The sequence below is a fragment of the Pinus tabuliformis genome, chromosome 6 (genome assembly GCF_031772625.1).
Source record: "Pinus tabuliformis cultivar Carrire ecotype Pingquan chromosome 6, CPIR1, whole genome shotgun sequence".
In the NCBI taxonomy this organism is placed as follows: domain Eukaryota; kingdom Viridiplantae; phylum Streptophyta; class Pinopsida; order Pinales; family Pinaceae; genus Pinus; species Pinus tabuliformis.
This window is the reverse complement of record NC_142292.1, coordinates 1,996,766,272-1,996,910,450: the sequence shown is the minus strand read 5'-3', so window position 1 is coordinate 1,996,910,450 and position 144,179 is coordinate 1,996,766,272. Positions and strand designations below refer to the sequence as shown.

The 144,179-nt window shown below is 38.3% G+C and overlaps 1 protein-coding gene across 1 annotated transcript; it reads left to right on the top strand.

Annotated features, from left to right (window-relative positions):
• The first annotated feature begins 35,813 nt into the window (after nt 1-35,813).
• Nucleotides 35,814-102,436, top strand: LOC149267250 (formin-like protein 15). The gene is made up of 5 exons (XM_089432053.1): nt 35,814-36,910; nt 36,989-37,784; nt 37,945-38,144; nt 100,662-100,897; nt 101,036-102,436. Exons 1-5 carry the CDS (start codon nt 36,268-36,270, stop codon nt 101,873-101,875), a joined length of 2,715 nt encoding a protein of 904 aa, XP_089288179.1. The 5' UTR covers nt 35,814-36,267; the 3' UTR covers nt 101,876-102,436.
• Nucleotides 102,437-144,179: the final 41,743 nt, after the last annotated feature.

Genomic DNA, 144,179 nt, shown 5'->3' with positions numbered 1-144,179 from the left:
CTTTCACGGGATGACCTCAGAGGATCCGAATGCTTTCCTATTTGATTTCGATGTTCTGTGTAGAGGATATGACTACACCACCAACCCCTAGAAATTGAAGTTGTTCTGTTCCACCTTAAAGGGATCAGCCTTAAGATGGTTTACGGGTTTAGGTGGGCGTACCATCAATTCTTGGGATGAAATTAAAAACAGTTTTTTTACTAAGTACCAAGACTACTGTAGGACTAGGGATCTGAAGGATGAAATCTTTAAAATGAATGAAAAAGATAATGAAACCTTATAAGAATATGTAGAAAGGTTTCAGTATAATTTATAGAGGTCACCCTATGCTACGTTGCCAAAAGAAGTATTAAAATCTACTATGATAAAAGGGATGAAAGATGATTGCATGGAAACATTAAATTTAATGGGAAAAGGTGATATTTATCAAGAAGGATATGATGGCATTATTCAATTTTGTATCAAGTGTTCGCAGGGCAGCACACGAACCAGCAGGAGGACGAGATCCTATCACTAGAAGCAGCAGAGCTCCTGGTGGGAGCGTAACTCGAACAGAGATAAGAAACCTCCTAGAAGATTTCAAAAATGACATCTTGGGCATGTTGACTACACATTTAGACATTTTGCAGGCCAAGCAAAGGCAGGTTGAAGCAGAACAATCACTAGCCATATTCTGCCGACGTTGCCAAAAGAAACACAGTCAGAGGGAATGTCCCCTGGACATGATTCGGACATGTGCTATATGTACCAAGGATCATGCAACAGATCAATGTCCATCACTTCCAGGGCTAAAAGCGGTGTTTAAAGAACTCGAGGAGGAGATAGAGCCAACATACCTAATGGCTCAACATCGATAATGGCAAGCCTAACCCACAGGTACGTTGAAAGACCCTTCTTTATTCTTTTGTGGGCAATATAATCAACAAAAAAATCCTGGAACCACATGGAAAGGGCAACCATCCTTCTCTGCCTGGTAACCCCAATCATATCCCATGTCACCCTGGCCAAACCAACCCTTTGCAGGACTTGTGTTGGCCAAATTCACAATACTCTACCCCCTTTTGGCAAAATCCAGTGAATAATCCCTACCCTTCATAGTGGGCTAATTCCACTGCTCAAAATCCAAATTGGTCCCAAAATTGGAAGCGCCCTATGGGATTGACTAATCCACCCATGGGAACGGCTTCTAAATCTCAGCCCACCTTGCCATTTCTATTTCAATTATCTCATAATCCTCAACATCGAATACACCCCCAATTGTCGGCTCAACCAAATCCGAATCCTAATAATAGACTAGTTCAATATGTACAAATCATTAAGAATTCGGACTATGAAACAGAGCCTGTAGAATGCAATGAGCTCCGTTAAGGTTAGGGTGCATCATTACTCCACAAGAAAGTAGAGATCAAAAACAAGAAAATGACAAAGAAAAACAAACTGCAATAAATCCTTCAACTATGGTTACTACAGAAACAGAGCAGGGAGGAGACACAGTCGAACAACAAAATCCTGATAAAATTATAATTTCTTCTCCCCCATTCCCTAAAATACTTGCGATAGCTAAACCAACTGTCTATCCTAATTTTGACATTGTAGGGGAATTGAAAAACTTGTGTGTAAAGATCTCGTTAGGAACTCTATCTGACCTGATCTTGGTCAAACAATTACCGATTAAGTATGAAGACCCAGGAAATCCTGTAGTGACTGTTCATATACAAGGTTGAGCTTTTCCAAACACACTAGTAGATCTTGGAGCAACCATCAATATTCTGATTGTTGAAACTTGTAATGTTCTGAGTATTACATCTTTAGAACCAACCTCAACTTTATTGGAACTTGTCGACATATCATTAGTTAAGCCTGAAGGTACTTTACAATATTTAATTGTCTCCGTTGATTCTTGAGAGTATCATGTGGACTTCCTAGTCATTAACCCAAGGAGTATGCTAGATAGAAATCCTTTGATATTAGGCCAACCTTGGTTAGCAACAACATACACTTACATAGGATGTCGCGTAGGCAGCATGACAATCACTAAAGGAAATGTTGTGAAAAATCTTATTTTGTATCCTCCAGCCAAACCAAGTTTGCCTATTGTAAATCCTCAGTTACACCCACCTAGATATCTGGAAGAAAATATATGCTCTCCTCTCACATTGGAAGAAGCTCTTGGATTTAAGAATCAAACAAAAGATGATGTAATTAGCAGCTTCATTAATAAACCAGTTTCTATGAATAATCCAACATGCAAAATGCTAAAAGTCATCCTTGATAATGAGGCACAAGGAGACCCCTTGAAGGAATTTGATGATCAGTATATACCAACAATTGTTCTTCATAATAGCAGGACAGTTGAGATTGAACCAGGAGAAACTCTTAACATTAATGATAGTCTAGACAGTCATCATCAACAAAGACTAATCCAAATTCTTAGGGAATATAAAGAATCTTTTTCCTAGGAATACTCATATATGAAAGGTATTGACCCTCAGCTATCTACTCATCATATCTATACTGAGAAAGATGCTTGTACCATCTGACATCCTCAGAGGAGGTTAAATCTGCACCTCAGAGAAATTGTGAAACAGGAGCTACAAAAAATGTTGGATGTAAATTTTATTTATCCCATCTCAGATAGTTAGTGGGTCTCCCCGTTGGTAGTCGTTCCCAAGAAAAATGGGAAGTGATGAATTTGTGTCGACTACAGAGAGCTTAATAAAGCGACCCAAAAGGACCATTTCCCTCTTCCTTTTATTGATCAAGTCCTTGACACCTTAGCAAGGAAGCAGTTTTTCTCCTTCCTCGATGGCTTTAGCGACTACAACCAAATTCAGATTGCCCTAGAAGACCAGGATAAAACTACATTCACCTGCCCTTGGGGTACATTCGCATATAGATTTTTACCCTTCGGATTATGCAACATCCCAGCCACATTTCAGAGGGCGATATTAAGTATTTTCTCTGATTTGATTAACGAAGGACTTGAAGTATATATGGACGATTTTACCCCTTACGAAGATGATTTTGATTAGGCTTTACAGAATCTAGAGAAAGTCCTTGAACGATGTATTTCTACCAGGTTATGTTTAAGCCATGAAAAGTGCCACATTATGATGACCGAAGGTGTGGTTTTGGGATAATATATCTCTGCAGGTGGAATCCAGGTAGACCCAGTGAAAATAGAGGTAATCCTTACACTGCCTACACCCTGCACACAAACTGAGGTACGCAATTTCCTTGGGTATGCAGGGTATTACCGCAGATTTATAGAAAAATTTCTAGAATAGATACACCCTTATACACTCTGACAGGTAATTTTGAATTTGACTGGTCTGATAAATGTGATATTGCTTTCGCAGAACTGAAGAAATTGGTTTCGAAAGCAGCAATATTTCGAGAACCGTACTAGGAGTTAACTTTCCACATCTCCTCAAATGCATCAAATACATCTATAGGCGTTATTCTTGGATAAGAAGAGGACAGGAAGCCTTATGCCATATATTACATTAGCAAAAATCTTACCACATCTGAGCTAAACTATACAGTAACAAAAAAAGAATTTCTAGTTGTTATATATGCTATCAATAAATTTAGACATTATATAACAAGCTATCCAGTTTTTTTGTATACTGACCACTTTGCTATCAGGTATTTGGCCAATAAACCAATCACCAATGGACGAGTAACTCGATGGCTACTGTTACTACAGGAGTTCGATATCACTATTAAGGATCTGCTAGGGAAAGAAAACCTTGTTGCAGACTTCTTGTCTCAGGTGCCTAAGACAAATAATCCTCTATCAGTAGATGACCAATTCCCGGATGAACACTTGTTCACTGTAACGATCAAAGCACCCTAGTATGAAGATGTAGAAAATTATTTAGCAGTCATAAAATTACCATAACACCTATCAACAAAGGAAAGGAATCAGATTATCCAATGCAACGCCCGATTCTCCTGGATTGGCGGGTACCTTTTCCACACCGGTTTCGACCTACAAATTTGAAGGTGCATTTGAGAAGACGAGGTTTATGATGTCCTGAAAGCTTTCCAAGAAAAACCCTATGGCAGACACTTTGTAGATCGCAGAATTGGACGTAAAGTCCTACAGATGGGATATTATTATCCCACCATACTTAAAGATGCAAAGAAATATGTTCATGCCTGTGACAGCTTCCAGAGGATGGGTCATCCTGACTAAATTGATGAAATTCCATTGCAACCTCAATTGGTGGTGGAACCCTTTGAAAGATGGGAACTAGACTTTGTTGATCCATTTAATCCACCATCAAATCAAAAGGTCTATATACCGGTCACCACAGAGTATGTGACTAAATGGGTAGAAACAGTAGCTTTGCCACAAGCCACGAAAGAAACAGTGATCAAATTTCTCTTTGAACTATTTGTACGATATGGATTGCCAAGGGAGGTAATAACAGACAGAGGACCAAAGTTTATAGGACATAAAATCTCAACCACTCTGTGAAATCATCATATCAAACGCAAAGTTACCTCTCCATACCACCCACATGAAAATAGGCAAGTAGAGAGCACCAACAAGGTCTTGGAAGCAATCCTAACGAAAACAGTCTCAACAAATTGACAAAACTGGGCTTCTAAGCTTCCATAAGCCCTATGGGCCTATCGCACAACATGGCACAATACTACTAGTTACTCCCCTTACCAACTTGTTTTCGGTAAAGAACCTATTTTCCCCATAGAATTCGAGATAAAGACTCTTAAGACAACCCAGGAGGTTGGACTGGATCTTACAGAGGCCCAAACACAACGCCTACAACAATTAAATGAACTAGATGAAGCACACTTACTTGCTCTCCAGCGCACAACTATTATTCAACAGCAAAGGGTTAAGTGGCACGATAGGCTTATTAAAAGGAAATCATTTTAGAAAGGCAATTGGGCGCTCTTGTATGACTCCATATTCCATGACTTTCATGAGAAATTACAGACAAGGTGGCTCAGACCTTATGAAATTCAAGAAGTGCATGACAATGGCACCATGACTTTAATCACCATCGACGAGTCTAGTGCTCCTTTTTTGTTGAATGGACATCGGATATGCCTCTATCATCAGTCACTCACAAGGGATTCTTTTTATCAGTAGGTAACTAATGATCCTACTCTTCAAATCGTAGCTGCAGGGGATGGTAACCCAGTGGCTTCATTTCCATGAAAATTGTTTTTACCTATATTATGAATAATGTATATATTTTTCTTAAATTAGGTTAAAAAAATTCTTTTCTTTTTTTTTTCTTTCTTTGTTTCCTTTCATCATGTTAAAATTTTCGTACAGACATTGTTTCTTATTAATCAGATGTTTTTCTAAGGTACATTTGTTGTTTCTTCGAAGTCACGGCTACTCTCCCCTTCGTTACAGTTGATGTTCCTTCTCGAAGAAGTGCTTGATGTTCCCTTCCAAAGAAACAATTGTTGTTCCCTTTCAAAAGAACGCTTGTTGTTCCCTTCCAAAGAAACAGTTGTTGTTCCCTTCCGAAGAAACGCTTATTGCTCCCTTCCTAAGAAACAGTTGTTGTTCCCTTTCCAAAGAAGGCTTGTTGTTCCCTTCCAAAGAAACAATTGTTGTTCCCTTTCAAAAGAATGTTTTTTGTTCACTTCCAAAGAAGTGTTGTTGTTCCCTTCAGCCAATTGTTGTTCTGTACATGTCAGTCATTCTGTTGGTTATGAATTTCGATTTAAACCTTTAAAAAGCATTAATCTTTAGATTATCATGATTTTTTTACCCTTTGGTGAATATATTTACTTTTTAATCTGACATGTCTCATCCATGTATATATCTGCTCTATGCCTGGTTTTTCAGACATATTATAAATTGTTCATGATTTATCACCACCATACCGGTTTTCCTTTTCCTACACACTCAAATGGTGGTTCCCTTCAAAAACATAATAAAGGAACTAAGGTATATTTTCATTGGTATTTTTCTTACTTATTACACCATCCCTAACTCTTAAGGAGTTGATGAGCCTCCCTTAATAACAAAAAAAATTGTGGAAATATGGCAACCTATTTTTTCTCAAAGGGATAGGGGGTCTCATCACGAGCCAGCCTACCACGATCATAGGAGATTAACATAAGTGACATTCCCATTATGGCTACCACACCAGGGTAATGGCCTTTTTGACACTAAATGTCAAAGGACAGGAGGTCTCATTATGAGTCGGCTTGTTCACTTTGTTATGATCTGGTGAGTGGCATTGTTATTATCTGGTCATCATGTCAGAACAATGACCTTTTTGAGGAAAAACATGTTATAAATATAAGTCAATGATATTGGCTCATCTAAGGGTTAAAAGGAAACCCTATAGAGGCTATGGATGCCTGCTAGCAGCAGTGACTCTGTGTTATGAAACCAACTCACAAAAAGATAGAAAAGATAGATCAACGACTTAGAAATTAGCCTCTTCGAGCGGGGAAGCTCCTTTACATTACACAAATGAACAATTCTTGGATGATACAAATGACAAAACCTCCTTTCTATATATAGGAGTCTAAGGGGTCACAATATAATCAAAGCCGACATAACAATAATAATACAAGGACACAAAGATAACAATAGTGGGCTTCTATGGGGCACAATAATAACAATATGGGGACAATAGGGTAACAAACATAACAATAAGGGCTACAATGACAATAGTAATGGGGGAATCACTGGTATTATAGGGACCTAACATGCCCCTCTCCTTCAAAAAAGTGTTGACCTCAACACTTGCGTAGTTCTGGATTCTTTTGTATAAAATTTTAATCCTCCCATGTGGAATCTTCAGCGGGTAAGTTCTTCCACTTGATGAGATACTCTGAAATTGATCGATTTCGTAGTTGTCGAGTTCTTGTTTCTGTGAATTATTTAGGTTCCAATATGATTTTTCCTTCCTCATCAAGTTTTGGCAATATTTTTTGAACTCGGAGCTTGCCACCTATAACCTTCTTTAATCATGAAACATGGAAAACTGGGTGCACTCGGGAAGCTGCAGGAAACTCCAATTTTTATGCCATAGTACCTATCTTTTGCAACACCTTGTATGGACCATAATACTTTGGTGATAATTTATTATCCTTCTTAGCTTTCTTGAGGGACATTTTTTTATATGGTTGTAGCTGTAGGAATACCCAATCACCTACATCAAAACTTCTTTCGTTGCGATGTTGATATGCTTGTTGTTTCATTCTATTATGCACCAAAGTGAGGTTATCCTTTAAGAGTTGGAGAACTTGTTGTTGATACTCGATGTGATCTTCCACTGCTTGAACCTTAGAATTTTCTCTTAAATATGATGTGATGGACGGTGGATGATATCCATAAAGTGCCATAAATGGGGTCATTTTTTCCGCAGTATGGAAGGAAGTGTTATACCACCATTCAGCGAGAGGCAACCATTTGACCCATTGTGTCTATTCATTAGATACAAAGCAACGAAGATATCCTTCCAAACATTTGTTTACTATCTCAGTTTGCCCATCAGATTGAGGATGATAAGATGAGTTATGAGCTAAATGAGTACCAAGACAGGAAAATAATTATGTCAAAAAATTTCCAGTGAAAATGGGATCTTTGTCTCTTACAATAAATGGATGAGATAATGCACAAAAGTGTGCATACTTGGTAAGTTTGTCAACTACCACCATGATAACACTCTTTCCTTCGAACTTCGATAAACCTGTGATAAAATCCATTGAAACCTCCTCCCAACGTTCGCTTGGAATGGATAAAGGTTGTAATATACATGGGGTCTCAATTGTTTCAACTTTATTTTGTTGGCAAACCAAACATTCCGCCACAAACTTTTGAATATCTGATTTAAGGCCATCCCAAAAAAAAATCATTCTTAACCTTGTGGTAAGTTCTTAAAAATCTTGAGTGCCCTCCTAAAGGAGAGGTGTGTAATCCCATAAGAATCTTTTGTTTGAGTTGGGAATTCTTACATAGGTATAAACGATCTTTGTACCATAACGAATCATTTTTCTAGCTAAATGTATCAGATGTACTGGGATTTTGTTGTAACTTTTGAATGTGTGCCCACACTTCTTTGTCATTCTTCCATTCATCCCTTGCTTCGTTTATCCAATCTAGTTGGATAAGAGAAATGGCACAAAGAAATGCTTCCACATCCTCATCCTTTCTTGAGAGTGCATCTGCCACAACATTTTGCTTCCTTTTTTTTTAGATGATTTCAAAGTCATAACCCAACATCTTTGTGACCCATTTTTGTTGCTCTTTTGAAGATAATATTTGTTCTAAAAAGTATTTAAGACTATCATGATTCATTTTTACATTGAAGTGTCTTCCCATTAGGTAGGGTCACCATTTCTTAAGTGCATGTAGTATTTCCAACGTTTCCTTCTCATAAATATCTTTGTGTAAATACTTTCCTTTGATTGGACGACTTTATAAAGAAATGGGTCTTTCGTCTTGCATTAAAACAACACCAATTCCATTTCCCCGGGCATCACATTGCACAATAAAAGTTTTTTGTGAAGTCCGGCGTAGCTAATACCAGTGCTTGGCACATTGCCTCTTTAAGTTGTTCAAAGGCCTTAGTTGCTTCTGGATTCCATGAAAATGCATCTTTCTTCAATAATGTTGTTAGAGGTGCTAATATTCTCCAAAAATTCTTAACAAAATTGCGATAATACCCTGTCAACACGAGAAATCCTCGCAGATGCTTTATGGATGTGGGGATTTTCCATTCCTAAATGGTTTTAATTTTTCTAGGGTCTACCTTAACACCTTCATGAGATACAATATGACCCAAATATTCCACCTCTTGTACTCCAAATAAACATTTGGAGTTTTTTGAATATAATTGTTTCTCCTAAAATAGTTTGAGCACCTTGTCAAAATGTTGAACATGATCCTTCCAAGACTTGTTGTAGATTATTATATCATCAAAAAATACTAAAACAATTTTTCTAAGGACGGGTTTGAAAATGGAATTCATCAAACCTTGAAATGTAGAAGGTGCATTGGTAAGGCCAAAAGGCATGACCAAAAATTCATAATGACCCTCATGAGTTCTAAATGTTGTTTTCGGAATGTCTTCAGTCTTCATTCTAATTTGATGATATCTTGAATGAAGATCCAACTTGGTGAAGTAAATTGATCCATTCAATTCATCCAATAATTCATCAATGACAGGAATGGGAAATTTATCTTTAATAGTGAGATTTTTGAGCTCCCTATAATCCGGACACATGCACCATGATCAATCCTTCTTGTGAACCAATATTGCTGGAGCATAGAAAGAACTTTGACTAGGTTGAATTATACCAGCCTCTAACATTTATGCAACCATACGTTCAATTTCACTCTTTTGGGCATAGGGATATCTGTAAGGCCTGATGTTTGGAGGAACACTTCCTAGAATCAAATGAATAGCATGATCATGATCATGAATAAGTGGGAGGCCTTTGGGAGTCTCAAATAACTTGGCATGATTTTCCAAGACTTTTTGGAGATCTGGAGAAATAGATGATTTCAATGTGGGTACCTCTAGCGAACATAATTGTGCAATTACACCTTGTTGTTCTTTCTTTAGAATCTTTGTCATTCCGTTAGAGTTGATTATCTTTCCCAGTTTCCCTGCGACACCCCTTAATTCAACTTCCTTTCCTTCTGAAGAAAATTTCATGAAAAGTTCTTGAAAATTAAAAGCTATTGTACCCAAGGATTGTAGCCATTGGACTCCTAGTACAACATCAGCACCACCCATTGGAATGGAAAGAATTGGGATATTCAATACATATTCTCCCATGGATAGCTTGATATTATGGCACTTTCCAAAGCAATTTATGGTTCCTCCACTTGCAACCATCACTTGACACTCTAGTGCTGGATATAGGAAGCAATTCAATTCCTTGGCTATCTTACAATGAATAAAATTATGGGTACTACCCGAATCAATCAACGCTATTACCTTTCTCTTCTTGATATGTCCTTCTATCTTGATAGTTTGAGGGGTGATAATTCCAGCCAATGCATTACAAGATATGGTCAGATTCATTTATTATTTCTCTAGGGTTTGTTCCTGGTGTATATCCTCTTCTTTTGATGTTTATTGTTCCTTTTCTTCCTCATCTTCACAATCTATGTTAAATAATTTATTCTCAACACACTTATGACCTTTAGTGTATTTTCTATCACAACTGTAACAAAGCCATTTTCCTCTATTTTCTTCCATTTGTTGTGGTGTCAACCTTGTAGGTTATGGAAGGCTAGGGGCAACAACACTTCCATGTTTATAATTGTGAGTGGTAGGCTTCCTTGTTTGTTATGAAGAATTTGGTGTCTACGGATAAATACTAATTCCCTAGACAGTAGCGATATCTAGAACAACAATTTAAAGCACTTTAACCTTTCTCTATAAACAATAGATAAGACAAATAGAATGAGAGGACCTACTTGCACTTTCGCTTTCCTCTTGTCTCCTTTGTATCGATACTGTTGCTCCTTCCCGTACTTAACACGCTTGAGAATTACCTGTAAATATCAAAAGAAGACAAAGAACCAATCAAAGCAAAAGATCTATTGATTACAAGTAAATGGAATTAGATACATTCACACATATAAGCATCACATATCAAGATAAGCATATGGAAAAAGGTGCAAATACTTTATTGTATAGAAGGAAGAATTACAACCATGAAGCCTGATTCGAAGTCACTTACAATAGTCTCAATTCTCAAACTAACATTATATCCTTACAATAATCAAAGTCCAACCCTTGATCACTTCAATGAGTGCTCAATTTAGAGGAAGATGGAGGAGGTTTTGTCATTAATGAGGGTATTGAATGGCCTTCCATACTTAGAATTAGTTTCCATGGAGGAAAGGATGAGAGGATATGATGTATCTTAACTCATTCCTCGTCCATTTTCGAGCTCATAGGAGATGATAAGTGTGGGAATCATCTAGAAGGTTCCAGAAGATAAGAATATTCCACAAACCCTATGTGAATTTCGCTCAAACTCTCCCAACGTAGGTCAAAGAGGGCCTAAGTGCTCTGCAAAGCACCCTAGCATGGACTCAACTTCTCTATATTGCACCCTTGCATGGGCCTAACTGTGTTGGTCCCTCTAGAGGTCATTTCAGGATGTCTTCAGGCCATAAAATTATCTGGGAAGGAGGCATTCAAAAGGTTGACTTGTTTAGGGCATGTCATAACTGAAATTAGGGTTTGATGAGCCCTAAAACACTGATTTGGATGATGGGAATGATGTGCCCAAATGGATCTGTAACATTGTTGCCATAATTTTGCTTTCCATTTTTCTTGCCAACCTGAATGCCTTCTCCAAGGAATCATGTTCCCAAAGGTGAACCTCATGTTAGATGTTATCCCTTAAAGTCCCTATGAACACATCAATCCTATGCTCCTCTAGAATATCTTTTACCCTTATATTCAATTTTTGGAAGTCCTCAATGTGCTCCATCATTGGACCCTTTTGTTTGAGATTTATCAATTGGCTCAAAAAAGTGGTGCTTTTTGTATCCTCATAATGTGCTATCATTTCATTCATAAAATATCTCAAGTGACAATTTGTTTATGAGAGCAAAGCCATTGATACCATACAAATTGATTTGGTTCCAAATATAAAGTTGCAATGCTTACCTTTTGTGTGTTTTTCACATTATGGAGATCGAAATATTGCTCCATATGTAGTATCCATGTTACAAGATCCTTGCCATCAAACTTCCTCATATCGTTCTTTGGAAAATGGTGGGTCTTCGATCCAACGTTAAAGTCTATGAAATCATGATTAACATTTATTTTGTTCTCATCATGAGTTTCCTTTACTACCCTTTCGCCATTAGTAAGAATTTTTTGTAGAAACTTTATCAAATCTGTCTTCAAATCTTCCATGTTTCCTTTAAGTTTTTCTTCTAAACCATCCATCTTAGATTCCACGCCTTTATTTAAACCATCCATCTTATCTTCCATGCCATCCATCTTAGCTTCCACGTCATTCATCTTAGTTTCCACGTAATTCATCTTAGCTTCTACATCTTTCTTTAAACCATCCATCTTAGCTTCCACGCCTTTCTTTAAACCATCCATCTTAGCTTCCACGCCATCCATCTTAGCTTCCTATTATAAATACTGTGCAGAGCTTTAAGTACAGGGCCTTTCTGGTACTTTCTGGAATACCTGGAAAATGAAGATTTGGTATGCAGACAGGTTCTCTGGGGGCAACAGAGGCTTTCTGAGGCTTCAATAGTCTTTATGTTGCTTTAAATCGGAGTCTGCAGCATCTTCTGGTAATCATGTCTGAATTGTGGTTGAAAAATGGCTCAAAATGGTTCAGGAGGTCTTCTAACGCTTTGGAATTGGTCGACAGAGGTTCTTTGCAACAAAATATCAGTGAAAAGAATGGAAAGGGCAGATTTTTGGTTTTTAACCAACAGCGGTTAACCTTTGGACGCGGGGTTAATGTTTGAATAGTTGGCAGTTTCAACCTTATGCGAGGAGGCGATATTATGGTTCATCGCACTGCTTTTGAGTGGTGGGTAGTATTTTTTTCAGAGGATGCAATAAAACGTGGGGCTGCCACGTAGCAAAAGGGCGATCGGGAAAAATCGTGAATCTCACGTGCTTTTGGGATGTTAAGGATCGGATTTGGGAGCGCGTGATATGGGATGCGGACCATTGGATCTGGAGGTGGGTGATTGGAGGATTATCACGTGGCAGAGTTGCGAGGGATGAGTTGGGGTGTGGGGTTGGGTTTTTAATTAAAATGTAAAGGGAAGTAATATATGCGATGGGTATTAATAAAATGCGGGACCCGGGGAAAAATATACTAGGGATATAAGTTAAAAGGGTATCAAGGAGGGTTTTTCAATGGGGCTCGATACATTATTTAAACTTAGGATAAGGGGGTTTTAGTGGGTTTAAATAGAAAAGGGAAATTGATAAGGGGGGAATGATTTTTAAAGGGAAATGTCTAGGGAAATGTGTGAAATAAAGGGGAAAATGGTTAAAATGAAGGGAAAGGGTTTTTACAATGGAAATGTGTTACAATAAGGGGAAATGAAAAGGGAAGGGTCATTTGGAATCAAGAAGGTGAAAAATACTAGGGAATGAAAAGTAATGAAGGGGAAATGAAGGGAAATTAATAAACTAGACATGTAGGGGTTTAGTGAAATGAGGGGAAATTAGTGAATGAGCTTTAGTATTCAGGCCTAATATTATATAGAACTTTTTTAGGGTAAATACCCCAAAGTAATATATGACTTTTGTGAATGTCCTCTTTCTTTGATAATTTCTCCTGCACATGAAACATAGGATTAAGCATGATGAAGGTGCATTTGAACTAGCAACCTTGTGCATTCCAAAACCTCTTTTACCTACCCTTTATTTACCCTAGCATTTTCTCTTCATTTATTGGGTGCATTTAAGCTTGCCGGCCCTTTATTTCTTTTTCTTTGATAAGAAAACTATCTAATTCTAATCTTATAACTTCCAATGGCTCAGATTAAATTGATGAGCTCATTATTATTCTCTACCTAACTATTGATCTGCCAAGATTAAACAGTTTGGCTAGATCTTTCTTCTCTATCTATCAGCATGAATGAATCAAGATTAAACTTTTTGACCATCATGGATTGTGGCATTTTTGACAAGCTGCACACAATCTTATTTTTCAAGGAAAAGTAAAAAGTAGTGACATTTGAATTTGCATCACTTTCAGAATCTATTTTTTATCTCTTTTTCATGGGGTTCATATTTTATTTTCTTTTTTGATCCTTTTCTTTTAGTCCTTTGATTTTTCTTTTAGGACTTACCCTCTTTACATTTTTTATTTTTAATATGGGAAAACATTTTGCAAAAAGAAAAAGTATGTACAATATTACAAGACTAATCATTGTCAATTCAAAATTATGAATCCTATTATTATAGGACCCTAACACCAGGGAAAACATACAAACAACGAATCAAGAACAGGAGGAAAGTAACATGAATCGCCTTACCAAAATAGATAGTGAATTCTCTCCACTGACCTTCACAAACAAATTCCAGAAGCCACAACAAAAGCTCCACCCGCAGAAGGACATAGCCATCCCACCTCCACTTCTTCAACACCATATAAATCACAAACCTCAATGCATAAGAATCAGACTCCCATACAAGCGACCTTTTTCCATCCAAGGAAATTCGAACCACCACCACCACCAGGGGGGGTCGACTCCTTGACCTCTCCTCTGCTCTGAGCTTCCACCCAAAATACCCAAGACAAGGCTAGTTGCATGTATAAATAGCCATAAATGGTCATCTAGTGGGATGCATACAGATGCATGTTGGAGATGAGTTGTACCCCCTGTTCATAAATTCCCATCATGTCACAAGGTGGCAAACTTGAACCCCAAGGCCCCCTCTTGTACAATGTGTACTCCCCATCGAGGAGAATCAACATAGGGTATTATTGTTATTAATTGGTATAAATATCTATATTAATTGATTGATGTAACAAATGGATTAGAGTTTATGATGTGAACCAATATGTATACAGATAATGATGATTTTAGTGCATTACATGGTTTCAATTTACATATATTAGGTTTAGTAAATGCAATTAATATCATTTATGATAATATTATGATGAAAGGTGGTGAGATGAATCAACATGGGAGCATATTATTATTTATATTGTTTTATTCCAATTATATAGATGAATTTTAATGATTGTTTTCTTACATAAATTGAATTATTATGATCAATATTGTAATATCAATTGATTTCTTAGCACATTTAGAACATTATAATAAGGCTAACTTTGTAGGTATTGGTTGAGTATATGGTATAGTTTATTTGACATACTATGATCAATATGATATTATGTTGATTGATGGTAATCTAAACATATTATTATATCAATCAAAATATTATGCATGATATAATATAATAAGCATGTTATATTCTACACATTATGATCAATATGTCTTTATAATGATTGGTGTATTTTTCTATGGAAAAAATTGATGAATATATATTACCATAATAAAAGAAATTTATTTGTTGGTAATTTTCTTGGCATCTAGATAATCTAATTATTTGGAGGTGAACATTTAACAATATTATGGCTTGGTAACTATATTTTAGTAGCAGATGGAAAATGACCAGGCACATGAGGCCTAAAATTTATATTGTACCTAATATTGTGTCTCCTTTGACTTGGAAAGAGGCTTGGCATTTAAGCTATGCACATTTTAATGCCAATTTCACTTTGTTAAATCATGGTCAACTTTGTGGATGGTTGAACCCCCGACAAATCATAGGACTTCCCCATCAAAATTTAATTGTAGTTATCTACATGGTGGTGTGAATAATCTTACAAAAATGTCATTCATTTTTCATTAAAATAATATTAATATTGTGATTGTTTATAAACACATTATACAAAAAAATCACAATTAACATTTTCTATTCCTTTTTTTCTTCTTCGGGTAATATATCTCAGGGTAAACCTCCCAAATACTTCTCCTCATTTTGAGGATGGTACTTGGGTAAATCCTAGATTCTTCAAGGCACAACACCAAGTCAAAAACACAACTCCTAAAAACAACATCACAAAATGGGATTTAAATCAATATGGGGAGGGTAACATGTTTTCTCACTGTTGTAGCATTTTTTGGTTTTGATAAGTTAGAATAAATTAGGCAAAAAATGAAAATGTATATACAAAATGTTAATATAGGATATGGACAAAAAGAATATTGAATAAAAAATGTTAGGAAATTTTTTGAATAAATATGTCCATATCAAAGAAAATGTTAGGTTAGATGCCCTAAAAAATCAAGGCAAAAACAAAATGTTAGGTTAGAGAGAAAAGAAAAAGAAATAAACTCTGAAAGTGTGCAAGTTCAAATGCCACTACTATTTTACCTTTTTCTACAAAATAATGGTTGTGTGTAGCTTGTCATAAATGCCACAACCCATGACAGTCAAATAGTTTAATCTTGACTTCTTCATGCTTTAAATTTCATGTTTATAGTTAGAGAATAAAGATCTAGCCAAACTGTTTAATCTTGGCAGATCAGTAGTTAGGTAGAGAATAATAAGGAGCTCATTAGTTTAATCTGAGCCCTTGGATGTTATAAGGTTAGAATTAGATAGTTTGCTTTTCAAAAGAAAAAGGGAAAAGAAAAGGGTCTGCTAGCTTAAATGCACCCATTAAGTGAAGAAAAATGTTAGGATAAGCAAAGGGTAAGTAGAAGAAAGGTTGTTGAAGTTCACAATTGATTAGTTAACTTCCCCCTCATTTCATCTCATCTTCCACTACATACTTATTAATTTCCCCTTCCCAAATGTTCTCCAATACTAAAACCTTCAGTCATAAAGGCTCAGAGCATTTCTCTGACTTCTGGTGGGACCGGACCCTCGGCTTAATGACTTATAGGTATTAAATATTGGAATTCCCTTCACAAAAGTCATTTTTCTTCATTTCCCTAAAAAACCCCTTTTCCTAAGGCTAAACACCATTTGCCTAGGAAAAATGGAAATCCCATGTTAATTCCCCTTTCACTCACAAATACCCCAAAAACCCACAAAATGAGTTTTATCCTAAGTACTAATGTATGTGGATGACGAGCATATAATTCCAAATTTACATTATACTTAGCATATCTCCTTTCCGCTCATATTCGTATTAACTTTTAATTTAATATATTAAATCCCTAAAATACCCATTCCCGTATATTATTAAGTCCTTTTACGTAAATATCCTGAAACCTTGTTTTAACTATAAAACTATGTATTTCACCCAAAACCCATTAACTTATCGATTCACGATAAAGTTAATTAAACCTCCGTTAATCATCCCAATCGCCTAATCTGAGTTTAAACCTGTAATTAAGCGTGATACCGCGTAATTAACCCACCGGGCCCCTCCATTTCTCTTCCCTTTTTCCTCCGCGCTACTTTATTGCCCGACCACCATTAGATCAAAGGCGCTCTCATCCAATGCACCACATCCATATCGGGTTGGCTCGATGACCAAACCTTACCCGCCCGATAAGGTGGTTTTGCGCCGACCCCCTAGTGCTACGTGTCAGCCAACGGAGTAGATCGGGTGACCCCCTCTAAAAACCACCTTCGCCACAAAAGCGGTGCGATGGCTCCGCTTACCACTCCACTGTACTCCCGAACGCGGTATTCCTTATTCACTCTGCTTTGCGCCAAAATTTTGAAAAGTTGAACGTTTACTCGTTTAAACGTTAAACCCTCACCTTCGCTCTTTTCGCCCATTTACACATAAAAACCTGTATAAACCCTCCTGCACCACCCTAAGCCTCTGCAACCCATATAACCATTGTTTACCTTCCGATAACGCTCTAGACTCCTTCCATAGACCTTTCAACTCAAAATGAAGCCATTTCGGCCCTCCCTGCCAACCTGTGTTTTTCTTAACATTTGTTGTGTTTTGCAGGTGATCATATGAAACTTGTTGTTCCAGGTTTACAAGAAAATGAATTCAAAATCTTGCATACAGTTAAGGACAAACGAGACGATCAAAATCCAAATTACCTAATGCTGAGACATAAAAGTTAAATGATTTACTGTTGAAATATACAGTAAAAACTTGAAATGTACAGTAAAGGTAAAAGGACACAGTAAAGGATATTCACAGAGGTCAAAGTGTATCAGATGAAATATCATAAGTGAACATCACGTCCAACGTAAAGATCAAACAGACAAGTAGCTTAAAAGGAAAAATATCAAAAACCAAAGCCAGCAGAACCTAAATAACAGGGACAGCAAGAAGCAGTTCAATAGCTGTCTCTATCTTCTTGCATGAAGATTCTTCCTTTTCCTAGAATAAATCCTTAAACAGTTTAGGATATTTTCTTATTTTTGTATAAATAACTCTCTTCTCGAGTTATCAAAGGGTTCATTGTTCATTGGTCATTACTCATTATTCAGCTTTGAACCTGGTTGCACCCTTGATGAAGCATTTCTAGATATTTGATGTACTTGACTTTTCTGGAACCTCAATACGAAGCAAAGGATTCTGAATTCTGTTTTGCACAGTTTGTGTTTCATGTAAGTTTTTCCAGTATTACTCATTATGTTTTTCTTCATATTCTTATGACTTTACAGAGATAACTAGGTAGGAATAATTGTGTTTCAATCTATTCCTATAAGCTTTCTGAAGTGATAATCATTAAAGAGAATGGATTAATGGATTGTCTGTTTAATTAATTCCCTCTGAATCAATAAATCATCAGCATCTTGTTGTAAGCATAAGCATATTCTCTTGAACCTTCTGAACATCGGTCAGAGGTTTTCATACTTATGATTATGTAATTATCTATCTGAGAATTGTGATAATCATATTATTTTTTGTTTTCTGCTCACCACTATTCAAGCTTTATCACTGTGTGAAATTTTATAGCAGCCCTTTACTGAGATATTGATATTATTCAAAGGGTTAGGTATATCAGTTCTATATTTGTTTTATTCATTGGTCTCCCAAATCAAAACAAAAACCCCCAAAACATTTATCTTAGATGCTCTAGCATTGATAGCTAACCACTATTATCTCAGATGTACAACATCACAACCATTAGAACTACACCCAATTGACAACTTTTTATTAAAAGAACAGTGCACATTATATGCCATTATTTCTATATGAAAAACTAAAGTTTACAGAAAACAAATAAGTTATAACTTGGCATATTTGGGGCGCAAACTAATGTATATGTTTTATGATTTATAAACATAGTTTTATAAAATAATAATAATAATAATAATAATAATAATAAAATTTACAAAAACAATTACGAATTTGTGTGCCATCATGTATAACACATGTAATTAATCTTTTCCATTAAAATAATATGTTTTGATCAGGGATGTAATTGGAATGGTATAACATTGTTTTTCCCAATATTGCTTCTTTAAGTAGGAATATAATAAATATGTTTGCCATATAATTCTCATAAAATTAATGTAGATTTATTTTAAATTCAAATTTATTAAATATTCATTTTAAATTCAAATCTATTTAATAATGAGAGGGATAAAAAAAAATTGAGAAACAAATATTTTGTTACTTAAAATATCTCAAGTTAATATTGATTTATGTTAGTGTTTGTATGTGTGCATGTTAATTAGATTTTGATATTCTTTCTTAAATTTTCCTTTTTTATATTATTGAATTTATTTATTTATTTATAAGTATATGTTACACATCTCATCCATATTGGGTTGTTATATTTTTAATTCTTGATCTATAAATTGTCATGGATATTCCATTGGAAAAAATCATCACAACACATATGATAAAATTATTGAAATCTTTAATGTTAATTTTTTCTTAGATTTCATATTCTTTAGTTAGCTAATTTTTTGCTTAATTAATTAAACTAGCTAAAATGTGAGAAATAGGAAATATAAATACATACAAATACCATCCTCAATAAAACACAAAGATTTGCCTTAGGAAACCCTTATGAGAAAATATCCAACTAGAAAGTGAGGTTGCTATGTTGTATTTTGTTATAGATCTAACCCAGAAAATATATGAGAATAGAAATAAACCCAAGAATAATAAGATCGAAATAGATAGAAATGATTCACTTTATTGATATCAAACCCTTAAGGTAGGGCAACACTGGTGAGCTCCAGTATTGCAGCAATAATGTTGCAACTCCTGGGACTCCCTTCTTTACTCTTATCAACCCGGTAGTTCGTAACAAACTTGGAAGCGACGGTGCTGTATGCAGAAGTACTAGCTCTTGCCGCAGCTGTCACTTGGTCAGCTGGCACAAGTTCGCTAAGAGCTTAAGCCAACTTCTATGAGCTCCGAGAAGAAGCTTTTTAACTAATGGACGAAAGCTAACTCAAAGAAGGCTAATCTACTTGTAGAAAGAAACTGGAAAGCTGAAAGGAAACGTAAACCCTAGCAAACCCTAATTTTACCAGCTAACCCTACTGATGCAAGAAAGAGGATGCAAGCTACTGAAAGAGATGCCATTGACTTCTAGGAAGGTAAAATGCATGTGTCTAAGCTACTTCTACATTAACATCTGAAAAAAAAAACATCTTTTTGTATTTTTGAATAAGTTGTTAGAATTATCATGCATGTGCTTTTAACTGGTTTTGATTGTGCAGAGGTGGATTGGCGAGAGGAAATGCTTGCAAAAGGTTGGGAAGGTTCAAAGAGGGCCTAAGGGGTCCCTAACACCCTTCCAGAGAGTTTCACAAAGTTTGGCTATCAAGAAACCTCATTCGTGAGCTTCTACAGGAAGTCTGCAGGGGTTCTACAGGATGTTTGTGATTTTCTACAGGATGTCTGTAATTTTTCTACAGGATGTTCAGAAATGGGATTTTGGAGGATGGATGGAGGAAGAAAGATGAAGGAGTGGGTATGGAGGTAGGATAAGGGTTGGAGGTGGTCCAGGACTTGGTGGATGGAGTTGAGGAAAGATGTAGATGGCTGGATTTGTTCAAGGAGGACTGAAGCAATGATGCACAAAAACTAGGGTTATGTGAGCAAATGGAAAATGTAAGGCAAGAAGCTGAGTAGAGGATGAAATAGGTGGGATTGATGGAGAATGGGTAGATAAAGAAGGATAACAGGTGCTCTGCAAGTTGTTTTTTCAAACGAAACAAACAAGGATTTGGAAAATCAAAGACCTAGTTACGTTAGTCTATTCTGACCTGGATAACAACAAAGAAATGGAACAAAAGTTTATTTGCACTGAAATCAGATGAAATAGCTTATGCAACGAAGCAATCAAGAATTTGAACATGTAACCAACTTCTGCAAATAAGAATCGAACACTAATGATTGCATCAGCAAAGACTGTGTTTTTGTTGGCAGCAAGGTCACCTTGATCCCAGTTCCTAATCCCACTGAGGGAGAGGTGAAATCAGAGGTGCTTGATGGCCTTTTTCTGAAGATCCTCCCTGTTAATAATCTATCAACTCAATCTGAACATAAAAAGCTAATTTAATCATCAAAAGCAACCTAAATAACAAAATAAGATTTAAATCTAAATAGCAGATTTTATTCTAAGAATGCAGCAAAGACACATGAAAGTAAACAAAGAAGGTACTGGGCGCTTGAGATGGGTCCAACCCCAAGAGCTACAACCTCCTAAGAGAGATTTAGAGCTGGTGCAAAGCTGGATTCATCTTTATTAATCAAAAGAATAGTTACATTCCAAAAACTGTCTACAAGGAAAACTTGAAAATGTGCTGAAATGCAGAGCTAACTTACTGCCTAAAACATGACTAAAAGAATGACTAAAATCGAACTACAAACTAGCTAACTTCTGCCTACAAAGTGACTAACCGAAATGAGGCCCTAAGCCCTCTTATTTATACAAATTGAGGACCCCAACAGCCCTCCTAAACTTTAGGAACTTGGCTGCCAAAACTTGTAGTTAACAGCACTTTTACTAGCACTTGCTCGGCTGCCCTTGTGATAATTGATTTGGTGGCCCTTGAACTCCAAGCTGATGGTGGAGAATTCGAGGTAAGGGCCCATAAATGAAGGGGACACCTTCCTACAAATCCTCTCCCTTGTTCTCCCACGAATTTGGCTGCCAAGTGCTCATTAAAACCTTTGATTTTGTCTCCAAATTGACCAAAAACACTGCATAAAGCACACATTAGACTTGTTGGCATAATGACTAACCCAATTCACTCTATTAGCATAAATATAATAAAAAACATGCAATAAACTAATGAGAATGGTGGATTAAGTCGAATTAGGAGGTTGAATGAGCCCATATAATTATCCATTTTTGGGGCTCATCATCACCCCCCTACTGAAAGTGTTGCTCATTCTCTGAGAAACCAATCTATCTCCTCATCTTTGATGGCCTTGGTGGCCTCCCTGTCATGCCAAAATTCTGAAGTGATGTCCTCTCCTCGGTCATGAAACCATGCTTTTCTCTCTACTTCTTCCCACTGCCTTCTCCTTTTCCTAGAGAATTCTCAGCTTCCTGTAGAATTGTCTCAGCATCCTGCAGAGAGGCTGTTGTGTCCAACATTTTCATTCTTTCTCTCTAGGTGGATGTCTTCAGGCTTCCCCGTTCATAGCTAATGGATATCTTTGAAGGAGGCTCCTCCTTTTGTTTAGCTTTTGTGTCCTTAATGACAATTTTCTCCTTTGACTGTGGTTTGGGTCTGCCCACTTTTATCCGTGTGCTCCTTTTTCACTTTAAAGTACATGGAGGTTTGCCTCTTTCTCTTCCTTTTTGGTCTTGGAGGTGTGCTAATGGTGGCAAGCATGGCTGCTGCCTCCCTGGCCAAAATCTCAGGCGATTTTCCCTTTTTGTTCCTCTGTTTCTAGACTTCCTGTAGAAAGTCCTGTGCTGACTGTTTTTTGTCTTCCTGTAGAAACGGTCTTCTGGCTTCCTGTAGAAACGGTTTTCACTGTTTTGGCCTGCTTGGCTGGGGGTGCCTTCTCTTTTGATTTTGCTGTGGTTGCCTTGGGTGTGCCCTCACCTGCTTGGACTTTTTCAGTCCTCTCTGCCCTGATTTGCAACCGTTTCTCCCTTGGCGTTTGTGCCTTTATTCCACCCACAGTTTTGGGCTCAACAGCTTGGCCTTTCTCTTGTTTCTCTTCTTGCTTTTTCTGTGGTGGTCTGTCCTGGGTTTCCTTACCCTTGGCTTTCTCCTCTGTTGTTTCCTGACCTACTAGGGGACCTTCCCGTAGTTGCTGCTCTTCAGAAATCTATGTTATGTCTGCCCCTTGAGTTTCCTGTTGCTGTGACTAATTTTTTAGCAGTGCATTTTCCTCCTATAGCTGGGATTTATTTATTTTTATAATGCTTTCACTTGTCTCATCATGGCCAACTTTCCTCTTAATTCCTTTAGCTTGTCCTCCATGTGGTGTCGAGTGTTTTTTTTCCCAACAAAATGCTCAGGTGAGAAAGCAGGTAGAACTGAAAACAAAGGGATAGCTGAATTTTCGTCTTTTTCTGAAACCAAATAAGGAATTTCCCATGTGCCTCTCCTTACAACATCAAATTGAAATATTTCCCTTTGTTTTAAACTTCTTTTATCCCGAATTTGACTCTTTGCTTTTGAAAAGATTTTTTTTATTTTTTTTTTGACAGAACAATGGATAAATAACACAGGTTCTTTTCAGAGAGTAGGCAGATATGCAAATTCATTTCTTTTTTTTTTCACACAGGCTGGTTTCTATGGTTGCATGTATTTTCTTTACAGTAGAATTTGAGAAAGAATGAGACAGACTTTGAGTGCAGATAAGAAAACAGAGAACTGTGTAGAACTCAGGGAAAATATGCATGCAGACTTTTAAACTCAACTCTTTTTTCAATCCACTGTTGTGTGTTTAATCATTCAAATAAGTCATATGCAAATAGATTTCCCCGAGCCGACCTCATTTCAAGCTCGAATTTTGACAAAAATATCGGGTTTTCCTTCTGCAGAGCTGTTTTCTGCGTTTCCTGTAGAAGACTTCCTGTAGAACGGAACTGCGCTTCCTGTAGAACGCTAACCAGCTTCTGTAGGATGTCTTTGTGCCTCTGAACGAACTTGGTATGCGGGAGAATTTTGAACAGGACAAAAAACTTGGCGAAGGATGTCGGTTTAACAGAATCCAGAGGCAGAGGACGCGTACTTCGACCAAAGAGGTTTGCAAGTGTAAATGAACAACGATTAACGTGAGTCTTGAGCCGAGCATTTTGAATTACGGCGCAATTCGTGGCGAGGGGATGAGGTGGCAAAATGTGTGTTGTCTTTATTCGAATTGCAGTGATGTTATGAACTGTATGTTCTCTTCTATCTGTTAATCATTTGATGTCTTGTGCGCTGGAGTTCAACACGTCTAACACTACCTGCGTTTTTCAAATTCCACGTGAATGACTATACACGTATGCTGCGTGATTTCTGGATGAGTGCAATCAAAACTGGCTAGCTTTCTGGTTGAATCCCACCATCTCATTCGTTCATGCAGCTTTCGAATTACATTCATGCAATCAGAGGAACGAGTTTTAATCACCTACCTGGAAGTCGAATGTGGCTGCTGTGAGGTGATTTTTGTTGCTGCATGCATTTGTTTCGATGGTTGCATGATGGCTTGGTTGCTGATTCTTGGCTATTTTTTCCTTGTGCAGGTATCCTCTGGCAGGATCCATGTTGTAGGAGCTAGCTTCACGTTCAGATCTGCACCCTCAAGCTGCTGACGTCGAATTTTCATAGGACCGAAACTTGTTTTCGCCATTGCTCCCGAACGTTAGATCGGATCGATCTGAAACTTGCTGAGCATGTTCCTATCATCATTATGCACCTCCCATAGCAAAATTGCGATCAATGGATGCATAAATTTCGAGAAAAACGAAAAATGGCTGAAGATTTCAGAGATCAATTTCTCAGAAACCATGCATCGAAATCGATTGAAACTTCTTGGGTAGGTGACTATCACCCATATTCATCTCCCCATGAAAGAGGTTTTGAAACAGATGCACGGATAGGGAGAAAATGCAAAAATGGCTGGAGGTGATGGAGGCTGATTTCTTGGAAACCGTGCACCGGAATTGGCTGAAACTGCTCAGGCATGTTGCCATCATCCCTGTACAACTCCCTGTGAAATGGTTTTGCAAATGGATGCACGGTTTTCAAGCTAGGAAAAAACAAATTTCAGCACTAGGTATTTTTGCTTTAAGGCATTCTGCAGTTTTGTTGCATGGTAAGAAAAATGAGCTCGGGCTATAATGCAGACTTGGAATTCATTGATGCAGAGTCTAGATGGAGCTTGGACAGGTAGAGTGTGCGAGACTTCGTTGCTTGACTTGTCACTTAAGAATTCTTGCTGTCAATCTGAGGCAAACAGAGTTTCTTGTATGACTGTGTAGGAACACATAACCAGGTGGGTGCAATGGAGGTGGAAAGAGATCGAACAGGGCGCCACATGGTGTTGGATTGCATAAAGGTGTGGCTGTAGGCCTAACAAACTGATCCCAACCATCAGATTCCCTTTCAAAATTGAATTTGGCTCATCCAAAGGTTCTACAGGATGTTTCCTGTAGAAATTCAAAACTTCCTGTAGAAACGCCTGGAACTTCCTGTAGAAAGCCTAATCTTGACCTGAATGTGACCAAATCCTAGGAGAGGTGAGTGGCCATGGAGGGAGTGTCCAAAGGGATGTCCTGGAGCCTGGTACAGACTTCTTTCCTCGTTTTGTGCGCCCCTCTTTTCCTGCAAAGTATTCACTGCAACCTGCAATTTTTCACAGAGATTAGTCCTGCTTTCTTTTTTCTTTTTTTTGAAAACAACTAGGGCGCCTCATGGAGGTTTTCACCCTAATTGCCTGCCCTGGGCGCCTCCAAGGGAGGTTTTCACCCAGGGATCTTATTCTCTTTTTATTTTCTCTTCTTTCCAACCCATTGACCGCCTCATGGAGGTTTTCAATCAATGAGCCAATCTAAGGCGCCTCCGAGGAGGTTTTCACCTTAGATTTTTTATTTTCCTCTTATTTTCATTTTTTATTATCTTTTTTATCTTTTTTCTTTTTTTTCTACCCTACCCTACTTGAAAAACAAAATCATTTTCAAGTCTAAGAATACTTCCAATGGAGCCATGTGCACATCGAGATTAGAAACAAAATGATGTGGATGCTTGAAATGCATGCTTTGACAGCTATCCGGATTTCAGAGACCAAATGATTTGACTTTGAAGGGATCAAACATAGCTGAAGAAAAGAGTATCGCTGCAACTTAGTGACCGTCTGGAACCATGTCTCAATATAGCTTTGATATCCTTGGTCCTTTTGCTGATCTGGATCATTCTCCATATCTTCTTCTATCATGACCTTCACATCTTCCTCTTTGTGCTGATTTTTCTCTTGACTACATGGAGGGTTTGATGGTAACCATGAGGGAGCTTTCTTGATTTCTGCTTCTGATGTTTTCTCTTCATCAAGTGCAGCCCATGGTGCTTTGATCTCCTCTTTTGAATCTTCTTTTGCCTTTGGTCCTTCAATGTTGTCAATATAATCTCTGCTTTGCAACACTCTTCCTGAGCTATGGTGAAGATCATTGAGCTCAAGAGGAGTCATTTGGACATGTTGTGCCTCAGCTTTGCAATTGGGTTGAGCTATTCCAATGTGCGGGTTTGGAGATGGTGGTACGGGTAGTTGAGTGGGGGTGTATTTTTGAGATGGATGTGGATGGGGTTGTGGTTGGGCAGGTGGTGGAGGCAAATGAGCGGGAGGAGAGTTTTACTGGGGCCTCCACCCCTGATGAGGTGCATTCCACTGAGGCTGTGGCTGAGCATAAGAATGAAATGAATGATCAGCTGGTTGGGCATAATATGGAGATGGATCCGACCAAGGAGGGGGTGTGGACCAGGAAGGATGAGCAGGGGGACCCCAAGAAGGCATGGAAGTGGCTAGATAGGGGTCATAATAGTTCTGGGATGTCCCTTGCATTCCCTGCTGGTAAGGTATGGGTCCATGTGGCCTCCTTTGGTTCAGATAATAGAGTGGTTCATTGGCTCCTTTTGCCCTCTGATATGAAGCTTTGATTCTGGGTAAGGAAGGGCACTGATCTGTAGGATGGTCTTTTTCACAGACAAAACACACTTCCGTGGAGTGCAATGGACATTCATTCCTAGGATGCTTTCTAGTGCACCTGGGACAAAAGATGGCCAAAGCCCTCTTGGCTTCCTCTTGCTTCCTTTGGATCCGCAAGGTATCCAGTTGCATGGCGAGAAACTGCCTCATATCACTTTTGAAATCTTCCATCTGATTTGCAAATTCGTTTTTGGATAAGGTACTGCTCCCAACATTTCTATTTTCAGCCATTTGCTCCAGAGGAATGTTTTCTTCTTCTTCTCCCCTTGAGGTTCTTAAAATATGTATTGCTGTCCACCTAAGGGTTCTTTAATCACAGCCATCGAAGAAGAGAGAAGGTTGGCTGTGTGAAGCAGTGGGGGTGTTGTGCAATCATTTTTCTGAATTATCTCTACTCCTACAAAGCATGAAAGGAAATCTTTTTGGTTGATTTTTTTTTTTTTTTTTTCTGCTTAGACCTGCAAAACTAAAGTAGATTGAACTGCAACTAACTATCTTGTTGAAATGAAAATGCAGAATTGAAATGAAAGCAGGAAATGACTAATCTATTTTGCTCAAATGAAATTGCAGGAATGAAATGCTAGGTTACGCTTGCGGAATTGAAATGCTAATCTACGCTTGCAGAAATGAAATTGCGGAATTGAAATGCTAATCTATGAAAGCGGGAAATGCTAATCTACTTTTGCAGAAACGAAATTGCATAATGGAAATGAAATAAACTACTTAGCAGAAGGTTGTAGTGGAAAATAGAAGAAAAGCAGCAATCACCAATACTCTGACGCTTCTCCGGCAACGACGCCAAAAAGAGTGGTGAGCTCCAGTATTGCATCAATAATGTTGTAACTCCTGAGACTCCCTTATTTACTTTTATCAACTCGGTAGTTCGTAACAAACTTGGAAGCGACGATGTTGTATGCACAAGTACTAGCTCTTGCCGCAGCTATCACTTGGTCAGCTGGCACAAGTCTGCTAGGAGCTTAAGCCAACTTCTATGAGCTCTGAGAAGAAGCTTTTTAACTGATGGATGAAAGCTAACTCAAAGAAGGCTAATCTACTTGCAGAAAGAAACTGGAAAGCTGAAAGGAAACGTAAACCCTAGCAAACCCTAATTTTACCAGCTAGCCCTACTGATGCAAGAAAGAGGATGCAAGCTACTGAAAGAGATGCCATTGACTTCTAGGAAGGTAAAATGCATGTTTCTAAGCTACTTCTACATTAACATCTGAAAAAAAAAAAACAAAAAAACAAAAAAACTTTTTGTATTTTTGAATAAGTTGTTAGAATTATCATGCATGTGCTTTTAACTGGTTTTGACTGTGCAGAGGTGGATTGGCGAGAGGAAATGCTTGCAAAAGGTTGGGAAGGTTCAAAGAGGGCCTAAGGGGTCCCTAACACCCTTCCAGAGAGTTTCACAGAGTTTGGCTATCAAGAAACCTCATTCGTGAGCTTCTACAGGAAGTCTGCAAGGGTTCTACAGGATGTCTATGATTTTCTACAGGATGTCTGTAATTTTTCTACAGGATGTTCAGAAATGGGATTTTGGAGGATGGATGGAGGAAGAAAGACGAAGGAGTGGGTATGGAGGTAGGATAAGGGTTGGAGGTGGTCCAGGACTTGGTGGATGGAGTTGAGGAAAGATGTAGATGGCTGGATTTGTTCAAGGAGGACTGAAGCAATGATGCACAAAAACTAGGGTTATGTGAGCAAATGGCAAATGTAAGGCAAGAAGCTGAGTAGAGGATGAAGCAGGTGGGATTGATGGAGCATGGGTAGATAAAGAAGGATAACAGGTGCTCTGCAAGTTGTTTTTTCAAACGAAACAAACAAGGATTTGGAAAATCAAAGACCTAGTTACGTTAGTCTATTATGACCTAGATAACAACAAAGAAATGGAACAAAAATTAATTTGCATTGAAATCAGACGAAATAGCTTATGCAACTAAGCAATCAAGAATCTGAACATGTAACCAACTTCTGCAAATAAGAATCGAACACTAATGATTGCATGGCAAAGCAAAGACTGTGTTTTTGTTGGCAGCAAGGTCACCTTGATCCCAATTCCTGATCCCACTGAGGGAGAGGTGAAATCAGAGGTGCTTGATGGCCTTTTTCTGAAGATCCTCCCTGTTAATAACCTATCAACTCAATTTGAACATAAAAAGCTACTTTAATCATCAAAAGCAACCTAAATAACAAAACAAGATTTAAATCTAAATAGCAGATTTTATTCTAAGAATGCAACAAAGACACATGAAAGTAAACAAAGAAGGTATTGGGTGCTTGAGATGGGCCCAACCCCAAGAGCTACAGCCTCCTAAGAGAGATTTAGAGCTGGTGCAAAGCTGGATTCATCTTTATTAATCAAAAGAATAGTTACATTCCAAAAAATGTCCACAAGGAAAACTTGAAAATGTGTTGAAATGCAGAGCTAACTTACTGCCTAAAAAATGACTAAAAGAATGACTAAAATCGAACTACAAACTATCTAACTTCTGCCTACAAAGTGACTAACCGAAATGAGGCCCTAAGCCCTCTTATTTATACAAATTGAGGACCCCAACAGCCCTCCTAAACTTTAGGAACTCGAATGCCAAAACTTGTAGTTAACAACACTTTTACCAGCACTTGCTCGGCTGCCCTTGTGATAATTGATTTGGTGGCCCCTGAACTCCGAGTTTATGGTGGAGAATTCGAGGTAAGGGCCCATAAATGAAGGGGACACCTTCCTAAAAATCCTCTCCCTTGTTCTCCCACGAATTTGGCTGCCAAGTGCTCATTAAAACCTTTGATTTTGTCTCCAAATTGACCAAAAACACTGTATAAAGCACACATTAGACTTGTTGGCATAATGACTAACCCAATTCACTCTATTAGCATAAATATAATAAAAAGCATGCAATAAACTAATGAGAATGGTGGATTAAGTCGAATTAGGAGGTTGAATGAGCCCATATAATTATCCATTTTTGGGGCTCATCAAACATCATACATTCACTCCTTAAGGAAGGAGAACACTCCACAAGCCATATGTCTGTTCATACAATAATCCTTGACATCTCTCAATGGGGAGTCTCTAGCCTCTATATAGGCCTCATACATACAATATCATGGGTCATTACCATGGTTCCCTCAATACCATCTATCTAATACCATGGGCTTATTACATTATTGTTAACTACTTATGGTCCCTTACTAATACGGGTTAACCACTTTATTTATTACTATGGCCCATCCCATTTTTACATTATTCCCTAGGGTACCTCCCTTTGTACCCCATATTATCTCCCCTAGGTATACTACATTCCAGCCCCCTTAACATGTTTCATCCCTGAAACATGGGAAGAACACAAATAATAAGATCTACTCAAAAGAGTAGTCCACTGGTACCATGCACGTGCATCTAACCATCCAAGAGAAAGGTGAACCCTCGATCTCGCTGGTGCCTCGCTCACTTGAGATGGAAGCTGACCCTCGCGGCTCTTCTGTGTTGATGTGTAGTAGGTGGATCGTCGCTCCTCTCTATCTGTCATGTCGGGGTTGTTGTCTTTGTGGCTAATTTGTTGCCATCTTGTTGGTTGTTTTCTTGCGGGGTGATGTGGGTGGTGATATGCTGAAGTTTTAACCCACGGTGTCTTTTTCTTTAGTTCACCACTGAATGGAGCCTGATTGGTAGTTGGTACATGTTGTGGTTCCTGCTGGTGTTTCTTTTCTTCCAATATTACTTCAACCACTAAGTCCTCATCCGATGTAACATTTTCTACTTCAACCTCCTTGGCCTCTACCTGTTTTTCTTTTTGTGTTTGATTGTCGATCATTAAAGGCTCATCATCTGATGTGTAAGTTTCATTAGAGCTTTGTGCTACTGCCTCCTTAGTCTCTGTTTGTGGCTTAATGGAAATATCCTGCAATGTAATTTTCTTCTTTCTATACCAGAGCTTCAGGAATTTCTTTTGCACATTAATATTGATAGTACCCATGGATTCCATCCAAGGATATCCCAAAATAACATCCATGTTATACATATCTGAAGTATAAAAATCACCATGCAACACATACTTATCCATAGAAAGCTTCAAATCCTTATAAAATTGAACATCCTCATCATTAACCTGTGTGTTTTCAATGTGTTTGGTTGGAACTTGCAATTTTTTGTCAAATTAACATTGATAAAATTATGTTTGCAGCTAGGATTTATAGACACAATCATCTTCTCCTTCTGAATCAATCCATGAACCAGCAATAAGGAGACACCAGTAGAAAATAACCCCTTACGTGTCTCATTCTCCTTTTTTCTAACACGAGACCATTTGTCTAAAATGACTCTTTCAAATTCTGCATCTGAAAGTTTGAACCACTGCTTGTTGTCAAGTGAGAACCACCATTTGGCAGCCTCATCTTTGAAACCAGGCCACACTGAAACCTTTCAAAGTTCCCCATATGTGAACTTTCGATTCTGTATGAATTCTTCAATAGTTGGGCTATCATCTTTTCCTGTAAAAAACATCTTGCTAGACAACACTGAAAAAAAAAAATCACTTACTTGGCGAAAATTTAAAGTGGTCGCAGTTTAGTCAATATTGCTCACAATTTTTATTATGACCTGTTTTTGGAAATGGAATGACCATTCTGCATCTTCCCATGTGGTAGAAATACTGATCTAGGCACTGGAATTGCAGCTCCGCGCTGCAACTGTCCTGCCGTCACAAAAAATTGCTGAAAAATAGCTGATTTTAAATCAGCGATATCTCCCTCATCCGGACCCCGATTCGACTGATTTTTTTTTTTGAACTTGGGTATTTTTTCACAAACAATCCAGATCTGCAATTAGATTCTATAGATTTTGCACCAAAACATACAGATCTGCGCTGCAAACTCGCCGCCCCGAAAAAAGATGTCTGCAACCCAACTAATTTTTGAATCAACAATATTTCCCTCATCTGGACTCCGATTCGTTTGATATTTTTTTGAACTTGGGTATTTTTTCACAAAAAATCCAAATCTGCAATTAGATTTTGCAAATTTTGCACCAAAACATACAGATCTGATCTGCAAACTCGCCGCCCAAAAAAATCCTATAAAAACTTAAAAAAAAAAAATTCTCCGCTTTGCCCAAGAAAGTGCTTCGATACCACTTGTTATAAATCTAACCTAGAAAATATATGAGAATAGAAATAAACCGAAGAATAACAAGATCGAAATAGATAGAAATGATTCACTTTATTGATACCAAACCCTTAAGGTAGGGCAACACTATACATTCACTCCTTAAGGAAGGAGAACACTCTACAAGCCATATGCCTGTTCATACAATAATCCTTGACATCTCTCAATGGGGAGTCTCTAGCCTCTATATAAGCCTCATACATACAATACCATGGGTCATTATCATGGTTCCCTCAAAACCATCTATCTAATACCATGGGCTTATTACATTATTGTTAATTGTTTGTGGTCCCTTACATGATACGGGTTAACCACCTTATTTATTACTATGGCCCATCCCATTATTACATTATTCCCTTGGGTACCTCCCTTTGTACCCCATATTATCCCCCATAAGTATACTACATATTTTCTCTAGTATGGAAAATGTACAAGTACAAAGAAAGATGTATTCTCTATGGAGTTACCTAAGACTCGTGGTTTGTATGGCTGCTAAAAAATCTTAATACCCTTCGTTTTTCTCTCTAACTCCTTCCTCCTAGTGACCTGGTATTTCAAATAGCCTAAGAGCCAACTAAGGGTAAAGTTTTATTCCATCAACCTTCAACTAATGTTGCAAGTTTGAAACTTATAGAGTCTTCTTGAAGGCCCACACATTTCTAGCCCTATATGCATGAGTAACAACGGTTGATGTCACATCTACTTGTACATGGAGATCAACATGGTAGGGCAATTTGTGGGAGGTGTAACTCTTGCATACAAACTCTGATTAATGTGATTCTTGCACAGTTGTACATGTATCTAAGTGTAGAATGTTGTCTAACCATCTTGCATAAGAGCAGGAGAGGTTTGACCCCAAACATGTCATTTAATGCCTCAAAATGACTTAAGAAGTTTTCATACCCGAATTCTCTAAATTAGGACTTGCTGGTAAAAATGATCCTATAAGCTAATTCCTCCAACTTTTTCTAGTCTAAAGGCATTGAGATAGATGAAAAATAATATATGATCGAATCTAGATCAATTCTTTTAAAATATTATATTCGATCAACTTATGCCATATGCCACATTTGTTTTGGGCATAAATGTTACACATTTTGCTCATACTAGGTTATATAATGCACCTCTTTTCTCTCATTGTGATGAACAAATTCAAATGATGATGGCACATTTTTGGAAACCTATTTCCGTATAGAATGCTTTGTATAGAGACATCAAGCTGACATCTTGAAGAGATATATAGTATATCAAGCAATCAATGCCAAAAAATACCCTAAATCTTTATTTTATCAAAATTTACTTTACATATTAACAAGCACAACAATTCCATGTTAAGTTGCAAACATTATAAATGGATTTTTTTTTTTTAAAGAAATACAATTGTTGTGGTGGAAAATGAGACTCGAAAAGTTCTTCTTCTTCTTTTACCACAAGCACATTCAATTTTCCATTCATAAGTTATGGTTTAACAAAACTTGAAAATTTGAGATATTTGTGATGGTAGGATTGGATTGGGCCATGGTCACCAATGTAGTTGTGTAGGAATTGGTGATAATGGGTTACATGGAAAATTGTACAAGTGTATAATTGATTCTTAATTTATAGGTGCGAGGGGTTACCTAAGTGCATGTTGGGACTAAAGAAAGAGGAGAACTTAGTTTAGAGGCAACTTTGTTTTCCTGGAAATCTATGACATCAATAGAATAAGTAACCAAAGGAACCACCACCACATCCTCCTCAAAAACTAATCCCTTGGCTAGATAAAATATACCAAATTAAAATTGTATACCATGACACAAACCATTAAGGATGCATCCCCATGGTGAGCATCGTTTGGGTTTAAATGCAAAACTAGTGAATACACAAAAAAAAATGCTCCATGTGAATATTTTAGTCTTCCTCCCAATGGTGGAAGCATTTTATATATAGCTTAGGGGTTAAAGGAGGAGATACATGACTAGGATTACAATAGTTGTTGTTTTACCGCATTAAGGAGACATAGGACCCATTTAATGGATCATATGAAAACAAATTATTTGGCAACAAAATTTACATTAGATGCTTTATGCTCATGCATATTCACCTAAATTGATAATAACAAAATGGTGTGAAACATAACAAGAACATGCACATAAACTTAATCAAGCATTCAATCATGGACTTATACTAGAACCTCATAATGCTTAAAACAAATTCCTTAAGAATTATGCATGAACTATGCTACAAGTGAAAGTAATGATATATAAATTTAACTATAAAGATTTGAAAAATAATATGAATTTGAGGACTAAAAAGAAAATAAATATCATTAACAATTGTAATGCAAATACAAAGAAGTAAATACAAAACTCTCACCCAAATTATTAAACACAATGATATATTCATGGATAATAAACACAATCACATTAATTCGCACCGCAGTGATGACTATACTCATTAAACTAGACTTAAACATATGCCAATTTAATCACCAAATTATCGTTTGATTCAACAAGCTACCTCAACAACAACTCGTAATCATTCTCATAACATGAATCACAATGCTCCTTCATGTTACTTTGATTCTCATCTGCTAATTTAATCTCCAAATTATCATTTGATTCAACTTGCTACCTCAACAACAACTCATAATCATTCTCATAACATGAGTCACGATGCTCGTTTACATTATTTTGATCCCCATCTTTTGGTAGGAAATTGATTTAATTTGACAAATAAGGGTAAGATATTCTTCCGGGCTCAAGGTCATTCAACAACAAGACTCAAAGCCATACAACAATCTATTCAATATAAGCTCAACATGTCACTTGGAAATTGAACTTGAGTGAAGAGGATAATAATAATTCATCTCAACCACCCAACATAAACCCAATTGACCATACACCACTCTATACTTAACAAAATAAATATATTAAAATCTCATTGATACATTTAAGAACCCACTTAATTCCTAATCGCAAAAATCAATTCCCCTAACTATCATTATATTTCAATAACTATTATAATAAATATTCCATAAACTCTTTAATCTTATTAAAAAAAAAAATTAATAAAAAAAAATTGTTGTTATTTCCATCATCATAATTCAATTTTCCATATTTACCCGGGTGAATTAGCAGAGTCCATAAAAAGACCACTTGATTGATGAAAATTGTCATCACTCTCAAGTCAAGAGCCAAAAAAGAGTCCCACAAAATTAAATGTGACACAACACTAAATCTCTTCATAAATGTTGGTGGATACACTACAATCAAACTTCAAGCTATAAGGGAATTCTTTAATACTTGTCCTTTATTGCTCATCTAATTTGAACCATCTCTTAGTTAAATAAAATTTTAAAAGATTTATCTTTCTCATTTAGTTGTTTTTAAACAAAATTGTGCAGAACTGTGATAAGCTTTGGTTGAGTGGCTAACACGCCTTGCTTCCATATAGGTGGCAAGAGGATGAACCGTGAGGGAACCAGGTGAGCACGGAGAGATTCTTGTGTATTCAGTTTTTGTCCGTAGTGAAGGCAGCCAATAGAGCTCTGGTTAATGGATTACAGGTCTTTCATTTATAATGGGTATAGGGATTGCTCCATTTAGTAAAACAATAAAGTAAAAAAGGCTATCCAGATAGGCTTAGTGTCATCCTGCTCAATTTATAGAGAATTGTGCTGTTCCTATCAAATCATATTTCAATAAATCCAACATTATTGGTGCGGCGAATAGCTAATACGGTCCTTGCTTGAAATGGTTAAAAAATTTAGTTGCGGTAATCAAAGCTCTAGTTGTCAACAACAAGGCTCATATCGAGTGATTGGCTTATGTCGGTGATGGTGTACGGCACTGAGAGTTGCATCAGCAATTCTGAGCATATGGACAAAACTTTTATACACATTAAGGCGAGATTGAATACAAATAGTCCAAAATATTCCTCTGGCCGGACCCAATTGGCTGCCCAGAGAGAATCAATTAAAAAAATAATCTGGTCCTTTTGGTGAGCAGTATCCAACATTTCTTTGGACACAGGGGCCCTCTGAGGGATAATATATGGTACAATTACATCAAGGAAAAATTCGTGAGGCCATAAAAATTATTCAAAGGCTGATACTTCTTAGGATGGGACATTTTGCACAAAAGTGCTGACTGTCACGTCCATAAGAAGCATGGACACACGGGAGAAGTCAGTAATGGTGTCCGAGGAAAGGAATCGAAGTTGAGGGCATGGCTTGAAAAAAGGTTTTGCAGTGTGTCTGGGTTGTGGCAGTAAAATGGGCTCTGCTTTGCTATAAAGTTGAGTGGCATTCAAGTCTGCATGTTGGGTGTCCTCAGAGTGCAATGCCAGAGAAATAATCAATTGCATGCATTCCAATCTTTAAGGAATACCAACATGGGCCAGTCTCATGGTCTCCACAGTAATGATAGCAATGCAGGACTAGTAGGTGGAGAACGGCAACAAGAAGAAGGATAACAACTATCATGCAGAGGCTGGCTATGATAAGTGGTGAAAAGTGTTGAGAACTGTGTTGAGATGGATGCTGATATCAAACTGGTGTCTGTCATTATTTTCATGGCTTTATTCATTTGCCATTGCCGAGGAAATTTTGAGTTTTCTACGGATCTTGCCGAACAGGAATATGACAATAATTATGGACAGGATGAGATCCGGGGAATCCCAGGAGAAGATGAGAAGACAAATCAGTTTGAATGGCCTTTGGATCGGCTCAGAGCTCTGCTGGGTGTTTCAATGCACACTGATAGTAAAAGACTATTGGGTGTGGAACTGAATGCAGCTGCACCAGCACCAGCACCAGCTCAGAATTATGATAACAACAATGATAACAATAATCATAACAACAACAATTACAATATGCCCTTCTATCCACTCGGCCCATCTATTACAACTCCTAGCCCTCCGAATCAGTCCTCAACGCCTGCATTCAACTTCACTGCACCCTATCCGGAGAAGGAAAAGAAGGATAATCACAAGGCAATTGCTGTCTCGGTTGTACTTACTGCAGCAGTGATGATTGTTCTAGCTGGAATGCTGTTGTATTTGTATAGAAAGTTTATTGGGCATCATGCATTGGACGATGAGCCCAAGTCCGAGAGACCTTTGTTAGCTTCAACGATTAGCGACCTGTCAGAGAGTTTGAAGGCCCTACATGCTTCAGGTAATGTGAGCAAAGTAGGTTTGAGGTGCTTTTCTTAGATTTAATTTTCAGTAATATGACTAGAGATATTCTTTTCAGTACTAGGCTCACCCAATGGGAGAACAGAGTCGGGTTCCTTTGGTCGGGGTAAGTTTGAGAATTTCATTCTTCCCACAAACATGTCGAAGAATGGCACTGCACAAACTCGTCAAGTTCAGACTCTGCCCTTGTCCAAAAAACCCACTAGCCTTCATCCCCTGGAATATTCATCTGGTGATGAATCTTTTCATTCAACTTGTGAAACACCTTCATCAGTGCCTAAATTACCGCTTTCTCATCCTCAACAAGAATCTTGGCAATCACCATCGCCACCTTCTTCGCCTGCATCATCATCATCATCATCACCGCCATCACCACCACTTTTCCCTCTTAAACCCTCTACCTCTCCTCTTACTGACAGTGTTAACCGTATTCCCAGCAATTTTGTTACAAAACATTGCCCATCAAGATCTCCATGCCCGCCTCCTCCCTCACGCCCTTCCTCCAGATATCCACCCCCCCAGCCACCACTGACATCAAGATCTATACCTTCTCCCAGGCACAACAGTATGGGTGTAACTAATTCACGAGAAGCACCTATGCCTATTTCATCTGCAAGAGACTTTCAGTCATCGCTTCCACCTTTGCCACCCCGGCCTCCACCACCGTTATGTAGTACCTCAAGAGGAGCTCAGCATCCAAACCATTCGAGTTCTGGAAAACCTGTGGAGCAATTCAACATTGCTAGGAGAGATGGGGATCCTCTGCCCAAGTTGAAGCCTTTGTACTGGGATAAAGTCCGTGCACCTGCTGATAGTGCGATGGTGTGGAACAGGCTGAGATCGGGCTCATTTGAGTAAGGATTACTTTCTGTTGGTTTGCATTGACTTTGGTCTAAGGATTATCTTTTCTTGTTTTGAAATGCATTCTCATTTGTTAAGCTTTTCCTGATTTACAAACTGCATTATCACTATGCTTTAGCATGTATTACTTTATCCAGTTAGTGGGATGAACAGGTTGGATGAGGAAATGATTGAATCTCTATTTAGCTACCCTACTTCCAATACGGTGAAAAGTGAAGCAGCCAAATGCTCAGTTAATCCCCCACCTAAGCAGCATCAACACATTCTTGACCCTAGAAAATCACAGAACATAGCTATATTGCTGAGGGCATTGACTGTTACAAAAGAGGAGATCTGTGATGCACTACTGGAAGGTGAATTTTTCAACCAGTCTTGTTATATTCTTTAAAATATAAGAACGATATATTAGTCATGTAATGATTTTTTTTGTTTTGATTTGTTTATATTTATTTATTTACCATTCACTGCTTGTAAATTGGCAAACAATATGAATGCACTGTTGCATGTCCGTTGTAGACCTTGGCATAATGGGAGAAAAAATAAAACCCTGCTCATTTTAAAAAAGTGGGGCCGGATATCTATCTCATTGGATTCTTTGGTGTCAATGATAATGGAATTAGGAGGTATCAAGCTGCCTAAATGCTTGGGTGCTGGTTTTATAGGCTTGCCGATTACAGAATGTAGTGCTCAATTTCTTATACCTGGAATCTATAAGAAAAAGGCAGGCAACAACAAAATGCTATTTCAGATTGAGTCTCTGAAGAGACGATTTGAAGCGATCCGGTTTATGGAGAGATAAGCCTGTTACCTGGCTTACTTGACCTTCAACAGTAATATCCCACCTTATGGATATGCATAGATAGCCTCCTTCGATATTGTGTCATTGAGCTTAGTGAAACATACTGTTCCTCCCCTGTGCCCATTTCACAAATGAGGTAGTACACCATCAAATAGGCAAGTATAGAGGCAGTTGAAACCATGAAATACACACACACACATATATATCTGTTAAGGTAGTTCAGACATTTACTAATGCAAACCCTGCCCCAGAGAGTATGCCATTGTTATAGGGATGTATCTGTTAAAGTTATTGAAACCTTTTTTAACGCAAACGTTGTCCCCAAAGAGTATGCCAATGTTATGTGCACCTTTGGCCCCACCTAAAGGACCTTTAAATGATAAACTTAGGCATGGCATCACATGTAGGTCTTTTTATCTTATGCTCATCACTCTAGCCTCCTGACAGACTTTTGGCCTCATTATGTCGGTTCTTGACTCGCACCTATAAAATTTCTGGTATGCACTCACCTGGGCTTATGTACACTTTAATCAATAATGTTATTCAATGTATGTTACATCTATCCTGTAGAGTCGCACATATGCTTAATGGTATATCCTCCAAATGAGCCTAGGACATGCCCGTTTAGATGTCCCTTAGGATTCTTTAAAGTTGCTTGTCCTGGATTGAGTCTTTGCCCGTTGATTAACTTACAAGTTACATATTGAAATCCTTGAAGCTGATTAATCTGGATACCTTGATCCTTCAAGTTCATAGTACATACACATGCTTTCACTCATCAGGGTCTATGAATATTCCTTCCTCTAGATCTTAAAATCACAAACCTTGCTCAGTCATAGCTTTTTCCACCTAATTTGGTCAATCAGGCAGTCCAAACTCTACTTAAATTAGGAAAATTTATAAGTTTTCTTTTCCACGTGACATTTCAAAAAGAACATTCTCCTACTATAAACCGTGGAGCGTGAACTCTCTAGGGATTAGCTGAGTTGGCAACCAAATAATTTAAGTACATGTTACATGGTCTAGACCGCAGAATCATGCTAATGTTCTGTGCTTCGAATAATGTACCTGCACCCCAAAGCGCCAGTTTTGGCACATTACCCATTCTTTGTTATGCTCATGTCCATTCCAACAAAACCCTTATAAAATCAAAGCACAAAATATTTGGAAAATGGAACAGGACTACTACACCTTTTACTACTCACTATAGCTTGAACATTTCTGATGCAGGTCCATTCTTATGAAGGCTTGACAAGGAGTTTGGTATGCTCATGTTTGAGTCCTTTGATAGGAGGACATTCATTTTTTAACAACTTAAGTGAACCCTAGTCTCCTCATATCTGCAATCTCAACTTTCCAGCCCAGTTGTTGTTTCCCTCTTTCTTTGTGCATATGTAAATTGAGACAGTTGAGGCCTTGCTGATTGGAGAAGCACCATTTTACCAGATTGAATACTTGGTTGGAGAGTTAAATACCCACTTGGACATTTGCAGCTATTAAGTTAGTTCATCATTTCAAGTGAATTCTTCTATGTTTTCTTGCCATCTATTCGCTTTGCATTTTCATGGATTTCTTGTATTTGTTTTAGGAATATATTCTATTTTATGGTTACTGATCCATAATCACACAGCCTATGGCTGAGTTGATTCACCAACACAGACCTCTGTTAATATGTGGAAAACAATTGATGCTGTTGTGTTTATTTTACTGTCCCATAATAATGGATGTATATTTTATTTGCAATAAACAGTGTTGGCAATAACAATCATATATACAAGAACAACACAGAGATTTACCTTGGAGAACCAAGTTTGGGGAAACTCCAACAAGAAATGGCTTGTTTGGTTCTATATTCTTTCACAGGAAATTATTACAATCAAGAACAATACATTCTCTGGTAGAGATTTTGTATATCTTCACCCTTTTGCTGCAATTGCAGATTGAAGCCCTGTGTAGCACAATTTGGGCTCCAGGACAGTGTCCGTCTGCCCTTGGACAAGATTCTCTTCTGCCCCTTAATCCTGTTGATTTAGAACTGTAGTGTTTCTTAACCCTTAGAATTGAAACACAAACCAGTTATTTAGAGATTATACATGCAGAAAACCAGATAAAAGAGATGAATAAGATGAAATATGTGAAATATACCCGTGTATTAAGACAATCAATAGAAAGAGAGTGATGTTTACTTACCTCTTAAGGTGGGGCAACCTTTCACTAAATGAACCTCGCAAAACATTCCATTGCCTCCTAGCTTTTTAAATAGATTCACAATAAAAAAGGCCTAACTACTTGTGGTCCCATCAATAATGAATACCAACTACCTAGTGGGCCTTATTTAATAAAGAGGACCCTTTTACTTTTAATAGCCATCTACTACAATCTAATGGGCATTATTCAAAGAGGATGGCTACATCTATCAATTGATTAACTCCTAGTTAGCCTAAAGTAGGGAGATTAGGGGAGGACTCTAACTTCTAAGTGATCCGTAAACTGCAATGGATATTCCACTAGACAGTTCGTCACAACATATCTGATAAAATATATTGAAAATCTGAAATCTATACTATACTATGAGGGCTAATTTTCCTTTGATTCCTAGATTTGTTAAATTATTGCTTTTGTTTATGCATGCAATATATGAAATACGGAAAATAGAAAATAGTGAAAAAAATAAACACTTACAAAGCACAATGACACAAGATATGCTTTGGGAAAACCTTATGGGGGAAAACACACTTGGAAAGTGAGGCTGCTTTGCTCTCTCTTTCTATAAATGGAAATGGAGGCAAGTACAAAAGAGTGAGATTTGTGACCGATGGGCTGCTACAAAATACAAACCCTCTCTGTTTGCTCTCTCTCTATCCACCTGCAGTTACTTTGCATATCTATGGAACAAAATTCACTTGAATAGAATGGATCCACCTTTTCCCCCTGGTGGCTTGATTATAACACAACCCGTTAGACTACTAGTGGTTAAGTTTGACTCCTTCAACTCTTAACTAGAGTTACAATATTGACCCTTCTAGAGTTTTCTTCATGTTCACATGGCTAGCTCCTTTTCTATAAGTAATGGGGCTGATGTGGCATCCTCCCGAATCATGGTGGTAAAAACGGAAAGGTCAACGTTCGGGTGGCATAACTTTTGCATATAGACTCTGTTAGAGGTCTTTCTTACATCATTGGAAAGGTATTTGAGTGTAGAACAATGCCAAGGGTTCTAGCACAAGTGAGAGTTTTTGGACCTCAAAAAACTTCAGGAAATGCCTCAAACTACCTTTGGAAGGTTGAAAACCCCATTCACCAAATTGTGATGCACCAATAAAAATGGTCCTATGAGTTGATTCCTCCAATTTTCCTCTCTAAAACCATCAAGGTGGACGAAAAATAATATAATGATCCAATCTGGAGCATGCCTCCCCATTTTGGGAGGCTTTTGGTCCCCAAAAGCTTTTACTGAATGAGGTGAGGAATTTTTTCCTCTACCTTCTCCTTGGAGTACCATTTAACCTTGCTTGGAAGTTGTCCTTTCAACCCAATTTGCCAAAGGTCATGTTGCCTCTATCTTGTAGTTTTGGGCCTCTTCTATAAAATTGTATCCTTTATCAACTCCGCCTAGGCATTTGGTGCTAAATTCTCTACAGAAGTTAGGACATGTTCCTTTTCCTTATTTAGCATGGAAAGCTCATAGAGTTTCAGATCTTCTACATTCACCACTGAGTAAATGTGCATGTATGGGGGTAGATTGAGTCTATAGGCATTATCTCCCACCTTTTCCAGTATCTCAAAGGGACCATATTGCAAAACCTTGATTTTCTTACCAGGACCTTATAGCCTCTCCTTGTTCAACTGTGACCATATTTTGTCTCCCACTTCGAATTATTTCTTTGTTTTGCGCTAATCATGCCTAGCCTTGTATTTTTATGTGACTTCGATAGCACCTCCTCTACCTGTAGATGGATCTGTATGATCTCAAATTTTTTTTTTGCCCTTAAGCGTAAGATCCTCCCACACTCCTCTTTATTGTCCATATGCAATATCCAAAGGTGAAGGTGGCAAACATTCTGTTATCACAAAACCCAACCTTGATAGACTGCTGATCAGGAAGACTTTGAGTAACTATTTCAAACCAAACTTTTGGCTGAGGCTTAGCCTCCTCAACCTGAGAGGGCTCTCTCACTGGGTTAAAGATTTTACTTTGAAGATTAGATGGCTAACTCTATGGAAAATTTGAACAACAATGTATAAATGGTTGAAATACCAATTAACAAACTTCCATTGGGCTATGGAGTCAAAGTGTGTTTCAGTACAACAGCAAGATCAATTTCACATGGAAGTCAGGGCATAGAGGGTTTTAACATAAAAGGAAAACAAAGATATAATGTAAAGAACACAACCTACAAACACATGAAGGAAGTTAGAGCATCATCAATGAATTCTAAGTAACGTGTGTCTATACCACTGCAAGTAAGTATATGAAGGAAGCCATGAGGAAAATCAAACATTAAAACCCTTGTTGAATCCTGAGTAGTGAAAGCAACTCTTTGTATTAACCTGAAAACATATAGTCACATACAATAACACAATGTGCTTGTTTCTTTGAAAATTTCCAACCCTTGGTGCCTTACATCTTCTCCCATATATAGAGTTTATTACATGACTTAGATTCCTTCCTCTAGGATGAGGAGAATTCGAATTCTACTTGACTTGACACCTATTGACACTTAAAACCAACTATTTAATATAACTGACTGTTAACTAGCAGTTCTAGAGACCTAAAACAATTAGGAGTGGCACTCCTCATTATGATTACAACAACCTTATTTAGGAATTAAACATTCCTTTTGACACCTATAACTCCATGAATTCGAATTTGATGAAGCCTCCCACGTTGTCACCTTGCTGTTGATGATAAACCCTAAGAATTAGGGAACATGTTTCCAATGTTCCACCAAGGTTCCGGGACGAGGGAGCGAGGGGGCGCGGGAGCGCGGGAGCGGCCTATGCAAAAGCTCCCCACCATTTTTAAGGAAATGTGGGGGATCGTCAGGGTCTTAAAAACCTATAAATATAAAATATAATTTATTAATTGAGTCCACTATGACAATTTGGTTAAACATAATGATAAAAAAAGAAATGAAAAAAAATCCTTTGCTCCTAAAGTTAAAATTGTTTCTATAATCTATTCACTCAACTAATAGTCTAGACTCTAATACCTTCTGCGTTTAGGAAAGAAAAGGATATAATTTAAAATTTTAAAGCTATGCTCAATTGTTCTGTAGTCTGCACATAAATGATAAATCTCTCAGCTCTGTCAACGTGCCCTGAATTAGTTACAAACTTTGCTTCAGATCTCTGAAGATGCCACTATTTTGCTCTAAAAGGGAGATCGAGAATCATGACAAGGTCTATTGATAACAAGTGAATTCAGATGTATAGAAGACCTCGACCATTACAAACTTCCTCTTGCACGGTTTTGTATTGAAGATCAGATCCTAAAGATGTAAGTGATATGCCCAAAATAATAAAATATCCAGACCTTCAACCTCCTTTAAGGCTTTAAAATTAAAACTAGTAACATAATGACTGGTTGGTAAGTTACATCCCATTGAAATCTTGGTTTATAGAGATGCGTTTTTAATACGAATGCATTTCATCAGTGAAATTGAACAACTTCCGACAAAAGGCCGTCATATGAAAAGTTTTAATTTAAATATATGCCCTTGGTACTAGTTTAGATAGGTTCTAAATAACAATATTGCGTAAGGATCTACAGGAGTCTGGAGATTATACAAACAAGCCAGCAAGTATACACAGGTCCCCATCTTTTGTATTGTCAAAACTTTAAGTTACTATAGTGAAGTTCTAGAGCGAGAGAATTTATTTTTCATGGATTCCACAATAGTACTTGCAAAGGGCCATTACAATATATACACATTGAGAAGCTACATTCAACTCACACTCTTCAGCACAGTCAAGTTTCGTTGACACTACTCTAAGACAGGCGCTGTGATGATTGCCCAAACTTCATTCACATGCCCAATGATTCGGGAAGGGCTGTTGTACTGTGCAATGATAAAACCTGCAGAATATATTTAAAATCGAGACAAGGCCGTCATATGAAAACCTGCAGAATATATTTAAAATTTCAAATTTATAAGTGAAAGTTTGGAAACCTGGTTTCTTTCGAGAAAGTTGCATTCATAATGAAATTAAAATATTTTGACACAAGGTTAGTTGGCGTGACTTCTATGTTTCGGATCTCATCGCAAGAGTAAAATCAAAATGTCAAAGCAGAGGTGCTCCACGGAACCATGGTGACTCCACGGAAGAACTGATGGCTGGAAGAAAATATCAAAACACGGAACCTCCATCTGTAGTTTAGTTACGATAGCATTGTCGCTTAAAAAAAACAGCCGTCAAGACACACCAAAGGGAAACGCCCCCTCAGGAAAGGGAAACGTCCCCTTGGCACGTCCCCCTGAGTTTCCTCATTTTTAGGAGCATGGGGAAACGTCCCCTACTCATCCCCAAGTCCCCGGAGCGCGGGGGAGCGAGGAAACTACACCCCTGGGGGGGGGCGAGTCCCTTTGGAACATTGCATGTTTCCCTATTTTTAGGTTAGGAATCTTTGAAAGTTAGCACGTGGGACAGAGCCTTTATCTTTCTCATCCATGACATATTTTACGAAACTAAAGGAGGTTTTTTTAGTCCATGATGTCTAGAACAAAAACCTCTCTTGGTTTTTTAAAACACTGCTCCAGCTGTCCAGAATCTGTCATTGAAAAACACGTGTAAAACAGGAAAAGTCTGTTTGTGAAAAACTGCGCCTACAATAGTTTCGTAGCGCAAGTTTAACCATAAATTTCTCCCACCTTATAACGAATTTGAAGAAACTGAAAGAGGTTTTTGTAGTTCAGTATGTTAGGAAGAAAAGCCTCTTTCAGTTTTCAAAATTGAGTTCTCAGCTGTTTAGGAACCCTCTTGGAAGTTAACTGCTAAAAACAAGGAGACAAAGTTCTTCCTTTTCAGAGTTTCATCCTTATGCTTGTCTTCGAATCCTTCTGCTGACCATGTTGTCTCTTTTAATCACTTGACATGCATTAAATTAACCATAGACCCTGCTCAAATACTCGTGCTAAGACAAAACCCCTTAGGTGTTGGTTGAAACATGACAACTATCCAAGCTACGAAATGACTGCTGTTTTAGTAGCGCAGAGTTTGGAGTTACTATATGCTTCTCATTCTTTGAATTTTCCTTTGCTTAATATTCAAAACTTCTGAGGTGGCCCTTTTGTGTCTTCAGCAACAACATACTTTCATAATGGTTCCCTTTTTCATTTCAGAATTGATTCAAAAAAACAAAACTGGCAGTTTCAGTAGTTTTGTAGCGCGCTACGAAACTGCTGTGCATTATATGTCACCTTCAGCAGTTTCGTAGCACGCTACGAAACTGCTGTGTGAGTTAAAAACACAGTTTTTATCCTTCTTGGAATTTTTTAATGAATTCTCCATATGCTAAGGGGCCAAACAAAACTGACATTGTTCATCCAAAAATAACCTTCAATCTTCAAAAAGTAATTTTCACATCAAAATTGTGTCAAAATTTCATCACTTACTGTCAGGTTCATTTATGTTGAGGTTGTTCCTCTGGTTCATTCAATTGAATCTTCAAGTCCTCAACCTGTCCTTTCAGCGTCTGGATTTTAGTTCTTAATTTTCCATTTATCCTTCTGACATATCTTGCCTCTTTTATTGCAAGAACGGTCCAAGTGAAGTATTGATCATGATTGCTCACTACTTCATATCTTGGAACTTTCCCATCTTCCCAAATAGCTTTTACGCTTTCGAAATTTGCCTTTTCAATTGCATGTTTTCTTGCCCTTTCCTTGAGTTGGGCAATCTTAAGATTGGCAGTCATCAATTTCTTTTTGACTTCCTCAAAGCTACATTCTTCTTCTTGAGTGCTAATTGTCTTACTTGAGTTGAAATGGAGAACTGCCTCGCTTGAGCCTTCAAAGAACTCTGATGTATGCTGACCCTGAGCTTGTCAAGTGCTTCTTATGCATGAAAGGAACACGAAAATGACCAAGACCAATTCATCCTTACCTTACCCTTTTTCTTTGAAATTTTTCCAGTGATAACAGTGGCTCCACTTGGGATAGTGTGCCCTTGTGGTACACTAAGAACCTGCAGTTCCAGTGCTGCTATCCATCTTTTAGAATAGAATTTTGAAATGCTGCTCAATCTGCTTTCCAAGCTTTAATGATTTCTACAAGAGGGACTCAATCTGCACCTACTAAAAAAAATGCTCAGTCAACCTACCCTGAGCTTATTTGCATATTCCTACCTACCCTATCAGCGGCAATTTCCACTTTAGGTTAGGCAACATGATATTTCCAATAAAGCCAATCAATTGTCTTTTCTGATATTTGAGGCTCTTGACTGCATTCGACCTCAAAATAACCATGATAGTGAGATGACCAAATCAACTTATAATGTACCTGATCTTCATAATGCAAATGAAAATGAAATACTGGTGTGCAAAGCTTTGCCATGTATTCATTTATAGGGTCAAAGAGGACATGGTTATTTTGATGATCATCATAACATTCTACATCTTCAGACAACTGATTCTCAGCCACACAAAATTCCTTTGATATGCTATCCAACTGCTTTTCTGAATGATTCCCACAAAAAATGTAATTTTCCTCATTATTATGATCATTCTTTGATGTAAGCTGTTGCAAGGAATTACAAAAATGAACAACCTTTTCCTCTGCCTAAAGGTTATAAAAAATATCTTCCAGTATTTCTTCTTGGTGTTTGTAATCATTTTCATACTCTTTATGATCAAAAGACTGGCAAGTTTGCTGCATCTTCACATTAATCTCAGAGGATGTAACATGGTTTTCATAGCTATACTCTTGCTGATTTCTATGTTGCATGTCATGGGATGTTATACTTTCTTCTAGTTGTTGAAATGTATTGTTATGAAGAGCCTCTAAAATTTCTTCATCCATAAATTCATCATCATCATAACAATCCTCCAAATATTGAATAAGACTCAAATAATGTTTACAACAATTTTTTACCAGCAATAAGGAAGGATGACATTCTTTATACATCTCATAGAATTCATCATAAAAATTAGCAAGCGAATATATTGAACCATTTTCCAAGCTTTTATACCAAGACCATGCTTTTCCTTCTAAAGTGGTCATAAACATCCTCATGAGACAATCTTCAGGGAATTGAACCTTAAGACTGCGTACATGCATATGGAACCTAACCAAATGAAGAGCAACATTGTCTTTCTTTTCATCTTTGAATATTGGAAGATCATCTAACTAATCAACCTTTGGCATAGGATTTGGAAAACCAGGGATATGAGACTGATTCATAGGGGCATACCTGGCATTCATTCTTGCAATGGAACTCATCTTGAAACTTCATCAAGCTACTGATCTTCTAGCAGTGGAGTCACCTTCCAATTTGTTATTCGATGTGTGGAGTCGCCAAGGTAGTTGCAGCCTCAAAAATTTTCTAAACTCCTGCTACCTTCAGAAGTTCAGCTTCTTGATTTCGGGAATGAATAATCTTCAGACTCCCGACAGACGCACCAAAATGTTATCACAAAACCCAACCCTGATAGGCTGTTGATCAGGAAGACTTTGAGTAACTATTTCAAACCAAACTTTTGGCTGAGGCTTAGCCTCCTCAACCTGAGAGGGCTCTCTCACTGGGTTAAAGATTTTACTTTGAAGATTAGATGGCTAACTCTATGGAAAATTCGAACAACAATGTATAAATGGTTGAAATACCAATTAACAAACTTCCATTGGGCTATGGAGTCAAAGTGTGTTTCAGTACAACAGCAATATCAATTTCACATGGAAGTCAGGGCATAGAGGGTTTTAACATAAAAGCAAAACAGAGATATAATGTAAAGAACACAGTCTACAAACACATGAAGGAAGTTAGAGCATCATCAATGAATTCTAAGTAATGTGTGTCTATACCACTGCAAGTAAGTATATGAAGGAAGCCATGAGGAAAATCAAACATTAAAACTCTTGCTGAATCCTGAGTAGTGAAAGCAAGTCTTTGTATTAACCTGAAAACATACAGTCACATACAATAACACAATGTGCTTGTTTCTTTGAAAATTTCCAACCCTTGGCGCCTTACATCTTCTCCCATATATAGAGTTTATTACATGACTTAGATTCCTTCCTCTAGGATGAGGAGAATTCGAATTCTACCTGACTTGACACCTATTGACACTTAAAACCAACTATTTAATATAACTGACTGTTAACTAGCAGTTCTAGAGACCTAAAACAATTAGGAGTGTAACTCCTCATTATGATTACAACAACCTTATCTAGGAATTAAACATTCCTTTTGACACCTATACCTCCATGACTTCGAATTTGATGAAGCCTCCCACATTGTCACCTTGCTGCTGATGATAAACCCTAGGAATTAGGGAACATGTTTCCCTGTTTTTAGGTTTAGGATCTTTGAAAATTAGCACGTGGGATAGAGCCTTTATCTTCTCATCCATGACATATTTTACGAAACTGAAGGAGGTTTTTTTAGTCCATGATGTTTAGAACAAAAACCTCTATTGGTTTTTTAAAACACTGCTCCAGTTGTACAGAATCTGTCATTGAAAAACACGTGTAAACATGAAAAGTCTTTCTGTGAAAAACTGCACCTACAGCAGTTTCGTAGCACAAGTTTAACCATAAATTTCTCCCACCTTATAACGAATTTGAAGAAATTGAAAGAGGCTTTTGTAGTTCAGTATGTTAGGAAGAAAAGCCTCTTTTAGTTTTCAAAATTGAGTTCTTAGCTGTTTAGGAACCCTCTTGGAAGTTAACTGCTAAAAACAAGGAGACAGAGTTCCTCTTTTTTAGAGTTTCATCCTTATGCTTGTCTTCGAATCCTTCTGCTGACCATGTTGTCTCTTTTAATCACATGACATGCATTAAATTAACCATAGACCCTGCTCAAATACTCGTGCTAAGACAAAACCCCTTAGGTGTTGGTTGAAACATGACAATTGTCCAAGCTACGAAATGACTGCTGTTTTAGTAGCGCAGAGTTTGGAGTTACTATATGCTTCTCATTCTTTGAATTTTCCTTTGCGTAATATTCAAAACTTCTGAGGTGGCCCTTTTGTGTCTTCAGCAGCAACATACTTTCATAATGGTTCCCTTTTTCATTTCAGAATTGATTCAAAAAAACAAAACTGGCAGTTTCAGCAGTTTCGTAGCGCGCTACGAAACTGCTGTGCATTATATGTCACCTTTAGCTATTTGTAGCGCGCTACGAAACTGCTATGTGAGTTAAAAGCACAGTTTTTATCCTTCTTGGAATTTTTTATTGAATTCTCTATATGCTAAGGGACCAAACAAAACTGACATTGTTCATCCAAAAATAACCTTCAATCTTCAAAAAGTAATTTTCACATCAAAATTGTGTCAAAATTTCATCACTTACTGTCAGGTTCATTTATGTTGAGGTTGTTCCTCTGGTTCATTCAATTGAATCTTCAAGTCCTCAACCTGTCCTTTCAGCATCTGGATTTTAGTTCTTAATTTTCCATTTATCCTTCTGACATATCTTGCCTCTTTTATTGCAAGAATGGTCCAAGTGAAGTATTGATCATGACTGCTCACTACTTCATATCTTGGAACTTTCCCATCTTCTCAACTAGCTTTTACTCTTTCGAAATTTGCCTTTTCAATTACATGTTTTCTTGCCCTTTCCTTGAGTTGGGCAATCTTAAGGTTGGCAGTCATCAATTTCTTTTTGACTTCCTCAAAGCTACATTCTTCTTCTTGAGTGCTAACTGTCTTGCTTGAGTTGAAATGGAGAATTGCCTCGCTTGAGCCTTCAAAGAACTCTGATGTATGCTGACCCTGAGCTTGCCAAGTGCTTCTTATGCATGAAAGGAACACGAAAATGACCAAGACCAATTCATCCTTACCTTACCTTTTTTCTTTGAAATTTTTTCAGTGATAACACATTCAAAACAAGTTTCAAATGAGGACTTACCAGTAGATGTGTGGATTGCTCTATTATAAGTGTGTTGTATATATACCATATTTTCATCCCGAGTCTTTGGATGCTTCTGCTTGTAAACCCTCAAAAGTTGCACCAAAGTCCTATTCACTATTTATGAATGCCCATTTGTTTGTGGATGGAATGTTGTAGACCTCTTCAACTTCGTGTCCATCTTTTCCCGCAATGTAGTCCAAAATGCACTGAAAATATTGTGTCCCTATATGAAATGATGCTCCTTGGGATTCCAAAGTGCACTCAGACTTATCCAAAGAACAAGTTTGTTGCTTCTTGTTGGTCGATTGTCTTTTTACAGGGCATGAGATGCACGTTTTGCTTAACCTGTTAACTACCACGAACATGTAGTCATGTCTTTTCGTGGTTGTTGGTAAACCTCCCACAAAGTCCATGGAAATTATCTTCTAAGGACGAGTGAGTACAGGTACAAGATGGTATAGACCTTGTTTCTTGTTACTAGGCTTTTGTTGGTACAACAAAGCATACATCCTCTTATGAACCTAGCTACATCTTCTTGCATCCTCGGCTAGTACACATATTGATCCAAGTGGATATTGGTGGCCACCTTCCTATCCCACTTGGACCCCCATAAGAGGATGTATGCTTTGTTGTACCAACTATGTAACCTACTCCATTGGATCTTCTCTTTCGGCCAAAATATAGAGATATTAGTGATCAAGCTCATGAATTTCTGATGAAGGGAAATCTTAGGCAAATCATCCCCATCATGGTCCTTTTCAATGATGTCATGCTTCTTGGTTACCATAAGGTCACGATGGGAAGGAAAAGGGGATTGATGACACGGAGAGACACGACAAGCAGGTTGCTCGGTAGGATGATTGTATGTAAGAGAGGCAACCACTATGTGCTCATTATGTTGGGAAGAAGTGATACATCTAATGAATTCTTTCTCCTCAAGACCACCCTCAAAAGGAGGAAAAGGTTCATTATTAGTAGTGATAGTGCAAGAATGATTGAGGAAATGGTCCACATGTGACTCAACTACATTCCCAGGATCGTGAGGAAAGACAAGGGTCCTATTGATATCATCATCATCGGTGTCATAGATAGGGTCCTTGTCAAAACGATGCCATGGATTTCCCATTTCCCCTCTTCAATATGTAAGTAACCACTAATATCAATGTCCAAAGGGGTAGTGGGATCATCTTTTCCAAGATCTTCTTGATGTTCAATGAAGGATTCCTCTTGAATCTCTAACGATTGGCATAGTTGAAAATGTTTAAGAAAGTCGTCAAAGGATGCTTTAATAGATGAGATGCTCCTAGGTTTGCAATTATGTAGCCATGAATTATGACCATGGAGGGATCTCATGAATAACATTATGAGGACATCATGGTGAACCACTTCAACCTTTGAGGTATATGCAACAAACCTTGCTACATGATTAATTGCAGAAAGCGGATCACCATCAAACTTGGGCATCCCATGTATGGTATTCCAGGTGACATGATTAGGGTGCCTAGGGATGGAAGCAATGTCCAGAGCATGGAATTCATCAAAATAAGACCTCCTATTAGTTTTACACATATCAATTATGTACGAGTCGCCATGGTGAAATCAGAGATTCTTAGAGAGATGCTTGCTTCACCCTACAAGCATTGACCTTAAAGTTCAATGAAGAACTAGGGTTTCATTCTTCCAATGTAGTTGCCAAAAGGATATATCAATGATGTCGTATAGGAACAAGACACACGTCTCGTTTCCCTGGAAATGACAACAAAAATGTTGCTGCACAAACTAGCAAACCTAGTATATAGGCTAGAGCTAGGGGGCACAACGACAATTTGGGACGAAGGCCCATTGTCACCACAACCTATGTCCCCTTCTCTTTTCGGATTTTTATCGACGGGAGGAGTCCCAGTATCACTCACTTGTGATTAGTATGTCCATTGTCAACATTAGGCTTCAAAGTGAGGCAAGGATGGCTAATTTAATGGAAAGACTCAACTGAGGTGTGACCTTTGGGAGAAGCTAGGATGGCTTTCCACGAAAAACCCCTCGAGATAAAATACTATACGAGACCTAGGGTTGAGATATTTGACGGGACAAGAGTTCATCCAAGGTTAAGATAGCTGAGAGAAAAGATTTTGAAAGATATGCTATTAGAGTACAAACCTTTAAGAAATCCCTAAGTTGAAGGGTAGCTTCAAAGGTTCCCACTTGGTACGAGAGCTAGGACATCAATAAAATGAGATTCCACCGTCGGAATTCGTTCAAAACTTGAGGATGCCTAGAGGAGAGACTGGACATCAAATAAAATGAGATTCCACCATCGAAATTCATTCAAAACTTGAGGATGCCTAGAGGAGAGACTAAGGAACAATCCTATTCGGACGGAATTCAAAATGCACTCTCCTAGAGGATTTCACACCAAGCCCTAGAATGTCTCCCTTAGCCTTAAAGGGACAAAGAAGAGAGAAAGAAAGAGGTGAAGGAAGATTGATTTGTCAATAAGAAGATGATCACCAAGGATTATAGACCAGTGCCTGGCTATTTGGAAAAATAGTCAAGAATTACTTTGATTAGATGATTTTGCTCTTCAAGGAGACTTAATGCAGCTTTGCTAACCCTATATGGGGCAACTTCATGGCTATAATAGAATTCTATACTTCATTGACAATGTTTGATGGAGTTTCAAGGGTGCAATATACAAGATTGACCTCTAGGAACATTCATTCATCATTATCTATGAGTAACGCATGCAATCCTTCCAATAACCTCAATGTTCTCATAAATTCGCATGAAACCAAGGCACATTAAAGATCATGAAATTGCATTCCATAAAATAATGGTGCAAAAGGCCGTTGGAAGGCCTGAATGAGTCCTCAAAGTGCCAAAACGAAGAGGAGGGCTCCATAAATGATGATCAAGGGGGTCCCCCCCTTGATTTCCAAGTAGAACATCATATGGTACTCCCAAGTGGCTACGGGGCACAAGAAATAGTCTCATGGGTCTCCAAGTGGCTCAATAACAAGTCGATGCTCCATCTGTGAGGGGTAGAAGATGGCACATGCCCTCCCATGTCTCTCCAGAAAAGGCAAAACCTCATCTAGGCCTTGGATCAGCTGCCAAGTGTCGGGTGCAAATGTGTGGCGTGCTGGGCAACGTGGTCCAATTGCTTCATCATCTTTGTATGGCTGGGGCACGAGCAAACAATGTGTGGTGTTGAAGAAACCCATGGTGTGGCAATCAATGCTCTACAATGTCGGAGGCCCATGGCTCTCAACGCTCACCCTACAAGTGTCATTATGACCCTTTGGAGGGCTTTGATGCTGTGTAGGGAGGCTAAGTCCAAGATGAAGACTCACTTGCAATCTTGTATAAGATCCAATGTGTCTTGTCACTTTCCAGTACAATTAATCATTAGTATAATTGAGTAAATAAGTTTGCTAATCAAGGGTAGAAGTGGACACTTCATAGTAGCTTGCCCTTCCAAATGGGCTTTAAAATGTACAAGTGTTACCTTGCTCGACAAGAGAGGTTAATGAAGGACCCTATTAGGCAATTTCAACCTCTAAGGGAGTGACAGGTCCATAGTACATCCATTAAATGGCTGGTGTCATGTGAAATAATGGTGGAATCGAGTGGGGGTAAGAGGGAATGCTCCAAGCCACATGCCATGGTACAAGGGTAGCTATGATGAGGGAAGACCACACCTTGGGTATATGAATGTAAGAGGGAGAAATCGTGGTACACGAGTTACCTCAACTTTGGTTTTTCAACCCTTCTTCATATGTCTTTTATTGATTTTTCTTCCTTTTACTGCTCAGGGCTCTAGGGGATGAGAGCATGATGCATATGATGTAGCAGTCATTACCCCCTTAAGGTTGGGTGGTTCATTGCCCAACAGGGGTTGGGACAATCATGGATTCTTTAATGATGCAAGGAACACTCATAAGGGCTCTAGGAACCAAGGTGATGGCCATAGTGCTAGGGGGTAGAGCTTATGTTCACATTTTGCCCATGTGCTAAATTTTTATGTCTCGGCCATATTTTGCATTTTGTGGTACATTTTTTTTTTTATATGTGGCCATATTATGCTTTTATCTTTCTTTTTAGCCACATCAACCTTTGGGCATCGTTCCAGACCTACCCAAGCAAGGTTACTTGGGAGCAGGAGCGGGGAACGACATTTTTTTAAGTTCCCGATTTGGGAGTGAATCAGGAGCGAATTTTTATATATTTTGATGCATATATGTCAACAAAAGCATGTAGAATGATGGATTAGATATAAAAAGCATAAAAACATGGCTTACACCATATAACATCAATCATCTAGAAGCTATAATCTTAATCATCCACGCCCACAAGTTAAAAGTTCTCATTTATATAGCATGTAAGGGTGCACATAACCAAAATAGCGTCGAGTGTAATCCATCTTTGAACTGAAAATACATCAACAAATAGGCTCTAGATGACCTCTAGCATCCAAAAAAATCATGCTACAACAAATAGCTACATATCATCAAAATCATTGCCTATCTTGGGATCTTTGTCATTAATATCACCCTCTAAGCAATTAACATAAGATAGAAAAAATGTAGCATGTCAAGTCAAGATTTTATTTGAGTGATGGGTACATTTTTAGTAGGGTCATGATAGAGGAGTTCGACAACCAATGTCACTAACATGAAGGTACATAGAGGGCTTGGTGCTCTTGATTAAATACGAGTCCCATATCCTAGTACATGACAAAATCTGATAGAAACATTGCAATCCCCCCAATCCCGAAATCCTGAAAAACTGATAAGTTTGTTGGATTTTGAGTGAGATCTAAAATTCTACTTTTTCCATATGAAATCGAATGAGGTTGGAACCACTCCCAAACATCCTGAGCCATTTCATGGTAATGTTAAAAATTTAAGTAAAAGTATAAGATAATGTCACTTTTACTTTAAGAATTTAACATTACCATGAATCACATTTCAATACTAGGGCCATAAGCTTGAATATTAGGTTGCCCTGCTCAAAAAATCTTGTTTCTTTGGATTTTTTTTGCATTTGGAACATCTTTGTGACAATTTTTTTGGGAAAAAGACCAGGGAGCGAATTTGTTTTTGCGGAAGCACGATGGGAACAAATTTCGAGAGCATGAGCGAATTTCGAGAGCATGCTCCCAGGTTGCTCCTGATTTCTTCCCACTTGGAGCGCATTTGGGAGCAATTTGAGGGGGGGGCGTTCCCCTGCAACCTTGGACCCAAGGTGTAGACAAGGGGAAGGGGAGGCTAACACATTGTGCACTCAATGGACAAATGTGGACCCAGATGGGGAAAATGTGGAAAGCTTAGAAACCAGATTCATCCAAAACCCTTGGCATGTCCCGAATCTCACAAATCAGACACGATTCAATGGGACACGTGTCACTTCAGCATGCTTGACATGTCCAGGAGGGTGGGATTCGAGGGACACACGAAACCTGACAGCATGTCTCGATTTCGAGATACGTGCCCCCTAAAAAAATGTGTTGTGCAACCCATAAAGCCCGATTTGGGCTCATTTGGCACTCATTCTTGAGTGTGTCTTCTACTGTGAGTGTGTGGGAGCTTGTAGAAAAGGGTTTGGGAGCATTTTGGAGGTGATTCAAGCAACAGGTAAGTGCATTTTGCTTCTTTTTTTTTGCATTTTTATTACAACAGTTTCCATGTGCATTTTTTTACAAGTTTGTGTATTTTTTCTTTTTTTTTTACAACATTCATGGCTCAATCAAGGGAAGTAGGGAAGGGAAAGAATGTCCCCATTGGTGATGCCCCTTATGTTCCTCTACAACAGTTAGCCATGAGGCTCCTCTCTGAAGTGACTTCATCCTCTTGTTGCTAGAGGAATTAGAGCACATAGGGGAATTTGTATAGTGTCGAGTAGAGTAGGCTTGAGCAGTCCAGGGCAGAGACAATGGTGTATGTGCACACCAACCTTCATCTTATTTACAGGCAAAGGGATGGGTGGTTGAAGGGAAAGACAAAGATGTGGAATGTCTTTCCTGATGATATGGTTTTGGACAGTAGTGTTGAGCTGGCATTGGCCAACTTGGATCTTAATGAGCCAATGCTAGAGCCTGTCACTTTTGATGATGGTGATACTGTTGAGGGGTCATCCTCCACACCCAACAGATGCAGAAATGACATTGGATACAAAGGAGGATGCAATAGAGGAAAGCAGTGGTGAGCATGACAGTGATGTTGATTTTGATGATGATGATTGATGACTGGATGACTGTTGAGCTACTTACTGCCTTGTACTTGTAGTTGTTTTCTATTTGCTATTTCTATTTGCCATGGACATTGCTACTACCTATGTAACACATTTTGATTTTGATGCCTTAATGAGAAAATTGTAGTTTCTTGTCTCTCCTATTGGATCATTGATGAATCTGTCACAATTGTATTTGTATGCATAATGTTACTTTGTAAAACTTACAAATTTACAATTTACAATTTAGAATCTAGATCTATGTTTGAATTTGTATCATGAATGAGAATTTGTGTAAGAAATATCTAATTTTTAATATATATATATATTTTAATAAAATAATATATAATGTGTCCTATGTGTCCTGTTCCAGGGGGTCAATGTTCCCTTGTCAGACACTCGAATTTTTGTGTTCCACGTGTCCTATGTCCCCGTGTCAGGGGACTTAGGTGAAAAGGGATTGTAATGAGTGGAGGAGAGTGAGATATGTGGTATTGGGAAGCGGGACCACGCAACCAAAATCAAGGTTTCCCCTGTAGTGCCACTCCTAAAGCCTATGGCCAATAAAGGAGACCACACGAGACGAGGATATAGGATTAACCCCCAAGTTGAGGCAAGGGAACAAGAGTACAGTCAAAGCCTGTTCTTTCTGCCGAATCCGCCCACTAATCCATGTCCAAATGTGCCCAAGAAAAGCAAGCATAAACACCCAATTACATAATGAAAAATCATACCTTCGGAGTTGGATGGCCCACCTTCAAACATACGATCATAACAGATGAGCGAGGGCACACAATGGTTGGCTCAGGTGGCAGAAAATAGTATCACATCGAGCTATCAGGTGGTTGTAAGGCGCTGCTAGTTGTCCGCTGAAAACAAATCTAGGAGAAAATTTTCTCCTATAGGGGTCAGCCACTGGTGGTGGGTAACACAACCTATGCCTTTTGTGGGAATAAATCTTCTATTTAGTTGAACACAATCCATACAAGAAATGGCTATATTCTTTGTGCCCCTACGTATTGAAACAAGAAACTACAGAAAACATATTTTCAAAAAACGGGTATTGTTACCGATTGAATCAACAGTGTTGCTAAGGTCTTGACAACCTGCTAGATGGGCACACATAGGGCAGGGACCCATTGTCACCTTGGCCCAAGCATTTGCTATTTAGGACCAACACCCCCTAAATGGCCAAGGGAGGAGTCCATAAATTAACTCTAAATAAATTCACAATAAGATCAATACCTTATATGGAGTCACATAGAGTGGAGGTGTTTGCTTACAGGAATTGTCTACCTATAAAATGTGTCACTGTAGCAGCTAAAATCTATAACAACAAATATTAGTAGCCAAAAATCATTGAAAGTATGTTATGCAACCTATGGATTTTGATCAGCACTGAAAATCCTAACTAGAAATGTGATTATTTTTTGATTTGAGTCACTAGTTGAGTTATGACTCAAAAAAACTTCTTGTTTTGTGTAGGAGATTGTTAAATCTAGAAAAGACCCAGGGGCACCAATCTGATTTGGTTGTGACATCCACCCTATAGGTGCCTTAACACTTAAAGATGATTATTGTAGGGGTGGATAAGTGTTAAGTTTAGGTATGTTCTATGCTAGAGCAATTTATTTAAATTTTCACAGTTAGCAATCACATCAGCATTACGATAAACTGCAGATAGAACATAAATATAATATGCAGAAGACAAGCCAAGACAAGAGGACACAAGATATGGCGCGAGCCAGGGACAAACCCCAATGTGGGGAAACCCTTGATAAATTCTTCTTCTATGTTCTTCAATGGTTCAGCAGAGAGAGAGATAGTACATATACATCAGAAGTCAATACTTTGACTTGACAAGATAAGAGATCAGTTATCAAAGATCTTCACCATGAAGATAACACAAAATGAGGTTGCAGATCTGATCCCAAGGACTGAAGATATGCAGCAGATGAACAGCTCAGTCAATTACCCAGATTACTGAAGCTTTCTTTCCATAAGACTCTCCTTCCTTTGCTGCTTTACTGATCATGTCAAGGTTACTAATCTGGTACCTTTCATAAGGACGGGTGCATGGCAGACCTGGTCATTTGTTTGGGCACAAACTCTGAGAGCCATAACACCTTAAACATACCCCACAGTTCACCTGATTACTGTGGCTAGCCTTCATACAATCCTCCAGTGATACGCTGCCTTATAGGGCTGCTTACCTTCTGAATGCAGCTACTAAAAAGGCCTCCAACTGTTGGCTATGGCCTCCGGCCTAGCCCAGCAGTGGACTGTAGCTGTAGTCTCTTCAAACAGTGATCTAAATAGCTCTTTAAACAGCAGTAATGTCACAGAGATTTCCATGCTGCTAGACGCTGATATATGGGTCCTTTTAATGCTGCGTGTAGGGCTCTTTAGGGCTTCTTATGCAGCGTATTGAAGTTCCTTAGACAGTTGATGGATCACACATCAAACTGCGGCTAGATTGACAGCGTAATACGTCTCCCTTTTTGCCTGCGGCCAGATCTCCTCACTGCTGTTAGGGCTGCATGACTTTCCTCTAGACAGCGTATAGAAGCCTTCTTTTGCTGCTGCCCAAACTCTTCTCAATACAGTGGCTACAATATGACAGCGGATTAGGGCCTCCTCATTACAGCGTATAGGGCTTATGTTTCACTGCTGATCAGCCCTCCTTTTGCTGCGGATAAGGCTTCTTCATAACTCCGGATTAGGGCATCACTAAACAGCAGATTAGAGTTCCCTTTTAGGCTGCAGATTTATGCCTCCTTTGACTGCGGCCAACCCTCTTCCTTGACTACTGCTAGGGCTCTTCTTAACTGCGGCTAAGTCTCCTCTTTTACCTGCGGCTAGGGCTTTTCTTAACTGCGGCTAAGTCTCCTCTTTAACATATATACAGTCATGAAGTCCACCTGTGTATTGTCTTCCCTTACTGCGGTTAGGAGACTCCATTATAGGACTGCGTTCAGAAGTGTTAGGGCTTCTTGAACAGCATGTAGGCTAGGGCATCATCTGCATATAAGCTAGGGCATCATACTTGGCCCAACGTACTCTTTAACGTTTCTCCTTCTCCAAAAACCCAAGACGTGGAGAGGAGATCACTTTAAAGAGTGTGTCTAAATGACATCAAATCCTCTTATATTTATACTAAAATGAGGGTGATGAATAGACACGTCGGTTGGGCTTCTAGAGCCTACATAAGAGCTGGTCGGCTTGATAATAATTACATAAACAAAATAAATTCATATCTCCATAAATACTTATCGGAATCGGATGATCTTTGGATCAATCCTACACCTCTCGACGAGAGGGATCCAATAAAAATATCAGCTGCCATAAATAAGCCGACCCACATGGAGTTTGGCCCTAGTTGCCAATTTAACAATAAGGTATGAGGGGAAATATAGAGGCTTTTGGGGCCTCCCCTCAGCCAAAATATGACTGAAAAGTGAATTTCCAGTAAGTTAGAAATTACTTTTCAGAAATTTGGATGAAAACCCTCTTGGTTTCCACACAGAAAAATTTATAGATTTGATTTTAACATGTAAGTATGCCTGGAAATGATGAAAATTTACTCTAAATACGGAAAAATAACAATTATTATTAAGCACTAGAGTAAATAACAAGGTTCTGTGGTGGGTGGATATACTCACTGGAAGTGCTGAAAACCTTGCCGTAAATTGTTGAACATGCTTGGTACAACCTTGGAAACTTTGGATCTGCGGTGTCAAACAAATAGATACAAGTGTAAAAATAACTTGAAATAAACCTTGTACCTTTTTTTTGGTTAGATGTGGAAATTAACTCTATTTTCCCCAACATATAAGCTTTGCTAATAAGATAAAAAATAAAAACCAACGAACAAAATAACTTAAACTAATTGCAAGAATATATATATATATATATATATATATATATATATATTTGAAATAAGAGTGGTTGTTGTGTTATACCTGTGTTGTATGCCTCAAAGTCAATATCCCTTAGGTTGATATAACTGGTTTATTCCAAGGGAGTGAGTTTGGTCCAAGATGAAAGTTGGCCCCACCATTGCTTAACCCTCTTGTTAACTTTCAAATTTGCCTAGGAGCCGCCTCTCCTCAAACTGACATCTCCAACCTTCAACCTTTGTGTGCGGTAAGATATGAAATCTGGAAGCAAGTTGAAGCTCCCTCAAGAGATGGTTCAAATGCTTGGATCGATTTACTCGCAACCAAGAAAATTCAAGTGGGGTTGCCTCCTAATTGTCTCTCTTGAAGTGACTAGGTAGCCCGTCAATTGCAAGAATTGTTAGCCTTGTCATAATTTTATTTATCATCAAGAAAAAATAGATTTAATTAGTCCCAAACAAAATATCAAGAAAGGAAATAAAGACAATAATTATTCCACACAATGCACAAATAAAAATTTACACAAGGGTTTGCAAAATGTGAGCCCTTTATTATCATAGCACTTATCTCAATTGACAACAACAACATTGTAGATGAGGGGAGGCTAGCTTTTATAGGAAATATTATAACGACAACTAATGGCTAGTTGGACTCTTCCTCAATAAAATATTTACTAGTCATCCACAAGTTGTAGACTTACTTAATTCATCAAATATTACAAAAATACTTTTAAGATGCCTACAATGGGGTTGAATTGGGACTAAATTCCACATTTTGGTCCACAAAGTCCCTTTGCTAATGGTCCATGATGGTCAATAGTCAAATAGTAAACAATAGCAACTCAACGTTCCACTTGGTCACTGTTGTAGCTTTTATAGGAAAGATTATAACGACAACTAATGGCTAGTTGGACTCTTCCTCAATAAAATATTTACTAGTCATCCACAAGTTGGAGACTTATTTAATTCATCAAATATTACAAAAATAATTTTAATATGCCTACAATGGGGTTGAATTGGGACTAAATTCCACATTTTGGTCCACAAATTCCCTTTGCTAATGGTCCATGATGGTTAATAGTCAAATAGTAAACAATAACAACTCAACGTTCCACTTGGTCATTGTTGTAGCTTCTACAACCCCCCTCCAAAATTTTGGAGCCTCCCTTTGGTCATGTGAACTGTCGTTTTAACCAACTAAGGCCACCCTTGGTCTTAATTTTATAAGTGTCGAGTTTTCTTCTTTAAGTACTAAGTGTCGCAGCATCTTACTCCTTCATGCCAATCTTGTAATATCTTAACTGTGCATTTCCTTAAACAACTACTAGGTACTTTATGATGACACTCAATCCTTGTCGATAGTAATTGTTCAACTGCTAAAGATAGACAATGCATTTCTTGTGAAGACATGCTTAAGCATGCCCTAATGACATTGATTGCATGCCTTTATCTGAGGGATTGCGCAGTTCCTTGTGGCAGTGAATTGGATAACTCCTTGACAAGCAATTGCACAATCCCTTGCAACAAGCAACTGTGCAATCAACTGTGGAAGTCAACTACGCACTCCCTTGTGACAGTGAACTACACACTCCACTGAGACAACCAACTGTACAATCTCTTATGCCAGTGAAATGCGTAGTTCCTTGAAAATAGGAATTGTGTACTTCTAGATGGTAGTGTGGCATGTGTTTCCAAGTTGTTATTTTGCATGTATCAACTTACTAAGTTTAGCTCCTTGATTTTAGGTATTGACGCTTGATGAAAGGAGATTTTAGGGTATAGTCAATTTCCCCTTTCTTTATAAAATTCGATCCTGAGGCCTGTGGGTTATGCCCCACAAACCCTATCGGAAGCGTTATTGAGGCCTTAAGCCTTTAAACCCATGGACTTCAACTCTATCAGGATACATAGGATACACGGGAAATACACACAAAACTCCGACCCGAAACACTTAGTCAGACTTCAAAAACATTACACCCGCGTTCATAATTATTAGCGGGCCCGCTCTCTTGGTCCATTGCCTTTTCGTTGCGCTCTCCGATCACCGATCTCCGTCGTCCATTACTTTCCCGGATCCAACGGCTATCGTCTTTTCCCGCTCGATCCAACTTGCATGACACTCCTTCGTCATTGATTTGCGCTTAGTGGATCCGATGGTCCACAACGATTTCAGGTGGACAAGTAGCATGAGGATTAACTGCCCGAAAAGCGGTTTCCTCTCTCTTCGGCACTGCTACGTGTCGCTTGATGAGTGGAATCAGAGGCCTTTCTTGAAATACTGCTTACCACTTTTGTTCTGCCCGGAATACCACTTACACTGTTGTGAAACCACTTCTCTTGCGAATTAACTTCTGCGCTCTTCCGCCATACGATGACCATCGATCTATTCCATCGGACGGTTTTGATGGTTCCTTCGGGTTCCTCTGTGTTTTGATCTGGACCGTTGATCTCTGAGATCCAACGAATCCTGTGCATACTCATCCGTTTCCTCCTTAACTTAATCTTGCTTATTTTGATGGATTTACGCCTTTCTCAGGTTCTCCTCTGCCACACTCTGCTTAACACACGACATAACTCCATAATTGACATTTTAGATCGCCATTGATCCATACAGTGATCGATGGTCGATCAACACTCCAACACACAGAATAACTTACAGTACAGGTCATATATGTAAACCACAGACACACAACTCTGACAATACGCAGATTTACAATAACACATATATTCCCATTATATACACAGAACTTGATTACAGGCTAAGGCATTCCAACCTTAGTTACAAATCACTCTCTCGACTACATTGTATCCTATCTCTTCTGTCTATTATCTATCTATATCGCTCTGTCTCTCTTTTCTATCTCACGATATATATATATAACACGCAGGTTCATCGTTACAGGAATATTGAATCCGATCACTGAAAGGATCCGACCAAATTCTCTCCATGAATCACTCCGCTGTCCCTAATTCTCTCTACATGCATACATATGTGGCAGATTACATTTAATAAAGTCTTCAAGAGACTTTATCCATTCCATCATTTACTCTGTTTTAAATAGATTTGTCCCCTGTTCAACTCCGATGGTCCACGTCCTCTCGTTCTTCGCTTTGGATTCCTCCTTTAATTATGAGTGCTCGGATGCTCCTGGATCAATGCTTAAAACCCTAACCCTAACTTCGTGAGTGCTCATTTATATAACAATCCATCCTAGAGTTCATTCTCACACTCATCTTTGGAGCTCTATCTATTCTTGTGAGCACAAGGAGCTTTTGGTTTCATTTACGCCGCTTTTCTGGGTAAGTTTCTTAACGGTCGCTTTTTGCTACTTTTTCTTTTGCTTTCACAAGTGTTGTTTTTCCCTGCTTTTCACATAACAAGTGTTGTTTTAACTATTACTAACTTTTGCAAGTTTCGTTTCAATGTTTAATGCTTCTTTTCTAGTGTCGCTTCGTATTCCATATATTTTCGCCTACCAGTAATCATTGTTGCTGAACATATTAATGCATGCTTGTCTTCTCACTTTCATTAACATTTTTGCTTGATGTGAATGCCTATTTGGTTGAATCTCAAGCTGATCTACATCCTTCTTCCCCTTAGTTAGCATATCTCGATCCTTGCTCTCTGTTGGAGAAAATTGCGCAATCCCAGAGCCTCCTTCCCTCTCCAACTGTGCATTGTGAAAGCCCAGTTAATAGAGGTTCCCTCTTGCCCTTTGTAACTACGCAATTCCTAGGCCCTAGTTGTGCATTGCGCATTCCCAACGAATAGTGAGGCCCTTCCTGTACATTGTCACTACAAATTGTGCAAATGGGAAGCCTCTCTCCAGTAGCAACTGCGCATTGCGCAATGTTAGTCCACAAACTCTCTCTCTTGCTGACAAGCATTGCGCAATCCCCTCTCGGTCACTACACAGTGCACATTTCTTGTGACCAGTGAGTCACTTTGCCTCACTTGTGCTCTAGCATTGCGCAATCCCCCTCTAAGTGGCTATCTTCTTCTTGTGATTGATTGATAGATTAGTTGATCTTTTGTGAAACTGACTTGTTGTTTCCATGAGTACATCTGTTTCACCAAGTACTGCGAATCTAGAACACATCAGTGTTTCATCATCCACCAGCAGCATGCCTCCTACTACGAAGAAGGGGCCATCAAAGGAGGTCACAGAAAGCAGTATTGAGGATGCCATGGACAGTACCTTAACAGGAGTGCCGATCTTGTCAAACACTCAATGCTTCATTGATAAATCTTCCACTGTCACATGGCTAACCATCAAAGATGTCTTCAATGCAAAGGACTTCTCGAAGGATCTTGAAGATAGGGAAGTTTATGAGAATATCAAGAAATCAAGGTTCCACAAAGTTGCTTGCAGGTATCTTGTGTTACCTTGTGTCGATGCCATCAAATGGATATTGCAGGGTCTAAACACCAAGAACATGGTGCTTAATAGTGTTAGTGGGAAACAGCTTACCTCTTACCAACCACATGACTTGCACTCATACTACAAGTTGCCCAAGCCTGAGCAACATTTGAATTCCTAGTTTTATGTAGCTTGGGGTTATTTGGACACAAGGGAAGTGATTAAGTCATGGTGGCAGGAACCAACTAAGTTTCGCTAGAAGCTAGATGGTATCTACAAGATCAATTCTCTTCGGGAAGTTTATCAGTACTTGATGGCTATGTGTTGCAGGATATATGGGCAGAAGAACACTAAATTTTGTGATGAAGGTTGGATCTTCATGCTTTATCCACTTGTCATAGAAGGAAAAGTATTCAATTGGTCAAATTTGTTGGGGCAGTGGCTGAAGATTAATATGACTAAGGCGAAAGAACCCCCACAGGGCAGACAACCGTAGTTTTACTCGTCTGCCTACTTACTAGATGGTATTTATGCCCGCCATGAGTTCCTAGGTCTAGGCTAGAAGTGGACTCCAAGAGAACTCCCTATCAATGTTCATTGCAGGTTATTGTCAGAGTACAACTACAAAGGAGTTTATGAAAAGCTTGTTGAGCACTTCTTCATGGTATTATATTAGATGATCTTTGAAGTAAGCCCCTTGCATGTCTCATGAGGCTAGAACAACAATTGTAGAGATATCAGATTGGTTTGCCTCGCCTCAAGGCACATACCTTAGAGTGTTCGGTTCTCAGATGCCCCCACATCTCATGCCAAGGTATGTGACCGATAAAGTGGTCATGTAGGAGGTCAGATACCAACTTAGCATAGGCTTATCTCAGTTGTTGCAAAAGAAGAAGAAGGCACCTTGGCCTTCCTTTCCTTTGCAAGTGGGATCCTATGAGCTCAAGAGCTTGAAGGTTGTAGAAACAGAAGCTAAGGAACTTATCTGCCTTAAGCTTGGTGAGATGATTTTTCACATATACAATGCCATGGGTGTGTGTAAACGACGTTGTGCTAAGTTACATTTTGCCTGGCTTTATGAGTCTTATTCCCAAGAAGAGGAAGAAAAGATAAAGAATTGGTACAATGCTTCCCGAGCACATGCACCAGGTGATGAGGCAGACCCTTCCAACATGGCCCATGAATAGGATGTTGTCCAGGAAGGGAACGAGTAGGAAGTGCCCACTCCAGTCAGCATTTGCCAAGCCAAAGAGGAAAGTTGTGCATGATCTTGAAAGAGAAAGGAGCTAGAAGTTTAGAGCAGATACTATCATCACTAAAAGGGCCATTGAAGCAAAAAAGTGGAGAAAGAAGCTTGAGGAATCAAGGAAGAAACAACAAGAAGAGGAGTGAAAGTAGAAAGAAGAATGGAAACATGAGGAAAGAGAAGAGATGCCAAAAAGTCATGAAAAGTTAAGAAAGAAGGAAGAAGAGGAAATTAGAAAGAAGCAATAGGAAGAAATATGGCAGAAGCAGAGAGAAGAAGAAGAAAGACAGAGGCAGTTTGAAGAAGAAGAACACCAGAAGCAGTGAGAAGAAGATGAAAGTGGGAAGAAGCAGGATGAAGAACTTGCAAGAGAGATAGAAGAAGAGATACAGGGCCAAGACATAGAGGTCAAACAGGGGGAGGACAACCAAGAGGCAGACATTGTGCCTATTACAGAACAGACCAATTATCAGCCTCCACCTCCTCTTACTGGTGGCCACATCCCATTCAGTGAGATGGGAATATCTCCTCCACAAGATGACTTGGTCATGGATATTTCCAATCTTACCTTTGATTAGTTGAAGAACATAATAGTGTAGGAGAGGCAAAGGTACTTTCCAAATGACCTTGTTCATCCTATTTCTATTCACACAGAGAGGGTAATTGTGCCAAACACCAGGAAGAATTTGAGAACAGTTGCAACAACAAATGAAGCCTTTGCAGAAGCTACGAAAGTAAACATTGATTTCTTGATGAAAGAGAATGAGAAATTAGCAAAGGAGTTGGCTTTTGCAAGGCAACAGGTCAATTATCTCCTTGCTGAGAATCAAAGGTTTTCTTCTGCTAGTTCTAACAAAAAGGAACTACAAGCAGCAATATTTGAGGAGATTCAGTCATTGGAAGACATTATGCGGCAACTATATGAGGAAATGATCACCCTTCATAAGGCGGTAGTGCCCTTGCACACAATACAAAAGTGGTTGCGAGAGAATGTGAAAGTTTTAAAGATAATTTATGCAACCATTGATGCGATCCAAGAATGGGGCACTAAGTATAGGAACATACCATCAGAGTTGGTCAGGAAGACAAGGCAAGATGTTGAGTTGGATAGAGCTGAGGTTAGGATGCTTATACAGGGTAATAAACAACTCAACACTTATGTGGCCAACACCATATCCGCCTACTCGCGATTGTATCATGGGTTGGACTCCTTGGTAAGAGTGCACAAGATACCTTCCGTTGGAACATTTATGGAAACAAAGGGAAGAAATGTTGTCAAGAAAGAGATAGAAGAATTCTTGAGCAACCTGAGACAGGTGACCACTAAGGAAGATTTAGAAGTTACGAAAGAGAATGTTCTACAATTTGCAATTGGACCTGCCAAGTTGAATATGAAGCTATTCTTATTGTGGCACAACATTCAAACCAATTCCAAAACCATCTATCCAGATGCAATGGAGGGAAGAGTCAGACATGGAGGGAAGAGTCAGACATAATCCAGATCTTCCATCAAAGTTTGAAAACATAGAAGCGTAATACAAGGCTTGGTACCAATATGTCACATCAGAACTACATGTAGAAGTTGCCGAGCTACAATTTCCTCAAGTTCAACCATGATGTATTAGTTTTGTCTTATTAGGCTCTAGCCACATTTTTGTCTTATGTAATTTTATATTTTGAAAATAATAAGAAATGTAAATGTAAGTGGAAGTCCAAGAGTCACATAGGGAATATGAAGAGTTATTAGGTAGAATAAGGACAAAAGAAGCTCAAGAGTCATGAGGAAGCTCAAAGGTCACAAGAGAAGGTGAAAGGTCACCTCATTGTTATAAATAAACCCTCATAACTCAAGCAAAGGGCTTGGAACTTAGGATTGGTAGCCTTGGCTTCTCTAGCTTAGCATAGGAGTGAATATCATTCTTTGGAGAAGCAAGTGGTAACTTCATGTTCCACTATTGGAGCTAGTGTCATATCATTGTATTGTGTACTTGGAACTTTCACTCAATTATCAGAAGCTCTCAAAGCCAACACACTTTCATGCATGTATCGTGGATGTTGTAAGACTATTATAAATGTTTACGGTATATGTTGTTTCATACATGCTAAGGTCAATGAACTACTTCGTTAGCTTTAGTATCTATCTTATTGAATGTGTGTTGTATTTGCTTTCATGATCGTTATTATCTTGTGAACTATTTTGCAGGTTAACTAATGATTCTTTCATATATGTGTGCGTCTCTTTTAGGATAGTACTATTACTTTTCTTCTAGAGGTTCACTCTCTTTTCTCCTTATGTAAAACTACCTTTTATGCGTTAGAATTGATATTCCACAAAGTTTGCTCACTTGTTGCCCCAAAGTTATGTGTATGCCTTTTCATGTTGTTTATTGGAGCCAAGGCACATCTTTAAGATCACCAATTATGGCAACCTACCTTATTTTCCAGTGGGTGCTGCTACTCCAAATGGTGCGAGGTTTGATTGGGACTTCATATCAGGGAGACCCCCTCCCTGTTGTCGGCATCCAACACCGTTAACAGTCACCTTTGAAAAATTTGAGTTTGTCTGTTGGAGGAGAAATCCATCTTCTAACGACTACTTTCTTGTTCCATTGCTCAACTATTTTGTCCACCAAATCTCGAATGGATAGTTAACTTCACCAATAACTATTTTTGACTTGACTTTTCTTTTTAGTAATTTTGCTTAGCCACATGGAAGATGGATCTCCAATGCCCTTGACTTTCTAACAATTTTGGCACCTGGGCATGTTGAAGTCTGCCTGGATTTGAACTGGGTATCTCTCGGAATCGTCAAATCTTGCCTAACGTTGTCACTTCATCACCTACTAACCACATTATCATGCCCCGTGCTAGAGCTCTAATGCCCTTGGGAGTTTGCAAAATATGAAACATGGGTTTTGTTCCTCTCGTTCTGTAGACCAATTTTGACATATTACATGTCACAAACAAGCCAGTGTTGTTCCTATTTTGTCACTTGGAAACTTTTTTTGACTTGTTGACCAAGTTGTAACTAGTGACCGTCATCTCTAATTGGAAAAATTCAACATCGTGTCCATTCCTCTCTTCAAACTGCATGTTTTGAGACCAAGGTGATTTTTTGACCACGGGGACCACTTTGCATTGGGAATCGTGAATAGCCTCAGGAAATGTGAAAAGTTGTCAAATGAGATGCTATGTTTTGAGAGTTTTCTGAGGAATACTATGCCAAAGCCAAGGCTACCTACAAATTCTATAGGCCATAACTATGTGGAATGAAATAGGTGCACCTTCGTGCAGGATGGACTAGCTCATACATCGGTGATCACCCCTACAAATGCAGGCTCCCATAAAACCATGTGTTCTCAAGAGAGTTCACCTAAGGCCGTCTAGTTCTGTATAGGATGAGAGTAACCTAAAGTGAAACTTCAAGGGACCAACCATGGTCCGACCAAGACAACAAGATACAGACTCAATAGACAGTGGACACAGGTCTAGGATACCGAATATAGGGCCTCACATGGATTTTACATTGCTTTTGACTTGTGACCTTGGGATTACAATGGTAGTGGATGCTACAAAAATGTTCATACGTACCCTTGCTAAAATAAGGGGTAATGGGAATAACAAAGATCTAGATATCATATGAAACTTGGGGTAAAGTCTTGAGGAAATCACAAAAATGGGGGAAACAACAAGATTTTTTTTTTGGAAAAAGGAACAAACTTTTCAAGCAAAGTTTATCATCTATCTGTCAAGTTCATAATTTCATTCAAATTAAAAGCAATAAAAGAGGCAATTTTTCATGATGTAGCCTCAATACTTCCTAGTTCCTATGCATAGGAATGTTCAAATGAACTCTAAACCTTTTTTCAGTGAGCAAGTGAACTCCTACTCTTGTCTAGCTTTTTTGAAACATCTCATTGCAAAAATTATACCTATGCAAGTGACTTCCCTTTGTATGGTTACTTCTTTTGGTAACCATAGTGGTCATTGACTTCATCGATGGTTAATTCTTGGGTGCACATGTTGAATATCTACCTATTAAGGCATTTTGGTGTCAATTTTTGAAGCTCTTCTATCTTGCTTTCTATTTGGTGTATAAAGATTGATTATGAATCCTCTGGTCCTCTACAAGCGAACAAGGTCAATCCATTTTGTAAGATACCCCCCTTGGAATATTTCACAAGATCGCACCAAAAGCTCTGAGTTTGTTCAAGTTTGTCACTAATGTGTTTCCTTAAACAATTTGCATGCATATGGCTATAGGTGCATTCTTTGTGTAGTTTATTTTAAAACAAGTAATATAGTGCCAAATAGATACCAAAAGACACTTCAAAACAACAATGTATAATTTGTATTAAACCCATAAATGTACATACCACTGAAATAGACTTGCAACAACAATATAACTCCTATTTCTCTATTGACGGTGCTGGACCCGCCAACATTAAGGGGATCTCCCCGGTATGAAGTCCCAACTAGACGTCACATCATTTGGTGTAGGAGTCTCATCTGGTACGATGGCTCGGTTGCCATTATCTTAAAGATCTGCCTCAACTCTTGCTTGTCAGCATAGGAGAGTGTCTTGCCTTGTCTTCGAGAAGTGAGGTTCGCGTGCTTGGTGAGTGTAAGTGTCACTTGTGTCAATGGTTCTTTCATTGTCGAGGGAGAGGGTGAGAGTGAGTTCCAGGTCGATTAGGAGCAGTCCCAACACTGCTAGGAACCCACAACACAACAGAACATGCATAGCTTCCAGAGGAGCAACCCACATGGATGCGACAGTCACAACATACAAGGAAAGATAACACGTACAACACTCAACGAATCAGTCCAAACGAGTGCAACGGTTGTTACAACAAGCTTCATGTGAAAGGTCTATCTAATTTCTGAGAGAGTAGTCTACACGGGCTAGACAACGTTAATAGCATATACATCACATTTCCATTAATAGACTATGCATTACAACAAATGAAATAGTTCAGATGTAGAACACAGGTTAAAGCAACATGCATTACAAATGTTAAAGATCAGTTTTACAACAGATACAATACATGTGTGAAAACGTGTTGGCCTGTTAGTAGGCTTCTGAATTAAGCGAAAGTTCCAAGACACATCGTTACACCATACATCACTAACCTCGAGTGCGGGGCGTTGGAGCCACTACTTACTCAAAGAAAAGATTACAGACTCTCTTGGCTAGGTGGGAGGAGCTGAGGTAAAAAGTCCTTTCATGTACAAATGAGGGGGTATTTATAGCCAAGGGTGAAACTGACCCTTATGGCTATTCGACTACCCTCATGACTGTTTGACTTCCATGACTTTTCGACTTACATGACTCTTTGTTCAACAAGTGGGTCTCTTGGACTTCCACGTTACATCACATTGATTGACAACAAGCTCATAGTGGAGATGTGGGTGACATGACTCATGACGTGACTTGACATGACAGTGCTGGTACATTCATGCTGCTGCTAGAGTGCATGTCAAGCTACAGTGCTGCTGGGTGATGGATGTCTTCATGTTGTATCATAGCTTCACCTCCGCAGGGCAAAGTGCGCGGAGTCTTCGATGGTCCTTAGTTCACTTGATGAAGCTTTAACATGTTGTTCCTTGCTTGCATGTTGCAAGGCTTGACAGGCTCATCTGTTCACGAAGGTGCATGTTCATCGCGTTCGTCCGTTTCACATGCATCGTTCGTTTGTCCATTGGTGAACCTGTCCTTTTGCATGTGCTCCCCTTGTTCATCTCGTTTGTAGTCTTGCAATGTTTGTTGTTGTACCTATACCTGCAGTCAATCATGACGAGACTTCATCAAATCCAAAACCTCCTAGTCTACCATGATGCGTGATCATTTCGGATGCAGGTGATCGGGAGAGGCAGTAAGGTTGTGAAGCGGGATGATGGCTCTGGGCACTTGATGAAAACTACGCAAAAGTCACTGAGTGATGAAGATGGGCAATTTGAGTCGACAGTAACTGTCTGCGAGGTCTGGCTCGGCTGGGAGACAAAATTGTGCAAATTTTTGTAGGGACAGTCTGGGCTGCAGGAAGGCAAGGCAAGGATGCTCTGCGCATTTTTCGGAACAAACGGGTAGCAAGGGCTGGACAGCCAAATTTGCGCAATTTTCTAGAGGAGCGGGTTGGGCTGCATGAAGGGTCAGCAGGTAGGGATTGCGTAGTTTTTTGGGGGAACTGCTCGGGAGACTGGCAACCAAAACTGTATAATTCCCAGAGGGAACTAGCAGCTGGCTGCTGGGGTCACTAGCAGCCAAAACTGTGCAATTCCCAGAGGGAACTTCCAGTTGGCTGTTGGAGACACTGGCAGCAGAAACTGCGCAATTCCTGGAGGGAACTGGCAGTTTGCTGCTAGGGGCTGCTAGCAAGGGAAACTGCACTGAGGCTGAGAGGCTGGCCTGTTGATCATCTCTATGCAATTTTTGAGCTGAGCTGACTGATGGGTAGTGGAAGGCCTGCTCATGAACACTACGCAATTTCTAAGATGAACACTTGGTTGACTGTCGGGATGATTGAATGGGAAAACTACGCAATTTTATGAGGGAGACAGGGACGGGCACTTGGTGTTTGTCTGGCATGTCTGCACAATTTCCTTAGTTAGCTGAGCGAGTAAGGTCAGTGGCCTCTGCGCAATTTTTGAGAGTTAGTCCCGGGGTGACTGCTGGGTCCGACTGTCTGGGTGGCCAGCATGAGGGTTGATTTAAATGCTTGCAGGCAGCACAACTTGAAAAGACTAGCTTGGTGCTTCTGCGCTATTCTGGTTGACAGTCGATCAAGTCGAAAGTGGGGTGATGGTCCGACTGCCAGAGGGAGTCTGGTCGTCAGAACTTCAACAAAAATGTCTAAGTGTGTGAACGATTGAAAGACGCATAGGTATTCATACGAACACACACTCACATGACTCGATTACGAAACGACTCAAACCATCCAGGCACACATGTTCAACATGACTGATAGACGGTGCAAGTGACAAGCGCGACACTCGTGATTGACCATTCATTGATCGAGACAACGCTTGCACGATAGTGAATGTGACTCTGTGTGTGAGTGCGACAGCTCATAGCGAACACAACAAGCACATACGAAGCGAAGATTTTGAGCAAAACTAGAATATGGTCGCAAACATGACTTAGACACCAGCTTGCAGAAACTTGAATGAAATGAAGTAGCAAGGCGGATGTAACGACTCACACGAGCTCACGGAGTGAACCCGAGTGTGTGCAGTCATCAAGTGAAACTCTCAAGGGAGGCTCTGAAATTAGTGCAGGCCAAAATTTTGGAGGGTGGTTATAGCCGCTACAACACTTGGCGACACACTCGTAGAACTCTAGCTTTTCTGTTTCGGTTCACTGCTAGCACAAGGCCTTGGTCTTTTGGGGAGTATTGAATCGCTGTGCGGGTTACTTCAGTTTCCCCACTTACCCCATGGACATACATGATTCACCGTTTGCCAACTCAGTCAAACAAAAACAAAAGTTCAACTTAGATCTTAGTGTTTCGAATCCGGAAGGGTGGTTTAGCTTATGAGTTGAAGATTTTTAGAGTATAAGTTTTCATCTCTGGTGTTGCTCCGCTGCCAGCAGGCCTGGACAGTACCCCGACGAAGTCACCCAGGAACACACACATTGTTCCACTGCTAGCGAGCCTGGTCAGTACCCCCGTGGAGTTGCATGCTTCACCTCTCTGCGCAGAAAGCCCTTCTCTTCTTTCGCCTTTGTATTTTTCAAGAGGACTGTGCATAGGCACTTATTTACTTTGGGGCGGAGGAGGGATCCCAACTTATTGAGAGCAGAAGAGGTTGTTCCTTCAGAGGAGCATGTAAGACCTCTGACATAGGTTTGCTTGCTTAGTTTTTTCCCTTCTCCATTTCTACTAACTGGATGAGCTTGAATACACAGAGCAGAAGGCTGAGTACAGGCATGGGGGCTTCCCGGTGGACACAGGTTCATGGTTGAACCAAAACTTCACTTACAGACGGTTCGTATTTTCCGTCAAGACTTCATCGCCCGAAGGTTATAACCAAGCACAGAGAAGACGGACACGAGACTGGCCAAGTGTTGCAATGTCACAAGTCTCTTCAAATTTCAGCCACATACTCTATTCAAAAGCCAGAACGTAGTAGTTGGCAGCGCTTATTTTTGGAAACAAAAATAGTAATATATCAAACCAACAAAACGCACGCGAACGAAAATAGTAAGTAGAATCAAACAATGCAAAAATAAAGGTAATAAGCAAAACAAACCAAATGAAACAAGAAGCAACAAGCAGACTATGTACATGGCACTAGCACGGCCCGACCTACTGAAAATAATGTTTAAGATCTTGGTCGTTGGCAGGAAGGTTGTCGATCCTCCTGCCTAGTGATTTCGAATGATACGTGTGTGGGCCAAGCTTCTCGTAGACCAGTGCAAGTCCATCGGGTTCTGCTACTGGAACCTGGTGGCATTCCAGAAGACCTTCAAGTGAAGACAACACCACTATTTCAGGTATCGCATGAAACATGGGCTCGGATGATGGCACGAGGTAGTTGTTTTTATTCCGGGAAGGGTTCATGTTTCTAAAGTCAATGCGTAAGCGAATTTTCTCAGATTTCTTATGTGCGGGATTTAAATTAGAAAACCAAGTATGATGACGAACTTTGCAAGTAATCCATTTACTTAAAATGTTATTCAATTTATTTTGTAAAATGAGTGCAAACAACATGTATGTGTTACCTGGTCTTTGCTGTAATGGCTTGTCTCCTCCTTTACCTGGAATCTCATGTTGGATTGCTCGCGTGTAATGTGTACTCAAGTCATCATCTACCTGTGTAGACCCATCCCGGTACTGTTTGGTCAAGCAATGAACGATTTGTCGCTACTGCGGTGTGTAGCTTGCACCGAGATTGGCCATCTTCGGATCATGATACGTTCCCAAGATGCTTTGTTCATTCGTAGCGGCAGTCCTTCGTGTGTTTAACACAATAGCTTCATACTCAACATCGTTGTTTGTGCATTTGAACTTCAAAAAGCTCGAAATCATGCATTGTCCATTGTTTCGGATGACTGAGATACACTTGGTCCTTGAGCCATCATGTGTTCCCGATTTGTCAAGACTCATGGCCCATAGCTCATCTGTACATGGACCATTTGGCGTGCTAGTACTACTGCTACTATCGTTGCTGCTACTACTGCTACTATCGGAAAAACAAAATGTACAAGTTTCATTACCATCAGTTGGGTGAGGAAGGAGTCCCAACTGCTTGTTTGATGAGGTTAGAGCTGGCCATGCAAGACAACACTCCAATGTTGTTTCCAGGAGGCAGTTGCCAAACATGAGTTCTGCGAAGGCCAACAGTTCGTTTTCGCCATTAAGGGTAGTGACATTATGTTTCATATACCTCTCGGATAACACCCGGATTTAATTACATTTGCCCCTGTATGGAAGCCACATGTGAGACCAGTTTGTAGCAAAATACCCATCTAGCTTGCTAGACCAGTCTCTGCAGAGTAGCAGGCCATATGCTTCTGGTATGTCCACAACAACTATGTTGATGCATTGGTGGACTCTACTATCATGAGATAGTCGGATGATCACATCTCGCAGTTCACCAATGGTTGGTACTGATGTTCTATCAAGTTGGATGATTCTCACGGATGTTTCGCTCCATCGTGCTTTGATCTTCTTAGCAATGGAGAGCGGCATGATGTTGGCTGCCGCGCCAGAATCCACCAAGTAGCTGTGAACATTGTAGTTGAAAACTTCAAATGAAAGCAGGGATGGGGGGCAACCTGAGTTTTCTTTTTCCATTCAGAGTGTATTGAGCACAGTGGAAAGTGATCTGGGAGGTGTGCCCGTTCCCTTGTTGGTAGAGGCTGTGTTGTTTGTTTCTGTCTGTCCCAACACATGCAGCAGGATATCTCGCTGACTCTGGACTTTGGCTAACTCGAACAAACTAATGTTCGCTCGATTTTTCTTCATGTCATCAACTATGTTGTAGTCCAGAGGTGGTAGACTCACCGAGGTGTCTGGGGTGGAATGGATGTTCGTGTTGTCGGGCGGAGTGTTCTACATCTTGTTGCTCATGGATGTATTCTTGTCCGCCGCTGTCTACCTGGACTTGCTTTGTGTTTATTGCTTTGAGGCAGCCGGTGGATAGGCCTTCTTTATCAGCTGCCTCATCTTCTTTTGCATTTCCCCATGTGTAGGGGGGGACCCTTTACTCCTAAGATTGTAACAATCATTTTGCTTTTGGGGCTGTTTCCCGATGTTCGTCTTCGAGATTCTTTGCGAGCATTGATATGCGTTCACCACATGCCCAAAACTTGTTGTTTCATCAGGTGCAACCTCTTCGTTATCATCAGTGTCTTCCGACTGCTCCTGCATATCGCTTTCTGCATCGAGTGTATGACTGCAGACGGAGCTAATGCCCTGCTTCCAATCTGAACAAGAGTTCTAGGGGTGAAACTTTTTGTGGAAGGAACATAAATTAGGATCAGCGCACTGATTGAGTTGGAACACAGGCTTCTGCACAAATTTGGAAGCGAACCGGTTGTTGCTTGATGAGCTGGTCGATGAACTATTTGTCTGCCTTTGTCTGGGTGGATGACTGCTTGCAAACGTGTCTGTTTTGCTTGAGTTTGGACATTTCGGTGGTCAAGTTCTTGACAAGGCGAGTGAGGGTCTCAATATCAATTGCTTCCTTGTCTCTACCCTTGCCCGTCGCTGCTTGGGGCTTTCTGCTTGCATCTTTGGAGTCTTTCGTTGATTTTTCGTCCTTCATGACTCTGATTGCGCGCAAGTCCTTTTCAACAACAATAGCCTCTTCGCAACTTTCTAAAAGTGTTGGCTTCATAGCTCGCTTAACAAACTGTGCAATGGTGGAACAATGATGGAGTCATGAGGTTTAGTGTCTGCTGCAAACTTGTTCAAAATATGCATAAACCTCTGATTGAAGTCTTTCACTTTCTCTTTTCCCTCCATCTTGAGGCTTCCCAATTCTTTGAGCAACATGGTTGGGGTCTTGTCATCAGTGAACTTTTCGAGGAACACACGTTTGAAAGAACCCAGTTCTGTATGGAGTTGGGTGGAACGCTGTGATATCGAGCAGCTGCGCGGCCATCCAAGGTACATGGGAATAGTCTACATGCTACATCGTTATAAATTACCTCACGAGTCTGCAGTTGTAGGTAGAAGTTGTCTAAGTGGTCTTCTGCCTTCACCGTGCTGTCAAGGTTGAACTTGATGTTCATTCTCTCCGCTCACTTCGGCATCTTGTGTAGAACAGCCGGGAGAGCCAATGGTCCCTGAGTCATCCATTCAAGATTTGGGTCAGCCATCTCTTCGTCTTCTTCGTCCTCTTCATCTCCTTCGGAGTCTAATGGTTCCGATCTGAGTCTGTTGGTTCGTCTCTGCCTCCACCTCCTTTGCTGCCTTCCCCTCCGCCTCCTATACCGGAGTTCGATCCCAAGATCACAAGAGTGCCTTGTTCGTCTTCAAGGAATATTGGAGGTTCCTCTCCGTCTTCAATAGCTTCTTCTAGACCTTCAAGCGTGGCAAGGACTGCTTCTTCCACTGATGATACAACAACTCCTGTGGGAGTGGCTTTTGGCTTCCTAGATGTGTGTGGAAGATGTTGTACACCTGGGATCAGTCCGACTGCTTTTGCGAACTGGCGGGTGATAGGACGGACGAAGCGAAGGTGTTGATATGAAATCTCATGTTCAATTCTGGGAGGTGAGGAGTAACCAACTGTAGAGTCGCGTGAGAGAGAGTGTGTGTTACTGCCTTGACCAGATGATTGATGAGTCAGTGTGAAGGAAATTTCAGCCATGTACAACTGGTTGCCCTCCTAGTGCCAGAAATGTTGATGGCGCTGGACTCGCCAGCATTCAGGGGATCTCCCCGGTATGAAGTCCCAACTAGACCTCACACCATTTGGTGTAGGAGTCCCATCCGGTACATGGTTTGGTTGCCATTATCTTAAAGATCTGCCTCAACTCTTGCTTGTCAGCACAGGAGAGTGGTTTGCTTTGTCTTCAAGAAGTGAGGTTCGCGTGCCTGGTCAGTGTAAGTGTCACTTGGGTCAATGGTTCTTTCATTGTCGAGGGAGAGAGTGAGAGTGAGTTCTAGGTCGATTGGGAGCAGTGCCAACACTGCTAGGAACCCACAACACAATAGGACATGCACAGCTTCCGGAGGAGTAGTCCACACGGATGCGACAGTCACAAAATACAAGGAAAGATAACACGTACAACACTCAACAGATCAATCCGAACGAGTGTAATGGTTGTTACATCAAGCTTCATTTGAAAGGTCTGTCTGAGATCTGGGAGAGCAGTCTACACGGGCTAGACAACATTAACAACATATACAACACATTTCCATTAATAGATTATGTATTACAACAAATGAAACAGTTCAGATGTAGAACACAGGTTAAAAAACATGCATTACAAATGTTAAAGATTAGTATTACAACAGATACAATACACGTGTGAAAACGTGCTAGCCTGTTAGTAGGCTTCTGAATTAAGCGAAAGTTCCAAGACACATCGTTACACCATACATCACTAACCCCAAGTGTGGGGCGTTGGAGCCACTACTTACTCCTCAAAGAAAAGATTACAGACTCTCTTGGCTATGTGGGAAGAGATGAGGTGAAAAGTCCTTTCATGTACAAATGAGGGGGTATTTATAGCCAAGGGTGAAACTGACCCTTATGGTTGTTCGACTACCCTCATGACTGTTTGACTTCCATGACTTTTCAACTTACATGACTCTTTGTTCAACAAGTGGGTCTCTTGGACTTCCACGTTACATCACATTGATTGACAACAAGACCATAGTGGAGATGTGGGCGACATGACTCATGACGTGACTCGACAGTGACTATCTGCGAGGTCTGTCTCGGCTGGGAGACAAAATTGCGCAAATTTTTGGAGGGACAGTGCGCGTTGTAGGAAGGCAAGGCAGGCATGCTCTGCGCATTTTTCGGAACGAACGGGTAGCGGGGGCTGGACAACGAGATTTGTGCAATTTTCCAGAAGAGCGGGTTGGGCTACATGAAGGGTCAGCAGGCAGGGATTACGCAGTCTTTTGGGGGAATTGCCCGGGAGACTGGAAACCAAATTGCGTAATTTCCAAAGGGAACTGGCGGTTGGCTGCTAGGGTCACTAGCAGCCAAACTTGCGCAATTCATAGAGGGAACCGCTAGTTGGCTGCTGGAGACACTGGCAATAGAAACTGCGCAATTCCTGGAGGGAACTGGCAGTCTGCTGCTAGGGGTTGCTGGCAAGGGAAACTGTACTGAGGCCGAGAGGTCGGTCTGTTGATCATCTCTGCGCAATTTCTGAGCTAAGCTGACTGATGGGCAGCAGAAGGCTTGCTCATGAACATTGCGCAATTTCTGAGATGAACACTTGGTCGACTGTTGGGATGACTAATTGGGAAAACTGCGCAATTTTCTGAGGGAGACAGGGACGGGCACTTGGTGTCTGTCTGGCCTGTCTGCGCAATTTCCTCAGTCAGTTGAGCGAGTAAGGTCAGTGGCCTCTGCACAATTTTTGAGGGGAGTCAGTCCCGAGGTGACTGTCGGGTCCCACTGTCTGGGTGGCCAGCATGAGGGTTGATTGAAATGCTTGTGGGAAGCGCAACTTCAAAAGACTAGGTTGGTGCTTCTGTGTTGTTCTGGTTGACAGTCGATCGAGTCGAAAGTGGGGTGATGGTTTGGTTGTTAAAAGGAATCTGGTCATCAGAACTTCAGCCAAAATGACTAAGTGTGTGAATGATCGAAAGACGCATAGGTGATCATACGAACACACACTCACATGACTCGACAACGAAACGACCCAAACCATTCAGACACACATGTTCAACATGACTGACCGACGGTGCAAGTGACAAGCGCGGCACTTGTGATTGACCGTTCATTAATCGAGACGATGCTTGCACGATAGTGAATGTGACTCCGTGTGTGAGTGCGACAGATGTTTTCATAGCGAACACAACAAGCACATACAAAGCAAAGACTTTGAGCAAAACCAGAACATGGTCGCAAACATGACTTAGACACCAACATGCAGAAACGTAAATGAAATGAAGTAGCAAGGCAAATGTAACAACTCACATGAGCTCACAGAGTGAACTCGAGTGTGTACAATCATCAAGTGAAACTCTCAAGGGAGGCTCCGAAATTCGTGTAGGCCAAAATTTTGGCGGGTGGTTGTAGCCGCTACAACATTCCCTTATGAAAATAACTTAGAAAAGTACCAACAATAAATGGCTACCTTCATAATTGTGACAGTACAGGGTTAACGTTCAAATTCGGTACGCACAGATCAAAATTTTATCTCCCATACACAACGATAACATTAAGCTCCCATAGACATAGAACTTAACCCTCAAAAGGTAAACTTGGTCCCACAGAAGAGGGATAATTCTTGATTGTAATTTCAGCTAGCAAGAATGGCATTGGGCCCTATTGCACTCGTTATGTCAAAGTTCCAAGGAAGCAAATATGCCAAAAAAAATTCAAAGGATTGGGTCATCAATCAATTGTTTTATTGAGTCATTGTAAACCCATTTTGCAATTTTTTAATGTAAATGATGCTAGTAAGACCATGAATGTATGTAACAACCTAGGTAAGCCTATTGTTTTGACAATAATTTCATCCTAGGAGGTTTTTCGTCTCATTGACTCATGTGTTTCTAAACATAGATGGTCGACAAAGTTTTTCCCTCCAACCTCACCCCAAACCTAGGGTGGAATTTGTCATCAAAGTCTTAGGTGAGTCCTAGTGTTCTAGCCGACTCTTATGTAAAAGTGATTTGGGAATAATTAAAGTTAATTGGATAAATTATTATATTACAAATCACTTGGTGTACTAGATCATATTGTGTCGTTGAATTGAGTATGTAATTTGAGGGTCTAAGCCGAAAGGGTATTTCCTTTTTGAGGGTTGAATTGTAAAAAATCTGATGTAAAAATATTTTAGTGCATGGTCCCTCATACTTGGACACCATGGCTAAAATATTAGAGGTTGTAAAAAAATATTTAATCCCCTCAAGTTTCAATTATTTAAAGTTTCTTGGAAAATTAAATTAAAATCGTAAGCAAAAAATTTAATTAATTAGAGTCAAAATTAAAAGTCTAGAGAAATTAAATTCTCCAAGTGGAAAAATTTGTGGGTATCTAATTCACACTTAAATATTCGACACATTCTTATTTGGTTAATTCACACTTAAATATTTGACACATTCTTATTTGGTTAAGATTGTCTTTTCTTTTATCATTAAGTACTATTATCATAAAGAATAATCATAACTTAAGTACTTAAACATTTAAAACAATTTTAAGCAGAACTTCACTCATCCACCTTCATTTCATTGTAAGAGTAGTTGCATTTAACAACTTATCTACAAGCATAATCTTGGTTGATAGATTCCTAGGACAACCATTTCTCATTTAGCTTGAGGATTCAACCCTTCTTAGTGATTAACACAGTGATCTTGCAATGGTCAGAGCCACAGTATTTGCAGCGCCGGAGGCACTAGGGGGTTGGAACACAGGGGGAGGCATCGTTAATCAAGCCATTGTCTGCTTCCCGCTGGCTTCCATCTCACAACCTACTATGAAAATTGTTTCTCAAAACAGTTAAGGGAAAGGTTCAATCTAGATTAGGCATTTAATCTAAAATTAACCAAGATCCTTGCATCACACTTAGATCATAGGAGTTGCATCTCATATAGGTTAGTTAATCGTATACGAAACAATTGTCCATCCAGGTACTTGATCATAATTTATAATAAGCAAGAGCTTTTGACTCCATAAGGCACTGGTCTGAATTTTACATCCAATCGAATCCTTAATCTTGCTAAATTAAACCGAGTAGCTAGGCCACTCCACTGTGTCTCCTGGGAAAGTTGGTTCCCAACTTGCTTTCAATCATCTCATTTCCATAGGGACTATCCCTCATAGTCTGTTGTTGGGAGACAACTAGAATGGAGTGGGCGGGGATCAGAGTGACAACCTCCGCCATGCGCCGTTGTCGCGGTGCCTATACAATCCGAGCGACAACATGCCCCTTCATAAAGACTATTCTCGGCCCTCTTAGATGGAATACTTTCGACCTGCTAACCAGAGAAGGAACTTGGCCTAGAGTTGGATCAAACTTGGTTTGCAAAGAAGATAAGCCGTTGGCTTGATATGAGAGAAGGAACTCTGCCTCTTGAAAGGTATGAAATCGGCCCCCTATTATAACCATATCTCCTCCCATGAATGGCCACACATAATGGGAATAAACTTAACATGTTAAAGAGAATAAAAAATGCTACAAGTCTAGTTATAAAATCAACTGATAACCTAAGTCACAGGACACATACCTTAGGGTCTCGTGTCGGATAAAAAACGTGCCCTAATATGTGTCGAAAACAATTTTTTTCATGTTCAATCGAGGCACGTGTTTTGGACGTGGCGAAAATGTGCTCTAACGTTTTTGTCTCTTAGGGAATGTGTCCCACGAAATGGTTTATTTTTGGGGTTTTTTTTGTCATTTTTCACTACGGAAGTCGAGTTTGCTCGTTGCCGAATTCGAATTGGCTATGCAATGTGAAGAATTCCACCGGATTTGAGTGCAGTGCTCACAACTTAACATTGAGAGCGCAATTCACAACTTCACATAGAGAGCGCAATTCACAAGTTAGTAGTTTCTTATGTGATTGAACAATTGTTAATAACATGAACAATGAACATTGAACTGTAAGCATCATTGATGTAATAAATTAATAAACTAACTAGTAAATTACTAAATACTAAATAGATATCATCATGATTCATATATGTAGATGTTCTAATTTCTAAAAAATATGGATCAGGCACTATATTTTAGTATTTTTTAATATATATATAATATGTTCCTCGTGTCCTGTTTTCATGGTTGTTGTGTCTCGTGTCGAATACTTGTACTTACGCGCGTCCTCTGTGTATTGTTTCTTCGTGTCAGTGACTTAGCTGATAGCACTTCCATATCTACTCCATTTCTGCCAAAGTCTTCTTCCTTGTAAATAATGAAGTGCAATGTTGAAACCTGAATGATTCCACTCCAATACCCGCTAGGGTGTATAGTTTCAACACTGAAACCAACAACTAGAATGAGAGTTTCTAAAACCTTGGACTCTTTTCTCAAGAGCTCTCCAAAAATCTATTTTTCAAGTGATTGAAATGCAAGAATGAGCAAAGACTTCTCATTTTCCTTTTTTATAACTCACTTGACCCCTTTTATCACGCTTTGACCTTTTATTTTAATAAAGTCACTGTAATGGTTTTCTCACTTTATAATTAAAAAATGATTTTTTGTTAGCCTAGGACCAATGTCCCCTTTTCTCCACTTTAGTTTTTATAAAGTGTTCTCCTAGGCGAATTGTGTTCGCTTGATTAATTTTCCCCATCCTAGCTACGGGAACTTAACTAGGTTAGCAAAATCTTCTCCTTATGTCTCCTAAGCGGATGGGGACATTACATTTGAAAGGTAAGACTACCACTTGGAAGGAAGATATTTTGGGGCAAGTCCTCTTCTTCTTCCTTTGTTAGTTTGATAATTATTTGATTCTTTGCTTTTTCTATCCATTTAGGAACCCTAGCAAGGGTATATTGAGTATTATCAAGCTATAGTTGATTATATCGGTGAAGCTGCTCTTGTGAAGACTCCTTGTAGGGCCTTGGTCTTCAATGATTATCTTACTCTTTGGGTTCTAGTCTCTTCATCCTAATCCTTCGATAAAATAGACCAAACTTGAAGTAGGGTTTTCTTCTTAACCTGATAACCCCTAATTGGATAAGGCACTTGTCTTCTCCCATCAACTGATGAAAATTACAAAATAACAAAATCTCTATCCCTTTTTAATTTGCAAATAAGTCAAAGAAGAGAATTGAAAATCCTTGGATTTATTTTCCTAGACTTGCATCAAGTTAATTGTAATTTCATTTATCATTCTTTGGACTGTTGCACTTGTTTATGTAAACCTGAAAATTGCATAAAAATATAAAAGAACCAGATTTACATAAATCCCAAGTCTAGGTTTTATTCAGCTAAAGAGTATCTAGCACTAGACTCAGCATAAATTTCATATACTAGTTGATTTTATCAAGTGGCGTCTTCTTTTTTAGTTGTGAAAATCATCTTTAAGTTATTATCACTTGCATATCTCACACTTAAAGATTTGCTTGGTAAATTCTAAGTTAACCTTGATCTATTCTAAGGAGAATTTACATTTGATTCAAGTTCTTGTTGTCTCACATTTTTTCATTATTGGAGGAACTTGATTCATTGCAATTTGGGCTATTATTTTGTGGTGCATCTTAGAACCCTAGCTAGCAATCCAAGACAACTTGTTTTAAGGATGAAAGTCTATCTCTTGGGTTGATATTTTCAAAGTTTCAAATCTGGAAATCTGCAACAGATCACTGATAAACAGATTTGAAAAGTTAAGGACAGCCTAAGTTTCACCTTGGACTTGTCTTCAACTAAGTACATAATTGATTTGCACTGAAAGTACATTACATAAGGTCATTTGATGTTTAAATGTTACATCTCTTGTCGTTTCATTAATTGGAGTTGTTTACTTCTAAGTTGTTATTATCTTGGGATGTTAATCAAACTATAGCAAATCTAATGTTATTTTTATTGTACACTTTATGAATCAAATTTGGCACTAATCCTCTATTTCCTAATTAATAACATATCTAAGTGGATGATTGTAATTTATGCCCTTTATCTTGAAGTATTATCTTAAAGCACAAATCACCTACAAGTAACTTTACTTTGGTATATCTTGGTGGGATTCATGTCATTGAAGTAAATCATTGGTATCAATGCTTAATCACTATTAAGATTTACCAAACTTAATTATCAATAGGATAAGGCATACCCACCTTGGCCTGTGAGAGCTGGCCAAAAGTGAAGGGGAAATTGTGTTAAGATGACAGTGGCATAATTCCCATCCATTAACCCAAGGTAGCATTGGTGGTTGGAATTTCCACTTGGATGCTAGTTTAGGCAACCATAGATCCCAAGAAAGTGCATGAACTAAACATATTGTGAACAAATATAACATGTGGAACTTGATTTCCTTAGGAGAGAGAGGGGGCTCCTAATGTGAGAAATTCCTTTCACCTAATCATTCCATTTTTGAGTGACAAGAAGTACCCTAAGAGAGAAACATCTTGAAAGATAAAAGGCCACCTCAATCCGATGCACATTAAATGCTCACTGACTATCCTCCAAGTATATATGATCCGAAACTTATGAGGATTCGTTTTCATGCTATTCACACATTTAATGCTCACGTGAAGCTCACGCAAGCGAGAACGTATGAGAACCTCAGTCCTATGCATATTAAATGCTCACCATCCTCCAAGTATACATGCTCCATTTCAGACATGGAAAGTATTACTTTTCATGCTATTCAGTGTTCACACATCTAATGCTCACGTGAAGCTCATGCAAGCGAATAAGAGTAAAAAATAACCTGCAATTAGAGGCCAAAATCCTAAGCCTATGCAGGAATAAAATGCCACCGAAGTACTATGCACATCAAATGCTTACCAGCTATCCACCAAATACATATGCTCCATGTTCAAGAAGCGCTTCATCTTCCTATTATTCACATCTGATGCAATGTTACTTCTATAATGTTGGCAAATATATTGTCAAGGATTTGGAATATAACTCATCCATAGTATCAGGGAAAATATCAGCAAGCTTTAAAAGGAAAAAGTATTCCTATTTCATATTTTGGACATTTAAAACAACAACATCAAACAAATACATTCACATAAATATGAAAATGAAACTGATACATAAGATATATAAGATGTCAAGTGATACATCACACATTGATTGTAAAATCTGATATCTATCTTGAGTCCTAACTTCTAAGTGTTAACATGCTGATAGAAAATCACATTAAAAGTAATAAATGTGTCTAAAACCAGAATCAGAACTGGTCTCCGCACTGGTTTTTGAACCAGTCTACTAAAAAACAAACACACATACACACACACATATATATATATATATATATATATTCAAACCAACAGACACCCAATATGCAAAAGTTGATCATGTATATAGCATGTAAGTACTAAGCATGAATATAAAAAAATGGCACTAAGTGCAAATCACAATACACATCCAAAACAAAATAGTGTAAATGGCCTCTAGAGTCCAAAAAACATCAAGCTGCAACAAATAACTGCATATTGTCAAAATCATTGCCTCTATTGGGATCCTCGACATTAGTAGCACCGTCTGCCCCCTCTAGACTTTGCCTCTACCTTCAAATTTCAGGTACAGCTATGACACCCTCCAATTTTGATGAAACTCCCTAATCCAAGTGTTTAAATAAGGTAGAAAAAGTTTAGCTTTCCTAATTAGTAATTTTGCAAGTGATGGGTACATTTTTTATATTTATTAATGTCTTGATAAAAGAATTCAACAATCAGCACCACCAACATCAAGGTACATAAAGGGTTTGGTGATTTTGATTAAATGTCAATCCCATACCCTTATACAGGATGGTGTCCAATGGAAATGTGAAAATCCTGCCAATCCTGAAAACTGTTAAGTCCGCTGAATCTGAATGGGATATGAGATTCAATTTTCTCCATATGAAGTCCAACGAGGTTGGAACCACTATCAAACATTTAGGACAATTAATGGTAATGTTAAAAAGTTATGTAAAATATAGATAAGGAAAAATAAAGGAGAACGTCAAATATAAGTAAAATCTAATATTACCATTAATTACCAGGGTGACAAACTCTTCATAGCTCAATCTCCTACCACTCTTTTTCAAAATGAGAGTAAAAATGCCAAAATTGGATTATAAAGTGTTATTGATGCTAGTAAGGCAATAGTTTCCTTTGACTCATGACATATTCCTAAAATATTGTGATATTTTCAATTTATTACAATAATATCTTGGATACAAAAATATCATGTAGTTTTTTCCACAATAATATCATCTCTTGTAAAATCACGCACCATATATCACAACATTCTAATAGTATCGTGATATTTGTAACACTAAATTTTAATGCTCATGTGAAGCGCAAGCAAGCAAATGAGAACAACGAAGAACCTGCAATTAGACGCTAATACCCTAAGCCCATACCTCTATACATGAATGGGATTTGTGTTGATTTGGTGTAGCATCGGATGTGCTCTAAGCCTCAAATTTTGCAGGGAGGCTTGGGCACAAGTATTCCAAAGAACCTAGAAAGCGTTTTGGGAAATTCCACCCATAAGTGATTTTATTAAAATAATTAATATTTTTAATGGGGTTTCTAAGTCTAAACTTAGGAAAATTAAAATATTAATGGGTATTAATCTAATCAGGGGTGAAACTTCTAGAAAAGGCCATAGATCAAGCCAAAACAATCTGAGCCTTTGATTATGTTTTAATCTAGGTTGTTGGTTGTCCAACATGAAGATATAAGAAGGGGCTTGAGGGTCATTTGGAAATCATACAGAGCGATCGAAGAAATAGATTTTATAAAGTTAGGAGTTCTCAAGAGGAAAATCGATTGAAGAAATCTCTTGTAGTTGAGAGGCAAGGATGGGAGCTTCCGAAGAAGAGAGAGATTTTCAGCCAAAGATACATCAACAGAGAGAGGCAGTGAGTGATCCAGAAGCCTTGACGCGGAGGTTGATGCAGGGCCAGAAGGGCCATGCAGAAGCAGTGCAGAGGGAGAGAGAGGAGTCTAAAATCTACAGAGGAATTCGAATTTCAGAAGCCGAGAGCCGAAGTGTGAGACTGGGAAGTAGAAATTAAATCTCCTGGGCAGCAGATCGACCAGCTAGAGAAGTAACGCAGCACCCAGAGAGCTTGATGTTGGGCTGACGCAGACACTGCGCAGATGCAGCCAGAAACACTGGGGAACAGTCAGTTTGGGGCTGGATCAGCCAGAATTTCTCAGTGATTGTGTGAGGTAAACTCACAAAGCTTTTGTCAATATTGCTCTCTGTCACTGAATCACCTTGTGAGGTATTTAGTGATGTATTCAGAATTTGCTACTGCTTAATAATATAAAAGCTTCAAAGCTGTTGCATTTGTTTTCCCGCATTGGGTTTTTCCGGGGACTTTTGTCCAAAAATAATTGTCTTATGTGTTTCTATTTTCCTTGCTCAATTTCTATGTTTCAGAATCATATTTAATTGGTGTAGGTTGCTTCAGTAATTTGCTTCTATATTTCATGAACAAATCTGAAATAAGTTTGTAACATAATTTACAATCTAGGAGAAGTAGATTCAGCTGGTTGCGGTAGGATTCCTGAGATTGTTAGATCTAGGAATTTTTACAATCTGGAGTTGGGGTTAGTCGTGGGCATAGTGCAGAGTATATGGATGATTCCCTGATGCCGTGAGGGATAGCGTTGACAAACTGTCAGACCAGGCAGTACCTCCTCAACCAAAAATTGATTCGTGTGTTATTCCTTCAGGTAGGTCTTCATTATATACATGAGGGGGAGACTGTTCACTTCATCTCCCAATGACTGTTCATAATACTTATTTATCTATTTACATTATATTCACCCAATCATGAGGATTAGGTGTCAACATTTCCCCCCATTAAATCTGAAGGGATGTTGGTGAGGCCAAGCATCATTCTGAATTGTTCAAGCTTTTCTCTTCCAAGCGCTTTGGTGAAGATGTCTGCAATTTGCTCATTAGTGGAACAATGACAGAGATGGATTGTTTTGGCCTCAACATGATGTCCAATCAGATGATATTTAGTATTGATGTGCTTCGTTCGATCATGGAACTTTGGGTTCTTGGCCAACTTTATTGCAGAGGTATTGTCAATCATGAGTGGAGTTGATTGTACTTGTTTTACCTGCAAATCCTCAAGAATTTTCCTGAGCCACACAATTTCTTTTGTTGCTTCAGCTGCTGCCATGTCTTTTGCTTCTGTTGTGGAATCTGTTAGAACTGATTGTTTGCGTGATCTCCAAGAGACAACTCCTGATCCAAGACTCATAGCATATCCTGAAGTAGATACCCCAGTTTCTTTGTCTCCATCGAAGTCTGAATCAGAGTATCTAATCAAGCTGAAATCGTCCACCTGTGTATACTTGATTCCAAAGTCTTGAGTTCCCTTCAAGTACCTTAGAACTCTTTTTGCAGCAGGCCAATGTCCCTCACAAGGTTTTTGCATAAACCTGGAGAGGATTCCAACAACAAACGAAATGTCTGGTCTGGTAGTAGTTAGGTAGTTGAGACTTCCTACAAGCTGTCTATAGTTTGTTGCATCCTCAAATTCTTTTCTTTCAATAGATGTGAGCTTTAAGTTTTGTTCCATTGGAGTAGTAAGAGGATTGCATTCTATCATGCCAAACCTGTTCAATAGATATCCGATGTATTTCTTTTGAGAAAGAAATATGGACTTCGGATGTTGGGTTACTTCAATGCCAAGATAGTAATGAACATAGCCCAAATCAGTCATTTCAAAACTTTTCCCCAATTCCTTCTTTATGGATGCAATGCAGCTTTCATTGTTCCCTGTCATCAAAAGATCATCTACATATACCACAAGATATACAACTGTTTTGCCAACTTTCTTGACAAATAAAGTTGCATCATCAAGATCATAATGTTTGAAATTGAGTTTCAAAAGATGCTCAGTTAGTTTTTCATACCAGGGTCGCATTGCTTGTTTGAGGCCATACAAGGACTTCACAAGTTTGCATACTTTATGTTCATGTCCTTTCACAGCGAATCCTTCAGGTTGAGACATAAAAACATTATCTTTTAGATCTCCATTTAAGAAAGCAATGTTTACATCCATTTAATGGACTTTCCAATCGTTCTGAGCTGCTAGTGCAAAGATTGTCCGAATGGTAGCCCATTTTGTTGTGGGGGCAAAAGTCCCCTCATAATCGACCCCTTCCTTCTGTGCAAAACCTTTTGCCACAAGCCTAGATTTGTGCTTGTCAAGTGAGCCATCAGCTTTATACTTGTTCTTGTAGACCCACTTGCAGCCTATTGGTTTGGTTCCTAATGGAGGATCAATCAGCTTCCAAGTGCCGTTCTTTATGAGGGCATCATACTCCTTTTGCATCGCTTCTTTTCATTCACCATGAGAAGCAGCTTCTTTGAAGGAAGTTGGTTCAAAATCTATAGACAAGTTCAATTCACAATCATAAGAAACATCCATATCAACAGGTGAATTAGAGTCATCCATATCACCTCCATTTTGCTGGTTTGAATTTCTAGTTCCTGTCTTTCCAACCTCATCAGGATGAACACTTTCAAGTGTCTTTGTCAGCCACTTTGGGGGACCTTTCTTAGATGGTCCAGGCTGCTTCGTTGATTGAGTTGGGACTGAATCAAGATTGAGTCTCCCAATTCTATCAATCACATCACTTAAAGCATCATCTGTTGTTGGAGTTTCATGCGGGGGAGAGTGTTCTTCAGAAGAAGATTCCACATGTTGATCTAATATAGGAATCCCCCCTTCAAGATGTGGAATCTGATTATCAAATTCTTGAAATGATTTTGCTTTTGCGAATCTATCTAAGCGATCAAGTTGCCGCTCAACAACATTGTCAGTTTTGGATGGTTCAAGAAAAATTACATCTCTAGATACAACAAACTTGTTATTTACTTCATCATAGAGACGATATGCTTTGGAGGTGTTTGAATACCCCAGGAAAATACACTTACGACTTCTAGCACCAAGTTTGTTTCTATGTACCTTTGGTATCAAGGCATAATAGGTGGAACCAAAGACTTTGAGATGCTTTACCGAAGGAACATGTCCATACCACATTTCCTAAGGGGTCTTGTTTCTAATAACATTAGATGGACATCTATTCTTTATATACGCAACACATAGAACAACATCAAACCCAAAACATTATCTTTACATTTTTGAAGAAGAGCATGGATCGTACCATATTTAAGATTGTCCTATTCATTCTTTCAGCTACACCATTCTGTTGGGGATTATAAGGTACAATTGTTTGATGTTTGATCCCACGTTGGCGAAGATAGTTTTCAAATTCATTTGATGTGTATTCTTTTCCATTATCTGTGCGAATAGACCCAATATGAGATTGTGCATCATTTTCAATCCATTGATGAAAATTCTTGAATGTTTGAAAAGCATCAGATTTATTCTTCAATAAATAAACCCAACACATTCTAGTGTCGTCATCAATAAATGTCATCATATATTTATTTCCCTTTGCAGAAGGAACATGCATTGGACCACATAAATCTGAATGAATGAGTTCAAGTTTTCTTTGTGCTCTTGAATGTGAATCATGAAAAGACTGTTTGCTATGCTTTCCTAGAATACAAGCATCACATTGCTTAAATTTCCTAAGAATTTTAGGCAAACCAGCAACACCATTTTTCTTCAACAAGTGGAGGCTGTCATAGTTCAAATGTCCAAATCTAGCATGCCATAATAAACTTGATGGAAGTATACCTTCTTCATGATGAGAATTGTATGAGAAATGTTGTGCACGAGCAAAGGTTCCTTGCAGCTTGAGAAGTCTTTCTTCTTCTATTCCCCTCATGACAAGTGAGTGGTCAGTTGCTTTTCTTACCTCAAGCTTGCCATCAAACATATGAATGGAGTGACCTTGCTGACGGATGTGAACCAAGGATAGCAAATTTCTCTTGAGTTGTGGGAGATATAGAACATGATGCAAAAGAAAGTCTGGAAGACCAGGCAGTTTAAGTCTGATTGTGCCAAGCCCTGATGGCTTGTTTTTTGATTGGTCTGCAAAGTATACTGCTCCATCAACATTGTCAATAAATTTTTCAAAAAAATCTTTTTTATGAGTCATGTGGCAGGTTGCTCCTGAATCAAGCAACCAATCATTTTTCCAAGAAGCAAGTGAAGCATTAAATTACTCCAATATTACATTGTGCCACAACATAGCGAGCGGATTCAGGTGCTTTACCTTTGTTTGTATCATCAATTTTACTTTTCTGTTGGTTTCTTTTCTGCTAAGTTTGTCCCATGGTAGCTTGCATGTAGAGGCATCATGTGATCCATTTCTTTTGTAGTGAATGTAGTGCAAATCTACTTGTTCTCCTTCAGAAAGTCTGCCCCCCTGCCTCTGAAATATCTTCCTTTTCCTCTTCGACCACCTCTTCCTCTTGAAGAATCTTGAGTAGGATGCTTTTCTTTATGAGCAAGGCACACAACCTCTTCAGAAGATTCAGGGGCTGTCTTCTTTCCAAAAGCTTTCTCTCTTTCAACAAACTTTTTCACAAGAGAGTCAAAGGTGATATCTTTGAGATTTCCATTTGCTTGCAATGACTCAAGATAATTGTAGTAAGTAGGATAAAGTGCCTTGAGAAAAGCGATAAGAGGAATATCCAATTCAACCTTAGTGGATTTGATATCACGCATTATAGACTTTACTTCAGATGCAAGAGTAAGAGGATTATTATTTTGCAGTTCAAGAGTGAAGAGTTTAATCATGAGTTGAACAACTTCAAGTGCAGAATGTGAGTCATAGAGTTCTTTCAGCTTTTGTAAGGCTTCAAAGGCAGTTGAAAATGACGAAATATGGCGACTCACCTCTTCATTTACAGATGCTGCGATTAATGCATAAGCTTTGCTGTTCTTGTTTTCCCAAATGACGAGCTCTTTGTCTGAGGTAGGTTGTACTGGTTCATTGTCTGTCTCCGACACACACTCCTTTCCATAATTCATTGAAAATGAGGGTGTGTTTTATCATTCGAGACCATTCAGGATAGTTCTCCTTGCCAGTGAGAACTATTCCCGCCATGGATATGATTGAATGCATTCTGTAAAAAAATTACTTCTATTGATAGAAAAATACTTCTGCCAATATACAGCAAAATTGTACTTCTAGTGGTAATTTTTTTTTTTTTTTTTCAAATTACATTTCAAAAGGGCATTCTCTCCATATAGGGCTTTGTATTGTCTTTGTCTTTAGTGAAAATGTAAAACATAGATCAACTATGCATTCTCAAATGATTTCAAATCTCTTCCTCATCATTTTTTTCGCAATGTTCTTGAATTGTTTTACATGAAAAGGAAACAAAGCTATCTGAATTTGGTCTTCACCAATCTAATCTCAACGTATATACCATAAAACTTCAATACAATTCCATGTGTTAAACAACGTTAAGAGTACATTCAACAGCGTTCAAAGTACATTCAACGCGTGGCTATTAACACATTTTACATGCCAAAAAGTCTTCAATGTATATACCAAAAACTTTCAAAGTATATGCCAACGTTATGTGAAAAAACTTCAACGTGTATGCCAAAAAAACTTCAACATATATACCATCATTCACACAGCAGACTCAGGCGCCTTTTCACTCGATCTTGCTTCCAGCCATTCAGCAAATGTAAACAAAAATACAATGGTACCTCCTTCCAAATAATCCCCCAAACCAAGAGTGCCTAGAACTGTTCCAAATCAGCGCCAGAACGAGTTCTCTGCTTCTCTGTTCTTCCAATCCGCGTGCACAACTAATAATAAGCTGTCATCGCTTGGAGAATGCGTTCAAGTGGTCCTCCGGCTGATATTGTGAGATAGTCTTTGCATTAATTTGGCACCAAGATTCCAGACGTGTGGCCACTGTAACATCGAAAGCCTTATGGTTCGAACCGCGGTTTCTACCATTCGACTGCAAATGTCAGGTTAGACGTAGGGGAATAGTCAAAGAAATGGAACACGAAGGGAATCTCTGAGATTTCCCATGACAATCGGCGGTATAAACCATGCTAAGGTAAGCAGCATAGCTCATATTAATCTGTAAGAGTGCTCTTGGTGACCAACATTGGCTTGAATACTTTGCACCATCTATGAAATGGACAAATTGGCATTCCTATCAAACACAGCGTGGCCTTGTCGCAGAAAGGGGACAAAGCCACGAGTCCATGATGAAGAATCAACTGTGGCACATTGGTAAGGCGGAGTAATTGTAGAGCGCAGGTCGTGGGTTGAAACTCACAGTAAATACATGTGTATAACGCACAACGAAACGAAACTCACAATAAATGAAACACACAACGAATCGACTCGTTCAAGAGGTAACGCACTTCAACGAATACATTAAACAATGAATGAGATTTCACAGGGATATGACAGAGATGTCAGCCTGCAGAACATGGGCAGAATATAAGCAGAATATGCAGGAGGGAGTTACAAAGCAGAGGGAAACTAAAAATGGTGCTAGCTCTGATACCATGTCAGACCAGGCAGTAACTCCTCAACCAAAAATTGATTCGTGTGTTATTCCTTCAAGTAGGTCTTCATTATATACATGAGGGAGAGACTGTTCACTTCATCTCCCGGTGACTGTTCATATTACTTATTTATCTGTTTACATTATATTCACCCAATCATGAGGATTAGGTGTCAACACAAACTAAAACAAATCTTGTTATATTGCAATTTAATTTCACCTCCTTATATTAGCAAGTCAGCTAGCAAGGGTGGGGAATCGGGATCCCTTGCCCGAACAAGTAAGATGGCAAGGAAGCCTTTCCCTAGCGAGTAGGCTAGCAAGGATACTGGCTAACCGCTGCCGTACTGCCTTCTTGTTAAAGTCTTGAGTTGTTATGGCTCTTACTATACTTAGCAAGTATGCCAGCAGTGGTATCAGTTGAACTATCTTGTCTTCAACCTGTTCTATTGCATAAGCTACCAAGGGTTATGTGTATAGCTGCTGGGAAATTTGTGAGATAACGTGCAGTTTTACTGTTTTTCCCATAGCCTGCCGTCACATCATAGCCTTGGTTCAGAGGTGGTGTTCAACCAAGATTGCCTATGATTGGGTGGTGAAATCTGCTTTGACAACTGGCTCCCACAATCTATTTCAGTTTTATGATAAATATTCCATGTTCCTTTTGCACTCTATAATGTTCTTCCCATGATCTATTTCAGTTTTATGATAGATATATCGTGTTACATTTGCACTCTATAATGTTCTTATTAGCTTAATGGAATAATCTTTGTTGTTGTTTCCAGTTTTATGATATTCTTCTTGCATGTGTATTCAATTCTTGTTTTCTGCATGGTATGTTCAGATTGAAGTTTGTAGAAATGAACGTATATTTTGTTTTTCCAGGGAAAAAATACATTATATATTTTTCAAGGTGAAATCAAAATATACATTTTCTGTCTCATCAACACTCTAGAGGAAAGAGTTAGAAATGAGTGTATATATTTGCATGGACTCTGAGATATCTAAGTTAATGAGCATGGCAACTTGAATGGTGAATCTTTCCAATACATAATCAGTGAAATTAAGTGGTGGAACTAGAAGAACTATGAAATTTAGTTACCTCTGCCAAATCCAAGTGCCAGGTATGCTACACACCGACACAATTAGGATCTGATATGGGACATGTCTCCTGGATTTGAGATCCTGCTGAGATTTCATGCTCCTATATTCATTAAGTTTCTAATCAAATCAGTAAATGTGTAATTTCATTTTCAATTCAATTTAGTGGGAAGCTTTTTGAAATGCATTCACCACCTTTCATGTTTGCTGATCTTTACCTGTTAGGCCAGAGAGATATGCAAAACATGTTTTGTTTTTTCTTGCCAACCTTTCCCTTTAAACTGGGCTTTTCTCCAAATATTGTTACGAGCCTGCTGCCTAACCAACAATCTGTGATTATGTTGGAAAGAAACTATTAATAGAAATCTGGAAACCTGATCAGATCTGAAATCTGAAACTGACTTGGCACAAACAGTAGCATTCGAGCAATGGTAACAACAGCAGGTCATCACTAAAAGATGCAATTTCACCATTAACAACAGAGGATTCAGCCCTAATTAACAGTAGTTTGACAACAGATTTTTAGAAAACCATAACAACAAACTTTTCAGAGTTCAACAACCATAACAGCAACTAAATAGCAGAGATGTAGCACAGAGAACCTATAAATTATCATATAATCCATTAAATTAATAGATAGAACAAAAGCTTGCCGGAGAAGTTATAGTCCAAATTTCAAAGACCTGCTGTCATCCATGCTGTCCGGTCATTCAAAGCTCTTAGTTGTTTCTTCACTTTGGAAAGTATCCTCAATGCTGTTCCTGGTCTTGTTGAAAATTGGCAGCTCAGGGATGAAGTTCCTTAAATAAAATTTCATTTCTGATGATTCTGCAGCGACTCTCTAAAAACAGAACGTCATGTCTAGCATCTCAAGTATATCTTTCCAAAAATAGTAAATCACCTTGTATCAATTGGTAATCAAGTATAGTTGATGGAAAATCACTCAACTTATCATTAATCAATCCTAATAGTTCAATTTTGACTTAATTATCAATATTATCATTACTATTATCATTATCCTTATGATACTATGATATTATTATCAAAAAGAAATTCAAGTCACCTTACCTTCATACTTTGCACCCCTCTCTCCTTAATGTCTCACATGACTCTACGTTACACTCTCATTAAAGACTTGGCATATTCCTCTTACACACTCATTGAAGGCATGTCATAAAAGATTCCTCTTACGCACTCTTTAAAGCATATGTTACACTCTCTCTTAAATGCATAAGTTACAAAGGCATGCGTACCTCTCCTTAAATGGCATTCATTACCCTCTCTCCTTAATGGCATGAGTTACACTTCCTAAAAGGGCATGAGTTACACTCCTCAAGGCATGCGAGATTCCTCCATTGAAGGCATGTGTTGCCTCTCTCCATAATGGCTTAAGTTACTCTTCCCTATTTGGCATACGAGTTACTCTAAGGCATGCTCCTCCTTTATGGCATGAATTTGTTGCTCCTCCTATATATATGTGTCTCATATCTTCTCCCCTCACTACTTGTGCATTGTGAAAGAAGGATTCGAAATTGAGAGAGAGTTGGAGAGACTTGAAGAAGATTGTGAGGAAGAGAGACTTGGAGAGTAAGAGCAAAACTTGAAGGTTGATTCAGTGTTTGCATTAGCAGCTGCTATCAATGATCTTCATACTACAACTTGTTCAAATTTGGGTGAACTTACTCATTCTCTTGATCTCTCATTGTACTTTGTATCTTTGTTGAACAATTGATATCTAATAGAAGAAGAATCTGGTTGGTTTTCCCCTTGTGGATTTTTCCCTGATCATTGGACCTAAATTCTCTGTGTCTTATTCTGTTCTTGATTGTCTTCCATTGTGCATTTGGTTTATGTTCTATCTACAATTGCTTAACTAATATTGCAGCATAAAGAAGTTTTGTAATAAGTGATTGTTACAACATAGAACATCAGATTTTAATAGGTCTCTCCAAGCATCCTCTGTTAAAGCATGTCCATGGAAGAATCTTCCCTTTTGGTTGTTATCTCCTGCCCTACAACTGCTAGCTAGAATCTTCATAATCAGAGTTGCCCACTGTGATATCAGGGCCATGGGTTCAATGCCAGAACCTATCAATTCTCTCACCCTTTTTATTGTATAGCCTATAGGTTATGTCAGTTGACAAGGCCAAATCTAATAGATCCAGCAGCTTTTCATTTGGTGTGGACTCCAACTTTATATAGAGAGCTCACTGCTTATTCTGATACCAAGAGAATCTCTACCCGCTGATAAATAACAGCATGCCTCGACAATACATATTCAGGTTTGTCTAGCCACAAATGTCTGATAGCTACAATGGTCACTTCACTTTAATGATTATCTAAGTCGCCTGGATTGCTGTAATGGCTATGCTTCAACAACATTCCTATCTATGAGATTCCAGTATTTTCAGAAAAGTATAGTTTTCTTCTTATATAATTCACAGCTCACCTCACACCTGCTATTCTAGAACACCTTAGATAACCCAACAAATAATCGGACGGGAATGTGTGAGGCATGATTGAAGGCATTTTGCCATGAATAAGTGGCTGTTCTCTAGAATTTGGTAGTGAGAATCTTGCTTGCTTGAAGGAATAACAGTCTAACAATTGCCTATTCACGTGTGCAATTCAAAATACTTGTCATTCAAGGAGCTAAGCTTTCTGCAACGTACATGACCTTGTAATAGAAATACTTACTTGCATTCAGGATTATATCTGCCCTTTGAATATAAGTAGATCCCCATGCTTTGTTGTTTTGTCTTCAGGTTGTAAGAAGTCTCACTTGATATCTCAAGCAACTCCTATGCGCCTCTTGGAAGCCAAGGCATCTTGTGGTTGAGCTATTTTCTACATTATTAATTTGAGACTGGATGGAGAATCAAGACCATAATTTTCTACCTCAATAACTACTTTATCAGATATCTAGATTAGATTCACATAATGAACCATCAATATAACGATCATCATTGCACTGCATAATCTTATTGTTCTCAGAACTGATGGGCATCACTATAATAGCAGCAGCAGTAGTCTTCTCTTCAGGTTCCTTGATTCCAAGACCCGTGTATTTTGATCTTTTCTTCATATGAATTGAACATATTCCAAGAAACTTTCTTTAGGAGATTATTTAAGATATTCCCATAAGCCCAAATATTCATCAATGAGAGCAAACATACTTGCCGCAGCAAACATACATATCATTTATCGCTCGGTATTTTCCGCTTTTGACAAGCAAGTGGCTCTGATACCACTGTTATGAGCCTAACCAGCAATCTGCTATTATAACGGAAGGAAACTCGTCATATAAATCTGAAACTAATTGGGCACAAACAGTAGTATTTTAACGATGGTATCAGCAGTTAATCAACACTAACTGCAACTAATCAATAATCAATATTGTTTGATAACAAACTTTTATCATTGTTCCACCAAGCTTCCGGGATGTGGGGACGCAGGATCAAGGAAACACGCTTGTGGAATGTGTGCAGACACCCCAAAATATTAGGAAGTGTCGTGGGAAGGAGGGTTGGAGGGGACGGTTGGTCCCAGAACCCTATATCTAAAACTATTATAACAAAAAAATAAAAAATTGAAACGTACGAAGACAAAATGATAAATAATACATCTAAAGAGTAATTGCCCATTGGAGCTCATCAATATTGATACACCAATTGTAAATTCAAATGAGAATTGACTTGGGAAAATAGAGTTAGGTTATTATAGTATTATTATTATTGTTTTATTCTCATGTTTATTTGTAATGTTACTTTTCCAAAAAATTGGAGGAAATCATGGGGTTGACCAGACATCCCATTTTTTGTGGGGATGCCTGGCCATTCCCCCACATTTGAAACGTCCGTCATTCTTGGTGAAACATTTTGCAGCATTTCACATAGTGGGGGGCACCAGGAAATGTTTTGCAGTGCATCCAGGGGTTGCTCACTTGTGTAAAACTGACTTTCAGAGAACCATCCTAACAGATTTTTCACAGTTCAACAACCATAACAGCAATTAAATACCAGAGATGTAACAGCAAACCTATAAAATATCTTACTAAAAGCACTTTATTTAAGATATCTACCTTGTAAATTGCCCATGTACTAGTTTATAAAGGCCATATGGAATTTTCCTGGAGCCTCTAAGCTGGGGTACAGAAATATGGTGTTGAATTGCTTTAGCAGTATGAATAGACTTGCTTTGACAGATGACTTACGTTGCCGGAAAGCATGGTTGGTAAGTTTTGATTGTCAGTTGCTTCATCTGCATGCAAGGATCACTTTCTTCTTGGCATATTAGTTGTTAACCTGTTCAAAAGCACATGGATGCAGACTCCATATCGATGTCCCGTTAAAACTTAAAATTACAGTTTCATACTAACTGTTCTGTCTATCTTTGACTACCATCTTTGGCATCTTTTGAGCTACATTCATATTTGTTGCACTCATTCTTGACCATTTAAGGAAAGTAATTTGAGGTTTCTTAGTGCTGAAAATTCAGAGAATCTATCTCAATTTCTTTCTTATAACTTCAGTGCCACTCTTTCTTTTTTCTGACTCACGTCTTGATATTTTTTCTAATATGCGTTTAAGTAATGGTCTTCCTTTCGGCTCTAGTACTTTTTTAACATGTCATCATGGATATGCAAGTTTCTCATTCCATTTTGTACAGCCACCGATTGAGATAATCATATTTGTTGCTGAACATTCCATATTGAAGCTCTAGTTAATTCTTCGCATGAATAAATTTAATTGCCTTTTAATCTCCTTTTCATTTCATAACCATGTTTTTTTTTTTCTAGATTTTCTAACATGCAGAAAGTGTTTAGACTCTAGCTTGTTTTTAAGGAAATTAGAAACAAAAACCAAAATACCATCTTATGAAAAATACACACTCGAGCATTTCATTCAATTGTTCTGATATGTTTGGAACAGGTGAGGGTTTAAATACCGAGTTCTTGGAGACACTGATGAAGATGGAACCTACTAGAGAGGAAGAAGCAAGGCTCAAAGATTATAAGGGTGATATTTCCAAACTTGGTCCAGCTGAGCAGTTTATTAAGGCATTACTAGATATACCTTTTGCATTCAAGCGAATTGATGCGATGCGGTTCAGGGCTACTTTTGAAGAGGAAGTTGTAGATATGAAAAAGTCCCTGGAGACATTAGAGGTAGAATTTCAATTTTGCTTTATATGCTTCTTTATATATGGGAAGGCATAGTTCAATAGATCAGGAAATTAATCAGTCATTTACAGATGAGACTCTAATGTTGTTGATTGTTGATTTCTGTCATTCTCTGATGTACAGTTGGCATGCAAAGAACTGAGATGCAGTCGACTATTTCTGAAGTTGCTCGAAGCTGTACTCAAGACTGGTAACCGCATGAATGTTGGCACCTTTCGTGGTGAGGCTCAAGCTTTTAAGCTTGATGCTTTACTGAAATTGGCAGATATCAAGGGAATCGATGGGAAGACAACATTACTGCATTTTGTCGTTCAGGAAATCATCAAGTCAGAAGGCGTGCAATCAGCAGAGACATTTAAGAACACAAATCATAAAGCTGGTCCGGCTGGCAGTGGAATTAGAAGTCTTGGAGATAAAGAAGATGAGTACAAGAAACTGGGGTTGCAGCTTGTTTCAGGGCTGAGCACTGAACTGTGCAACGTTAAAAAGGCTGCAGGAATTGATTCAGATGTATTGATTAGCTCTCTGTCAAAACTTTCTAGGGAACTTGTTAAATTAGGTCAGTTTCGACAGATAGAATCCCAAAGATCAACAACTGATGAGATGAAAGGAAACTTTAGCAAGTCCATGACATCATTTCTGCACCAGGCAGAGGATAAGATTGGTCAACTACAGAAAGAAGAAGAGAGAGTATTTTTGCTTGTTAAGGAAATCACCGAGTACTTTCACGGGGATTCCACAAAGGAGGAAGCACACCCAGTTCGCATATTTGTAATTGTCAGGGACTTCTTAGGCATCCTAGACCATGTATGCAAAGAAATTGGCAGATGGAAGCAGAATTCTTCAAGTTCTTCAAACAAAGGATTTGACCCAATTTCAGCCCGTTATTCACCATATTCTATTTTCCCCAAGACTATGGAAAGAAAGCGTGATAGCTCTAGTGATAAAAGCATATCTGCATAACATTATTATGCATGTAGAATGCTTGTCTCAAGTAGATAGTAACTTGAAGCAGCTGCTGCACTATAGCATCACGGCCAATCAGTCTGTGGCTTTGTTCATTGTCTTTTAACAAAGCCAAAGACTGCATCGATGTTAATAGATGCGAACTTGTTCCTTGTATTCTTTATCCTTTTTGGTTGGAAGATTGATTATTCTGGATGCCAAATAACTGGACAATGCGAAGTCCAAAAGAAAAGTGCCTGTCAAATAGAGCGATGCCTTATGTAGTTTTAGAGCGATGCCTTATGTAGTTTTAGTGTTGACCTTGAGTATTAACTTTGTAGCATCTTGCTGCATGCATGTAAAATAATATCAAATCATGCATCTGACTTAGTTGTTCATAAAGACTGAAGACTGATGCAGGGATTCTTTTACAATTTTTTCATTTGATTGTTCCAGAGATGACAGAATGGAGTTTCAAAATATGTAAGTAGCTTATAGAAATTATAGCAAGATTATATTACCAGGGTGACATTCAGGTTCCAGAGAAATCCAAGTATGCATGTTTTTGGAGATCTCCACAGGCTATGAACTGTTACTTTTCAATTACTACATTGTTTCTAATTGGAAGGCAAAATAATAGAACTCTTCCGAAATCTTGTGCAATTAATATCATTGGAACCAGATGAGCATATTGGGATACATATTTTCTTATTTCCTTTGCATTCTTTGGACACTGCATATCAAGCTTTCAATCTGAATCCAGAGATGGAGAATGATTATGATGATTTCATCATTAGAAGCATATATCAAGCTTTCAATTTAAATCCAGAGATAGAGATAGAGAATGACTATGATCATTTCATCTACTCATAGATTAACTTGTTCTTGAGATAGATATATAGCTGAATGTTGAACATGTAGGTGGCATATACCAATGTTCCACCAAGACACAGGTGCGGGGAGACGCACAGGGGGATGTGTGGGAGTACCCTTAAATTTTAGGGAAATTTTGGGGGTTTGGGGGGATGTCAGGATATATATATATATATATATATATAAAATTCAAGTTCATATTCAATAATGAAAGCATGAATAGACTAATAGTAATACATTGAAATTTGATCCAAACATAAAATTTAAATTTATAATTGAATTAAATAATGACATACGTTGATCCATACTCATCATTTATTTTGATACATACGTCATTTATAGGACATACTCATCATTCATCCATACCATGAGATTCAATAATGAAATATTCAAATACATTGATCCATATCATTCATCATTCTACAATCTAGATTGATTTAACAATTAAATTCATCATTCATCATTCTAGAATCTAAATTGAAAGCAAAACATACTAGTAGTATACTATATACTATATACTAGATACTAAAGTTTGAACACAAAAATAGTAAATTACTAAATTCAAAATTTATATAATTCAAAGTTTCAAACTCAAAAATAGTTAGGAGTGAGGAGTCAAGAATCAGTTTGAGTTCATCAATATCTAGTGTCACAACTCAAAAGTTAAAACTGAAAAGTAAAAATGGATAATGAACATTGAAAATAAAATCAACATCAAGGACTCAATCTCAATTATTGGTCCTCTACAACCATCTGTTGCATGAAGTCATCGAGACCAATATAATGGCATTATCTTTGTCAAAGACACCTTCTTGAGTAACCAACAAAACTCCAACCAAACCATGTTACAACTCATCTAGTCCATCTTCATTATGCATTTGTGCACTATCCATTGGATCCACATCCCATTGTGTTGTTGGTCCCCTCTGATACTTCAGTGTCTCCCTATGTGCAAGACATAGAGAATTGTGTACTCTAACTAGCTTCTTTGTTCTCCCAGAGGGAAATCTATTCCTCTTGCTAGAGTAGATGAAGTTATATGTGAACCAATTCTTCTCTGTTGCAGAGGAACTAGCAATATGAGACAATAAGCAAAAAGAAAGTTGTTGGATCTTAGGAGCAATCACACCCATGCATGGTTCACCAAACAATGGGGTGATCCTGGCCTAAGTCATTGCAATCTTCCCTTGCATCAAGCTTGTTGAAGGGACCATTGAGACTTGCAAATTACATCCATTGTCTCCTAATTATTCTCCCTTCTTTTGAATTATACATCTTTGTAATGTTAACTCGAAATCCCTTATAGACCTTTGGATCTTCAATGGGAAGAATTCTACCAATCCTTGCCACATACCATTTTGGGTTGAGTGCATACGCTACCATGTACAAAGGTGTTTTCATTTGATCTTTTTTTTTTTCAAGTTTTTTAATTCGTGATTTTCAATTTTTTTTTTTTTTAGGGGGCTATTAGACAAATTCAAGGGGGGATGCGTCCCCCCTCAAAAGGGGATGCCCAGAAGCACCCCTTTTGAGGAGTTTCACCCCCCACACTGAGGAAACGCACCCCATGCGTCTCCCCATGACTCCCTAAAAAGGGTGCGTGGGGAAACACACTCCCAGATGTTGCCCCGTCACAAGTGCATGGGGTGCGAGGGGTGCGTGCACCCGACCCTAGGGGACACGTCTTTGTGGAACACTGGCATATACAACACAAGGGTTGTATGCTCTAGTAAAATATAAATAATGCTAGAGTACAATGTGGTTTTGGTTTTGATAAATGTTCTTTCAAAGTTTTCGATGACTTTGGATAACTTTAAAACCATAATCTTCATTTACAAAACAAAAGATGTAACCAATGTAAGTTAACCTATCTCCCTTTCATTGGCATTTAGAAGGCCAATCACGAGATCATAAGAATAAGAATTTGACGAACATTTCTAGCGAGGGAGAGAGTTATAATGCTTTCAAAAAAACATGATTTTGACCATAAGACATAGGGTCCTTTTCACTGAAACATTTAGTTGGATCAATTTTATACTCAGTAATGTTGCAACATGTATGGAGTATACATCTAAAATATAACCAAATATCGCTGAGATACAAGAGTATACATTTGAAATACAACTTGATACCACTGATCAATGATTCGTTGACTATGCAACCAGATACAACTAAATATGGTAAGTATGGTTATTACTATGCCCCTCATAAGAGAAAGCTGATAAAGGGTAGTAATAGGTCAACCATGGATCAAATTAGGTCAAAGGGACTAGAGATGACATCCATCATGAGGAACATCTTACCAAAGAAGAGGGTATAAACCCTTTAAATGAGAACTGAGCTCTGCAACAACACAAAATGAATAAAATAATCAGAGCTTCCAATTTTTCTCTGGGGGGACCTAGAAAGTGGAGGAGAGTGGATGAAGAAACAAAGTTTGGGTATTAGGGTAGTTTCAACCAGGAGAGGAGGGTTTTAATAATAAAACAACAGAGGACAAAAAATAAATTTAAAAAATAAAGAAGTGGCAAAGATAAAATTTACCACAATACACCAGATTTACGTGGAAAACTCAACAATGGGAAAAACCACAAGGAAAGTATTAGAGCTTTATTTAATCAACAAATAAAAATATATGCATCTCACTTCTTGTTTACATTTGACCCATTTATTATAGATGATTTATAGCCTATAAATAGGCTTTGTTATAATATCATGCCCAAACAATTGTAACTCATTTAACATTTGTAACATTAGAGAAGCACGACGAAGTCAAAATATTATATATTTTATTTAATTTGATTTGGTTTCACATTTGACAATCTTCCACTTGAGACCGAATATTTTGTTCCTTGCTACCATTTCTTTCCTAAGATGTCTTTCATCACATTTGCATCATCTCATCCAAGGTTTTGTAAAACTCTTGCTCATCTCTTTGAGAAATATTTGTTAAACATATCAGTTGGATTATTTTTAGTGTGTATTTTCTCCAATTGTAGAAGCCAATCGTTTAGAACTTGACGAATCCAATGATATATCACATCAATGTGTGTTGTCTTAGAATGATATGTTGGGTTTTTCACTAAATGAATGACACTCTAATTGTCACACTGCAATACACATTTCTCTTGTTTTAGTCCTAGGTCTCCTAAGAATTGTTACATTGACAACATCGCTTTGTAGACTTCCATGGTAGCTATGTATTTTGGCTCTATTGTGAAGAGGGCAACTACTTTCTACTGTCTACATGCCTAAGACATTATTGAACCTGCAAAAGGATATAAATAATCAGTGATGGATTTTTTGGTGTCCACATCCTCAATCACATTTGCATCTATATAACTTTCAAGTATAGTGTTATTATTATTACTACCAAAACATAAACAATAATGGCTAGCACCCTGAAGATATAATAAAATCCACTTTACCACTTCCTAATGTTGTTTGTCTGGATTTGCAAGGAATCTACTTACTACTCCTAGTACATGTGCAATATTTGGTCGAGTATATACCATGGCATACATCAAGTTGGAAACTGTTCAAACATAAGGAATTTTTTATTCATTTCCTCTTTCTTCTTGTCATCACAAGAGCACAAATCAATAATGTGTTTGAAGTGGAATGTTAGGGTGCGCCAATTGGTTTGACATCCTTCATGTTGACCCTATTCAATACCTTCTCAATATATTTTTCTTGTGATAACGACAACCTTTTGTTATGTCTCTCACACATGATTCTCGTGCCCAAAATTTGTTGTGTTAGACCCAAATTCCTCATTGCAAATTGAATGCCCAAATCCTTCTTCAATCGACTAATCATGTTTTTATCATGTCCAACAATTAGTATGTCATCCACATATAACGGTAGTATAGTATATTTTTCTTGGTCATACCCTTGATGTAAACACAATGATGAACTTCTATGCTTTTAAAACCATGCTCCAACATAAATGAATCAAATTTCTTGTATAATTGGCAAAGTGCTTAGCTTATAGAGGCTCTTCTTCAACTTGCAAACTAGGTTCTCTTTACCTTTTACTTTGAATTCTTTCAGTGATTCCATATAAATATCCTCCTTCAATTCTCCATGAAGGAAGGTTGTCTCTACATTTAAATGTTCACATTCAAAATTTAAAGAAGCAAAAATACAAAGAACAACTCTAATAGATGACATCTTAACAATAGGAGAAAAAATTCAGTGAAGTCAATAACTTCTTTTTGGACAAATTTCTTCACCAACAACATTGCTTTATGTCTTTACTTCTTTCCTTCACCCTCATGTTTAATCATATAGACCCATTTGTTGTGTAGGGAATTTCTTCCTTTTGGAAACTTTACTAACTCCCAAGTTTTGTTTTCCAATAGGATTCCATTTCTTCCTCTGTTACTTTCTACCATTCTTTGCTAGTCATCACATTACAAGCCTCTTGAAAACAATAAGGTTCACCTTCATTAGTTAGCAAAATATAATTTGAGGGTGGATACCTGTGTGATGGCTTATGAGGCCTAGTAGACCTGCAAACCAACTGTGGTGGTGTGTTTTCCGGTTGGATCTCTTGTAACAATTGTTGCAAGGTTTCTTCTTCCTATTGTTCCATCATTTTCCACTTGTTGTTCATCATGTTCTTGTATTCACTGGGCAATTCTTACAATGGTGGGATGTTTTCTTCTTGTTCTGCAAACCTATCAACAATTTTTGTGACCTTCATATCATCTATAGACCTTTTATACATCTGACTCATTAAATATGACATCCCTACTAACAATTTTGTGTTTCACTAAATCTCATAGATGGTAACCAAACTCACCATTAACATATCCTAGAAAAACACATTCATTGATTTATCATCTAACATTGTTCTTTGTTCTTTAGTAATATGTAAAGATGCTTCACATCCAAAATTTTTCAAGGGAATAGTTTACCTTCTTACCAATCCAAACTTTTTCAAGAATGCCACCATCCAAGGTTGTAGTAGGGGATCAATTAATGAGGTAACAAGGTGTCCTTATTGCTTTTGCGCAAAAGTACTTTCTAAATCCAGAGTTTGATAGCATACTCCTCATCTTCTCCATGATAGTGCGGTTCATGCTTTATATAGTAGCATTATGTCGAGGAATACCAGGGAAGTGTTCTCATGTTTTATGCCAAACCTATTACAACAATCTTTGAATGCATTGGAGCAATACTCTCTACTACTATTTATCCTCAAATACTTGAGCAATTTGTTAGTATCTTTTTTAACAATAAGAAATTTTGAAATATCTCAAACGCCTCACCTTTGCTTTTCATGGGATAGGCCCAAACCTTCTTGGAAGTAACATCTATGAATGTGACAAAATATGAGGCTCCTCCTAAAAACTTAACATTCACTGGTGAAAACACATTGGAGTGTATTGATTCTAATAGATTTGTTTGCCTTTCAAGGCCACCTCTCATAAATGAAACTTTTCATTGCCTACCAAAATTCACTTCTCGCTCACATTCCCCCCATTTATAAGAGATGACTTCTAGCCCATAAATAAGTTTTGTTACAATCTACGAGTTAATACTATGATTATCAACACCATATGCTCAAAAAATAGTAACTCATTTGACAAATATAAAGAAATCAAAATATTATGTATATAATTCTAATTTGATTTAGTCTCACATGTAACAAAGGGATTAGTGATATTCATAGGGATTAGTGATATTCATAGTGTGTTACACTTAAAAAAACACATTGTACAGCACATTATTAAAAAGAGACAATGACATCCACTCCATTTAGTTGTCCAATTTGAACTAATTGAATTTTAAATTTTGATATCTAACTAATAAAGTATAATATATGTATATCATTTAACTGCGTTACAAATGCGGAACTTTCCCATCTGCGAAAATCAGAGGAAATCCGAGGGCTGCTTTTGGAAAGTGCAGATTGCGAGGGGTGAAGCCTACATAGAAATTGGCGTAGTGGCCCAATAAAATTAACACTATGTTTTAACCAAATTGATAATGATTCCATATTTATATTTTAAGTTTTCGCCAAAGTGATTATGATTTCATATTTATATGCTAATATATTTATTAGTGTAAATTTATTTAAATTTTGTATTAAAAAATTGTTTTGTATTTTTAGTGGTTTATATTAATTTATAGAATTTTAAATGTTGGTTGTTAACCGTATGGAAAAAAAGTTGATTCTTAACTTTATATTAAGTAGGGAAATAATCTCTTTCCTTAATGAGAAATAGAAAATAATTATTTGAATTTTTTTCCTCTATATATTTTCTGAATTGTGTTTATTTTAAGTGATTAAAAAGAATGATTAACATCTTTTCTATTTATATTTAATTCTTGCAACCATTAAAACTTTACTGACACAAAACTCAAACAATCAAGCAAATAACTTTTGCTTTGATACTAATTTGACTTGTAATTGAATGTTAGTTTTGTTGTGCTAATTTCAACTTCGGAATTAAAAACACTTGCTTATCTTTTGCTTCATGTGCATAGGTGTTCGAAAGTGGAGTATGTTGACTTATTTTATTGTAGCAAATTTGGTCATTTTAGCGCTTAAGTACTCGTACATACCAATGGCATTCTTGTACTTGTGATTGTACTTGTGAGAGAGTTGAGAATTGTTATACATGCATGAGAGTTTGTGTGTGAACCGTGGAATTTTTTATAGTTTCATTGTGCTTGACCATGCATGAGTGATTGACTTGTGTTGGTTGATTGCTTTGTTAACATATATGTTTTCAGTTTGAGAATGTTGATCATTTGCACATGCATGAGTGCCGGCTTTTGTGGTTGATTGATTGTTACATGTATGTTATATCGACTTGGAAGAGTTGATTTTCTCTCCAAATATGAAAGGGAGATGTGACGAATTGTGTCATGAGAATGTGGAATTCTTGTTGTAAATCGTCAAGTTGTTGTACATGCTTTTGATTGACTTGAAAGTCAGTTGTTTGAAGAAACATGTTTTGTCAACTTGTGTTTAGTCTATAGTTTATATAAAAAGATGTAAGAGTATGTGGCGATGTTCACATGATGTGACATTTGTTGCTTTGAAGAAGCAAATGGAAGAGATCGTCAAATTATATACTTGCATGAGTGTTTTTCAAGGTTAATGGTGTTTCTTGTGACAAGATGTCGCAGGAATTTGGAAGGTCCGCGCTTGAGAAAGAGGTTCATGATTAGCCTTTATTCTAAAATCATAACATGAGCAACATGTTAATATTGGAGGATGATGGAATCAAGAAGCAACAGTGGACAAAAATGCCAAAAGAATTTGCAACCTTGTAAAATATCCAATGGTCTACAATGCGATTTGATATGTTGACGCTAAGAAGATAAAGAGATGGCGAATGCATTCTTCCAGATGTGGAATTTGGAATCATGGAGGTAAAAGAATGGTAATTCCTTTTCTTGTTATCATTGATATTGGAACTCATTGTTGTATTTCACTCAGATGGGCTTACTTGTTATTTTACTCATGATTTTAACATAAAACTTGAAAATTTTACCTATTATCATTCACATACACCATAAGGAAACATATGCACATGAAGCAAAAGATAAGCAAGTGTTTTTAATTCTGAAGTTGAAATTAGCACAGCAAAACTAACATTCAACTATAGATCAGTATCGGAGATAGAATCACTATAGAGTAGAGATTTTGAAGTTGTCATTGCAGGAGGTTTGAATATGAAGATCAATGTTGTAGGTTTTCTTCGGGATTGAGAAGATGGCTTGGAAGGAACCTCAAACTTTGTTACATGGAAAGACTACATGGAAGCAGTATTGGATGACAATTGGTTGCTAGAATACATCAAGACAGATGTTGCAAAACCCCAAGCATATTTTTGTCACCTATCATACCCTCTTGTGACTATTTCAAACAATCCTATTTTTATCCGTGCTACAGAAAAATATGAGTGTAGTCTTGGAAATCCAAAAAGGAAGGGCCTAAGTATGAAATCCAAAGGAGAGCCGAAATTTGGGAGCTGATTATCGGGAGACGATTATCGGGACCCAATATTGAAAGAGGAATTTTGGAGTAGTCAAACGTCGGGAGGTTGGATCTTAGAGTAGGATCATATTGGAACCCGATATAAGAAGGGGAAGATTTCAACGCAGAATGGTATCAGGATCTCAGAGTTTCGTAACTCCTTAAAAAATGAAATTCTTCAAACAACGCCAAGATTGTCGAGAAAAGGAAATACAAAGGAGATTGTTGAAAATCCAAAGACTCGAGGGCCTTTTCTCTCTCCTCCGAAGAAGACATGTGGAAGCTAGTGGTTGGCCTCGAGAAGTAGACAGGGTTGACGACGTCAGTATGATGTGGTCATACAATGGACACGTGGCAGTTGATTTTGACAATTTTTGGGGCCTAATGGGGAAAATATGGATGACACATGTCACCACTCATGAGGCGCCATGTGGATATGATGGCCTCAGCGTGATGAAATCTTGGAGGTCGGTAGTTCAGAGAAAAGAGATTTAGTAAACCCTTGTTTAAATTGTTTTATAAAAATTCTAATCTAATGGAGGGGCTTTGATGTTATTAGAACTTGGTCATGAGGACTCAGAGGACCAAGGGCGTACAAAACGTAGAACATCCAAGTGCTATGTTGAATATCGAAGGTCATAATTCTTGGAACCCTTTTGAAATTGCATTTTTAAAAAGATCCCGATGAGAGGGGTTTCTGATGTGTTGTTGGTGTTTGGTTTTGAGGGCCCAATGAACCAAGGGCGCAGGCCAAGGTCAAGCACCCAAGTGCTATGGAGCCCATCAAAAGAGGGAGACATATAACTTTGTTTTAATTTCCAATTCGAAGAAGTTTCGATGAGAGGAGTCCCAACGAGGAGAGGTACTTGGTCGCAAGCATTCAAAGAAGCAAGGGCAAAGCACAAATACCAAAGGGAGATGGGCTCCCGACAGTAGCCCGAAAACTTTAGCAGCCAAGAATTGAGTCTAAGGTCATAGCACTCGTCCTATAGGGGATAAACGGTAAGGGGGCCAAACTCAAAAGGGGGTGAAGCCATTGGAACTCTGCGAATTCGTAAGACTTTTCTAAAAGAAAGTTACGATAAAGGAAGGCTCTGATACTACAACCCCCCTAAGCATTATACCGATGGTCACAGGTGGTGGTTTTATGGCATATGAACAATAATGAGATAAGAATAGGAGGGCTTGAGGCATCAGAACTTTGGATTTTCATAACGAAATTTTAATTAAAGTTACGATGTGGCTCAACTCCAAAATTGCACCATGGAAGTGTTAAGAAATGTATTGGGCTCTGATAGTGTACCACAGAGGAAATAAATGGATGGATGGGTCAACAGCTATGTCATGGGGTACCTTCAACGCCACCACACCTAATCATGACAAGCTCCAAGAGGGGAGGTTTCACGCTGTTAAAGGGATAAAGTGACAAGTGAACTGGATAGAAATCATGGGGGAATATCGTAACAGAAGTATAGCTAGATCACCAGCACACCACTGATCTAGACATTGGAGCCTGAGTTTGCCTAAATAAATCAGAGGAATCGACATGGAGATATTTTGATGTGTCCATCATGATACCTCACATTTATCATGTTTTGTTATTTTGTTATTTTGTAATTTTTGCATTTTCAAGAAGAAAATCATATCGGTTTTGTAATAATTAGGTAATTCACATGCTCAGACAGTTGTATCAATCAGACAATTGTAACATTTGAAGATATTTTTTAAGTTGTTTTTTTTTGGTTCTCCCTATAAAAATAGGGAAGAAACTCATTAGAAAGGTTCTGAAATTATGTTTTCAGGGGTTCAAATTCTGTTTGTTCAAAGGTTCCGAGTCCTGTTTGCAAAGAAAGAGGTTCCAAGTTTTGGTTCAATTGCTTGTTCATGAGGTGGTAATTGTTATACAAATTTCAACTGTGTTGAACCTGTGATATGGACTCCATTTTTGAAGATTAATGAAGAAGATCTAGTGATTTCAAGCATAATAATGTGTAGTATATGTTCTTCCTCTGTATATCATTTTATATGTGTTTCTCTTCCTTAGAAATTATGTAAGTAGTAGTTGTTGGATTCATTCATAGATCATGGATTTACTTATGTTATATTGTAGCAGGAAGTACCTATGAATTATGGATTGGAAACCTTAAAATGTGCTCCATGATTTATGCATTTCATTTCCTTATCCTTTCATATCTTTGCTTGGATTTATTACTTAGGCTTCTAGGTTTGTCGATCCCTCTATGCTAAGTTCCTTCCTTACTTTCCCTCTTCCCATGTTTATTGAAATGATAAGTTGAGTTGCATTCATTGTGTGTAGGCCACCAGACTTGGACATTTATTCTTGGGATGATCTATATTGTTTATTTGTATGCTTGAATCTACCTCTATGAAAGGAAATTGAACCAGATTTAACATCAATTTTCATTTATCTTTTGAGAAACAATGAATCATCTTCAAGAGAGACTTAGATGTCCTAGGCACTGACCTCTCCTCAACCCAGGGATTGTCTCTAGGAGCTACAACATCTTTTGGCACCGTTGTCGAGGATGAATCAGAATATTATCCCTGGGTATGACATTTGTACACCCTTCAGTTAGGTGAGTAAGAAAGGGTGTGGGTTGAATATTTCTCACCTTGACAATTCCACTGTCTAAATATCTATCCGAGCACCCTGGATTTCAAGAGACCCCATACTTGATTTGACACTTCATAACAGAAAACTCCCCCAGTTTTTGACCCTGCAAAAATCATATATAGGAGGGTTTGGACAGAAAGAAATCCTATCAATCCAGGCCTTGTGATATCCTTTCTTGAAGTATCGACCTCTAGCTACAGAAGGTTGAAATAAATTGCACTGGGTCCTCTACCACAACCTTGGAGTATTCATAAGAACGCTACCAACTATTTATCTCATTTTCCTCAAAGGTTAAAGCTAAGGAGGCTTCTGTCAGTACTCCTCTCTTCACATTCCATACCTTCTCAGAAATTGAAGAATTCAAAGATATCCTCATAAGCAACCCAACTCAGAGCATCACTAGTTGTCCACCTCAGCCCCAGCTAGCCCAAATTCATATAGCTCCTCAGCAAGGCCCTATAATAAACCTTCTACCACCTCCCTTGCAAAACATGGTTGTCCCTGGTTTTCTCCTAAATAAATATGCTCCACTTGACTTTCCACAACCCTTGAATGGGATGCCACAAGATTATCTTAAACTCCTACCAAGATTTTCTGGGAAGGATGATATCTCAGCTCAAAGGCATATAGAAATATTTTGTGCATTTGTTGAAAACTTGAATATAGAACATTTGGATGTAGTATTAAGACTATTTATTCAATCTCTGGATGGGGAGGCCGAGAAATGGTTTAAATCTTTACCAAATTCTTCAATCACTACTTGGGAGGAGATGGAAAACTCTTTTATGTAGAAGTGGGGAGAGAAAAGGGACCATGGGTACATCCTCATAGAATTTAATGCAATGAAGAAAAAACATAATGAAGATGTTTCAAAATTTATAAAAAGGTTTAACAAATTATACAACAGTCTTCCTGCTGAAATTAAACCTCCACAAGTTGTTGCCAAAGTGGTTTTTGTTGGAGCCTTTGAACCAGAATTTGGGTTCACCCTTAGAGAAAGGAAGTTTTGTATCCTGGACTAGATTCAAATAGATGCTCTAGAAGTTGAAGCAAACTTCACCTCCACTAGGAAGTGGAAAGGAAAAATTGAGTATGGTGATAGGAGGAAGGGAAAGGAAGAAGCTAGCTCTCTAGGTCATGGAAAGGAAACCCAAGAGAAAAAATAGAGGAGATGAACAAACTGATAAGAAATTTGTCTAACAAGCTGGTGAAACTGGAGTTGGAAAACAAAAACCCACCTTGACAAAGTCAACCAATTCTATCGAAATCATTAGAGGAATTTTGAGGTCTAAAATGGCCCTCCTAAGAAAAATGTACAACCAAAATAAACTTTATAAGAACCAATAGGATTAAATATGATGATGTCAACCATGGGGGATGATTCACCATTTTTGGAGTAAAAAAAATAAAAAGTTGAAAAATTAATAAAATAATAAAACTACTTTTTCAACTCGTATTTTCAACTTATCTCCCCAAGGTTTTATTCAAATCTTGAGTGGGAGTACTCATTGGATGCAAAATTTTATTCCTCATCCAAGGAGTACCCATGTTTCATACTTTTGATGGACCCCGCTACATGAAAAATGAGAAATACATGAAAACATGTGATTGCAATCATATTTTTCATGTATTTTTCATTTCTCATGTAACAAGGTTCATCGAAGGTATGTAACATGGGTACTTCTTGGATGAGGAATCAAATTCTGCATCCGACGAGTGTTTCTGCTCGAAATTTGAGTAAACCCATAGGGAAATAAGTTGAAAAAATAGTTTTTTCTTTTTTCCCTCTAAAATTTGATGATACATTCTAATATTATTTTAGTATTTCCACTATCATTTTATAATTTCCTTAGGAGGTCCATTTTATACGTCAAAATTCCCCTAATGTTTAACCCTCAACATAGGCGACCACCCTTGCAGCTCTTGCAAAGGGAGAGAAAATATCAACAAGACCATATTCAGCCTCCTTTGTATCTAGAAGATTATCCTGAAGAAAATGTTGAAGATATTATAAAGGTCCAAGAAAACCAGTTCTCTTCTCTCTCTGATGAGGAACATGAAATAGAAGAACATAAGGAAGAAGGTGATGACTTGGATGCTTCATTGGATTATGGTGAGATTGATAATTATTGTAGACAGTTTGTTGACTTCATGTAGACCCAGTTGCACAAAAAATATGATCTCAGGTCCTCTAGGAAAAGGTCTAGAATGAACAATCAAAATGAGGAACCCCCTCACTCAAATCCTCCTAATTCAATAGAGAAAGGAAATAAACCTTTTGACCAAATCCAACCAAACAAAAGAGTCCTCGGATCCTATTCCTCATAAGCCCGAGGTCCCCAAAACAGAGTAATTGTCACCACAAGTCAAGCCAGACTATAATGAGGATAAGGAACCTGTTGATGTTTCCAAAACTGATAGGAACCCTTCTACTTTCAACCTTCAAAAGGAGTTGGAAAAGGTCAAAATATTTGTTCCTTTGACTGAGTTGTTGAAGCAACCTAATTATAAATCTCAAGTATCCCAATTCATGTGTTCACCCACTGTGGCGCGCCCCCCCGGCACCCCCCACCCCCCACACTAAGATATCCTGAATCTTCAAGAGGAAATACCCTTGGTTGTATTTGGACATCATGTTGAGGATCAAGACTCTTCCATTGCCCCTTTATATTTTACCTTGGTAATTCATGATCTCTTATTGCATAATTGTATGCTTGACTCAGGAGCATCTCAGAACCTGGTGCCACGATCTATCATGGAATAGTTGGGACTGCAAATAAAAAAATCATACAAAGATTTGTACTCCTTTGATTCCAAGAGGGTAAAATTCCTAGGGATTATTAAAGACCTAGTAGTTAATTTAGCTCAAATCCCAGTAGAAAGTGTGGTAATGGATATTGTAGTTGTTGACATCCCTACAAGGTTTGGTATGTTTTTTTCCAGGTCATGGGGATTGAAAATCGGAGGGTCCATCAAACTGGATTTGACATATGCTACCATCCCTGTGTTTGGTGGAGAAGAACGTCGATTGTATAGAGAATCTAGATTTGTGAAGACAATTACAAGGGTTGATTGTTCAAATAATGCTCTTGTGTATGGTACAGAGACAGATTTTTCTTGCTTGTTGTTAGAAGAAAATGATCTAATCATGGATGAAACTTGGGTGGAATGTTCTGTCCAGCTGAACAAACAATCATTGGAGTCTAACAAAATATGGAAATTATATTTTGATGGTGCTTATTCCAAGGAAGGAAATGGAGCAGGTGTGTTGTTGATATCTCTAGAAGGTAGCTTGATTCCTCTCTCTTTCAAGCTAGAGTTTGAAGCCACTAATAATATTATTGAATATGAAGCATTTTTGTTAGGACTGCAAGTTGCCAAAAATCTCAACATTGGATGCTTGGCAGTATTTGGGGATTTAGAACTGGTGGTAAAACAAATCAAAAATCAGTGCCAAACCAAGCATCCAAGATTGAAGGCTTATTGAAATGAAGTATGGGATTTGATTGAGAAATTTTTCTTAGCCTTCAATATCCAATTTTTGCCCAGAGAAAGAAATTGGATGACCGACTCCTTAGAAGTTGCTGCTAAAAATTTTAAGCCTCCTCAAAACCCCTTGCTCAGATATGAAGTTGAGGTCAGGTACAAACCTTCAGTACTAGACAATGTAAAATATTAGTAGGTGTTTGAATATGAGGAACAAATAAAATGCTTCATGGAGGTTATTGGAGAGTTTTCAAACCCAGTGATCGACCAGGAGGATGAGAAGATAGTGGATGAACACCAAGTCAATTGGGAAGAAACTATTGTTGGGCACAATATTTGACAACTAAAGGGCAGTATCATCCCCATGGGACTGGTCCCATTGGAAATACTTTTTAACCCAAATGATGTGGTTTCAAAGCCAACTAAACAAGAGCTTGAAGAGTAGGTGGAGGTCTGTAATATTGGCATAGAACAAGGCAGCGGAATAAATAAGCTAACTAAAGGAGTCCCTAAATAATACAAGCAAAACTATCTAGACATTTTTAAGCAATATATGGATGTGTTTTCTTTTTCATATGATGACTTGAAAATGATTGATACTACTATTGTTCAACACAAAATTCCTTTGAAAACTAGGGTGAAGACAAGCAGAAGCTCAGGCAAATTTCTCTATTGCTCCCATCAATTGAAAAGGAGGTGAAGAAATTGTTACAGGCTAAGGTAAGTGTGCCTTTAAGGTACTATAATTGGGTAGCAAATTTGGTTCCTATGAAGAAGAAGAATGGAGAAATAAGGTTATTTCATAAATTTGAACAAGGCCTCACTAAAAGATAATTACCCTCTACCTAAAATGGACTACATTCTGCAGAAGGTGGTAGGAAATGCTCAGATGTCCATGATGGATGGTTTCTCTGGATACAACCAAGTTGTTGTATATCCCCAAGATCAGAAGAAAATTGCTTTCACTACACCCTGGGGAACATTTATGTATGCCATAATGCTTTTTGGACTCATAAACGATGGAGCCACTTTTCAAAGAGCTATGGACATAGTTTTTGTTGGAGAACTGGATTATTTTTTAATAATTTACCTGGATGACATCATTGTATTCTCAAAAACATATGAATAGAACATTAATCATTTCCAACTCACTTTTGAGAAATGCAGACATTATGGTCTATCCTTAAACCCTAAGAAATCTCAGTTTGCTCTAAGTGAAGGAAAGCTACTAGGCCACATTGTGGCAAAGGAGAAAATATTGATCCAAAAAGGGTAGAATCCATTAACAACATTTCATTGCCAAGAAACATGAAAGTAATTCAGGTCTTGTTGGGAGAATCAACTTTTGAGAAGTTTTATACCCAATTACGTTGAAATTGTCAAAGAGATCACGTAGATGTTGAAGAAGGACAAGGAAGTAAGTATATTGTAGAAGCTCAAGAATCGTTCTCCATAATCAAAAAGGCTTTTGCAGAGGCCCCAGTACTAGTTAGCCTAGATTATCAAAAGTCATTTCTAATTTTTTCTTTTGCTTCTCCTTACAAAGTGGTTGTTGTCTTGTTGCAGAAAAATAATGGACACGAGCAACCAATTGCATTTTTCTGCCATGTGTTATGAGATGTTGAGCTAAACTATAATATTTTGGAGAAATAGGCCTACGCCTTAGTCAAAGTGATCCATGTGGCTCCAGAGACACACAAGACAAAGAGGGCTTATGAACGCTTGAAAATAAAAGTGATTAGAATAATTTCGACCCAGGACCAGAGTGTAGATCTTGTCGTCTTGATCGCGGAGGTGCGAACAGTTCGTCAATCCGAGCTTGTATGAGGGAGAACGAGTCAGTCAAAGTTTTGGTCAAAGTTGGGTTGTGGGCCAGGTTTAAGTGTCCTACAATTTGGCCAACCCCGAGGCATAAACCTAGCTAGGCCATCACCCTTGCCAGCCCTCCCGCAACCTTATCCAAGATAAAGAAACATTTTAATTTTTGGCTCAGCGACCATCACCCCGCCATACCATAAACCACACATATTTTTAAACCATGTATTACGGGGGTGGGCACGGGCCACCACCGGTGGACCCGGCCCACTCCCCAACCACCATCTTAATATGATGCCATCACATGGGATACGGGACCAACGGGGGTCGAACCAGCCCGACCCACATGGCTGGCCCCTAAGCGGGTGGCCCCAAAAACATTATGCACCAACCTAAATATCATATGACCATTAAACATACGCGGGGGTATTATGGGGGTGGGCCACCCAATCTGGACCCAACCCCCCCCATTCTCGTATATGTTGGTTTTTAAATTTTATCATGTGGAAAAAAATAGGAGGGGCGGGGTTTGACCACCCGACCCCTCCTCAACCAATTCGCCAGATTTACCATTGCGCCCAACAATTTTCCTTGATTAATCCGCCTAGTAAAACCTATTTAACCCTCATTTAAATGGAGTTTGAGGGAGATGGAGGAACCAGGAGAGGGCACGCAAATCGAGGCGAATTAATTAATTTTTAATGCAGGAACCATGAATTTTGCAGGAGCGCTGAATTTTCACTTTGTCAGAATTTGACAAATTTTATATGGATTCAACACCTCTCATTGCCACGAACGCAATGGCGCTATCCATTTCTCCATCAGAGTTTTGCATTTTTCGACCATTTTCAGTATGAGGATGGAACCATGATCATTGCAAAAACAGGGGGCGAACCATGAGCCTTGAAATTTCCCCAAGGAGGTAAAGTTTTGCCATGTCGGAATAGAGTCAAGTTTATACTTGTTTTTCGCGGTTTTCCACAGAGATCACAATGGCGAGATTAGATTCGTCATCTGAGTTGCAGATTTCCATTCCACCCATGGAGAAGAATCTTTGAGGAATCCTGGGGGAATCTAAAAGATTCCTTGAGCCCCAGATTCTCAACTTCTCAGAATTCAAATTTTGGACAGTCGATTTTGCACTATTCGACACCAAAAATATAATGGTGCATTTAGATTTCTCATTCTCTCATTCTATTCTTCAACCACTTTGCTAAGTGGAATGCAGGTGTCAACATCCATGTGCGAGCAGTCATACGATTGATGCCGTGAGATCGATGGTCTGAGCAGCTTCAGCAGTTTGACATCCACTTCTTCATATGGCCCTTGGTTGTGAGGTATATGATGTGTTCATGTACTTCTTCTTTATGCATTGTGCTGCACAGATCCTTGATTGATTTTGATGCAGGATCTTGTTTATTACATGTTTTCATGATTCCTTTCTTGATGTGATGTGGAATCTTCTATGTGATGTACTTGCTGGCATGATTCGTCATGTTATGTGTTGAGATCCCTTGTTGTATGTTGATGGGATACTCATGTTGTCATCATGCATGTTTTGCATTGAGATCCCTTTTATGCCATGTTGGCGGGATGCTCATCATGCATGAGTTTTATGTCATATTGATAGGAGTCTTTTGATTGAGAGTTCCTGTAGCGGAACATATCTTAGAGCCACTCCTGTGTGAGGGAATTTTTCCTTGTATGATATTGACGTCACCTCTATGTACATCATCACTATTGACAACACTTAATGCAGTGGCCTACACTATCTTGACACTGGGGCCTGGAGACATAGTCCCTCTTAGACGAACTCTGTTATCAATGTTTTTGTTTTTATGTTGCTGATGATTGACATGTTCCTCTTCTTTACAGCATGCATATGTATTCATTAATTTTCTTTTAAAAATGCAATCTAACACATCACAAAAGTAAAAGGTCTTGGAAGGGTCCTTCATCCCACCCGGACCTAGATCACAAAGCCTTGAAAGATTTCAGAATTTATGTCTTGCAATAAAATATAACAACTTATGTTCCTATGGATGCTGTGAAATATATCCTTGTGCAAGGTGATAGTGAAGGTAAAATAGGCAAATAGATTACAAAGTTACAGGAATATGACATGGATATTAAGCCCAACAAGTTGATTAAGGGGCAGGGGCTAGCTAGAATTTTGTCTGAAGCAAATTGCCAAGCCTTGGGTATAAACTTGATGGTGGGGAAGGTTGAAGAAAGTGGAAAAGTAGAGGAACAACAAAAAATTAAGGCCTCAACACAAAAAATACAAATGAAATAACTTTTGTCCCACTAGTATAAACATATTGTCCATTATTTACTCTTTCTAAGGTGTCTAGTAAATTTTGACAAAGTTAAATACAAGGCTTTGAGGCTACAAGCCGAGAAATTTTTCATCTCAAATGGCCAGCTGTATTGGAAGGGCCCAGTGGGGATTTTTCTATTATGTCAGGTTGAAGAACAGATCTATAAGTTGATTTATGAGTTTCACAATTGTGTCTATGGAGGAAATTATAGCTGGAGAGCTACAACCCAAAAAATTCTCAAAGCATGATTTAATTGTCCTAAGTTGTTTGGTGAGGTGCATACCTATGTTCGGGCCTGTGAGAAATGTCAAATGTTTTCAGAAAAATAGGCGTTGGCACCCCTTCCCTTAATCCTTGTGTTTATAGAATAACCCGTCCAACAAATGGAGGTTGGACTTCATTAGAGAAATACACCCACCATCCAGTGGTCAACATAAATGGATACTCACAGCCACTGATTATTTCACCAAGTGGGTGGAGACCATCCCAAGTAGAAATGCAACTGATGTTGTGGTTATCAAGTTTATGGAGGAGAACATCCTTGCCAGGTTTGGTTTCCCAAGGAAAATTGTCACTGGTAATGACCATGTATTTAAGTCAACCAAGTTTATTATTTTTTTCCAAAATTACAACATTATAGTAGGCCACTCCACCACCTATTACCCACAAGGGAATGGATTGAATCCTCTAACAAAACCTTAGTAAGAATTCTGAAGAAGATAATATCTGAAAATCTGAAGAATTGGGACTCATAGCTAAAGTTCTCTCTATGGGCCAATAGAGTTACTACTAAGAGGTCCACTGGGAAGTCTCCTTTTGAATTAGTGTATGGGAAGGATGCAATTTTCTTTACACAATTAGTAATGCGAGTAGCTAAAATCGTACAAGTTGGGGAGGAGGAACCAAATCCCCTGACCAGAAGAATAAATTAGTTGGTAGAACTTAAAGAAGATAGAGAGTAGGTAAACTAGAATTTAATTAATTATCAGGAAATGGTGAAATCTCTTTTTGACAGAAAAGTAAGGGACATATCTTTACAACCAGCAGATTTGGTACTTAGGTGGGATGTTAGGAGAGAAGATAAAGGAAATCATGGGAAGTTTGATCCCATGTGGTTTGGACCCTTCAAGATATCTGAAGCAAAGGGAAACAACACTTTCCTACTGGAAAATTTTGGTGGTGAGGTGCTTGAACTGCATGTGAATGGACAATTTCTCAAGCTTTATTTCTAGCATTAAAGAGGTCCATTTTCACCCAATGTATATACCGATGAGCCATTGTACATACCAGTAATGCTTTAAGTTCTTATTGTTTTTGTTTTTTTTTTTGTTATATATTGCAATAAGATGACTCCATGCCCAATGGATAGAAGGCACTATTTTGTAGGCTATCAATGAATTTCTTGTTATACATTGTCCCCAATTAGATTTGATGTTGTCACCTGTCATAACCTCTTATGATTATGTCAAACGGTCCTATTTTAATCCTTGCTACAAAAAAATATGAGTGCAGTCTTGGAAATCCAAAAAGGAAGGGCCTAAGTATGAAATCCAAAGGAGAGTTGAAATTTGGGAGCCGATTATCGAGACCCGATATCAAAAGAGGAATATTGGAGTAGTCAAATATTGGGAGGTTGGAACTCGGAGCAGACTCATATCGACACCCGATATAGGAAGGGGAAGACTTCAAAGTAGAATGGTATCAGGATCTTGGAGTTTCATAACTCCTTAGAAATTGAAATTCTTCAAACAAGCTCGAGGTTGCCAAGAAAAGGAAATACAAAGGAGATTGTTGAAAATCCGAACACTCGAGGGCATTTTCTCTCTCCTCTGAAGAAGACACATGGCAGCTGGTGGTTGGGCCTAAGAAGTAGATAGGGTTGATGACATCAATATGATGTGGTCGTACAATGGACACGTGGCAATCGGTTTTGACATTTTTGGGGGCCTAATGGGGCAAATATAGATGACACATGTCACCACTTAGAAGGTGCCACATGTAAATGATGGCCTCAACGTGACGACATCTCGGAGGTCAGAAGTTCAAAGAAAAGAGATTTCGTAACCCCCTATTTAAATTGTTTTATAAAAATTATGATCCGATGGAGGGGCTCCGATGTTGTTATCAATTGGTCATGAGGACTCAGAGGACCAAGGGCATAGAAAAGGTGGAGCACCCAGGTGCTATGTTGAATATCAGAGGTAAAAATTCTCAGAACCCTTTTGAAATTGCATTTTTTTAAAGATCTTGATGAGAGGGGTTTCTAATGTGTTTTTGGCATTTGGTTTCGAGGGCCCAAAGAACCAAGGGCATGGACCAAGGTCAAGCACCCAAGTGTTATGGATCCCATCAGAAGAGGGATACATCGTAACTTTGTTTTAATTTCCAATTCGAAGAAGTTTTGATGAGAGGAGCCCCGAAGGGGAGAGGCACTTAGTCGCAAGAATTCAAAGAACCAAGGGTGAAGCACGAATACCAAAGGGAGATGGGCTCCCGAAGAATTTATTACCCAAGTGTTGAGCCTACGGTCACAACACCTGGTCCTATAGGAGAGAAATGACAATGGGGTCAAACTCAAAAGGGGGTGAAGTCATCGGAACTTTTCGAATTCGTAAGAATTTTCTAAAAGAAAGTTATGATGAAGGAAGGTTCTGATACTGCAGCCCCCCCAAGCACTATATTTATGGTCGTAGGCAGTGGTTCTATGGCATATTAACAATAAGGAGCTAAGCACAGGAGGGATCGAGGCATTAGAGCATTGGATTTTTGTAACGATATTTTAATTAAAGTTACGATGCACCTTAGCTCTGAAATTGCACCATGGAAGTGTTAAGAGATGTATTGGGTTTTGATAGTGTACCACAGAGGAAATAAATGGATGGATGGGTCGGTACTTATGTCATGGGTCACCTTCAACACTACCACACTTAATCACGACCAACTCCAAGAGGGGAGGTTTCAAGTTGTTGAAGGGAGAAAGTGACAAGCGAACTGACTAGAAATTGTGGGGGAATATCGTAATAGAAGTATGGCCAGATCATCAACCCACCACTGATCTAGGCATTGGAGCCTGAGTCTGCCTAAGGAAATAAGAGGAATCAGTGTGGAGGTAATATTTTGTGTCCATCACGACACCTAACGTTTCTCATGTTTTGTTATTTTGTAATTTCTTGCATTTTCAAGAAGAGAATCCGATTTTTTTATAATCATTAGGACATTCGCATGCTAAGACAAATGTATCGATCAGACAATTGTAACATTTGAAGATAATTTGTAAGTTTTTTTTTCTTTGGTTCTCCCTATAAAAAGAGGGAAGAAACTCATTAGAAAGGTCAGAAATTCTGTTTTCAGGGATCTGAATTATGTGTATTTAGAGGTTCCGGGTTCTGTTTGCAAAGAAAGAGGTTCCAATTTTTGGTTTAATTTCTTTTTCATGAGGTGGTAATTGTTATACAAAATTTAATTGTGTTGAACCTGTGATATGGACTGCATTTTTTAAGATTAAAGAAGAAGATCTCGTGATTCCAAGCAGAGTAATGTGTAGTATGTGTTCTTTCTTTGTATATCATTTCATATGTGTTTCTCTTCCTCATAAATTTTGCAAGTTGTAGTTGTTGGATTCATTCACAGATCATGGATTTAGTTATGTTATACTGAAGCAGAAAGTACCTATGAAGTATGAATTGGAAACCTTAAAATGCGCTCCATAATTTCTGCATTTCATTTCCTTATCCTTTCATATCTCTGTTGGGATTTATTTCTTAGGATTATGGGTTTGTCCAATCCTCTGTGTTGAATTCCTTCCTTATTTTGCCTCTTCCCATCTTTATTGCAATGAGAAATTGAGTTGAATTTACTATGTGTAGGCCACCATACCTGGACATTTATTATTGGAATGATCTATATTGTTTATGTGTATGTTTGAATCTACCTCTGCTAAAGGTAGTTAGTGAACCTGATTTAAAATCAATTTTCATTTATCTCTTGAGCAATAATGAATCATCTTCAAGAGAGACAAAGATGTCCTAGGCACTGAGCTCTCCTCAACCCAGGGGTTGTCTCTAGGAGCTACAACACATCTGATACCCAGAATCTTTCTCAGTGGAAGAAAGATATGACCAAGGTGAGGAGAATCATATTGGAGGGATTACAGGATCATATTGTCTTGAATCTCCATGGAAAAGAGACTTTGTTCGCAATGTGGAAAGCACTGACAGAATTGTTCAAGAATAGCATTGACCACAAGAAGTTGACAATCAAGGACAAGCTTCAAAGTATAAAGATGCAGAAGAATGACACAATTTTGCAATATCTGAGCAATTTTACACAGTGTCATAATGAACTTGGTGGGGTCTGTGTTAATGTCCCTGAAGAATAATTTATATCTCTATCCCTTTTGGGCCTTCCCAAGAGCTGACATAGTTATCAAGATTCAATAAATGGTTGGGAGCACTTATGGTCTAGCCTGGTACAAGAGGAAATAAGGTGGAATACCAGAGATGGGACTTCATCCAAGGGTGAGGATGAGGAGAATTGTGCCTTGGCTAGAAAGGGAAAGGGAAGAAATCCCAATCCAAAGTAGAATCTAGTAAAGGGGGAAAGAAAAAAAACTTGTTCAAAATCAAGTGCTTTCACTATCATGAATTCAGGCACTATGCCACAAAGTCTCCACACAAGAAGATAGGAAAGAAGAACTCAGGAGGAGGAGCAGGTGAAGCCTTGGCTTCACAATTCGAACTTGAATTTACTCTAATTGCACGCACGACCATCATAGTGATGGGAAGCGTGTGGTACTTGGACTGCGGTGCCTTGTTCCATATGACGGGGAATAAATATTTTTTCAGTGATTTGGAGGAGAAATATCTTCAGATGCACATCAAGATGGGAGATGATGGAAGGTACAAAAAGACTGAGATTGGTATAGTCACCTTTTAGAGGGAGTTGGGCTCCCCTCTCAGACTCAAGGATGTGATGTTTTTTCTGGGTCTAAAGAAGAATCTTGTCTCCATTGTAGTTTTGGAAGACTGTGGTTATGATGTGATCTTTAGCAAAGGAAAGGAATTCTTGAGACACATATCCACGAGACAAGTGAAGAAGATTAGGGTTCGTTTGAAGAAACTATATAAGCTAGATGTGGAGGATTGTGCTACATTGAGCACAAAGGTGGAGAAGGTGCAGATTCGCGTTGTCGATGAACTTTGGCTTAGAACACTGCTCCATTTGCATCATGGCACTTTGAATATCATGCATCATATAACCACAGGCCTCCCCAAAGGAGCACTAGAGCAACAAGATACATGCAAAGGGTGTACCTTCGGGAAGTACACAAAAGCCACTTTCTATGATCAGGACAACAAAGCACATGCAGTCCTTGAAAGGATCCCCCTTGATGTTTATGGACCTTTCTTGACAGCCTCCACTATGAAGAACAAATATGTTTTCATATTTATTGATGATTTCTCGCGGAAGTGATGGATCTTCTTCATGCAGAAGAAGGATGAGACTTTCTCCAAGTTCTTAGAGTTCAAGGTGTTGGTGGAGAAAGAAATGGGCAAAAAGATGAAGGCTTTCAGGAGTGGTAATGGAGGTGAGTATGTGTCAAATGAGTTTAAAAAAATTTGTGCAGAAAAGGCATTTGACGAGAGTTGACAACAACCCACAACCCACAGTAGAATGGGGTGGTTGAGAGGAAGAATTATAGCATTATGGGAGCAGCACGGGTGATGTTGCATGACCAAAGCCTACCTCTACACCTGTGGATTGAAGCATGCAACACAGTAGTCTATTTGCAAAACAGGAGTCCTCATCGGATTCTTGGCATGATCACACAGGAGGAGGATTTCTTGGGGAGGAAGCCAGATGTGTCACACTTCAGAATTTTTGGAGCCTTTCTTTATTTCCATGTCTCCAAAGAATCAAGGAAGAAGCTAGAGCTGACAACAAATTTGGGGGTATTTGTGCGTTACACAGAAAATCCCTAGAACTACCGTGTGTATTTGTCATCCCTCAAAATGACAGTTGTGCGAAGGGATGTAAAATTTGATGAAGACAAAGCCATGCGGTGCTCTCTTGAGAGGGAGCTTTAGATCCCACCGGAGGAGGAGCTTTTAGCTCCAAAGGAGGAGCCTTAGGATGTTGTGGAGAAACCACAACTTGAGGAGAACAGAGTGGATACAACCACTCAAGAAGAACCATCCAGAGAAGGCAAGAAGAGAACCAGGGAAGCTAAGAGACTTGTGCAAGATGCGAGGAAGAATGTGGGTGCTCCTTCAAATTAGCGTAGGCATAGAAGGTCACTAGATCAATACACTGGCTACATGGCTTGAATGGCCGAGCTAGTAGGGACTGAGCCATCATATTTCGAGGAAGCAGTAGAGAAACTAGTATGGGTTGATGCAATGGTGGAGGAGTATGAATCCATTGTAAAGAATAGTGTTTGGGAAGTGCTCCCAAGACCAACAGACAAAGTAGTCATGGGTTCGAGATGGATCTTCAAGGTGAAGCAGGAAACAGACGAAAGCATAGAAAAGTACAAGGCCAAATTTGTGGTGAATGGGTACTCTCAGGTTGAGGGGATTGACTATGAGGAGACCTTTGCTCCTATATGAAGGTACTCATCCACAAGATCAATCCTTACTTTGGATGCACAGATGGTGCAGAAGATCCACCAGATAGATGTGAAAACAACATTCCTCAATGGAGTTATTGAGGAGGAGGTGTATATCAAGCAACCAGAAGGCTTCAATACTTTTGATTGAGAGTCTCACGTGTGCAGACTCAAGCGAGAATTGTATGGTCTCAAGTAAGCACCCCGTGCTTGGTACACCAAGATCGATTGTTGAGTCTCACTGATTTGGGCTTCACCAAAAGGGAAGAGGATGAAAACCTCTATCATATTTTGGTAGAAGTTAAATTATTGATTATTTTTTTACATGTTGATGACTTGATTTTGACCGGTGATGAGAAATTAATCAAATCTTGTAAGGAGGACATTACAAGATAGTTTGAGATGAAAGACATGGGTCTCATGCACTATTTTCTCGGATTGGAAGTATGGAAAAGTGATGGGGAATTTTTTGTCTCTCAGGGAAAGTATGCCAACGAGATACTTCAGAGGTTCCACATGGACAGGTGAAAACGCGTGGAGACTCCTCTAGTGACCAACTAGAAGAAAGAGGATACCACTCGGGTGAGGAAGTGGATGCGACTGTTTATCGGAAATTGGTGGGTTCACTCATGTACCTTGTGAAACCACAACCAGATATGTGCTTTGCAGTCAACTAGATGGGCCAAGCTATGGTTAGGCCAACCAAACTATTTTGAAGGGAAGCTAAGCATGTTCTATGGTACCTCAAAGGCACAACCCAGTTTGGACTTTGGTACATACGGACAGAGGGAGTGAAGTTGTGTGGCTGCACAGATGCAGATTGGGTGGGAAGTCCCTCAGACCGGAAGAGTACATTAGGTGGAATTATCAATGTTGGGTCTGCAACAGTTTCTTGGTACTACAAGAAGAAAATATCTGTGGCACTCAACTCGGTAGAAGTAAAATACATGGTTGAAAGTCAAGCAACATGTGAGGCGATTGGTGGGCCCCAGTATTGTAGAAATAATGCTACAACTCCTGGAGCTCCCTTCTTTAATTTTATCAACCCGGTAGTTCGTAACAAACTTGGAAGCGACGGTGCTGTATGCACAAGTACTAGCTCTTGCCGCAGCTGTCACTTGGTCAGCTGGCACAAGTCCGCTAGGGGCTTAAGCCAACCTCTATGAGCTCTCAGAAGAATCTTTTTAACTGATGGATGAAATCTAACTCAAAGGAAGCTAATCTACTTGCGGAAAGAAACTGAAAGCCAAAAAGAAACGCAAACCCTAACAAACCCTAATTCTACCAGCTAGTCCTACTGACGCAAAGGAGAGCATGCAAACTACTGAAAGAGATTCCATTACTTCTATGAAGGTAAAATACATGTGTCTAGACTACCTCTATTTGAAGAAAACATCTTTTTGTATTTTTGATTAAGTTGTTGGAATTATCATGCATGTGCTTTTAACTATTTTTGACTGTGCAGAGGTGGATCAAGGAGGAGAAATGCTTGGAAGAGGTCGGGAAGGTTCAGAGAGGGTCTAAGGAGTCCCCAACACCCTTCTAGAGAGTTTCACAGAGTTTGGCTATCAAGAAACCTCATTCGTGAGCTTCTACAGGAAGTCTGCAGGGGTTCTATAGGATGTTTAGGATTTCTACAGGATGTTCTGTAATTTTCTATAGGATGTTTAGTAATGGAATTTTGGAGCATGGATGGAGGGAAAAAGGTGGAGGAATGAGTATGGAGGTGAAATAGGGGTGTAATGGAGTTCAAGACTTGGAGGATGGAGTTGAGGAGAAGGTGTAGATGGCTGGACTTGTTCCAAGAAGGCTGGAATAATGCTGCACAAAAGGTAGGGTTATGAGGGCAATGTGGCAACGTGAGGCAAGAAACCAAGTTAGGAGATGGAGAAGATGGGTTTGAGGGAGTTTGGGCAGATAGGGAAGTGGTACAGGTGCTCTGCAATTTGTGTTTCCAACTGAACCAACAAAGACATGCAAGAAAACAAAGATCTAGTTATGCTACCCTAATATGATCTAGCTAACAGTAACGAGAATGGACATCAGCTTTATTTACAAGGAAACCATGTATATTAACTATGAAATGAAGCATTCAAAGATCTAAACATGTAACCAACTTCTGCAAATGAAAACCAAACACTAATGATTGCATGGCAAAGCAAAGTCAATGTTTTTGTGGGCAACAAAGTCATCCTAGTCACAGCTCCTGATCCCACTGAGGGAGAGGTGAAACCACAGATGTTTGTTGGCCCTTTTCTTGAAGCTTTTTTTGTTAACAACGTATCAACTAAATCTGAGCATGAAAAGCTATTTTACTCATCAAAAAAACAAACTAAATAACAAAACAAGATTTAGATCTAAATAGCAGATTTTATTCTAAGAATGCAGCAAAAACACATAAAGATAAACAAAGGAGGTACTGGGCGCTTGAGATGGGCCCAATCCCAAGAGCTACAGCCTCCTAAGAGAGATTTAGAGCTGGTGCAAAGCTGGATTCATCTTTATTGAGCAAGAAAAGAAGAGTTGCATCAAAACTGTCCACAAGGAGAACTTGAAAATGAGCTGAGAGCAAAGCTAATCTATTGCCTAAAAATCGAAATACAAACTAGCTAACTTCTGCCTACAAAATGACTAACCATTTGCTAACTACCAGCTAACCAAAATGAGGCCCTCAGCCTTCTTATTTATACAAATTGAGGACCCCAACAGTCCTCCTAAACTTTAGGGATTCGGCTGCCCAAGACTTGTAGTTAACAGCAGTCCTACTTGACTTGCTTGGCTGCCCTTGTGCTGATTGATTTGGTGGCCCTTGAACTCCGAGCTGATGGTGGAGAATTCGAGGTAAGGGCCCATAAATGAGGGGAACACCTTCCTAAAAATACTCTCCACGAATTTGGCTGGCAAGTGCTCATTTCAACCATTGATTTTGTCTCCAAATTGACCAAAAAGGCTACACAAAGCACACATTAGACTTGTTGGCATAATGACTAACCCAATTCACTCTATTAGCATAAATATAATAAAAAACATGCAATAAACTAATGAGAATGGTGGATTAAGTCGAATTAGGAGGTTGAATGAGCTCAAATAATTATCCATTTTTGGGGCTCATCAGCGATCTAGATGAGAAATATACTTGTTGGCTTGTTTGGTCATATGACGGATCCAACTTTGATTTACTGTGATAATCAGAGCTGCATCAAACTCTCTTAAAATCATGTTTTTCATGATCGATCCAAGCATATTGATATCCGGTATCAACATCTATGGGATTGTGTGTAGAGGTGGATTATGTTGTTGCAGTACATTCCGGCATAGGAACAAGATGTTGATATTTTGACAAAGGCCTTTTCAAGAGGGAATTTCTAGTTCCACATGTGCAGGATAGGGTTGGTTGATAATCCCTTTCTTGCTCAGAGGGAGTGTTGAAAATGCAACAAGAAAATCTCAGTTTGACTTTGCCTTGGTCAAACTAGAGAAAATTCAGATTTCTATTTCAACAAAAATCTTGGAGGTAGTTGACTAAGGTGACATGGCACTTGTCACTCAGTTGACTCATGTAATTGAAGTTGAGGAAGCTTGAGTTTATTTTAGTATGTTTGATTGCTAATTTGTAGCAATATATTTCGGTTAATTTGAGTTATTGTTAGTTTAACTAGTTCTAACTGTTAGAAGAACTAGTGGAGACCAAGTTGTGGAAGTGGAACTTCAACCACACTCAAAGATGAAACACTTAATTGATCAATCAACACAAAATAATTGTTTCATACATAGAATTTGATTTACTCATTTGAGATGGAGATTAAAAGGCAGTGTACTATCAGTTGTAGCATATTCCCATGTGTACAGGTGGTGCACACAGTCAGAGGAAGGACCTAGAGGAATTGCGCAATTCAATAGTGGGAAATTCCTAAATAATAGGGGCTAATTTCCCAAAGGAAAAATGTAAGGAAATAGGAACTTGGAGGGTTTGAAAATTGGCTAAGTGTTGGCTAGACTTAGTCAGTTAGGCTGAGGAATAGACTATACACTTGCAAGGTGTGCTCAGGCTTGAGAAAGCATATGTATTTCTTCTCTATTCTCTAATTAATGTAATATAGATAGAAAGGGGTTTTGAGCAGTTGCATTCCCCTAGATAAATATTTTTGCATGTGTGAAGTTTCCTTTTGCATGTCTATGATTTGTGTTCTAGATGGTGAATTAAATTTCACAAATGAGTACAATAGCTTCGAGTCTTGTGATTAGTAAATTCCAAGAGCAGTTTCGAATCTACACATTAATTTCTACAGTATAGGAGGGGTCATCAGCTAGGAAAACAAAATAGACATCAATAGTGGGGCACCTCATTTTGTAGGGAAAGGTAAGATTGTTATTCAATTTTTGCTCATGTTGTTCTCTTTTTCTAGTTGACATGGTGTTTTTTGTGTTGAAGGTGCATAATATTGTGAGTTAGCGGTGTTTTGCAAGGAAAATATGTCCACTATTTGATTTTTCTAGTTGAACTTGTTTTACCCCTATTGAAGGTGCAAAGTAGTGGCTTTGCGGTGTCTTACAGGAAAAAGTAAGCCAGTAGTTGGATTTTTGGCAGTTGAATGTACTTATGTAGGTTGAATTATTCAAATTCTATCTAATTTAGATTTTGTGCCATTTGTAGTAGATAAATACTTGTTGGTTTCATCGTGGAGCTGCAAATTATGGAATTGAACACAAGAGTTACCCTTCTAAAGACTTGTGTGGTAGGATTTCACTCTTACCATCCTAATAACCTTTATTATGTTTTTCAATACATCCAATTTTCTCTAGGAAATATATTTGCTAGTGAGTCATTGATCACTCTCGATATTTGTTTGTAATTGTTGTGGGTAATTGTTTATAAACCACCATATATCCATCTTCACCCAATCTATTAAATTTGGAGAGGGATCAAATCTCTCAAAGGTGCAAACATCTTTTTTAGTGCAAAACTTGAGGAAATGTTTACACCTTGAGATAATTGAGCCCTATTAGTACTACATAGATCCATGCTTAAGATGGATCTATGTTGATTCTTTATAATATTATTTATATTTATACAAATTTCACATATCTATATATCTATAGATAGATTTTTTATTATTATTTTAATTCAACTAAAATCCTCGTAATATATATATATATATATATATATATATATATATATATATATATATACATAGAGAGAGAGAGAGAGAGAGAGAGAGAGAGAGATTATTTTAGAAGTATTAAGTTATGTTTATTAACTAAAATGAAGTTTTGGAATATCATGGTTACAAATATTAATTATCATTACTTTAATTTGTATGGTAAGCTATTCATATTTCATATATTTATATATATAAATATTCTTATTTCTAATTATGGAAATAAGCATGTTTATTTTGAAATAGGGCTTCTTAGATTTTAATTTAATTATAAATATTTAATAGATGGATGGTAGGGATTTAACCTATATGGAATATCCACATAATACTTTCAGTACTAGTGCGAGATAGAGTTGAAATTTATCTCAAAAATAGTTATGTTGTTTTTCTTTTTCAATTTAACTTAAAAAATGGTACACAATTAAATTATATATATATAGGGCTATTACTACTTGGCTGACATCTCTCTGGGGGTGTTTTCAGGGCCCTCAACAATTGCTACTCAGAGTTTATCTTGGCATCCCTGCAATTTTTTCCCAACACTGGAATCACTATCTTGAGGCCCTCTCCTTTACTCACATCCTTATCAACTTGATTCTCTAGTATGGACCCCTCATCAATTCAGTAGGAACATCCCAAAGGCAGGTTATTTATTTCTCTCAAAAGGTGCAATGGCACAAATTGGTGCGGTAAGAAATTTTGGAAGGTCAAATGTCCTACTAAGGTCCAACTATTTATGTGGATTATTCTACACAACAAGGATCCTACCTAGGATAATATCCAAAAAAAATCCTTCCATTGCCTTGGCAGATGCCCCCCTTTGTTTTCTAGATTTTGAATCTATTTGATGTCTTTTCTTGGATTTCCATTTCCATTAGCGGGTGTGGGATGAGGTACATAATGTAATTGGCCCTCCCTATGTATGGGTTGGTCCCACAATTGAAATTTGTTTTGATTCATGGCTACAATCCCACATGATTTCTACATACACCCCTCTCCCCTTTACAATTGCTTGGGGCACTTGGTTAGACAGGAACCAAGCCATCTTCGAAGATAAGCCCCCAAATTCTCTCAAAACTACTGTGCACAATATCTCCATTTTAAATAGTCACAAACCCTCCATAGGAATATCTACCCTCATAAACAAAGACGAACAACCTATCAGAACAAATTACCCTTGAATTTTTTTGTTGGGGCGGCTCAGAGCACCCCATCAATTGGTGGTGCTAGAGGCATCCTACATCTATCTAGATCTCATTTAATGTCAGCTTATATCTCTCTCTCTCTATCTATATATATATATATATATAATTTTAATTGAGTTGACATTTTGTTAATTTAATTTTAAATATAATTATTCAAAACATTAGTAAAAAAATTAAATTGAGGAAATTACAAAATAATTAAGTAATCTACAAGTAACACACATTCAAAATATTAACAAATAATTTGAATTGAATAAACTACTCTATGAATATCACATTAAAATATTGAATTAAAAAATATAAAGTCTGTTAAAGAGAAATTCCAAGCGGCAAGAATGCCTTCTTAACCTCCCTAAAGTTGAGCCTAGAAATTTTTGGATGAATATTCTTGTCCATTAATCAAAAGAAAATAATTCAATCCTAAGAAACTTTATGTCTCCCCAGACACCATGGGCAACATCAAAAACACTCCTATAGAGAAAGATACCTTTTCTTTGGAAGAAGTGGAGTGTGGGATTAAGAAGATCGCTAATGGGAAAGCTAGGGATATTAAAGGATACCAAATTGAAATTCTCAAAATGGGAAGGTCCATCCTCATCCCATATCTACACAAACCCCTCAATCTCGCAGTAAAACAAAACTTCCCTAAGTTGTGGACGTAAAGCCTTATTATGCCTATCTTTAAAAGTGGGGGTAAAAACATCCCCTCTAACTATAGGACTATCATGATTACCCACATTTTACCCAAAATTTATGGACTCATTTTTGAAAATAATATTAGCACCTAGCTTGAAATCCATGGTAAAACAGCCAAATGGCAAGATGGTTTTAGGAAGCATCACTCGACTATTGACCACCTTGTCACTCTTAGGACCATTGCCAAGGAATGTCGAAATAGTAAAATTGATCTCTTATGTTGTTTTGTTGACTTTAGAAAAGTTTTCGACATAGTTCCTCTGGAGAAGTTATGGCAAAGACTCGATGAGATAATGGTTTTGATAGATTTGAGGGTTGTTGTAACTAGGTCATAAGAGAATGTTAATTACAAGATTAAAACCATTAAGGATTGGTCTGAAGAGATTAAATGCAACATTCATGTTAAGCAAGGATGTCCCCTATCCCCTACTCTTTTTGGTATTTACATTGACAAGCTTGAAGAGTGTTTAAAATTTGTTGGTTGTGAAAGACCTAAGCTTGCAAGTATAAGCATTACTCTTCTCCTTTATGTTGACAAAATCATTCTTCTTACCAAAAGCCCTGCTGATCTTGACAAGCATCTTAGAACCCTCCATGATTACTGCTCCAAGATGGGTATAAATGTTAATACTAACAAGACTAAAGTCATGATAATTAAATCCAAAAATATCAACTATGATCATTTCATTTACAATAACAATTACTTAGATAAGGTTTCTTCATACAAATATTTAGGTATTGACATTCACCATAAACTCAACTAGAACTATAACATTGAGAAAAGGATCATAGGAGGTTGGAAAGATTATTATGAGCTTGAAAAAAATTCTAAGTTGACTGATCTTTGGGTTTGGAATAAAAAAAGTTCCTCTTTGAGACTCTCATCACCCTTTTTATTTTATATGGATGTGAGGTGATTCAAATGCATTAGACCGAGCTCGAGAGATGAATAATTCGGGTATATCTTAAGAATGTGGTGGACTGGACACATGTTAATGCTGGAAAATTATTTTTTTGTTTTGTTAGAATTTCTGAATATTTGATTTAAGTGTAGGATTGGAGTATTCCTAAAATAATTCAAAGAGTTTAGAATTTATGAGTTATTTTTCATTGTAATGATTATCTCATGTAGTTTCCTTTTTGACTTCCCTCATTTGGGAGAGAAGGGGAATCAAACAAATTTATGAAGTTTTTAAATAAAAGGGACTTCAAATGGGAGGAGGAGCGCTCTTTTTCTACCTTTGAGTATGTGTGTTTGAAGTGAATGAAAGAAAGATTTTGTACTTGTAGACTATTCACAAATCTACGTCTTTTCCTTTCCTCTGTTTCCAATTGGACTGTGTGTACATTTATTTAAGATTTAGTCTTTGCTGTAACGATTTCTGAACATGTTATCTTCATGTCAAAATTTGATGGAGCTGTAATTGTTTATGTGTATTTCTATTTTTTGTAACATGTCGATTTTATGAACTTCTAATGATTTAAGCATGGACCATGAAATTGTGCTAACACTTCGGGCTATCAGAACCAACGTTGTTGTGGGTTATAGTGTGTTGGAAGTCGAAGAGACATGAGACAGATCACTTTGTCTATTACCATTTTATTTTGCTAGACGAAACTGGAACGAGACCCTGCGTTGAGCTACACACATGTATCCCCTTTGGAATTATGACATAAGGAGAAGAGGTGGTTAGTGGTTTACAAATTCGTTCACAGAGGATTTGAAATGATCACACGCACAACAACTATAGTGTAGAAGGAAAAAAACAAAGGAATTGTGAAATCGTTCTGCAACGAAGGCATTAGGAAATAATTTTAGAGTGCCTACAACCAGCTAGAAATATAGAGGTCCTACGAAATCATTTTACTGCGTGAGTCAAAGAGACCAGCCTAGCAGGTTTTGGTATCATTTTTTGATATCATAGTGGGTTTGACATTGGTGTTGTTGTCTACCACATAGGGAGATGGCTATGCAAGCAAGGAGAGCACGAGATCAAGGAGGGAGACTCGTAGCTAATGAAAAACTCCAGGAAGATACATAGAGGTTGCAAGCTTGTTTAGATGTCATGGAGGTAGGTAGGAAGTGAGATCCTAAGGCTGGATATGACAACAGATCGGAGGAGGAAGTTGGAGCAGAAAGAGAAGCACATGTGGATGAAGCTTCGAACGTTAAATTATTGGGTCAATGTTTAGCTCAAGTTCAAGACAAAAACCTAAATTTTCTATCTATGATGGCAGTCTAGTAGCTGGGAATTTGAAGGATTGGATCAATGAATTAGATGAGTATTTTGAGTATGAGGAGATTGAAGAAGACAAGAGGGTAAAATTTGTTGTAACCAAGTTGAAAGGTCATGTTGCATTGTGGTGGGAAAATGTATAGGATGAAAGGATAAAATAGGGGAAACCATTGATAAATAGTTCGGACATGATGGTAGAAAATATGAAGGGAAATTTTTTTCAAAAATACTACCAGTTATCCCTCTAGAAGTCGATGCATAACCTCAAGTAAAGGTTTTTGACAATCAGAGAATATACTAAATAGTTTTACAAGGTGAATTATGGCAGGTTATGTAGAAGATACCCTGGAGAAAACAACAAGGTACATCGATGGTTTTAAGATGGAGATTCAAGATGAAATCAAGATGCTTTCTCCCAAGATGATGGAAGAAGCATATTAGTTTGCCTTGAATGCAGAAGAGAAGATAACAAGGAAGAAAAAATCAGGTAGAGGTTGTGGTTTTGCTAAAGGAAAAGGGCAGTCAGCTAGAAGGGGGAAACTCAAGGTCAAAAGAATGATGCAAGTAACCCAAGGTAACAAGGGAAACAAGAGAAATAAAGTGACTCTAGAGGAGGAAGACCTTACCAGAGAGGTAGAGGTAGAGGAAGAGGCAGAGAGACTGTCTATCAATGTTACAAATGTGGGAAGTTGGGTCACAAATCTTTTGAGTGTTTTGAGAATGAGAAAGTAGGACAAAGAGATGCATATGTAGCTCAAACAGAAGCACAAGCACCTGTGGCAAAGAATGTATCATAGACAAGAGAAGCTTTAATGATGAAAAAAGTCTTGTTGAAACCAGTCAAATAATTTGTTGAACCAATGTAAAGAAGAGACTTGTTTAGGACTGTTTGCAAAGCTAGAGGAAAGTGTTGCAAAGTGGTTATTGATAGTGGAAGCAATGACAATCTAGTTTCCACAGAAATGGTGGAAAAACTTGGACTGAAAAGGTTGAAGCACCCAATACCATATAAAGTGCCATGGCTGCAAAAAGGTCATCAATTGTTGGTGAGTGAGAAGAGTGAAGTGGAGTTCCAAATATGTAGATATAAGGATAAGATAATTTGTGACATCATGCCAATGGATTTCTACCACCTCTTTTTGCGTCGACCTTGGTAGTTTGATATGAAATTGGTGCATGATGGAGAGAACAACACTTACAGGTTTGAAAAGGATGGTATCAATCATACTCTTGTACCATTAAAGGAGGAGAATACAACTGGGACAAGTAGCTCAAAATCGTTGTTGTTAGGAGGAAAAGAATTTTTGTAACAAATGGAGAAAGAAGAGGTTAGCTATGCAGTGGTTTGTAAGCCAAAGGTAATACTTAGGCACACTGAAATTGCATATTTATCTGTTGAGATTCAGGAAATGTTGCATGAATTTGGTGATACTATAGTAAATGATTTACTAAGTGAGATTCCACCTAAGAGAAGTAGCAGCCATCACATAGACATGATAGCAAGAGCAAGGCTTCCAAATAAAGTTTCTTACCGGATGACGCCCAAGGAGAATGAGGAAATAAGGAAACATGTTCAAGGGATGTTGGACAAAGGGTTGATAAGGAAGAGCTTGAGTCCATGCATTGTCCCTGCAGTACTTAGTCCAAATAAAGATGGAGAATGGAGAATGTGCATAGATTCCATGGAAATTAAAGATCACAATCAGATACATATTTACATTTCCATGGATGGATGACATGATGGATTGTTTGAGTGGAGCAGCCTACTTTCCAAAGGTTGATATGAAAAGTATCAAAGAGTGGGGCGAGTGGAAGACAACTTTCAAGACCAATGGTGGACTATATGAATGATTGGTTGTGCCATTTGGACTGACAAATGCACCAAGTACTTTCATGTGGTTAATGAACAAGGCCTTGAAGTAGTTCATCGATAAGTTTGTTATTTTTTATTTGGATGATATTTTTATTTTCATCCAAACAAAGGAAGAACACCTTAGGCAAATAAGGAGTTCGGTCTCTAAAATGTCATCTACTTTCACCTTCATTTCCATCATTTTACCCTCATTCTGTAACTCTATAGCCCCATAACCTTACATTAAGTAACCATTTTCATCATCATATGGGTTTAACATTAATATTTTCCAAGTCATTAATTTTAAGTATTTTAAGTGAATTTGTGATTAAATATTAGGAAATTAACTTGTTTTCATATATATCTAAAAGTGTTATGAGTTTTGTGATATTGTAGACCTACTTGGAGATTCTAGAAGGGTCCTACTTGGCCATCCAACCACAAATTAGAATTTCAAATTCCAGCTCATGAGGATTTTTGAGATGATTATAGAAGATGTGGATCATCAACTATGCACATTCAAAGGAGAAGAATCATGGATGAGAGGATTTTGAGAGGATTTGTATCTTAAATTTTTAGGAGATTGGTTGTAACCACAAGAGAGAAATGTGGATTTAGGAGAGATCTAAGGATCTATATTTATTGTATAATTATCCTCAATTTTTGTATAAATAGGAGTGCACCCTTCATACAAAGGGTTGTTAGTTAGCAATTGTCAATTGTAACTAGTTAGTGTTGTTGTTAGTGATAGTTGTTAGTTGGAGGTTCCAAGTTCCATCCATGTGGTTTGTAAAGTGAGGAGAGAGAATTCTTGTAATATCTCGTAACTTCATCTTTATGAAATACGTACTGCCACTTTGATCTCCAAGATGTGATAGTTTGTTTAGTGTGCTTGTTGGGGAATGGAGGACCCCCATTAACCACAGTTTGCACATCTTTGTACATATTTGTAACATAGTGTAGTTCTCTTATTTAATTTCTTTTCATGCAAGTGCGATTTTATTTTCAGAAAGTGTGATTTCATTTCAATAAGTATGATTTACTTTCCAGCACATGTGATTTCAATTATGCAAGTGTGGTGTGATTTCATATATGCAAGTGTGGTGTGATTTTAATTCTGCAAGTGTGATTTCAATTTATTTATATTCGGTTTGGTTTGATTTGAAATAGGTTGGATTAATTTGTTTTGTAAATAGTTTTAATTGCCTTAGATTAATCTAACCTGAAAGATAACCACCTAGTACTTATAGTACAGGTATACCTCGTCAGTTTACGAAACCTCGGGTTGACAAATTAAATGACAGGGATTTAACTCACAATTAAATCACCCAACATTTTGGTGTCGTTGCCGGGGAGGTATACATAGGTATTTATTTTTAAGTTTATACAATTCATTATAGTTGCATTCATTCTTAGATGCATTGTTAAAAGCATGTTAAAATCATTTTTCATTTTATATTTTAATAAATTTTCAAAACTTTGTACTAATCTGTGTGCATGACAGGAATTATCAACCAGTTGGAGTAATTCACAGACAATTAAGGAGTTTGAAGAATGTCCTTCCAAGAACTCTCTCGAATCCTAGCAACAGTTGGGATATCTGCTTCTCAAGAAGAGTATATTTTAACTGCATTCAAAAATTTATCTGTCTCTCCACCTCCACAAGAAGATCTTCAAGTCTCTTTTGATTCCTCTTGTCAATTTGTTGAAGAGACTGAAGAATCATGCAATATTGTTGATGGGGAGAAACTACTAGAATTTGAGGAATGCATAATAAAGGAGGATATTCAAAGTGATTTAAACCAAGAAAGGAATCAGGAATGTCATGGCCTTATTGAAAGATGGTTCCAATCAAGGATCAAATCACCTTATTTCTTAATTGCATTATCAAAACAATTGGTTTTTCATGATTTGATGTGTTTTAATGCATATTTTTCAAAACTAAGCATGAATATCTTTTTACTCTTGTTACACACATGGTTACACTAGAAATATGCATACACTTGAAACAATTTTTCTATTTCGAATAGAGTAGAGTAGGATAGAATCAATGAACAAAAACCAAGTTTGGTGACGTGTTTTTTTTAAGTTTTTAAGTTAGATTTATTTTTATTTTTATTTTATTTATTGGTGGTGCAGTAAGAGCCCCCCAGCTCACTAATCATTTGCAGGAAGATGTATAAAGAGAAGGAATTGAGAAGAAGGAGAATGAATAAGAGTTTTGAGAGCCACAATCTGAAGTTAGAGATCAAATCCAAATGAATAAAGAGTTTCAATATTGTTGAGTATGCTCTCTTCATGTGCTCTCTGCGACCTGGAAGATCAGAAAAGACAATTGAACAAAGTTAGTTTTAAAATTTTGCAATACAAATTGGATAAGAAATCTAAATTCATAATCAAAAGTATAATAACATGATTTTAGAAAGCTCAAAAAGAAAAACTAATGTCTCTAATGGATCTAGCACTGTCGAAAACCCCTATTTTGACTCTTTTTTCACCCCATTTGGCAAAAAATTGAGAATGATATCACTGTTTAAAGTTTTTGCCCAATTATTTTATTAATAATCCTACAATTCGACCCAAACCCGACCTGTGCGCCCAGAAAACAAGAACGACAGGCGAATCTGGCCTTCCCGACCGACAGTCGAAATTGTACGACGGTTAAAACCGCCCCCCATATCCTCTGCGCCCGTGGTCATATTACGCTGCATAGGACTAGGGGTTAGGGCTTAGCCCCGACCCCTTTCCCCAAGTGCGCGCACATAAAACTTAAATAAATTTGTATTACAATTAACAAGGAATGAGATAGCGGAATTGGTAAGGCACTTTGATTGTATACATGATGTCTTTGTTTCAAGTCTTGTGGAGGTTGTTCAATCATAGGAAAATTTTATCCCGCCATGAGGATGCCATGTGGCAACCAATGGTTGGTCTACGTGGCACTTCCTCGTTGGCCCCACTGCAACAAAACCGTTGACCAATAAAAAACAACCACATGTCAACCAATAAACCAGTTGTTGTAACATATTTTGGCACATTTAAAATTTTAAAAATTTCAGTGAGAAATTGCCACTTTCCTTTTGGGCTAAATGCTAAGAGATATAATTATTATGCTTTTGAATGGTTTATTTTTTTTAGATATATTAATTTTAATTTAAAATATATTAATTTTATAAAAATATAATTATATATTTTTATGGAAATATTTACTTTAAATTAAAATTATGTTATAAAAATTCGATCCTAAATTCAAACCAAGTCAAAAGGTAAACTTATGGCCCACCCCGCACTCATACGTTTAAAACCCCCTTTTTTCCCATGCCTCAAGATATGGGCACATTAATCCAAGGGTTAAAAATACTTTTGGGACCCCCAGCTCTTCCAACCTTTAATTAGGGGGGGTCTGAAAAGCTATTTCAATGGCCGCCCATTTTTACTACGTGTCACTCCCTTGTAATTTCGGACCCCCAAAGCCTAAAACCACTTACCACTACCCCCCTCTGAAAACCATGAACTTTATTTGTTTTGAATTTTATAAATGTGGCAGGAATGGAATTTGATGTTGGGTGTGGAGCCTGATTATCTTCTGTATTCAAAGGTTTCAGCCGGATGTATACCCAGGAAGATTGTATACCCCTCCACGCGAGGGGGGGGGGGACTTGTCCCCCCCACGGGGGTCCGGCAGGGGCTAATCCTCCCCGGCTGGGGGGTCTAGGGGCCAGTGGCCCCCCGGAATGGGTTCAAGGGCAGCGCCCCTGAAGCTAAAAACAGATGTAAAATTGCCTTGTAAAAGTATAGTAATTTCTAGTCAATCTGGGCCGTTCATTAGGCGGATGATCTAACGATAGAAGTTATGTTTAATTTAGGGTTTTTTGCCCTAGAAGGCAACCCCTCACTATGTATGAGGGAATTGTATTGCGTCTATGTATATCTGTATTCTGAGTGAGGAAGAGAGAGGATATTGAAATCGAAGAGGGAGTTACAGCGGATCTGTTGTAGGTTGTATCTCTTTAGTTTGTTGGATAATATAAAAAGAAGGATTGACTATTTCTCCGTGGATGTAGCCCAAACTAGGTGAACCACGTATATCTGTGTCTCTCTTGTTTTATGCGTTTTCTGCCTTTATATTTCTGCAATATTTTATGTGTTCCATTGCTCTGTAATATATAATTTTCTAACAACTGGTATCAGAGCCGAACGTCTATTTGGCTGATAAACTCGCAGGAGAGAAGGGTTCCTCATTCGAGTGGGAGAAATGGTGGAAGATGGTAGGTTTAGGGTCGAAAAATTCAAAGGCCAAAATTACCATCTATGGAAGATGCAGATGGAAGATTATCTGTATCAGAGAGATCTGTACCTACCATTGAGCGGAAAGACAAAGAAGCCGATGAGTATGACAAACATAGAATGGAATATTCTCGACAGAAAGGCACTTGGAACAATACGGTTGTGCCTAGTAGCATCGATAGCATTTAATATTTCAAAGGAAATGACAACAGAGGGTTTAATTTCGACATTGGCCAAACTATATGAAAAACCCTCGGCCTCAAATAAGGTATTTCTTATGAAGCGTTTATTTAATATGAAGATGTCAGAAGGTGGATCTGTTGCAGACAATTTAAATGATTTTAATACAGTTACAAGTCAGTTAAGTTCTGTAGGGGTAACTTTTGATGATGAAGTTAGGGCTCTGTTATTTCTGTGCTCATTACCAGAAAGTTGGAATGGTTTAGTTATGGCCATTAGTAACTCTGTCTCTAGATCTAGTACTTTAAAGTTTGATGATATTGTCGATGCAATCCTTAGTGAGGAAATGCGACGGAAAAGCTCCGATGAGACATCAGGTAATGCTTTGACTGCAGAGACTAGGGGAAGAAAAATGGAAAGAGGAAAGAGCCCAGGATATCGCAATAAGTCAAGAAAAGGCAGATCCAAGTCTAGATCGAGGATAGTGTGCTAGAAATGCGGGAAGAAATGACACCTAAAGAAAGACTGCAAGTATCAAAAGGGAAAAGAAGGAGATGTGCAACAAGAAACTAATCATGAAGTGAATGTAACAAGGGATGTGTTGCAAGATGCTTTGATTCTTTCATTAGAAATATTATTGATGCCTGGGTGGTAGATTCAGGGGCCTCATTCCATGCCACACCTGAAAGGAAACATTTTTATGATTATGTTTAAGGAGATTTTGGACAGGTTCGATTGGGTGATGATAAACTCTGTAAAATCATTGGAATCAGTACAGTTTTCATAAAACAACAAAATGGAAATCAGTGGCTATTGAAGGAGGTAAGGCATGTTCCAGATCTAAAGAAAATCTGATTTCAACAGGGCAGTTGGGAGGTGACGGTTGCATAACTACTTTCACAGATAAAACCTGGAAGGTTACTAAAGGATCCCTGGTAATAACGAAAGGAGGAAAGGTTGGTACATTGTA

What these genes read in the sequence shown, in the direction of transcription:
- LOC149267250 (XM_089432053.1), top strand. Translation starts at nt 36,268, where the DNA reads ATGGATGCTGATATCAAACTGGTGTCTGTCATTATTTTCATGGCTTTA. An exon ending in GAAGGCCCTACATGCTTCAG is followed by an intron (nt 36,911 to 36,988) that starts GTAATGTGAGCA and finishes TATTCTTTTCAG; the next exon opens with TACTAGGCTCACCCAATGGG. An exon ending in AGTCCCTGGAGACATTAGAG is followed by an intron (nt 100,898 to 101,035) that starts GTAGAATTTCAA and finishes TCTGATGTACAG; the next exon opens with TTGGCATGCAAAGAACTGAG.